General features: G+C 37.4%; 9 protein-coding genes across 20 annotated transcripts in view; 7 read left to right on the top strand and 2 right to left on the bottom strand.

The window, feature by feature from the left end:
• Nucleotides 1-11,581: 11,581 nt before the first annotated feature.
• On the top strand, nucleotides 11,582-18,310 carry LOC125245917 (gastrula zinc finger protein XlCGF49.1-like). Of its 2 annotated transcripts, none has more exons than XM_048156746.1 (3): nucleotides 11,582-11,636; nucleotides 12,251-12,400; nucleotides 17,669-18,310. In XM_048156746.1, the coding sequence occupies exon 3, from the start codon at nucleotides 17,674-17,676 to the stop codon at nucleotides 18,211-18,213; it is 540 nt and encodes a 179-aa protein (XP_048012703.1). In that variant the 5' UTR covers nucleotides 11,582-11,636; nucleotides 12,251-12,400; nucleotides 17,669-17,673; the 3' UTR covers nucleotides 18,214-18,310. The 2 variants fall into 2 exon arrangements, with proteins under 2 accessions (XP_048012703.1, XP_048012702.1); XM_048156745.1 differs by having other exon boundaries at nucleotides 11,598-12,024.
• LOC125245924 (oocyte zinc finger protein XlCOF15-like) lies at nucleotides 18,310-19,209 on the top strand. Its single transcript, XM_048156754.1, has one exon. It carries the CDS (start codon nucleotides 18,453-18,455, stop codon nucleotides 18,957-18,959), a length of 507 nt encoding a protein of 168 aa, XP_048012711.1. The 5' UTR covers nucleotides 18,310-18,452; the 3' UTR covers nucleotides 18,960-19,209.
• A 2,282-nt stretch (nucleotides 19,210-21,491) lies between these two features.
• On the top strand, nucleotides 21,492-34,487 carry LOC125245897 (gastrula zinc finger protein XlCGF49.1-like). 3 transcript variants are annotated; one of them, XM_048156722.1, is made up of 3 exons: nucleotides 21,492-21,683; nucleotides 27,979-28,114; nucleotides 33,241-34,487. In XM_048156722.1, exons 2-3 carry the CDS (start codon nucleotides 28,030-28,032, stop codon nucleotides 33,942-33,944), a joined length of 789 nt encoding a protein of 262 aa, XP_048012679.1. In that variant the 5' UTR covers nucleotides 21,492-21,683; nucleotides 27,979-28,029; the 3' UTR covers nucleotides 33,945-34,487. The 3 variants fall into 3 exon arrangements, with proteins under 3 accessions (XP_048012679.1, XP_048012678.1, XP_048012680.1); XM_048156721.1 differs by lacking the exon at nucleotides 21,492-21,683 and adding an exon at nucleotides 24,104-24,201; XM_048156723.1 differs by lacking the exon at nucleotides 21,492-21,683 and adding an exon at nucleotides 24,208-24,408.
• A 3,519-nt stretch (nucleotides 34,488-38,006) lies between these two features.
• LOC125245807 lies at nucleotides 38,007-48,719 on the top strand. 2 transcript variants are annotated; one of them, XM_048156571.1, is made up of 5 exons: nucleotides 38,007-38,452; nucleotides 41,893-42,027; nucleotides 42,614-44,151; nucleotides 44,257-44,359; nucleotides 47,528-48,719. In XM_048156571.1, the coding sequence occupies exons 3-5, from the start codon at nucleotides 43,178-43,180 to the stop codon at nucleotides 48,056-48,058; spliced, it is 1,608 nt and encodes a 535-aa protein (XP_048012528.1). In that variant the 5' UTR covers nucleotides 38,007-38,452; nucleotides 41,893-42,027; nucleotides 42,614-43,177; the 3' UTR covers nucleotides 48,059-48,719. The 2 variants fall into 2 exon arrangements, with proteins under 2 accessions (XP_048012528.1, XP_048012529.1); XM_048156572.1 differs by having other exon boundaries at nucleotides 42,611-44,151.
• Nucleotides 48,720-64,329: 15,610 nt separating this feature from the next.
• LOC125245884 (oocyte zinc finger protein XlCOF15-like) lies at nucleotides 64,330-69,862 on the top strand. 5 transcript variants are annotated; one of them, XM_048156704.1, is made up of 5 exons: nucleotides 64,330-64,469; nucleotides 64,681-64,828; nucleotides 65,172-65,985; nucleotides 68,450-68,559; nucleotides 68,698-69,862. In XM_048156704.1, exons 4-5 carry the CDS (start codon nucleotides 68,532-68,534, stop codon nucleotides 69,426-69,428), a joined length of 759 nt encoding a protein of 252 aa, XP_048012661.1. In that variant the 5' UTR covers nucleotides 64,330-64,469; nucleotides 64,681-64,828; nucleotides 65,172-65,985; nucleotides 68,450-68,531; the 3' UTR covers nucleotides 69,429-69,862. The 5 variants fall into 5 exon arrangements, with proteins under 5 accessions (XP_048012661.1, XP_048012663.1, XP_048012660.1 ...); XM_048156706.1 differs by having other exon boundaries at nucleotides 65,169-65,985; XM_048156703.1 differs by lacking the exon at nucleotides 65,172-65,985.
• An 8,720-nt stretch (nucleotides 69,863-78,582) lies between these two features.
• LOC125245865 (gastrula zinc finger protein XlCGF8.2DB-like) lies at nucleotides 78,583-84,888 on the top strand. Its single transcript, XM_048156675.1, has 3 exons — nucleotides 78,583-78,642; nucleotides 79,279-79,425; nucleotides 82,050-84,888. Exons 2-3 carry the CDS (start codon nucleotides 79,341-79,343, stop codon nucleotides 82,958-82,960), a joined length of 996 nt encoding a protein of 331 aa, XP_048012632.1. The 5' UTR covers nucleotides 78,583-78,642; nucleotides 79,279-79,340; the 3' UTR covers nucleotides 82,961-84,888.
• An 18,460-nt stretch (nucleotides 84,889-103,348) lies between these two features.
• Nucleotides 103,349-108,366, bottom strand: LOC125245790 (gastrula zinc finger protein XlCGF26.1-like). Of its 2 annotated transcripts, none has more exons than XM_048156541.1 (3): nucleotides 108,233-108,366; nucleotides 107,704-107,855; nucleotides 103,349-105,381 (listed from the first exon to the last, which is right to left on the bottom strand). In XM_048156541.1, the coding sequence occupies exons 2-3, from the start codon at nucleotides 107,786-107,788 to the stop codon at nucleotides 103,607-103,609; spliced, it is 1,860 nt and encodes a 619-aa protein (XP_048012498.1). In that variant the 5' UTR covers nucleotides 107,789-107,855; nucleotides 108,233-108,366; the 3' UTR covers nucleotides 103,349-103,606. The 2 variants fall into 2 exon arrangements, with proteins under 2 accessions (XP_048012498.1, XP_048012499.1); XM_048156542.1 differs by lacking the exon at nucleotides 108,233-108,366 and adding an exon at nucleotides 107,013-107,044 and having other exon boundaries at nucleotides 107,704-107,830.
• A 7,944-nt stretch (nucleotides 108,367-116,310) lies between these two features.
• On the bottom strand, nucleotides 116,311-127,094 carry LOC125245929 (gastrula zinc finger protein XlCGF57.1-like). Its single transcript, XM_048156756.1, has 4 exons — nucleotides 126,510-127,094; nucleotides 124,591-124,742; nucleotides 119,064-119,310; nucleotides 116,311-118,647 (listed from the first exon to the last, which is right to left on the bottom strand). Exons 2-4 carry the CDS (start codon nucleotides 124,673-124,675, stop codon nucleotides 117,591-117,593), a joined length of 1,389 nt encoding a protein of 462 aa, XP_048012713.1. The 5' UTR covers nucleotides 124,676-124,742; nucleotides 126,510-127,094; the 3' UTR covers nucleotides 116,311-117,590.
• Nucleotides 127,095-129,446: 2,352 nt separating this feature from the next.
• Nucleotides 129,447-129,681, top strand: part of LOC125245816 — a 15,637-nt gene continuing 15,402 nt past the window's right edge. For 2 of the 3 annotated variants that reach the window (XM_048156596.1, XM_048156595.1), the window contains exon 1: nucleotides 129,449-129,611. In XM_048156596.1, coding sequence (XP_048012553.1) covers nucleotides 129,462-129,611 — 150 coding nt within the window. In that variant the 5' untranslated portion in view covers nucleotides 129,449-129,461. Of the gene's footprint in view, nucleotides 129,612-129,681 lie in introns of all 3 variants that reach the window. The other variant, XM_048156594.1, reaches the window with a different exon arrangement.

Here is a 129,681-nt window from a genome sequence, read left to right as displayed (position 1 = left end):
GACCTTATTGTGTTCATATCTAACTTAAGCTTAAGTTTCACAATAAATGTGTGTACTACTTTTAATATAACATCGAGTTTTAATATGCCTTTTGAAACAATACATGTTTGTGCAATTTTGTTGTTTTAGTGTATAGTGGTGTGCTGTGGGGTTTTTTTACTTATCAAAACTGCCATGGCAAGAAAAAGATTGGGAAACACTGCCTTAGACGAAATAAGCTAAAAAGACATTAAATCTCTCTTACTACAAACCAGACTGACTTTATTTCTGTCATTTATCTACAATTTTTAAGAATCAACAGTGGTTTAAATGTAGAGATTTTTTGTCTCAGTTTGTGGTCTTTGTGACAGAGTTTGCCAGAACACATAATTTGTTACAAAGGAAGTCATAAACAAAATAATCAGATAAAAAGTTTTAATCATAATAAAGAAAGATGATTAACTACTAAATGACCAAATTTGATTTTTATATACGTAGTGGGAATTTTGTTTAGACACACACAGATAACAAGAATCAGCATATGAATCTCAACAATGGTGACATGTAGGCTGAAAAGTAATTGCGGTTTTGCAGATAAATTGCCAGTTTTGGGGCTTTGGTGATTAATTGTCTGTTTTAGGACTTTGTCATACATTTTTGTGTGCTTCATTCATTAACCCCTTAAGCCCGAAGTGGTCACGCCGGCGGGACACCACCCCCTGCGAAGAAATTCAGAATCAAATTACTAAGCAACCACTGACAGGAATAACACAAAAATAGGTATCATTGTAAAGCTGCATCAATTTTGTTCAACTTTTAGGCTATGTCCACACGAAGCCGGGGCTTACCCTATCCGATCTTTTTTCCCCCTCGTCTCAAGAAATATCTGCGTCCACACGAAACCACTGAAACGACTCAAAACAATGTAGTATACATGCCAGACCATTATGTGGTGCTGTAATTCTGCCACAGAGATGCACTTAAAGCAGCGAATAAGACTTGGAGCATGCGCATAAACCTTGAGCGCTGTATACAAACTATCCATGGGTTTCATGTGACGTCACTGTATTTTATCGCCGCCATATTTGTGTCCGGTCACAGCTGCGCGCTCTGTTTAAGTCTATGGTGACAGCACCTACAACTACCAGAGGAAGGCCAACAAAACACTCTCAGAAGGTTCACAACAAATTTACAATATGTCTGGGATATGTGGTGCTGTTAGCCGTTTCAACAGTCGTCAGAACTACAAATTTATTTGATCCCAAAGGAGTTAGATCAGCGGAATTATTGGCTTCATTCAGAAAGGACCACACCACTGGCAGCCAAACAGCAATGCACAACATTAATAACTGTTGGGACTGTAATTTACATAACATTATAATTGTATACAATATTGTATTAAAATATTGTGAATTCTAGTTGCTGTGTTTCGGCGTGTTATTACAGGATTAACAAATTCACGACACGAGCCGACTTAGTTCAAGTACATGCGTGCATGATTTTGTGCAAATATAAGTTGTAATTTTATGTATATCTTGTATAAATATATATGAATTACCCTATATAGGATGTGTTCCTTTGAGTTAATTAACCTTCTAGCAAAGTGCTTCATTTTATGGGTGTTCACTCAGCGAGTGCAGCTCAAATAATACTGTTATCAAAATGAGATGATATGAGAAAAAAATCTGTTATTGTTCGTGATCCTTATTATTAATCAAACTATGTGTTGCTGAATATAATACGAGAACAATATAAGAGCTAGTTATTAAAAATAATGCATTCATTTAAAAAAAAAATATTAAAGTTTTAATATTACTGTAAACATTTTAATAACTTAATCATTGCTGTTTGAGCTGCGCACGCTGAAGTTGAAGAGAATAAAAACTCATAAACTGAAAGTTAATTAACTCAACGGAACACATCCTATATAAAATAATTCAGATATTTATACAAAATGAAAATAATACTACAACTATTTGCACAAAATCACGCATAGGCCTAAATGAACTTGAAGTAACGTCATGGAACTCCGAAACACAGCAAATAAGCCCAAATAATTCACAACGTTATGTTACAAGTATACGATTATAATATAATTTATAAGAAGACAGTCCCAATCATATTAATGTTTTGTCTTACTTTTTTAACGCTCGCGCTGAAGCTATATGATCATCAGCTCTGTGGGTTATTTACCTCAACGAAACACATCCTTTATGAGAATAATCAGATAATTATAATTCATAACATTAATATTACAAGTTTTATCTGCACAAAATGACGCGAACGCACAAGTGAAGTTTGAACAATATGTAGCCTAATCAATGTTTAACTCCAGTAGACGCGCTCTTCCGCGCTATTTTATTACAATAGTGTTCTCGTTATAAAGTTATGTAAATTACAGTCCCAGCAGTTATTAATGTTGTGCGTTGCTGTTTGGCTGCCAGTGGTGTGGTCCTTTCTGAATGAAGCCAATAATTCCGCCGATCTAACTCCTTTGGGATCAAATAAATTTGTAGTTCTGACGACTGTTGAAACGGCTAACAGCACCACATATCCCAGACATATTGTAAATTTGTTGTGAACCTTCTGAGAGTGTTTTGTTGGCCTTCCTCTGGTAGTTGTAGCTGCTGTCACCATAGACTTAAACAGAGCGCGCAGCTGTGACCGGACACAAATATGGCGGCGGGCATAGCGGAAGTGACGTCTTTGAAACCCATGGATAGTAAAGATTATAAATAACGCTTTATTTTGGCTCAGTATCTTCTGCAGCATGAACACAAGCATCTAGAGTCTGCTATTGTTGTTGTTGCTGTTTTGTACTGTTAGCGGCATCTGACTAGGGTCGACACGTGGGGTGATGACATAATCGTTTCAGAAAATATACGGATTGGCTGTCCACACGAAAACGCAAAGACAGTGTTTTAAGATTTATCGACTCTGGGACCCGGTTTCAAATAATAGCGGTTTCACCTTCCGAAAACGCCGGATCCGTGTGGACGAAATGCCTATCTGATATAAAATTTGTGTGTATTCACAAAAACTCCATCACTCCAGAACTCCATCTGACGTCTGACCAGGGGCGTGAGCCCAGAACATCTTCGGATGAGGTAGAGAAGCCCACGGAGAGGGAGGACTGGCTGATTGATTTCAGTGGGGATTCAAATCCCACCCTGTCTCACCCAGTATCATCATCATCATCATCGGCATCATCTTCTATGGACTACACTATGAATTCTGACTTCCTTACTGTTGATCTGCACACGCTGACATCACCGCAGTGCTCAGCCAGTCCTCCAGTCCTATCGCTGCCGGATGTCTCCAGCCCTGCGCCGTCTCCGGGAAACCCCTGTGATGTCGAGCCATAGGTCGTTCGCCCATCCGCAACACCAAGGCAAGAGGATCCTGTGGCTTCGCTTCCCGCCGTTGACCTCTTCGCTCCATCTCAGCCCGTCGACCTGCCGGCTCCGTCCAGGTTCCTCCCACCTACGGTTCCACCAGAGACCCTCCGACTGATGGCTCCTCCGGTCTCCCTCATCTGGCTGGCTCCCCCTTGGTCAGTCGCCCCACCTCTTCCGCCACAGACTTGCGGGCCATCCGTTCCACTCTGTCCCTCCACCCCTATGGCAACAAGGGGTTCCTCCTTCCCCTCAGGGTCGCCTCTGTCCTCCGTCGCACCGGCGTCACCTCAGCCTTCGGGATCTCCATCTCCATCTACGTCAATCGTCGCTGTGACGTCGCCAGGGTTTCCTAAGCCTGCGACGTCGCAGGAGTTCGCCAGCTCTCTGTCTGCGCCCCTGGATCCACCTGCTGAGTCTCCGTCGGTCGTCCCCCAGATGCTGTCAGTCCGCCCAACACCATCTGGGCTCCTCCTCGACTCTGCCATGGACTGTCGGTTCTGGGGAGCTCTGGGTCTGGGTCCAGGGGATTGTCGTCCTCCCTTCACCGCTCCATCACCATAACTCCGTCCATCTCCAGAACCCTCTCCGTCCCTCCCTGTTGAAGTTCCATTACGGCACGAGGACGCGCTTTGTCGGAGGGGGATGTAATGTCAAGGTCACTGTCATGTTCTGTTTATTTTGATTGTCATGTGCTTCTCTGTTCCCTGCTGCTCATCAGTCACCATGGACAACAACCATCTCACAGCTGTTCGTCATTACCTTTGTGTATTTAAGTTCCTGCCTCAGTTCAGTTCATGGTCCGGTATCATCTTTATGTATGTGTTACTACCTGTTGCCAATCTGCTTATAACTACGTGTTCTGAAACTCTTCGTCTTCCTTCTAAACGTCAGAGTCTGTTTCTAAAGGCTTTGTGCCTTCCCTGTAACTTGATTCACTAGGACTTTTGGATGCAGAGTTCTGCATAGTTTCAGATCATAAAAGTCTTCTCTGATGGTGCTCATGAAGCCCTTGCACAGACTTGGGGATGGAGACAGACCCCAGAGTGAGTTTTAAACAATTATTTGTTAAATACAACAAATAATTGTGTCTGATTTGTCTCAGTTGTTACAGTAGGCCAATAAAAGTGCGCAATAACTGCAATCAGAAAGTTAATTATCGCGACAGACCTAGTGATATGCTTCATACAGCAATGCATCCTGTGAGCCACCATAGTATAAATGACTCCCAGCATGCATTGCATTAATCGGTGGACCAATGTCGTACAGTGAGAGAGTTTCAAAGACAGCCGTTTTCCCGGTCTTGTGACCAAAGATATCCTACGATAGTTTTCTGACAGTGTCAGAAATTCAGCATGATCAATGCACAGTGTGTTTGCTGCTATGACCTACATCTTACTGACCAGCCAATAAAAATGTGACATGAAATCAACGCGACGGTGCTAAAACTTAAAACTGCTTACATCAAGATCTTTTCCCTTCTTCTTTTGCCAATTCCTTTTTATTTTTAGCACACATAAAACTACAACTGCCAAAGTGTGATTCAACATGGTCTTTTTGTTTACCACTAGCGCATGCTGATGACATTTTATTCTTCTATAGAAACTTGCATCGTAGCTCACAAGTCAACAGGTGACATCATCGTACAGTCTACATGCATGTCGTACCCAAGTTTAATAGATTGCACAGTGTGATAAAGTAATGATCTTTAGGATTGCTAAAATTGCAGTGTATCCGGGGCTTAAGGGTGTGGCCGGAAGTAAGTTGTTTTCCTTCAGTGATTCTGTTCATTATCATCAGGTGTCTTCAATATGCTGGTGGTTCCCATGTGAACACAGAGTTAAATTAACAACAGATTCACACTTATCAAAGCCCTATCAATTAATTACAAAGGTTGGTTTTAGGTGTTATATCTTATAATATGGAGTGAATAGTTGTTAATTGATATTTGTGTGTTTTTGTCCTGTTTGTCAGGAGGAAGCAGATGTTTGGTGTTGATGACAGTGTGTTTTGGGCTTATTTGTGTTCTTCTGCTGGCCTACATCATACTGCAGTACTTCAACATCACAGCAGTGACAAACCTGTTCAAGAGTTACAAGAATAAAGTCGAAGAGTTCAATCAGACGATCAACAGCTTACAGGACAATTGCACTGATCTAATGAATGAAAAGGACCAAGCTGCAGAACAACGTCAACTCTTTGACTCAGAAGAAACAGGAGTTGGAGACCAGAGTAAATAATCTCACTGCCTGAGAAAAGCCAGTTACAGAACAGTTTCAACTCTCTGAGTCAGAAGAAACTTGAGCTGGAGACCAGAGTCAGTAATCTCACTGCAGAGAAAAGCCAGTTACAGAGCACCATTAACGCTTTGAATCAGAAGAAACTTGAGCTGGATACCAGAGTCAATGATCTCACTGCTGAGAAAAGCCAGTTACAGAGCACCATTAACGCTTTGAATCAGAAGATACTGCAGTTAGAAAGCAAAGTCACATCTCTGAGTACTGAACTAAAACAAGCTTATGAAAAAGGTTAGTACAGATCTATTTTGTAATTCCTTTTCCTACTTTTCTTTTACATATGTTTTTTTTTTTAAACTGCCTGTTAGGATACCGGTGGGGTTCAGGTTGGATTTTCTTATCCAATGGATTGAACTCCTGGTCTGAGAGCAGGCAGTACTGCAGGAATATGGGTGCTGACCTGGTCATTATCAAAAGTGAAGAGAAGCAGGTGAGTTTGAGTACTGATGAATCAGTATATTCCTTGGCGTTAAATTGACACCACTCATTGTTCATATAGAAACCACCAGCAGGGTCTTAAAAGTAACACAGAAGCAGTTTTAGAGTTAATTATATTCTTAAGTGATTAACTGATTGTTGTTTGTTTGATTATTGAACATACCTGATAATAACAAGCAGAATCGCTGAAGGAAAGAGAAACACAAGAACACAAGAACTGACTTTATTTCTGTAATTCCTTTACAGTTCATTTTGAGAATTAACAGAGGTTTAGATGTTTGTTTTACTGAAAATGTCTGTTCATCATTATGATAATCAGTGTTTCCTTTAGTTGGGTAGTTTAACTCTTGATTTATTATGTCAGTTTGTGGCCTGTGTAACAATGTTTGCCAGAACACATCATTTGTTGTCAAGAAAACCATGAACAAAGATGATCAAATGATAAAGTTTATAATCATCATAATGAAAAATGATCTCATTACTGATCAAAAGTAGTTATTTGATATTAATAGATTTTCACTAACTATTTTGTTGGCACAGATCAGACATATTATATTTTTAAATATATTGTGGGAAATTCTTGATGTTTTCTTGATTTTATTTCTTGAATTGTATGTCTCTGTGTATTTTTTTTTTTTTTTTTTTTTTTTAAGTTTTCCCACAATGTATTTAAAAATCAAAATTCAGAATGTCCGATCTGTGCCAACAAAATATCTTTAGTGGAGATCTATTAATTTCAAATGACTATGTTCGGTTATTAGTCAATCATCTTTCTTTGAGATAATTTAAACTTTATCATCTGATTGTCTTTTTTATGGCTTCCTTTGCAACAAATTATGTGTTTTAATGTACTTAATATAATGAGAGAACGCTCACTTATTCTTGTTTTTAAACACTCACACACAGAGGTTCATAACTTCAATAGTCACGGAGAGAGCATTGATTGGTTTGAATGACATACAGCAGGAGGGCACTATGAGATGGGTGGATAATTCACTACTGACACAAGGGTATGTGCTAAAAATAATGTGTATTTATTTGTTACTATCATTTTAAAAATCCATCACAACCAACAGAAAATATCTGAAAACACACCTCTTCCACAACCCCAACAACCACAAGCAAAGCAACTTCATATAAATAAATTCTATTAACATAAAAAAATTTCTCTCTTATTTTTCTGCATTTTCACTTCTAATCTAACTTATTTTGTTACTGTGATTATTGCTGCTTCATGAATTTTAGGGTTCTGAATAGTTGAAAATCTGACAATTTTATTCAGGTTTTGGGCCGGAGGTGAGCCGAATGATGCGTATGGAGGTGAGGATTGTGTTGAATATATCCCAAATCCCCAAATTCCCATCCAGAGCTGGAATGATCTCCCATGCTCCGTACCGAGAAAGGCGATTTGTGAGAAATAGGGTTCATCCCATCTTTTTTGTGATTTTACTTATATTATTTTATGGAATAAATCATTTTGTGATCACATAATTTCTGATTGAGGTTCTTGCCTTTTAAAACAGTTTGCAACTTTCATTATATATAAACCTTTGGGTTACAAGTCTGACTCTTTAGCCATTAGGTCATAACTGCCACAATATGATGTCAATTTTGGTTTGTAATTTCCTATAATGTACATATTGAAGAGTGGATATTCAGATTACTAAATAAACTGCAAAATGTTACATTTTCTATTACATTTATTTCACGCACGGATTGCTCCTTACAGCACCATCTGCTGGACATACTTATGATTGCCAGGGTTCAAAGAGCTAAATACGTGTAAAAATCATTGTAACACAGTTCGTAAACGGGAAGAAGGAGGCGGGAACCGGCGAACGTTCAAACAAAACTTTAATACATAAATAAACAAATACAAAACGAAAGTAATGCCGGCAGACCCTCGCGGACGTCTGCCGGCCACACAAACATAATAAAACATAAAATAATATCCAGGCCTGGTCCTCTCTCGTCCTTCACAGTCGTCGCTCCTCCTTTTATGCTCCCGGAGCTCCTCCGTGAGAGACTCAAGGCCGGTGCGCCTCCCAGGTGATGCTCGTTATCACTTGCGTCACCGGCCTCGCGCCGTTCCCTCACGGCTCTCGCCCGCCCTGGTCGACACAATCATCACTGAAACAGTGTTAAGCCCAGCAGTGTTAAGTATTCTTCACTTTTTTACGTGTATGCAAGGGTCAGCGTACAGTGCACATGAAACAGATTTTGTCATCAGAATAGTACGTGCACCGCCAGATTTTTGTAACAGATCGCATATGCGCATTTAAATTTTTTTGCAGTAATTAGTTTATCCACAAGGTAGTCAAAGAAAAACTGCAAAAAACAGAACAGCCTGGAACACATGCAAGCTACGGCGACAATGGAGGCCTACATAGACGAGAGATTGAGGCGAAGAAAAAGTACCCTAATTTATACAACTCTAGCATGAGGTAATACAAAGATATTTACATTGGTTGTAACTTTGGCAAGAGACTTCTCAAAACTGTGCATGCGTCCAATAAAATAAAATCAAAATAAAATAATATTGATAATATTTACTAATTGTTGTGAAAATCATATGTTACTAACTTATTTTATTTGTAGTTGATTTGTTCATCTGGGTATCATGTTGAACAATTTGAAACTGCAGTGAAACTAATTATGACCTTCAACTGTTTGGTGCCCATTCAAGTCCACTATAAGGAGAATAATCCTGGAATGTTTTCATCAAAAACTTTAATTTCTTTTCGACTGAAGAAAGAAAGACATCGACATCTTGGATGACATGGGGGTGAGGAAATTATCAGGAAAAGTTTATTTAAAAGTGGACTAATCCTTTAATGCCAAAATTACTCTTGAGGCTGTATCTCTGCAATGCTTTGACATTTTGACACCAAACTTTGTGATTGTCATTGTCACCTCACCTCGCCACCTACTGGTCGAAACTAATAAACCAGTAAATCTTTATTATTGACTGTATTTGTGATTTTTCAGCTCTTTTACATAAAATTATTTTAATAGGTCTTTAATCGCTGTTGCAGTTGGTCTGATGTTCCCAGCCATGCTGGTGTGACTTGTTGCGCCGCCTTTGTGCTTGGCCCCGTAAATGCTGCTTGCAGCTTTAATTGTATATGCTATTGTTGATGACTGTCTTAGTTATTTTATGTTTTAGTTTCTCCTGCCCAGGGACTGCAGATGAAATTTAGCTTTGTAGTTAATTCTGGGGCAGTCACCGACTGTCCATTGTCCATATTAAATAAAATGTAAATAAATTAAAATAAATAAATAAATAAATAAATAATACGCCAACCCAAAAGGAAGTCGGCTATTGTGTGTTGTTTGAAAAAAGGGGATTCATCCAATCACCACCAATTTCACTCACCAAACATCGAGGATGCTAGATTTGCAAGTGGATTTTTGATATCTTAAATGGTTTGGCTGTGGTGAGGCAACGAATTTATGGTTAAAAAACACACACAAAAAAAAAAAAAAAAAAAAAATTACACCGGAAGCGTGTTATAACTTCTGCACTTTATTTTTTCTCTGTGCATTTCTGTTGTATATTTGTTATCACTTATCTCCTTCAGACTAAAATGGATCACTGAAAGTATGTTACTGTCAATACTGGTAACTCAGTTTGTAAGAAAAAGAAAAGCGAAATAAAGGATTTATAAAAAAAAAAAAAAAAATTAAACCACTTAGTGATTTAATCCACCAAATGATACATGAACACATTTAAATATATAGCTAATGCTGACAACAACGCATAACCTGATATTGCTGAGTTCAACATGTTCTAGGTCAAAATTTTTGTTGTTCCTGGAACAACATTCAAATCAACCAATCAGATTTGAGGGACAAGTGTACAGATTATGTCAAGTTTAGGCTTAAAATCATGAATTGGTGCTTCTATATCAGTGTTATTCATCAATCATTTCCCTCTGATTTTTGGGATAACTTATGGGTAAGGGTTAGGTTTAGGGGTAGGAATAGGGTTAAGACTAAATTTTCAGACTGGAATGTTGTTCCAGGATCAACAAAATATGTTGACCCAGGAATGCATCTAACTCAGCAATATCAGGACGTGTGACAACAACAACAACTCAAGATTGAAAAATGATTCATTTTGTAAATATCTTAAAGGTCCCGTTCTTCGTGATCCCATGTTTCAAACTTTAGTTAGTGTGTAATGTTGTTGTTAGAGTATAATAGTATAATAGAGTATAATAATTTTAAAGCTCAAAGTTCAATGCCAAGCGAGATATTTTATTTAACAGAAGTCGCCTACATCGAACGGCCAGTTTGGACTACATCCCTCTACTTCCTTCTTAAATGACGTCACTAAAACAGTTTTTTGACTAACCTCCGCCCACAGGAATACACAAGAGTTGCGTTTGTAGAGTGTGTTTGTCGCCATGTCGTTGAAACGCTGTTACTTTCATCCCGCAGTCCAGTCACCGGGTCTGATTCCGGCTCAAATTGATAGGGTAAAATTAAAGACATGTTTACAATAACACTGAGCGCGTGCATCTCCACGTTATGGTAAGAGGCGTGACCTTTCCGAGCAAGGTTCGCTAAGCTGCTGTCGAATCACAACACAGGAACCGCTTGCTCAATCAGAACTCGTTACGTATTTCTGAAGGAGGGACTTCATAGAACAAGGAAGTCATCAGCCTGTTTTTATGACAGTGGAAACAGCGGTATACAGATAAGTAAATTATGTGAAAAATACTGTTTTTTTACACGCGAAACATGAACACATGTTATATTGCACACTATAAACACAATCAAAGCTTCAAAAAAACACGAAAAACAGGACCTTTAAGGATTTTCCTTGGAACTTTTTCCTTTGACTGTTTGTGACTATTTTCTTGTTCTTTATATTTTCTTCTGTGTTCATTAAAGCTGTGCAACAACACGCATTGTAAAATATGATGAACAAATAAACATAAATTGCTTTGGATTAAAGCATCTACCAAATGTGTAAATGTAAAATGGATTACACTCTGACAGAATCTATGAGTAAGTAATAATTAATAAAGGTAAAAGCACAGTGTTGTATAATATCAAGGAAATATAATTTTACCCTGCCTTATTCTTTATTGTAGATGTCTTTTTGCTACACATATTTAACCAATGTATTATTTATTTTTGTTTGTTTCTAAGAAATGCCTTAAATACTGTGTGGACAGAGCTGTACAGTTATTGATAGTTAGTATATGTGTGTGAGACCACCTGAGTAGCTTTTTTTCCCCAAACTTTTTTCATTGTTTTGATACACTTTTGCTTGAGGATTATAATCACGATGTGACCGCAGGAACAAATTAAATGTAGTGCCCCAGCTAACATAATTAAACTGAAAACTGTATACATTACAAATTTTTGTATGTCTGTATTGTGTGTGAATTTCTATACACTTTCGCGATTTAAGACAGCAGCGGGACTTTTACATTTACATTTTACATTCTTGTTATATGACGTCATAAAGGTGCGCCGCGCTACTACGTTTATTTTGATGATTTTGACTCGAAAGGTTTGTTTTTTTACTCTTTTAAAGTCATTTAATGTGCAAACCAGAAACGAAGCAGTTCAAAACAATTGATACGCGCTTCGAATCACCGGTTCGAAACGGAGTACGTTATTTGCAAACGGTTCTAAATCTTCACGAAGCGTGTTTCGAACGCGCCCATCACTAACTTTAACTGTAAAACGAATTGGTTGTTATTGAATGCTTTGTCTACAGTGAATGAACGTAACAGAAAGCTTGCGTCTCATTTCACTTCATGTGTTTTTAATCAGTTTGTCGTAAATATTAATTCAGTCACTGAAGTAGTGATGAAGAAGGCGTTTTAAAACTCAACTGAATAAATGGATTGACAAAACTTGGACGACAACTGCAACGAGAACTCAAAAACATCCGGGTGAACTTTTACAAAACATTTTCAAAATGCTTTCATGAAAGTGCAATATTTGAAATGTAATATACCTGCAATAATCATAAAAACTTTGATATAAGTCATTAAATACTAAATATAATAATAAATATTAAGTTTCTGTTAATGCACTGATTACTGAACTAGGGAGCTATAATTGAAATTTAGTTTGGATTTTTCTTTCTGTTCATTATTCTCATCTTAATCATGACAGAGTGTCAAAACACAGAAAAAGTGATGGTGAAGCAACTGAGATTCATGTGATAAAGATATTATCAAGATGGCGTTTATTAAAGAGGAGAGTGAAGAAATGAAGATTGAAGAAACATTCAGTGTGAAACAAGAAGATACTGAGAACAAACAGGTTGGTTTCATTCTCAAAACTAAATTTATGTTATCATGTTTAAAATGTTCACCTTTAGAAGTGAATGATATTTTAGAAGACTGTCATGAGTTTCCTAATTGAAGCGGTTTTATTAGACATGGAGCTGGTCACCACATATGGACAGACATGTTGAGATCATATGACCAGACAAATACTAATACTGCATCAAGTGCATCTGAGAAGATCCTACTTCCATTTTGGCATTCATTAGTACAACATTCAGTGCTTCCCACAGGTTTGAAACATACTTGCGGTGGTAGCCGGGTGAAAAATCCTCCTATTACCCACGGCACAAAAATGGTCTACTACATGTGACAAACAACAAATAATGTGTGGTTTTTAACATATAGTGTCTCTCTCAGTGAATGGGACACAGATTTTACTAATAACATTTATATAATGAATATTATACGTTTCAAATAATGTTAGTCTTTTCTTCCTGTGGGGGAGACTACAATAATTTACTATGAATTAAATGGAAATCAAATGAAATACAATCTATTGTGTAACCAAAATACCAATATTGCTCAGAAGGAAAAAAAAAACTTAGTGTGTGACTTTTAATCATAAACAAGCCCGAAATACACTGGTATTAGTCTTATTTTGAATTGTCTGTACTATTGCAGGCTGATCCTTCAGATTCTTACAACCGTATAAAACATTTTATATAAAGGCCATAAAGTAGACATTGTAATAATTCATTAACTTGAGTTCATTAGCAATCGCTTGGCATAAATCTGCACTTTTCATTGATTGAAAATCACTTTGAAGCAGTCTGAAGTGCTGTTGCACGAGCTTGTAGAACGCGCAACAGCGCCCCCTTGTGACTGCAAAATGCTGGAGTGAACAGTTCTGACGCACGCATAACGAGCAGGTATGAAATGACTAATTAATCGATCGCGGATGGTTTCATTATCTTGGGCGTATGTAAAAGTATAAGAGGATAAAAATAATAAAAGCAAAAATGTGTCTCCAAATATACTTGGGCGGCGGTTAAAATACCTAGGTGGACCGCTCAAGTAAAGTCTATGTGTGGGAAGCACTGACATTAATTAAATTTGAAAAGTATTATAAAAGTAACCTAAACAATATAATTATTTTTTGCAACATTAACATTAACTGATCTATCATTCAATGACCTAAAATATGGCTTATCTCTTGAAACATGTAAATGGTAGCAACTCACTCTAATGTTTAACCTAGTCCTAGACAAATGTGCACTATTATTATTATTATCCATGTTTGTGTGGAGAGCGTGCTTACTGTATGACATACAGGCGCCGGTGCGATCACTTGTATTTAACTTAAAATACTTTTAATTTCATTTTGGTCATACAGATAAGATTAAAGCAAACTGTAAAGGTTTTTTATTTCTGTAAACTCACAATAACCGCAAAATGATGTCTCACAGAAACAAGAAATATACAGTCAAACCAAAATTTATTCAGACACCTTTAACATTTCACACATGATCACAGTTTTATTCTATAGATAAAAAAATGGTAATAAATTGTGAGAAATTAATCTTGATAATGTCAGATAATACTTAAGCAAAACATGGTCAGGTCAAAGTGTCTGAATAATTTTTGGTCACATTTTTTTATCAATTTTACAGGTAGTCCACTGTACAATGAAATTAAAAAATGATATCTAGTGTCTGAGTAATTTTTGGTTTGACTGTATATCCATAGAAAGCTTAATGTCTACGTTTAAACTAACAAATTTAAATTATAAAATGCATTCTCAAATTATGTAATCTGTATGAAACGTGCATATAGGCGAGTACAATACTGCAGAGATGAGTCAGCATCATTGACTTAATCTCTGCAGCCGTAAACACAGAAAACATTATCAAAAAATTATGAAATTTTTTTAGACGTGCTCCTTCTTCTTGAGCATGGATTAGGCTAATTTATATATCAATTAAAGGCTCATTATTATGATTTATGGCTTATTAACATAAATGTGCGATTAGTCGGCTAAATGCTTAAATGAACGACTACTAGTCGACTAGAGAAATCTTTAGTCGAGGGCAGTCCTAGTATGAACCCTATGATTAGTAGGGTTGAAATCTCATTGTGACATTAGGATTCATGGTCAGCTTGAGCAGCTCACTCTCATGTCCCGCACTATTTTATTGGTTTCACATAGATATTCACTACTGTCCCGGTAACAATGGATGTATTTCCATGCACTGCATAAAGACATGATTATCAGATTTGTTTTTTTATCAGTTGCTGCTGCCCTAATTTCATTAATACAATCTGTTAAGAGTTGTGCAGTTTTGTTTTTGTTTTTTTCAGGTTATGATGAGGAAAGCTAACCTGCAAAGTGTATACAAAGAGAAAAGCAAAGGAACTAATACTGAGCCCTGTGGCACTTACTTGTGTTTGATGAGACGTCTCCTCATTTGCACAGAGAAAGCAGTAACAGTCTGATAGATAGAATGTAAACTGTGATAAAGCTTGTCTAATAATGGCAACAAAAAGAGAATGCTGTGGTCTATAGTGTTGAAAGATCTAATATCATTAGAAGAGTGATGTAGCTTTGATCAGATGCCAAAAGCAGACCTGACCCAAGCTGTGTTTGATAAGGGATTTGAGTGCCAGCTTGAAACTTTTGGGAAGTGTCCAGTTAACAATATTGAGAAGACATTTTGAGATTACAAGAAACCCCCATAATAGTCAATTAGTCGCTTAGTCACAGGAAAAAAAAATCTACAGGAAGTGGTGAAGTCCCGCAGTCTGTGACGGACAGATCATTAACAGCTGGACATTCAAACGCTCGCTATCATTCATTGACCTCAAATATGGCTTATCTCAAACATGTTAGTAGCATCTTTACATGGTCACTCGCTTTAACGTTAACCTAGAAAATGTGCGGAGCTTAATAGTAGCATGTTTACTGCATGACAGCTAAAAGGTGCGGTCACACTGCACTTTTCGCCCCATTGACTTCCATTCATACGTATGTGAATGCATCAGACCGGAAACGCAAGCTTGTGCGAAAGAAGTTTGGTGAACTCTGACCTGACGTGTAACCAGTAGAAAATCGATTCGTCATAGCATGACCTCTTGGCTGAATTAAAAGAATGATATTTTTGCAGTAAAGTCGAGTAGGTTGTATATTTTTACAGTTTGAATGTATTACTATATGTTATATGTTGAATTCATGGTTTTAAAAAAGACGCTGTAGACTGTGACGTCACATCACGACTGTTGCAGCATCCGATGAAATTTTGCACGTTCAAAGTCCAGTGTGACCGCGGCTTAACATGGAGGTGCCGGTGCGATCACTTGCACTTAAAATACTCTGTAATTTTTGGTCATACAAATAAGAGTAGGCTAATACATCTTTTGAATCTGTGAAGCGTCATCTTTTATTTGTGTGCACTCACAATAACAACAAAACGTGCTTTTGTAAAATAATGAAACCAAACAGTGCGATTTCTGCCGTCTCTCTGTGAGAACTTGAGCTCGCCAAAAAGAAAGAGAAAAAAAACAAAACTTAATGTAAACTTGCCTCACAGACATGAATAATATATCTATAGAAAGTGAAATGTCTACTTTTAAATGAACCAATTCAAATGGAAAAGAAAAAAAAATTCTCAGGTTATGAAATCCGTATGAAACGTTCATACTGGTGCATCCACTACTGCGGATATGACGAGTCAGCATCATCAACTTCATCACTGTGGCCGGAAATACAGAAAAACACAAGTTTATCAATTAATTATTAAAATGGTAAAGCAATTGACCCTTAGCAAAGACCCGACCCCCAGTTACTGTTGCTTTTGTTTGACAAGCCGTGACACTGTCATGCCACACGGAGTGAAAAATACGTCGCGGAGCAAAGAGGACACTGACAACACGTCGACAGACAAGACAGAGCAGGTTACTTTTGATATGAAACGAAGTCTCAGCTTTCAAACTGTGTAGTTTTTTAAGAAATTCAAACAATAAAAATAGTTTTGTGGCTCTTTAATGTGTCGTGACAGAATTCTGTAGCGCCTCACCTCAAGAGGCTCGTAAAATGATCATCTCTTCCTACTAGTTAATTTATAGCATCAAATAAACATGAATGAACATGAGAAGGAATTTTGTTTCAGACTCGGAAAGACGTCAATACACATCATTTTTCAAGTTTAAGTCCACCAAGGTTAATCTCCTAAGTCCTGACTGCTTTTGTTCGACAAAATGGCGGATTTGGCATTCTGATTGGTTAGATCGCTTGTCAATAAACTCCCTGGCAAAGGGTCAATTGCCTTGCTTCTTCTGACGCATTCATGTTCATTACTTCTGCCGGTGCGCCAGTGACAAATTTGTATGCATGTGCTTGAGTGCTAACTAGGCTATGTAGGCATTGAAGGCTCTTTATTATGATTTATACGTAAGGAATAATTGGCTCATAATTGATCACTACCTGAGGTAGTAATGAGGCCACGACGCAAAGCGTTGGGTGAGAATTATTTTCTAAGAATTCAACAGCCCAGAGTCAATTATTCCACTTGTACTACGGTCACCACACCTTAAAGACACTGTTCCGTTTGAAAAAGAGCAAGAGCGCGAGAGATTATTTGTCGCTTTCACGACACAATAAAACGTATTTTGTGGCAAAAACCATGACAATAATTTGTCATTTTTATCCTATTAACTATATTTGCTTGGTCTGTGTCGTTGTGGGTCTTGTTTCTTTTACGTTTTTTTTAAGGACCTACTGAGATAACTGAAAATATTTGGTGAAGTGATATGGAACTGCAATGCAGTCAAGACCTGTTAGAACTACCGTGCTTTTCCCTGAAAATAATTTCACACCTTAGAACGCTGGTCAATCAGATTTGAGTATTCAACAGCCCAGTAATATAAGGTTTATTGATAAACGTGCAATTAGTCGACAGTCGCTTAAAATTAAGGACTACTAGTCGACCAGCAAAATCTTTAGTCGAGGGCAGCCCTACAGGAAACATTGGTAACACTATTTTACAGTGTCCTTGTTTTACCATTGCTACACTATTCATTGTTATTACTATAGTAAGTACATGTAACAACAGTAAATTATATATAATCACAAGAAAATAACGTGAAACCAAAATTTAAACATGTAGTATGTTGGTAAATTTATAATATTAAGTACTTATGTGTAACTGTAACCATGGCACCTTAAAATAAAGTAGCTTAGTGCATATATGATCTAGCATACTTGGTGCTGGTTGTAATGTCTGTTATTTTGTGTCTCTTTTTTTTTAAGACCTGATGAGACTGAAAAAGAAGAGCCAAGAAGTGAATGAAATGGAAGAGAAAAATCAGTTTAAGAATCATCATGATTTCATGACTGAAGAAAAATTCACACAGACTAAAAAGACATCCTCACAAAAAACTTCTCAGAAGACCAAATCTAACCGTGATTACACATGCCCTCAGTGTGGAAAGAGTTTTGGTCAAAAACAAAACCTTAAAGCCCACTTGAGAATTCACACTGGAGAAAAGCCTTTCACTTGCCAGCAGTGTGGAAAGAGTTTCACTCAGAAATGGAGCCTTAAAGTCCACATGAGGATTCACACTGGAGAGAGCCTTTTCACCTGCCAACAATGTGGTGAAAGTTTCACTCAGAAAGGACACCTTAATGTCCACATGAGAATTCACAATGGAGAGAGTCCATTCACCTGCCAACAGTGTGGAAAGAGCTTCACTCAGAAAAGGAGCCTTAAAGACCACATGGGGGTTCACACTGGAGAGAGCCTTTTTCACCTGCCAACAGTGTGGAAACAAGTTCACTCGAAAAGCAGCCCTTAAAAAGCACATGAATATCCACACTGGAGAGAAGCCTTACACGTGCCAACAATGTGGAAAGAGCTTCACAACAAAGCTAAACTTTAAGTATCATATGAACATTCACACTGGAGAAAAGCCATTCCCATGTGAATCAGTGTGGAAAGTGTTTTAGCCGTAAAGTAACCCTTAATCAGCACTTGAGGATTCACTCAAAAGGGGATTGTTTTGTATGTCATCTGTGTGGAAAAAGTTTCACAGACATGAAACGTCTTAACATGCACATAGCAATTCACTCTGGAGAGAAACCTTTCAAATGCCAGCAGTGTGGAAGGAGTTTCCGATTAAATAAACACCTTGAGGTTCACATGAGAATTCACACCGGAGAGAAGCCTTTCAAATGCCAGCAGTGTGGAAAAAGTTGCAATCATAAAGTTACCCTTAAGATTCACATGAATCTTCACACTGGAGAAAAACCTCACATATGCTCTGAGTGTGGGAAAAGTTTCAGATATAAGGCAACCCTTAATGCACACATGAGTGTTCACACTGGAGAGAAGCCTTTCGGATGCCCTCGGTGTCAACAGAGTTTTGCATATAAAACATCTCTTGAAACCCACATGAGGAGTCACACTGGAGAGAAGCCTTTCCCCTGCAAACTCTGTGGGAAGAGCTTCTCCGAAAGAGGAAATCTTAAAACTCACATAAGAGTTCACACTGGAGAGAAAGCCTTACACCTGCCCTCAGTGTGGAAAGAGTTTCACGGTTAAAGGAAACCTTAAGAGTCACATGAGAGTCCACATTGGAGAGAGGCTTTTCTCTTGTCTTCAATGTAAGAAGAGCTTCACACAGAAAAAAGACTTGAATTGTCATTTGCAAACTCATTCTGGAAAGAAATTGCAGTGTTCTGATTGTGGTAAGAGGTTTGAAAAAAGGTGTTATTTCAAAAATCACCTTTGCATTCACTCTGGAAGAAGGCCATTTAATTGTGATCATTGTAATAAAAAATTTATTTTGCCATTACACTTACAGATACACCTGAAAAGTCATGAAAATGTGAAACCCTATTTGTGTCATTTGTGTGGAAAGAGTTTTAAATGGCCCAGCAATTTAAAATGGCACAAGAAAATACGTATCTGTGTAAAATCAAGGCTACGTTCAAATCACAGCTGAGGCTTGAGGCTTTTTTTCTTTCGCCACATAGTATGTATCCACCTGTATCTACACCTAACCACCCCATTTGCTATAGTTTGAGTGGTTACGGTAGACGCCCTTTAATTTTGATTATATAGAGACGTCACTCCATTTCATATATATTGATACCTCACAATCAAATATTAAACTTTTGTCTTGCTGTGTTATGAAAATGAAAGATTATAAATAAAAGGACACAACCTTAATTGAAAGATTGTGCGTAATGCAAGTTAAAGGGTTAGTTCACCCAAAAATGAAAATAATGTAATTTATTATTCACCCTCATGCCATTCCACACCCGTAAGACCTTGAAATCCGATGGCTCGGTGAGGCCTGCATAGCCAGCAATGACATTTCTTCTCTCAAGATCAATTAATGTACTAAAAACATATTTAAATCAGTTCAATATTATAAAGCGACGAGAATATTTTTGGTGCGGCAAAAAAACAAAATAACAACTTATATAGTGATGGCCGATTTCAAAACACTGCTTCAGGGAGCTCCGGCGTGTTATGAATCAGCATGTCCGAATCAGCAGTTCGGAGCGCCAAAGTCACATGATTTCAGTAGTTTGGCAGTTTGACGCGATCCGAATCATGATTCGACACGCTGATTCATAACGCGCCGAAGTTTCCTGAAGCAGTGTTTTGAAATTTGAAGCTGCACTGAAACTGTAATTTTGACCTTCAACTGTTTGGTATCAGATCCAGATTCCTAAAGAAACATTGCCAACATTGGACCGTTCTTAAGAGTAAGAGTTAGAGTAACTTGTTAGAGACTACAGTACCAACACAACTTGCTTGACATACTTGATATACCTCAGCCAATTGTATGATATATAGTCTACTTTTCCCAATGGCTATCTTCAGCTCCCTAACAGAGGCAACTTGAATTTTTTTTGAGTTTCTTGCCTCTGTCTGCTCTGGCCAATTCAAAACTTACCAAATTGAGGCTTACTTCCAATGTCAACAACATCCTCAGGCCCCTCTCTACAGTCATAAATATACCAGAATCTACACTACAGAGCAATCACAGCATCAGCCTAGACGAAGCAAAGAAGATTAAAGCTGAGACAAAGGGGCAAGCTTCCTGGCATAAGGAATGGCATAAAAAGCGAGAGGGAAGGTTGACAGCCTCTAATTTTGGAAAGATAATCAAAAGGAAGAAGGTCACAGAAAAGTTCATACAGTCCTCTTACTACCCAAAACCCTTCACTGCTAAGGCAACAAGCGATGGCACTGCAAATGATCCAAGGGCAAAGCAGCTCTACCAAGAGAAATACCCAAACTGGCATATACATGATGCTGGCCTGATGCTACAGTCAGAGGTACATTTTCTTGATCGCATAATATGTGATGAGTCGGGGGGAAAACTGGACTGCTTCATCTTCATTTATATAGCGCTTTTCACAATACACAGTCTCAAAGCAGCTTCACAGTGACAATAGGAAAATTATTATCGAGCTAAAGTTGGTTTTTGATTGAATCACGTGTGTACATTTTGTGTGTACGTTTACTCAGTCAGAAATCATGTTCATGGATCAGATTAACGTTACTGTAGTATGAAGCAGGGATAGATCAAATATGCCAACTGATGGAAGGTTTGCAAAGAAATTTCATGCTCCCTTGTAAAAGTATTTTTTAGTATTTTTAAAATACAAAAATACAGTAGTTTATTTTGATACATAGTGTGGCTGCTGTATTTTGTAGTTTATTTTGATATGCCTAAAATTTGAGTATTTGGTATTTTATTTTAAAATACATTTTGATGTATTTTTGCCCAACCCTGGTTACAACTTGGTCTACTTGGTCTCGGAAGCTACATTTTCTGAAGCAAACTCACTTTACCTAGTGGCGATTAACTTTAGCTGGCAATTAACTTTTACTAAAGTTAAATATGATTTTAATATGTGTTACGTCCTGAGACGTATCGTGTATATGTGTGTTGCTGGTCCTGTCTCGCTCTCTTTCCCTCTCTCGCTCTCTTTCTCGTTTCCTCTTGTCTTTTCTTTCATAGAATTGGATTCTACCAAAGTGATCCCTGTATCTGATTGGTGTTGATGGGACCAGGGAGCAGCAATAAAAGGATCTGGAAGGCCTGAAGAGGGAGCTCTGCTCAATTTGTGATTTCCTGTTGTTCAATTGTGTGTTTGCTGCAGCGTGTTGTTGCTGTTAGCTTGCCTGTTGCGTGCAGTGTTATTTTTGGGTTTGAGTTGATAAGTTGTTGTCAATCTCATTTCCCTTTTGTATATTTCTGCAAAATATTGTAAATATTTTTTCCACACTAGGAAGCTGTAGGGGGTAAGTACCATTTCTTTTGTAAATACAGTTTTCTCCTGTTTTTCATTAGATATGGAGTTAGGATAATTTATTATATTTTCTTTTCTTTTCTTTTGTTAGGGAATTTAGGTTTTTCTGGTAGGAGTTTGTGCGGTGTTTGTTTGTTGTTTTGGCCTTTGCTCACCCCTGGGGCCTGTACCATGATGGTAGTTGAACAAACTCAGGGTTATAGGATTAGTTTCGAGTTGACAAAACCAAACCACTCCTATCTGGCTTTGTTGGTACCATGATGCTGATCATCAACTTTCTCTGTCAACTCAGGCTTTGATCCTGAGTTTGGGGAGCGCGTGCACATGAATCTGTGACATCAGTGCCAAACAGCCAATCACATGCCTTGCAACAGAGATAAACTGTGATTCACTTCTCGCGAGAGAGCCAGCGTGATTCAAAACTCTTTTGCTGAAAATTAAGAATTTAAACGCATTTACACTAATGGAAAATACTTGTCTGTGAAAGAGGACAAATAAAAGAAATGATCTTTCTCTATCAGTGCAAGTGAAAGTTGTGAAGTTAGTTTATATAGTTGATCATATATAGCAATAGAGACTCAAATATACAAGTTCACATGTAGTCATATTTAAAGAGTATATTTACTTATTTATATTACATAAGATCTATATATATATTAATATTCATTGAAACTAAATGCTTACTAACAACTGTTAAACTAAACTTGTGTGCATGTAATGGATTAATAAAAATATAGATAATTATACAAATCATATATAAATCATAAAATAATTCTAAGTAATTATCATTAAAACCAGACAATTTTATCATTAAATATTTGTTTTTACTATATTGTGACATTTAATTTGGAGGAAGAGAAACTGAGGGATGGACTTTATTGTGTTGGGTGTGTCAGTGTCACTTAGCTTACGTCTGATTGGTCCAATTTCAGTTTGAGATCTCTAACCTAGAACATAACCTGCCCCGGAGCAGGTTAGCCATGGAGCGTAAGTTACTATGGCGATGAACACCGCTAAAAGCCAAGTCACTTTCATGGTACCTAAAACCCAGGATTGGCACAAACTAATCTGAAACTTACCTGGCTAGCCAGCTAATCCAGCTTCATGGTACAGGCCCCTGAAGTTGTGCTTTCATTTGTGGTTTTGTAAATAAAAGTGTACAAAGGATCTTTGATTTCAATTGCAGTTTATGTTGCGGCCTCACCCTAGACGGGGTCGTAACATATGATTAACTTAATGTTACTACACAATGATTGCGATTAAATGACTTGCCTCAGAACAAATGTATGCATCCTTGTTAATCTTCTGAAAGTTAAGTTGGCTAAGCAGATATTTAGCTTTGTCTTGTTTGGATTTAGGAAATGGAATAAAATAAATGCTATTGCCCATCCTCTCAGGATACCTTTACAATTACCCCAGGCACATTGTTTTACCATTTTTGTAGCATGAACACTATCAAACCTATAAAAGCTTTGGATCTTCCAGTGTACCTCTATGGTGCTGAAACCTAAAAATGTCAGAGTTCCGGTCCCCGTACAACTGATACTCAACTGCCATTGGTTCATCTGCATTCAAGGGGAGGGGCTTACTACAAATGGTCCTCACTGCAGGACACAAGATCCAGGGGGCGGGGTTGGATCCAACTCCTCCCACTTTACATATCCCTAAACCTACCCATCTCCACCCCCTGGTTCTAGATCCAACTCCTCCCACTTTACATATCCCTTAACCTACCCGACTCCACCCCCTGGATCTCGAGTGTTCTGCAGTGAGGGGCTACTGATCTTTTCTGCAGTTTAAGCAGCACTGAAGGAACCATAACAGGGTTTTTTAGTGTTGTTGCATTGAATTTTACCATCATTTCGTGATCGATGAATCAACTGTCTGAAAAAATATTAGTGTCGCCTGACCGCTGTAAGTCTTGTTGAACACGCGAACTGCACTTAAAATGCGATCAAATGCAGATAATGCAGCCTGCTGCACTCCATCGCCACCTTTTACTTCATCCATTTTGATTACCATCCGTGACAATTTTTCCCACCTATTTATACCTGCCAAATGAATATACAAGAGGTGTGATTATCATAATGAGATGGCACAGAATAGTATAGTGAGCTCTACAATGCAGTTGTTACTAGTAGGAATAAGCTATTGTAGACCTCTATAATTTCTATAATTTATAATTCGCACTCTGCATTCTTATTTCACTTGCACAATACCATATTGCAACGTTATCAATTGTTGTATTTGTCTATGGTCATAGTAAAGGTTTAATTTTACAAACTGTGTTTTTGAAAAAAATACTTTAAGCTATGCCGCAAAAATGTATCAAATAAAAGTTAATTCAACTGAATACCGCTGAAATATGTTTTATTATTTTATTGTGTTTTTGTATAATGTATATGGACTTCTGTGATTTTAATGTGCGAGTAGGACTCTTATTTTGGTGTGGTGTTGTGACGTCATAAGCATGCGCCGAGCTTCTCTGTCTGTGATTCAGCCGAAGAAAGGTTTGTGTTTTTAAGCAGTTACACATGACAGATAAAATACAAAGCGTTAAGTCTATTTTAGACTTTTTACAATCGATGTAAAATGATTTGATTATTATTGAATGTAACATTGCAATGCTTTAGCTAACCGCAATGAACGTTTTTCAAGTAAAGGCAAGCACTTCCGCAAATGAGTAAAGGGTCCGTCTCATTTTGCTCCCATAAATCGTAAGTCAGTTTTTCCTAAACAGGAATTTGGTCACTGTCAAGTAGTACTATTGATGAGAGAAACTACCATTTGAGTTTATTTCTTAGCTAAATGATTTCAGTGTTGTCAATTTAGCAATTTTGTTTATTTAGCAACTTTTCAGAATACTTTAGCAACTTTCCCCCAAAAAAACTAACATTACACACATTATGTGTGAATTAAGTTGTTCAATAATAACTTAATTTATAATACACCTTGTTATTAGCCTTTACATATTGTTGATCAGTTGGGTAGAATAATAAATAACTACCAATAAGAGTTATAAGGTCTCTTAGGCCACTTGTAATGAAATAAAAATTAATACTGTTTTATTTAGAAACATAAGTAATTAAAAGTTATATTTGTGTTTTGTTTTTTTTGTTTTTTTAGATTTTTTTTTAGAAAAATAATCTATAGCAGTATAACGCTTCCAGTATGAGATATTCAAAGCACCTGTCATTTCTTACCTGTTTGCAATATAAATAAATGGTTATTTATAAAATAATTTTAATTACAATGGTCATGTTTGTGATTTTTATTTTTATTCATTATGTACACTAAATTATTATTCAACAGGAACAGGTGCAGTTAGACTACTGCTACCATTTTATTAATTTTCTTCTGATTAACTTTTATTAAACTGCAGACCAAAATAAAAATAGGCCTAATTGATACTAGGGTGAATTTGGGTTACTAGGGTAATCTGGGATATTTTTTGCAATTTTGACTTGTATGATTTATTTCAGTATCTAACACATTAGACTTTTCTGAAATCCCTAAGATGTTTTCTAACCATACCAGAAGAAAGAATGAAGATATTTAACCCAGAGGAGACATGCCATATTAGTGTTTTTGTGAAAAAGCCTACATTCACCATACTTTTATGCATGCCAAACACAATATCACCCATTTTTAAAAAGCACTATGAAAAAATGACAAGTACAGAAATCTCAATAAGAAAGTGTATATTATTCATAGAAATGTAATTAATTCATATACACATATAGGCTAGTCATATTTTTTCATAAAGACTGTTCCAATATCTGGAAAAATAATTTCTATCTCTATACAGGATTAACTGATATTTAACTGATTAAATAACTATAATTAACTGATAATTTAAATTAATTTAAAACTCTATTAAAATTGTATAAGATTTTTAAAAATCAACTAAAATTTAGGCAATAGCAATTGTTTATTCATTTAAAGGTGCAATATGTAATATTTTCTGTCCACTAGAGGTCATTAGAGGCCTATTCAAAACAAATGCGTAGATTGATGATGCCAAGTTTGAGCGCAGAATCTTGGGACATGTGGTGTATGAGAAAAAGAATAGGGATAGGACTTGGGAAGAAATCATGTTTATGGATGCTATTATTAACGTTATTGTAGTATGAAACAGAGCAGTATGTTGTGGTAGCTGAACGAGGCCGCTGGAGCGGTTGCGCAACACATGCCTCACAAGCAGCGGAACTTTTATTATGCCACAGTCGCCGGCGCCGCTTCCGCTTTTCCGGTCATGAGTATGAGGTAACACAGCTCTGTTTATCATATTAGATACATTTGAGTGTGTTGAAAATGTAAAATATAATAACATTAATGAAAATGCTGTATGCTGTATTACTGTTACTAAAAATAAAGCTGCATCCGATTATGCTATGTTAGCTATTTCACACAAGTGTTTTTCTCTGAGGCATGGTAAAGCATGTTAAAAAATTTAATTTAAACAATAAACGTGTTGAGCTATTTAACAATAATTAGTTTTTCTGTCTATAAATATATCAAAACAGTTGTTCCCTTGTCTGTTAAAACATGTAAATATTAAAGCGTCTTTGGTGTTTCCATGGTTTCTACAAAATAAAACCGGAAACTGAGGGTAACGCGGGTATGACGCAATTGACAGGCGACTACCATCCCGACACAATTTACAAATAGTGGCAAAATATATAACACTGACCTAGTGGTTTTTGGATATTTTACTGCAAAATTCTTACACATTGCACCTTTAAGTTCTCCATTCTATTACAATTGGGGCTACTCGGGGAGCAAACAGTCCTCACAGGTGAGAGACTCATCTATCACGCCATTATCTTCTGTGCTTTTGGGATTGTCTCTTTCCCCATATGCATGGTGTAGCCCACATTAACACCAAATTTCTCATTATGGCATACATTAACCTTATATTACAGTTAATTTTAAAGTATATCCATGGTCTACCCCTAAGTTTTAATAAGATCTACGCCCTTGTCATTAGACTTATAGAGTCCCTAAATGCATCTTTGAAGACTGTCCCAGATTACCCAAAGCATGCTGTCTCACATTCTCAATCACATTTGATAAAGTGGGGCAACAAATAAATGTTTGAACGGAAAAAGATGATCTGACAGATACATGTGTTGTTTAATGCCTTTGAGATGTGGCGTTCTCTTCAGTGCATAACTTATGAGCAGCTTTCCTGAAACTATTTTATTGATAAAGTAGTTTAATTGTCTAGTTGTGTGTGGGAGAGAGAGAATGCACTGTCCACAGATCAGTGGTTTTTTCATGTTTCATGTCAAAACCCCCCAAAATATAATAACACTCTGCAGGAGATATAATTCCTTTCCTAAAGTAGCGGTTTACATGAAAAGACCCACTTGGACTGTGTGAGATTATATAGGCAACATATTATGAGTATAAATATAATTTTTTATTTTAAATTAAATAATTAGCTTTTATTTTACCACTACTAAAGCAAAAGGGGGAAAAATAAGAAAATGTAGGCTAATATAATTAGTCTGTGCTTTTGTTTTTATTCCTTTTTAGTTCTGTGAATGTAAAAATAAAATAATTATTTTTGTTTTTAGATTGTAACATTACAATGTTAGAATGTAATGTTATTTAATCATTTTTTTGCTCATTATAGGCTATATATATATATATATATATATATATATATATATATATATATATATATATATATATATATATATATATATATATATATATATATATATATATATATATATATATAATATAGCATAGCCTGCATGGTTACATTCACTATATTTGTTTTCATAGCCTTCAATATGAACAGTGAGCAGGATATGATTTTTTTTTTTTTTTTTATATGATATATATTTTTTTTATTTATCTGTTTTTTGTCCATAGCACTACTGTAGGAAAATGATTTTATAATGTAAATGTCTTTACAATGCCGATGTCTGTAAATGATGGTTTTATATGGATAATGTTTTCAAAACCCTTACTGATGATAGTGGGTGTGGTTTCCTATGTAATTATGTTAGCCAATCATAACTCTTTTTCAGTCATGCACTTTTTTTGTGTGTGTGTGCAAAAAACTATATTAACATTATAAAGGAACCTCAAAGAACATTTTAAAATGATACCAATTTAAGAACAATCCATGTCACTCTTACTGACTCCATTACTAGTGCACTGACTATTGAACTAATGAGCTGATTGAGATGCACCCAAGATTTAGGTTGGATTTATTTTTCATCTTGTCAATTATTCTCATCTTAAACATGACATATTGTCCAAACACACAGGTAAAACTCCTGGTGAAGCAACTGAGATCCACGTGAAACGCTATTATAAAGATGGCGTTTATTAAAGTGGAGACTGAAGAATTGACGATTGAAGAAGTATTCAGAGTGAAACAAGAAGATACTGAGACACAGACAGGTTGGTGTCATTCTCAAAGCTGAACTCAGTCACTTATTTATATAATGTTGACCTCCTAAAGGAATGAATGATTTTTTGAAGATTGTGTCAGGAGTGGTAGGGCTGTGTTTATTTTGAAAATTGATTAATCATTGATTATTTCACTGATTAATCTGTAGGCTTTGATTGATTATTCACCTTTTCCAATTAGTTAAAATATTGAGTTACACCTATTCTAACTATTAAATAAAACAAGAAAATCACTTCGGCTTTCGAAAATGTTTCTTAAGAGTATCTCTTGTTTCCATCTCCTCTCATGCCGGGATGCATAGTGCATATTATTTTCAAAATGCTTCTCTCTAGCTACTGTAACTGTCCAGGTTATGGTCATTGAATGGCTTTCATGAAGTAAATGTCTGATTAAGTTGTTTTATTGACGTCTTTCTGCTGTTGTAAAACAGCAATTTTATGAGACATAATTCATTTCAGTAAGTTGTACTGTATCTTACAACTTACCTTTTGATGTTCATTCCTCTTTATTTCATGACAAGTACTAGTAAAGCGAAAGAAATTATTAGTTTGCATGTCACTTGAACTGAGGCACTACAGTGATTTGTTACAGCCCATTAAAGAGCCACAAAACAACATTTGCTGTTTGAATTTTATAAATTAAATTGTCAGAATTTGAAAGCAGAGGCTTTTTCATATGTTTTTGTTTCATATCTGTATCATATCTTGTCTGTCGGCACATTGTCAGTGTCCTCTTTGCTCCATATTTTTCACTGCATGAGAACCAAGTGTCAATTATGTGAGTTGGTGAGTTGCTATAAACATATTAATGGCTAAAATCTGATTACACCTTATTCAGCACAAAGGTTTCAATATGTGAGCACCATGTATATACATGTTTGTAATTTTGAGAAAAAAAATGTAATAATATAGTCACTGAAATAAGGCCATAAAACGCACACTAAAGTTTTGTTCACAAGACTTTTGAGAACTGGATCTTGTAAGCTAGATTTTTTGTTACAAAATGATGTGAAAATCATCCTGCCCACTAATTCAGATAAAACAATATATTCATTTAATTAATTTAACTAGGGCATTTTTGTGCACAGAACTGAGACACTCTGAGAAAAAAAAAAACAGTTTGAAGGGCGTACCTTATAACGGTGAAAACATGGAAAGCTGGAAAGTTCAATGACAGGGAAGCGTTGTCTCATAAATGACAGAAAGTTGTCAATGGGCGGGGAAATGGTTAATATGTTGCAAATACAGTGGGTCTCATTTATCAATCTAATGTAGAAGTGGTGGAAAGAGTACTGAAAATTTGTACTTAAGCACATTGCTGAAATAATACTTAATTACAAGTAAAAGTACTAGTGTCAAAACAGTACTTAAATAAAAGTATAAAGTACTCTTCTCTAACTACCCAGAATAGTAGATACTAGTTACTTTTTAGGTGGCGATAGCACTGCTTCTGGGTACAAATGCTCTAACAGACACCCCAGACACCTCACCCCAACATGAAAAGTTTGTTTGAAATCTTTGCAAATTTATTAAAAATAAAAAAATGGAAAAATATTAAACATGTACAGTAATTACAGCCTTTGTTCAATACTTTGTTGAAGCACCTTCGGCAACAATTACAGCCTCAAGTCTTTTTGAATGTGATGCTACAAGTTTCTCCCATTCTTCTCAAGCTCCATCAGGTTGAATGGGGATTAGGGCTGCATGATTAATCGGACTATTAGAAAAATCACATTGAAATCGCACTTAAACGATTTGGCTTAGTGCAATTTTTTTTTAAGCGCGGCTTGTCAATGAAGTATGGCTCCAAATGCTAATCCATCTGAAAGCACTGCAAGATTAAATAGCTTACAATGTGCATTTGAAAAAGCAACAAGCATCAAACATCTTTCCAGACATGAGAAGCATTTATTAACATCTTGTCCAACAAAAGACACCATTTAACATGTTTTTAGTCCAAACTCCCTTTATAATGACAGTTTAGCATCCTTCTGTGTGATGATGTGGCTTCTTACACAGAATAAGGCAGTCATGTGATCATTAGTCATGTTTAATCCATCAAAGTGTTTCAATCTTCTGTTTATTCAGCTACAGCAATAGTATGGGATTTCCTGGAATGACGCATTTACTTCTGGGGCAGGTCATGTTTGCAGTTTATGAGTGAGAGCATCTGGCTGAAACCCTCTGGCTTTCAGATGGGGAAGCATTTACTACTGATCACGGAGCCATACAGCACTGACAAGCTGTGCATAAAATAATCTCAGGCTTTGTCAAATTGCGTGCAATTTAATTGCAATTAATTGTGCAGCACTAATGGGGAGCGTCGGCGCACAGCCATTTTCAGATCTCTCCAGGGATGTTCAATCGGGTTCAAGTCTGGGTTCTGGCTGGGCTACTCAAGGACATTCACAGAGTTGTCCCGTAGCAACTCCTTTGTTATCTTGGCTGTGTGCTTAGGGTCGTTGTCCTGTTGGAAGATGAACCTTCACCCCAGTCTGAGGTTCCGAGCGCTCTGGAACAGGTTTTCATCAAGGATGTCTCTGTACATTGCTGCATTCACCTTTCCCTCAATCCTGAACAGTCTCCCAGTTCCTGCCGCTGAAAAACATCCCCACAGCATGATGCTGCCACCACCATGCTTCACTGTAGGGATGGTATTGGCTAGGTTATGAGCGGTGCCTGGTTCCCTTCAGACATGATGCTTGCTATTCAGGCCAGAGTGTTCAATCTTTGTTTCATCAGATCAGAGAATTTTGTTTCTTATGGTCTGAGAGTCCTCCAGGTGTCTTTTACTGAGGAGTGGCTTCCATCTGGCCACTCTACCATACAGGCCTGATTGGTGGAATGCTGCAGAGATGGTTGTTCTTCTGGAAGGTTTTCCTCTCTCCACTGTGGGACTCTGTCAGAGTGACCATCAGGTTCTTGGTCATCTCCCTGACTAAGGCCCTTCTCTCCCAATCACTAGGCGGCCCACTCTAGCAAGAGTCCTGGTGGTTCCAAACTTCTTACATTTACGGATGATGGAGGCCATTGTGCTCATTGGGACATTCAATGCTGGAGAAAGTTTTCTGTACCCTTCCCCAGATCTGTGCCTCAATACAATCCTGTCTCAGAGGTCTACAGACAATTCCTTGGACTTTATGGCTTGGTTTGTGCTCTGACATGTCAAGTCAAGTCACCTTTATTTATATAGCGCTTTTTACAATGCAGATTGTGTCAAAGCAACTTTACATTGATAGCTGGTACATAATTTGGCTGCACAGCAGCTCTTAAATAATAGATGTACTGTTAGACAGGTGTGTGCCTTTCCAAATTATGTCTAATCAATTGAATTTACCACAGGTGGACTCCACTCAAGTTGTTAGAAACATCTCAAGGATGATGACAATTTTGAGTGTCACGGCAAAGGCTGTGAATACTTATGTACATGTGATATTTTTTTTTTTTAATGACATTTTTAATTTTTAATAAATTTGCAAAGATTTCAAACAAACTTCTTTCATGTTGTCATTATGGGGTATTGTTTGTAGAATTTTTAGGAAAATAATGAATTTACTTCATTTTGGAATAAGGCTGTAACATCACAAAACGTGGAAAAAGTGAAGCGCTGTGAATACTTTCCGGAATGCACTGTACACTCACAACGTGATATATATACTAAAAAATGAAAAAACAAACAAAAAAAATGAAAATTCCGAAATCCCAGATGGCCAGACAGTTATTTTTTATAACTTGGGTAAAATATTAGTTGGATGCCGAAGACTTTTATATGCTTACTTAAATATCGGGTGCAAAAATAGGGGTGAAAAAGGTGAGAAAGAGTGACATCCCATACCAGGCTTATTAACAGGCCCAAGCTTTATACATATCAATACTTATGCCAATTAAATGAAGTTATCATAACACTACTTTACGAGATTCTTACATTAGTGCCCCCCTCACCCCAAAAAAAACTTAAATACGCGAATCTTGTAGGTGACCTATTTTGATCTCAAAAAGGTGAATTTTGCATGAATTTTGAGGAGTTTGCATCTATAATATTAATTAAATAGTGCTCATAAATTCTGCCAATCCTATTATATGAATGATCGCACGTTGATAAATGTGGCAGCTAAAAATTGTCATTTGAATATCACGCTTTGAAAATTCACGGTTTAGAAGCCTCGTCCCTAGAATTTACGACGTGGAGAAACGCAAACCGGCCCAGAACAGGATGTAACCACATGAAACAGAAATTGATCTTAATTCAAAAACACCCGTTAACCTCGTAATTGCAGACAATTACGTTAATTTATATGCATATTATATACTGGTACATAAAACAAAACAAACATTATAAAACACTATAGCCTAGGCTTATTTCCCCTCACTCCACAACAAATCCTTTAAATTTAACGATTTTAAAAACAGAACAAGAATGAAAAATGAGTAGCTATAAATTATATATTTAACTATAAAAAATAAAACACAAATTAAGGTATACTGGCAATCATTAAATGACAAAAGTCAATCCAAAATAAATTTATTAAAGCAAAACTGAAATGGCATTGGGATTACCTCTCTCATTCGGCAAGAATCCAAATGTTTCCATATTTACCAAATTTAATAGAAACCGAGTGTAACCGGTCCTACTCTGAGTGAGATTTGAACCGGGGTCTCTGGCATGGGAGGCAGGCACGCTAACAAGGACCTAAAGGCCGCAACCTCAAATGTCTGTCACTAGAGCGGCTCTTGAGATCAGGGTTTCAGTGAAGTTTACACGCACAGCCCTTACTAGCCTTTTTTGTTTCGATTGTAAGTGGACACAAATAAAATTACAATTTAGACTTTAGAATGATGTATTGCTTTTATCTGTATGAGCATAAATGAAAGAGTAATTTTAGTTCATGAAAAAAAAACAGAGGGTTAAACCTCACAGATATTAGAGAGAAGACTTTCTTTCTGCAAAGCTCTGCCATGCTTCTTTGTTACTCCACAATTGTGACATCAGCCAATGAATTGTCATGATTTTAAACAAGCATCCCCCAAACTGGAGGGTGTTCCCAGCGATTCTCTAAATGTCTGTTGTGTTGTGCTATTAAACTGGGGTTAACTTTTATTTGTCTTTTTTGTCTTAGACATGATGCCACTGAAAGAGGAAAGTCAAGAACTGAATGAAAATGAAGAAAAAGACCAATATGAGAAACATCATGAATTCATAAATGGAGAACAATCTTTTAGTTGCTCAAAGACTGAAAATACTTCCTCAAGAAAAGGAGCTCAAACAACAGGAACTAGAAGTTATTTCACCTGCTCTCAGTGTGGAAAAAGTTTTAGTCAACCTGGATACCTTAAGGTTCACCTGAGAGTTCACACTGGAGAAAAGCCTTACACCTGCCAACAGTGTGGAAAAAGTTTCAATCGAAATGGAAGCCTTAAAGTCCACATGAGAGTTCACACTGGAGAGAAGCCTTACACCTGCCAACAGTGTGGAAAAAGTTTCACTCAACTAGGAAGCCTTCAAGTCCACATGAAAATTCATATGGAAGAGATCCCTTACATCTGTCAATACTGTGAAAAAAGTTTCACTCAAAAAGGAAGCCTTAAAGTCCACATGAGAATTCATACTGGAGAAAGCCCTTACATCTGCCAAGAGTGTGGAAAAGGTTTCATTCGAAAAGAATCCCTTAAGAACCACATAAGAATTCACACTGGAGAGAAGCCTTACATGTGCCCTCAATGTGGGAAGAGTTTTACACATAAAGTAACCCTTATTGTCCACATGAGACTTCACACTGGAGAGAAAGCCGTTCACATGTGGCCAGTGTGGAAAGAGTTTTAGAGGTAAAGTAAACCTTAATCGCCACATGACAATTCACTCAAGAGACAACTCTTTCATATGCCATCACTGTGGAAGGAGTTTCAAAGACCAAAATCAACTTAAGGATCACATAATAAGTCACAGTGGAGAAAATCCCTTTATGTGCAATTACTGTGGAAGAACTTGCACAAACAAAGCAAACCTTGAGGTTCACATAAGAGTTCACACTAGAGAGCAGCCTCTTTTCATGTGCGATTAGAGTGAAAAGAGTTTCGCATAAAGAAACCAAAAGTGTCATTTGCAAACTCATTCTGGAAAGAAATTGCAGTGTTCCTCGGTGTGAGTGTTTATAAAATGGAGCAATTTCAAAAATCACTTGTGCATTCACTCTGGAAGAAAACTGATTTTCTTTAGATAATAAACCTGCAATAAACCTTTTGCCATCATACTTACAGATAGACCTGAAAAGTCATGCAGATGTGAGACCTATTTATGTTCTTTGTGTGGAAATATTGCTGTGAAATGTCACAATGTAAAATTATAAATAAAAGTACATAAACTAAATGATTGATCTTTAATGAGAGAATACAAAGGTAAATATGTTTTCAATTTGGACTTGAATATGGCTTCTGTTGGGGCTCAACTGATGTTGGTATGTTATCATTTGTTCCCTTTGTTTTATGTTCCCCGTTTCTTGTTGAGTTGTCATTATCTTGGGAAATTAACCCCTCAGTTTGGTTCTGTCTTCAGTTTTGTCTTTGGTTTTCAAAGCTGTCACATTCCTTTCGTTGTGGATTATCTTCTTTGTTTCTGTGTTAAAGATTATTTGCTGCAAATCGATCCCCTGCTCTTCATCTCGTCTGACTCTTTTTGACAGAACACCGAACCCAAAATAAGTTAAATCTTGCAGCAGATTTGTCCATCCACCCCGAGGACCATACTGCTCTCCCTGCAACAGGATTGAGGTCCATTAGAGGATTATGTTGAGGACTTTTTGGAACTAAGCCACTGATACTCCTTTTCCACCAGCAGTTTGAGTGCTGGTTTGGAGCCAGAAGCCAAGTTTCAAATCAGTTCTTTGTCTTTCGACACCCAAAGTACCAGATCTGAACCAGGAATAGTGGTTTGTAAGTAGCACCAAAACATTGCTGGACTAAAAGTAAGAACTGCTTGCGTCAGGGGCTGGGGGTGGGGTTACCATGACCAACAAGAAACTTGTGACCGCCATTTTTGAAATAGCAGCTAATCGAGCTAATTGCAGCTTGATTGTAATCTCCATCTATACAAATTATGGCGAGCCGTGTTTCAATGCAGATGTAGGTTTGCAAAGCCATAAGCATCAATAGTAATGAAACGTCCATCATTGTTGATGGAAGGCTTGTTCGAGATGCATCGGAGTGATCAGCATGCGACATCGGAGTCCTGCGGCTCTGCAGGATCGTTTGTAGAGCATACGACTACTTGTGCTTTTGGATCGCTCTCGCGGTGCTTTGATGTCATATGCTGATCGGTCTGCGAGAAGCCGATGCATCTCAAACAAGCTTGGTGAGTTTGTGTTTGGCACTGCCGCATTAGCGTTGCTGTGAAAGATGAGACGTATATGCTCTCTAGCCCGTGGAAAGGCAAACCGGTTCTTAGAAGGCTCGTCAGTTGAACTAACTTTGAACTGGCAATAGCACTAGCGTTGAACTAGCACCCGGTTCGTGCTGGTGGAAAGGGGGTATGAGTTTTCTGGAACGAAGGCACTCACTCCAAAAACTTCCCTCTGTTTATTAATGCCAGCTGGATAAACCACCTGTACCATGGCTCAGTACATAGACACACTTACTGTTGGTGAAGTGATTGAGAACAACACAACCAAGTTCAGAATACTCAAAACTTTTATGGAAACCAGTTACCTCAAAACATTTAAGTAAACCAACTGTTTTTGTTTGTTTGTTTGTTTTTTAAGTAAACTGTTATAAATTACTATTGATTCAAACTAGGGCTGTTAAAGGTGCAGTATGTAAGATTTCTGTCCACTAGAGGCCTATTCAAAACAAAGGCGTAGCTTGATGACGCCAAGTTTGAGCGCAGAATCTTGGGACATGTGGTCTTCAACGGACGGTGCAAAAGAATAGGGATAGGACTCGGGAATAAATCATGTTCATGGATGTGATTATTAATGTTACTGTAGTATGAAGCAGAGCAGGACCGAGTGTTGTGGGAGCTGAACGAGGCCGCTGGAGCGATTGCGCAACATGCTGCAAGCCATGGAACTTTTATTATGCCACAGTTAGATGCATTTGAGTGTGTTGAAAATGATGTTATAACGTTACTGTGCATTCGCTCGATGGCTGCTTCGAGATGTTTGTTTGAGACACACTGAAGTAAGATAGATTGATTTTAGAATATATTAAATGTTGGATGGCTTGTGTTGATAAATGGCATGCAATTCTGTATTACTAAAAATAAAGCTGCATCTGATTATGCTATGTTAGCTACTTGAAAAAATAGTGTTTTTCTCTGAGGCATGGTAAAGCATGGTCCTCGCAAAAAATCTAGATTTAAACAATAAGACTAAACGTGTTGACCTATATAACAACAATTTGTTTTCTGTCTATAAATACGTCAAAACAGTTGTTCTATTGTCTATTAAAACGTGTAACATATTAAAGCGTCTTTGGTGTTTCCATGTTTTCTACAAAATAAAACCGGAAACCGAGGGTAACGCGGGTATGATGCAATTGACAGGCGACTCCTTAGACGTCCCAGAGCCTTGGTTAAAATTGCAATTTTCTCACGATTTACAAATAGTTGCAAACATTTGGGATATTGTAAGTATTCAAGTGAACAAAATATATAACACTGGCCTAGTGGTTTTCGGATATTTTACCGCAAAAATCATACATATTGCACCTTTAATGTTAATGCATTAACGGATGTGGTTATTTCAAAAACCCTTAACTCGTTATAATAATTAACACAAATTACTGAAGCACAAGAAATTGTGTCAATAATGTAATCTTTGTCACACAGTTATATGATCTTGGGAGCAAACTAAGCATCTACAATGGTGCAAGCACCTGTAACTGGAAATTTCTATTCTAACCATTTAACCTGTTTTTGCTTCCCTGTTTACGATCAGATCACTTTAAGCCACTAATTAGCCAATTATCTAGTAAACAAATGCATTGAAACAGTCTAAAACAACACTAATGTAAAGAAAATCAGGCTTATTACATCAGAGATGCCAGATAGAACAGAGACTTTCAACCAGTTTTCAGTGAATTATTCATTCCAGTGTCTGTTTAGGTTTAAAACACTATTCAGAAAATTGTCATATTCTGTGACTGTTTCTGAAGAGTGCAAGCCCTCACACATCTTGCTGTGTGAAATACACACTGAACAGACCGTCAAAACATCCCACCACTGTATGGCCAGATGATATGATACACAAGCTACATTTCTCGGCTGGATAAAGCAGTGTTTTGTAGTATTGGACAGTATTGGTGGTCTTGTTCAGTGTTGCAATCATCCTTCAATATGATAGTTTAATTTGCTGGATAAAGCAAATGACGTCAAAATGAACGTGTTAAGCAAGATAAATGATGTATGCTTACTTTCATGAGAAAGTACACCCTGATGTGCCGTACCTTGGTGCTAGCCCTGATGCTAAAGTATATGATCCAACTGAATAATATGTTTTATTTATATAGGGCCTTTCAAGAACCCAAAGACACTTACATAATGCTGCTGATATAAATATACAATCAGGCCACTGGAAATCAAAATTTCAGGATGTCAATTGGAAATAGACCTTTAAAATCTCCAGCCACTTATTATTAAGGATTGCTCACTGGTGAATACAGGTGTTTGCAAAGTTGTGTAAAGCAGTGGTTCTCAACTCCAGTCCTCGGGACCCACTGCTCTGCACATTTTGTATGTCTCTCTTATATGACACACTCAATTCAGTTCATGCAGACTCTCCTAATGAGCTGATGATCTAAATCAGGTGTGTTAAATAAGGGATACATACAAAATGTGCAGAGCAGTGGGTCCCGAGGACTGGAGTTGAGAAACACTGGTGTAAAGATATCGACATGAAATGTGTTTTGTGCAAAGAGGGAAGAGAGAGCATTGTTCATTTATTTTATGATTGTATTTTCAATTATTTGAGTGTGATTTGGCTTTTATTGTTAAAACAATAATACAGACTCACAGAAAAATAATTTTTCATGATAATTTTGACTTTAAAATTTGGTATATTGTGTATTTACCCATTATATATGGAAAATACTTGATTATAGAGATTTGTTTTCTCTTTTTTCTTTTTATTAGCATTGTTTCTGTTTCTCCTAGTATTTGATTTACGTTGTAACTTATGTTATTATTGACTTTCTATGTTCAAGAGATTGCAAGCAAGCAAGTAAATAAATACAAACTTGTTTTAGACGTCAGCGTGCGATCAGGACTTTTATTTTGGTTCTGGCCGTTTGTGACGTCATAAGATCGCGCCGCGCTCCTGCATCTGTTTTGGCTGAGGAAAGGTTTGTGGTTTTTCCAGCATTTAAAGTGTTTAATTCGCTAAAAACCCCAGCTCAGTCCAACGTTTAGTTTGTATTTATTTCATATAATATTGCAATGCTTTAACCAACAATAATTAAGTTCATTTTTGTGAGTAAAGCGCATCTGCACAGTAAGAGAAAAGGTGCGTCTCATTTAGCTCCCTTTATCTTGAATTAGTTGATTGTAAATTCATTCTGATATTGACCAGTATTGATGAGAGAAATTGGGCTTTTCGGAAGTCCGAGTCAACTGAATTAATTGTTTCACAAAATGATTCACTTTTGAAGCGCTTTAATCGCTGCACGCTGACGACACACGCTGGTCAAACCCGTGTAAATGCAACAAGAGTGTAATGACAACTTTTACAAACCAATAGCAAATATTTTGATGAAAATATAATCTATTAAATGTTATAAACAAATCATTAAATACAAATATAAATCATAACCCTGTATAATTTGTTCTTTTATAAATTTGAAGTCCTAGTTTTGAGTGTTGTTTTAGCTAATCAGCTAATCATATTTGGCTGTTGGTTCACATGTAAACGCAGTATCCGGTCAATGAAACTGAACCTTTTTGAAAACTCCTGCCAGGGTGAAGATTTTCAGAAACTCCAGTTGCAGTGTTGCCATGTAGCCGGTAAAACCGGAGAGTTTGGCTTGTGACGTCGGAACCGGAACCGATAATAACCTTTATTTCAGGCTTCTGATTGGCTAGCTTTACAGTTAGGGTTGTATCTCCACCTTTTGGCTTGGCATGCTCTTGACAGCACTTCATAGCGTGTTTTTGCATTTTCATTTGGATGGCGAATTTATTATTTTTTTTAATTAAGGAGGAAAAACGCTGTATTAGGCATGCTAGACAAGTAGTTAGCGATGTCACTTTGTAAAGAAAGACTACAACGTCTCTGCTTTTATGCATTCTTTTACAGAGCACTTGTGTATTCCTATCCACCTTATTTTACAGTTTATTGCACTTTTGATATTCTTCTCATTATTTCCCTAGAGCAGCTAATAAATCAGAAGTCTCGCACATTCACAGAAAACAAAAAGAAGATAGATACAATAGACTAAACACGTAATACGCATGAGCATGCCGCCACCATTTTTACAGATTCACATTTTTGCAGTTTATACAGATGACAATGGTATCTTTATCAAAAACTTGCACTTTGAAACCCATTTTCAGGTAACCAAACCACCGCTGGCATGAAAATAGGGTTGCCAATTTCAGGAAAGGAAAATAAAGTACAATTGTGGCTCTTTTATAGGAAAATAAGGGACAGAGAATAAGGCACACTCAAAATATTTGTACTGTACCACGCAGTGTATGTCATTTCAGTATCTGTATAAAAGATGTAAATGTTCTCTGACATAAACAAACACATTTGGATAATTCTATGTCAAAACAATCAAATTTCAGAAACTTTTGTTATATACAGTCATACCAAAATTTATTCAGACACCTTGAACATTTCATTCATTAATAGTTTATTCACTATAGTTTAAAAAAAAAAAAATGGTAATAAAATATGTGATGCAAAAACTTGAGAAAATGAGATCCAGGCAGTCCAGCAATGAATATGTCAGAGATCAAATTTGAATAAGGAATAACAAATTTATTAATGTGTTTCTTTATAATTTTTAATTAAGTAATTAATAGTTAATAAAATCTAGAGTATTGTAAAATCCAGAGTATTGTATCTAACAGATGAAGATCAGAATATACAGAAAGAAGGAACAAAATTAAGACATTTGCAGAATGAAATGAGAGATAGAAGAGAAGAAGCAGAAGATGAAGATGCAGAAGATATGTGAGAAGCGAAAAGAGAATAGAAAAAGCAAAGGAAAAAGCTAAACTATCAAAGACTCAGTCCATTTTAATACCATAAGCATAAGAAAACTTACATCCCACTCAAACTTATGTTTTGGTCTAATAAGAAACTGTCAAATGGATTTATCCATTATGTCTTAGACTGGTCAGATGTCAAAAATAGATGAAAATAGATATAGGGGTTGTTTTGACACCCTTAAGGGAATTTTGCAGATCTTGCATTATCACATGTCTGAAGAAATGAAAACAGACATATTTTGATATAAAAGGTACATCAAGTTCAAATGAGCAACTAATTCTGAAAACACCATCGCTTCTGCAGTACTTGGCAGACGTCCAATATCTAACCACAAACGTGTCAACGTGAACTGTCACACTGGAACACTTGAAGAACAACTGAATATAATAAGCATACATACTCTTAAATACAAAAGAAGAATAACCATAAAGGGTACAATAAAGAGTAAATACTTGAAAATTTGATGAGGATTAATATATGGTGTAGGAGTACAAGAATATATGAAATCAAAAGTAATATTAATAAATCATAAAGCCATAAATGATTAACATAAAATATGAATAAAATGCATGAATATGAATATTGACCATTTTGGATACACCAATTTGACAAAATCTCAGAGTTAAACTGCCAGAAAAAAAAAAATCTTAATTATGTCAGATAACACTTAAACAAAACATGGTCAGGTCAAAGTGTCTGAATAATTTTTGGTCCCAAATTTTTATCAATTTTACTGGTAGTCCACTGTATGAAGAATTTTTGGGTATAATATTGTATTTAGTTTATTTTGCTATCCTCACTTACATAAATGAACTATAGCGTCCTGCACTCACTGGTAAAAAAAACCCCATTATATCTAGTGTCTGAATAATTTTTGGTTTGAATGTATGTTAAAGATATCTTTTTTTTTTTTTTCTGAAGAAAGACAAACATAAATGAAGAAATCCAAAATATTGTCCTTTTCACATGTAAGTTTAATCTAGCTGGCACCCCATTGTGAGTTTTTTTTTAAGGTATTTTATTTTAGAATGTTTCACTTTATTATTTCCATGGCGACACAACCTGCAGCCACAACAGCGCTGTATGACATACGTATAGCTTTTATTCCGTTTTTCCTTTTTTATTTAAAATATTCCTCAAATTTTCTGTGTCATCATCTACCTTGATATTCCAAATCTCAAATATGTGTAAGTGAATGTGTTGTATTGTTTAAAAACCTTTATAATGATCATGTTAACTGTTTTATAACACGTGATTGGTGCCGCCATCGTATTTGTCGGATTTACAACACGTCAATTCTTCCACTTTTCTTGAAATACATGAAAGTGGCCTTTAGATCAGCGTAGAAGTCAATAAACGGGACAAGGGCAGTCACAGATGGGACAAATCAATTAGGCCCAATCTGAGGGATGTTCCAGCTAATACAGGACAGTTGGCAACCCTATGCGTAAATGTACAGTCAAAATGCATGAAAAGTTTTCTGGTTTTAGTTGAAAACGGTGTCAAGTAAACAGCCCCTGAGACGCACCCAGAGATTTACTTTCTTGTTAATTATTTTATCTTAAACAGAAAAAACTCCTGGTGAAGCAGCTGAGATCCATGTCACACTATTATAAACGATGGCATTTATTAAAGAAGAGATTGAAGACTTGAAGATTGAAGAAGTATTCAGCCTGAAACAAGAAGATACTGAGACACAAACAGGTTGGTTTCATTCTCAAAGCTGAACTCAGTCATTTAAGATGTTGACATCTTCAGAAATTAATGACATTTTTGAAGGAATGTCATATGAGTGTCCTTACTAAAGCAGTTTTATATAACATGGAGTGGGTCGCCTCATGTGGGCAGACATGATTAGATATTCATTGAATCTAGGGCTGGAACGACACGGTTGATTTGCATTGAATGTGTCGATTTGTTGCACTATTTATGTTTCCCAACAGTGGCGGCTGGTCAATAGGGGGCGCAGGGGTGCCGCTACTTTAACATTTTAACAATAAGTTAAATATATCACAAATTAATAAAAAAAAATTGTTACACTATTCGACTGTTAGTCATATTAAAATGTATTTTTTTGAGAAAAAAAAAAAAAATCAAAATTGTATTTCGTTTATATCTGTGTGTGGGGCGCCGACCAAATGAGTGTGTATGCAGGTCCGTAAACTAATGATTTTAGTGAATCAATATTGTTCTTATATTTTATTATTTGAATCAATATTGTTCTTATATCTTATATTTTTGGCCTCATGTGATTGGACCGTTCTCAATGACTCTCATTCCCGCTCAGCAGCTTGTCAGTTGACTGGTACTGATCAATGTGGAAGCAAGCACAATATCCAGATGAAAGAAAATTCAGTTTTATCCTTACAAACATACCTTTTTACAAGCCGTTCACACAAAGAAAAAAAAAGGATCAAGGAGCTTGGACCGGATCGACCCAACTTGCAAATTCAGCAGCAGTCAAATAATCGTGGGCGAGCTTACACTCGGGGATTCACCACCACTTCTTATGGCAAATGGAGTTGGCTAACTGGATGCGATGTAAGTCACGCCTTTTTTTGTTTTCCCTGTTTGCTGTTTCAAAGTCCTGGCACCGAAACGCCCTGGGCAACGACAGGGGTACGTGACTTAAAACATCTTTCTGAAAAGTGCAAACGGCATGAAAGTAGCCGCAGCCATCTTGACAACGCTATGAGGCTACAGATTTTTGGGAAGGTTAGCATTGCTGAACAGCTAGATGAAAACTACAGGATTGGCATTAGAAGGCACAATGAAGAGGTCATAAAAAATCGACACATCCTGTCTAGAATAATAGACTGTGTGAAATTTTGTGGCGCATTTGAGCTGGCTTTGCATGGCCATTGATCAGAGAGAGAGCTCAGATAATCCCGGGATATTCCGTGGCTTGGTGGACTTTGTTGCTTCCCTTGATGGAGTGTTGAAAGAGCACCTTGAGAAGTTTAAGGGAACTACGAAAATCATGCAGGACGAGCTGTTGGAATGTATGTTGTCTGTTGCGAAGGAACACATAATCAAAGAAGCACAGAGCAGCGATTTTCTCTCAATCCAGGTCGATGAGACCACTGAAATTGCCACACAGTGCCAATTTGTGCTTGTGCTGCGCTACATTGATGCCAAAAGCAATGTCCAGGAGAGGTTTTTTGAATTTATCCCACTGCATTCAGCTACAGCTGATTCCATCGCTGCAGCACTTAAAGAGCGTCTTGCTGTCATCCTTCCTGAGAATCAGAAGAGTAAACTTATCTCCCAATCATATGATGGAGCCAGCGTGATGAGGCGTTCCACTGCAGGTGTTCAACGGAAGATACAAGATCTGTACCCAAATGCGCACTACATCCACTGCTATGCACATGAACTCAGTCTAATAATGCAACAGGCCACGTCTCACATACCCAAAGTGAGAATTTTTTTCTCTGACCTTGGAGGATTTGCCAGCTTTTTTTCGAGATCACCCAAGCGCACAGATGTTCTTGATAAAGTAGTGTCCCAGAGACTACCAAATTCAAGCGATGTTAGATGGAACTTTCACAGCTGTGCCATCAATACCGTGTTTGAGTACAGAGAGGACCTCATCCGCTGTTTTGAAACCATACAAGACTCAGGTGACTTTGACCTCATTACCATCAGAGAGGCAAGAGCCTTTGCAATGCTGCTTGAGGATCAGGATTTTAAGTTCTTTCTGCAACTTTTCCATGACATCATGCCGCATGTGGACCTCCTCTATACTAAACTCCAGAAGAAGGACATAGATTCGGACCACATCAAGAAGAGCATCCAGCAGTTCCAGCAGGACATAAAGAAGATCAGGTAGCAGCTTTGTTCTTTCTTTTGTGATTTTTGTTATTATTATTATTATTATTATTATTATTATTATTATTATAATAATTTATACATTTTCTTACTCCTTTGCAGAAATTCTCTCCATTCCCTGGTTGACCAAAGCAGTGCAGGTGGTTCTCAAGTGAAGAGGCGCCGGTCGCTTAGTCCAGAGGTCCATAAAAGGATTGCAGCAGAGGTGAGTTTTTCTTGCAGTCCATGTTACACTGCAGTATGGTATTTTTATTATTTTATCTTGTGCTCCAACATTTAAAGGATTAGTCCACTTTCAAATCAAATTTTCCAGATAATTTACTCACCCCCATGTCATCCAAGATGTTCATGTCCTTCTTTCTTCAGTCGAAAAGAAATTAAGGTTTTTGATGAAAACATGCCAGGATTATTCTCCTTAATAGTGGACTTCAATGGCCTCCAGACGGTTGAAGGTCAAAATGACAGTTTCAGTGCAGCTTCAAAGGGCTTTAAACGATATCAGACGAGGAATAAGGGTCTTATCTAGCGAAACAATTCAGTCAATTTTCGAAAAAAAATTACATGTATATGCTTTATATAAACAAATGATCGCCTTCCAAGTGGTTCCGCCAAAATGGCACTTCCTGTATTCTTCAAAAAGCTTACGCTGTATGTCCTACGCTTTCCCTATTCTACTTACGGAAAAAATGGAACTGGCGCTGCGTTTCGTTACGTAAGTTGAATTATTTAATAACTATTATTATTATTATTATTAAAATGGTTTCAAATAAATTCATACTTAAAGATGGCTATCTTTAAATATCTATGCAAAGGCCAGAGCATTGAAATGACATAAATGTATATTATTATTATATGTATAGTCTCACACTTTTGCTTTCTATTTTAGAACACTTGATGTTTATCTAATCAAAATAACAAAATATGAACTGGCAGTGATATAAAAGAACTGAAAATGAATGTGTTTCTGGTTTGTTTATATGTCTGCACGAACATATTAAATTGCTTTGTCACGTCAATAGCTTTAAAAATGCAACTTCGTCAGCTAACAAATGCATAAAAGCATCCAGCTGTATATAAACTAATGCAAATACAAGGTAACAATCATGACATTAAACATTTTGGTCAGATTTGCGTTTTCGTTACATTGTTTTAACTGCTGCCTTGAGTTACTAATGGCATCCTCTCAGCCTCGATGGCAAACATACATTCAGCTGTTCATTCTCAGCTAATGCAGTATATAGTCATCAAATTTATTGCTTTATAATGATATGATCAACATGTACCTTTATACATACCTTTTCGATGTCTGTCTGTGGTTTAAACCCGCATCTGTCAGCGCTCTCTGTGCAGTGTGTGCTCAGTCCCTGCTGCACGCAGCATCACGTGTCAATATAAACAACACGAGGCACCAGTGATAGTTTTTATTTCACCTCTAGAGGCCGCTCTTCGTACTGTAAGATGACAGCACACCCTTTTCAGGTGCTCCAGTAACGAACGCAACCTGGAAAAACTATCAGCGCCGATTAATCGGCAAAACTGATGAAACAGTCGACATCTACTCTCTTGACTAGGTACTTATTTTTAATAAGTAATTACTTTATGACTGTTAAAGAAGTACATTCTATATGGTATAAATGTGTAGTATGAATGTAATTTGGACATACTACATTTGCCGCGCTGTCGTTATCATGTGACCTACCAGCGTCAATTACGCCTCATGACATAGTAAAGTATCCATTATATGCGTACTTCAAAATCTCGCCGGAAGTAGGTCATCCAGATACATTTTGCCTTCTCTTTTATGAAAACTGTTATGATTTCAGACATACTACTTTTGTCACATACTGTTTTCTCCTACTGTATTGTAAGGAAGTACGTGATTTCAGATCTAAAAGGATTTGTTATCCTCTAGTGGACTACATTAGTATTACGACCTTCATCTCTGAATCTCATTGTTATAAATAGCTGATATTTTAAAATATTGTCCATGTGTATGAGGTTCTGTGAAATTATGGATTCAAACATTGAAACTGTTCTCCCTTTATAACTTAAAGGGGTGGTTCACTTTTTTTCCTAGGCTTGATTGTGTTTTTGGGGCACAGTTTAACATGTCTTAATGTTTTTTTTTTTTTTTTAAAAAGCTGCATTTTTCATATATTTTACCTTTATTCTACACTTCTGTTTCCACTTCTGTGTCATTCGAACGGCTCGTTTGACTTCCTGCTTCTATGAAGCCACTCCCTCCAAAATACACAGATTGTGCTCAGATTGGTTAGCTGGCCCAGTGTATCGTGATTCGCTGAAGCATTCAGAAACGCCACTCCCCTTACCATTAGTTGTGGTTGTTACATGTGCTTCAGTGGAAATGTAAATAATGGTGTCTATTTTACTGTATCAAATTGATCCCGAATCAGACCCAGATGAAGAGGGTCAAGCAGAACCTCTGCAATTGTGGCTTTTAAAGGACGTTTATGAATGGTATTTCATTTTGTATTTGTGTCAAAGTGTTTAGATATGCTGTCACTGCTGTTTGTTAGCTTTCAATATACGTTTTTATCCTGATTAAATCTTTACTGTAGCCAAATACATGACTGAGTAGTAGCATTTTTGTAAAGGTAACGTTTAATTTATAGCATGAATAACTGTTTGTCTATAAACATAGACGTTTGTTGGTGTTTGTTGGCGTTTGTTGAAGTATGTACTAGAATTTAGCTAAAGTTAACTGGCTAGCAAAGCAAAAACGCATTGGTCTTTGTTTACGTCCTTGATGCAACCAAAAAATAGCAACAGAACTATACTAAAAAAACATGTACAAACAATAAAACGTACTTTACAGTTAGGGGCCGATAAACAACAGCTTCTGTTTTTAAAGTGGAAACTGCTTCATCTTTCAGTAATAACCTTTGTGCAAATCCAGCATTAAACTTGTGTAGATTCTGGAAGCTGTCTTCAGCACTGCATCCAGTGTAGAAAATATCACTGATTATAATGGGTTCTATTATCTATTGACGAGTCGCACCGTTCGCGTCCGGTGTACACAACTCTTCTGCTTCCGTTATGCTGCACGACATGGCCTCGCCCACTTTGTTGCGTGTTCCCGTGGCCATGTTTGCAGGGTTTATGATGTCATCAACCCGGGAAGAAGCTCGTTGTAGTCCAAACCGGTCGTTTTGAACTTGTTGCATTGAACTTTCAGCGCTGTAACTTTGCAGATAGTGTTTATGCTCAAGCAGCAACATTACACACTAACTAAAGTTAAAAAAAAAGTGAAATCACAATGAACCACCCATTTAAACTGGTCATTTTAAATGTTGCAGTTGAAATAGACATTTTGTTGTCACTACATAATTTTTGTTTTTATCCTTCACTGTAGGTCTGCGATACCATACTGAGACACACCATGGAACGGTTCTCCTTCACAAACCACCTTGTTAGTGCCACCTTGCTGCAAGGGGACAGGTTTGAACAGTTCAAGATAACGTTTCCTGAAGATGCACTGAGCAGGACTTTGAAGGCCTATCCAGTGCTCAATGGGAGTAAGCTGAAGACAGAGCTTAGTCTCATCTACTGCAAGGAAGACTTCAGAGGCTGTTGTGGTGCTGTGGACCTACTCCAGCTGTTTATGGAGAACAATCTTGAAGAAGTCTTTTCAGAGACTGTCACTCTTCTAAAGATCCTCATCACCACACCCACAACCACAACAGAAGCTAAGAGGTGCTTCTCAACCTTGAAAAGGATTAAGACTTTTTTGAGAAACAACATGAACCAGGAGATGCTGAATGCATTGGCCATGTTGTCAATGGAAAAGAAACTGGTGACTGAGATGACTGACTTTAACCAGAAGGTCATTGAGAAATTTGCAAGCCAGAATGGAGAACAGAGGGCGGAATTTCTTTTCAAGTAGTGCTGCTGGTTTAGGCAACATTACATTGTGTTTATTTTATTGTTGGTTTGTTTTTTTGTATGATTACCTTGATTACTTTATTACTGATAATAAACCCACATTGAGCTCACATTTTTTTAACCCCATATCAAACATCCCCCCCCCTACATTTTTTTTTAGCACTAGCCGCCACTGAGAATTACAGTATTTCAAAATATCTGTCTTGGCGAGTAATCATGTAAACATTTTCTGTCATGTCTTCAATGAATGTTTGTTTAAAACCCAAAAAATGAAAATTCTGTCATTAATTACTCGCCCTCATGTCTTCCCAAATGCATAAAACCTTTGTTTGTCTTCAGAACACAAATTAAGATATTTTTGATGAGATCCAAGGGTATCTGATCCACACATAGGCGACATTGCTCCTGCATCAGCATCACATGCATGCATGCATCATGCTGCTCATGTGACCAGAGCTGGTCAAATACTGAGCCGCCATTCGGATGTAAACACTGAAGCTCTGCAATGAAAATAGCATAGCAGTATGACGGGACAGACAAAATTTTTTAATAAAGTCGTAATTTTTTTGTTTTTTTGCACAAAAAGTATTCTTGTGGCTTCATAATATTAAGGTTGAACCACTGTAGTCACGTCGAAAGTTTTAACAATGTCTTTAGTACCTTTCTGGACGTCAAGAGGTGCAATGTCGTTGCTGCCTTTGTGTGGATCAGATACCCTCGGATTTAATCAAAAATATCTTAATTTGTGTTCTGAAGACAAACAAAAGTCTTGCAGGTTTGGGACGACATGAGGGTGAATACTTAATGACAGAAATTTCAGTTTTGGGGGAACTAGCCCTTTAACTGTTGGAGAAAAACATTTGATGTGTAACATTATATTAGATCAGTGCATTACAGTAGGTCTTAAAGGGCCATGAAACTCCCTGTTTCAGCAGCAGTCTGGTCTGCTGAAAAAAGTGGGCGTGGTTAAGCTGTGGAGTGGAGGGGGAAGAGGGGAGACCGATGACACGGCAACTTCTTCTGATTTTATTTGCTCTTATTAAAAGCATCAAAGTTTCCCACAAATTACCATTACACACAACACAATTTGACAATTGGTCAAAAACAGACACCATTCAAGTTAACAACATGTCTTTGTATTTAAACACACACCTCAAGCTTCATAGTTGTCTGGTTTCGTTTTGAGTAAGAACTGCTTACCTGTATTCCACGTTCCAGCGACAATGCTCCTACGTTTTGTACAATTTCCTATTGTGACACATCTTCCCCAATCCTCTCTGTGTGTACCTGTTCCATGTATGTGACTTACCATCAGAGTCTCCAGTGTTCACTCGAGGTGTGTGCTTTCTCTCCAGTTCCAAGATCCACAATCTCTGCAAAGACAGTAAAACTGTCACTCCATTGAACTTTGCAATTTACAGTTTACTCACCTGCATCTGTTTATTCTACATTGCTGCAGTAAACTCTCAACTGTTGTATTGTTATACCATCTGAGTCATTCCATATCAAATATATTGATATTTAATATTAATGTATTTTCTGTCCAATTTTAGTGTGTTACTTTCAATAAAACTGGTTATTTTACACAACTCTAGTGTATGATATGCAGTTAAATCTCAAAATAGCAGTAGCAGGAGGGTTGCAGTTAATGCTTTTGTGGTATCATCCCCACATGCAAAGTTGGATGATAACATAACTGTAATAAAAAGTGTAGTTAACAATCACTTGTGTACAAAGTGCCGTGGGAAGTCAAACTATCTTTACTTAAAGGGGTGGTTCACTTGTTTTGTAGGCTTGATTGTGTTTATGGCACGGTTTAACATGTCTAAATTCTTAGTTTAAAAAAAAAAACCCAAAACGCTGTATTCTCATATTTTACCTTTATTCTACACCGTTCTATGATACCACTCCCTCCAAAATAGTTACCTGGCCCAGTGTATTGTGATTTGCTGAAGCGAAACGCTTGTTATAGTTATTGTAATTGTTAAACTATAGCATTTATTACAATAATGATATAATTACAGGTAAGACCATTGTGTCATTAAACTGGTGTTGATTTGTATTTGAATTTTTTTCACTTTAGGTCTGAAGGTGCTGAAAGAGGAGAGTCAAGAACTGAGTGAAATTGAAGGGAAACATCAGTATGAGAAACATCATGATTTCATAAATGGAGAACAATCTACACAGACAGAAAAGACTTCCTCACAAAAAAGAGATCAGAAAACAGAATCTAACAGTTATTCCACCTGCCGTCAAGTGTGGAAAGAGTTTTAGTCAAAAACAAAACCTTGAAGTCCACATGAGAATTCATACTGGAGAGAAGCCTTTCACCTGTCAACAGTGTGGAAAAAGTTTCACTCAAAAACAAAACCTTAAAGTTCCACATGAAACATCACACTGGAGAGAAGCCTCACACATGCCCTCAGTGTGGACAGTGTTTTACATATAAATCATCCCTTGAAGTCCATGTGAGAGTTCACACCGGAGAGAAGCCTTTCACCTGCAAATTCTGTGGAATGAGATTCTCACAAAAAGCAAACCTTGAGGTTCACATAAGAGTTCACACCGGAGAGAAGCCTTTCATCTGTCCTCAGTGTGGAAAGTGTTTCACAGTTAAGGGGAACCTTCAGACTCATATGAGACTTCACACTGGAGAGAAGCCTTTCACATGTCTTCAGTGTGAAAAGAGTTTCACATATCGAAGAGACCTGAAGTGTCATTTGCAAACTCATTCTGAAAAGAAAGTGCAATGTTCTGAGTTTGATAGGTTTAGAAAAAAAAAGCAGGCATTTCAAATGTTCACATCATAACTGAATGTGGACCAGATATGATTGTCCACCTCCATAGTCACTTCTTTTATTTGCATTCTTCACTTCTTTATACTTTTCCTTGAGGCTTTTTATTTTCTTGTATCATGTACATATGAACACCTGTGACCTCTGCTATATATTCAAATATTGAGTGGTTATGGTAGGCGGTGTCTAATTTTGATTTGTATAGAGGTGTCGATACATTCCATATATTAGAGGATTAGTTCCCTTTCAAATTAAATTTTCCAGATAATTTACTCACCCCCATGTCATCCAAGATGTTCATGTCCTTCTTTCTTCAGTCAAAAAGAAATTAAGGTTTTTGATGAAAACATTCCAGGATTATTCTCCTCATAGTGGACATTTTTAAGAAAATGACCAATCATTTCGCTAGATAAGACCCTTGTTCCTCGCCTTGTGTCGTTTAACTCTCTGGAGTCGGGTAACGCACCAGCGCGTTTTGCAGGATTTTCACATTGCAGCAAAACAGACTTAAAATACTCCTGTCATTTTTTGTCATAAAGACATAAGTAATATATCAATTGAAAATATAGAATATCTTATTTTATTTGTGTACACTCAGAGTAAAAACAAAATGTTGTGCTTTTTGTAAAATAAAGAAAACTAACATGATGCGTGATCTCTCGTCTCCCTCTGAACGAAGTCCAATCTGATAGTTCTCAGAAAATGAACTGTAACTTAGTAAATACTAATGACAAAAAAATTAGACTTATGTCTAAAGAAACATTGAAATGTCAGGTTTTAAGTCAAATTGAAAACAAACATTCTGTTTATGTAATCTGTATGAAAAGGAGCCATGTCAGAAGTCTGTGATTCAGCTCATTATCCGCTAATGCGGCCACACCCACGGAGTCAGCGCTATTCAGACACAAATTCTGAGGCAATACATGTATACATCATCTCAATCGTGTATTTATTGTCTTGAAAAGTGTTTATCTGGATGTTAAAGCCATGGTTAGCGACCTCTAGAAGACATGCCGTTAGTTCCTGGTTCCTGTTCTTCTTTAGATGAATTTGTGGACTAAAAATGCACAGAGCGCCCTCCGGCTGCAAGTATGAATTGAAAACACAGTATCCAGTGCTCATAGTGACAATAATGACAATAAATATTACTCCTCTGTATAGAAAATTGACATAAACATATGAGAATCCATCAATATTTCTCCAAATGTGCATGCTTTTAAGCTAAAAGCCTATATGAAATGCCATAGAGGTAACATAACTGTTCAGACACTTTGCATCACAGAAATACATTATATTTTAAAGTATATAATAGAAAACCATTATTTTAAATTGTAATAATATTTTCACAGTATTGCTGTTTTTTCTGTATGTTTGATATACACCATGATGAGCTTGAGACATGATCACAGAGGGTTTTTTTCACAGCCTACCTGACTGAAAGAGCTCATTGACATGCAGGTCATTACAGGTCATCATGTAAATGACCCATTATTCATGATGATTCACGCCTCCACGCATACTGTGTTTCTTGACAAAAAGTGTCTTAGAAAATTTAAATCTCTCTATTGTTTTATATGAAGGAGTAGGCAGAATAATTTTTACATCATTCTGAAGCAAAAACTCTAGTCTGCAACCTCCAATACCCAGAAGTCTTGTGAACACATATATAATATTATTTTTTTGGCTTTATTTGAGTGACTTAATTTTTTCCTTCAAAAATACAAACATGTACATACATGTTTCTCACATATTATTGTAGCCTAGTTTGTGCTGAATACAGTGTAATGACACTTTTTCCATTAATATGTTTATGAACAACTGAAAAAAGCACAAATGTCAGGGCATGTCAAAACTTCTCCAGGCCCCAAATCAGCCTCAGACTCCACAGGGTTAAAGCCCTTTGAAGCTGCGCTGAAACTAATTTTGACCTTCAACCGTTTGGAGGCCATTGAAGTCCACTATAAGGAGAATAATTCTGGAATGTTTTCATCAAAAACCTTAATTTCTTTTTGACTGAAGAAAGAAGGACATGGACATCTTGGATGACATGGGGGTGAGTAAATTATCAGGAAAATTTTATTTGAAAGTGAACTAATCCTTTAACACCTCACAACCAAAATATAATTTAAAATTATTGCTGTGAAATGTAACTGAATTAAATGTAAAGAATGACAAACTGAATTAAATAGTGAACATTCCACTGCATTATTTGATTCATCTTTAGTCAAGTCACACTTATTTTTATAGCACTTTATACAATACAGATCATTTCAAATTAGCTTTACAGTAAAGCTTATGAAAATAACAGTCAATATGACAAAGTTAATCAGTTATGAAACCATTTCAGTTTTGGTTCAGGTTCATATAAAACCTCTATAAATGATAATTGTGTCATTATCTAGTACAATCCAATCAAAAGAAGAGATTTCTGTAGCCAGAGAAGTTGAAATGCCAATGACGAACACCAACAAGTAATAACCAGTAAAGCTCAGAAAAACGCAAGCAATGCATAGGTAAGCCCATTTGGCTTTGCTTTAATCGGCTGTGCAGTTTTGAATTGAGAGCAGTTTGATTTGCCTCAAATATAGATTGTATTAATTACTTTGTTACACCAGTAGGTGGCAACAAGTAAAAAAATGTATTTGACACTAAATCATTCATTCAGGAGATTCTTTCAAAAATGCATATTTATCCAGTAATGTAACGAGTCAAGTCTTTATGGCTATGTTCAGGCTGTCCAAATCCGTTTTTTTTTTTTTGTGCATATCCAATCTGATCAGATTTAGAAAGTGTGAACGGGCAAAAATCACATGAAATGCATTTTTACACATCCGATTTCAGGCTACATTGATGTTGTCAAATGTTGTGGTTGTTTTTGGTGTATGCCTACCAATGCAACATCATTGTCATTGAAAACAATGCAGTTATTCCGGAAAACGAAAGAGCAGCATGGGGACTCAAATTGGATCAGAACAGTTGCGATACACAATGTGGACAGTCAATAATTTTTTATTCCGATTCCAACTGGATACACAAATAATCAGATTTGGACTGACAGTGTGAACGTAGAACATGAGTGAGTCATTGAATCACTCACTCATGACCTACGTTCACACTGTCAGTCCAAACTCAGTCCTGACTATTTGTGTATCCAATTGGAATCGGATCTAAAATTATTGACTGTAATGAAAATAGACAACTAAATAAAATAGCATGTAACAAATTTTAATTGCTGTAGTATGGAAGTAAAATAAGGACAAAAGTATTTGATTTACTTTATATTGCGGTGCTGTGCTGCAGTACTAGGGTTTCCCTCATACGTCATACTCCAGGATTCCCCTGCCGTCGGAACATATAAAATGCTTAACGTAGCTTAATGGACTAATACAGTGATTTAAAAAGACCAAACTCATACCTTATTGGTGATGTAGGCTATAATTTATAGGCTACAGGAAAGCTGATGCACTCAGAATATGAATGTAACGTGCAAAGTTTCACACTATGATATTTTTTATAAATCTGAGACCTCTATGTCTCCTCAGTAGACAGCAATATAACCACCACTTTCAAGGTCCAGAAAGGTTGAAAAGACATAGTTAAAATAGTTGACGTGACTGCAGTGGTTCAATCTTAATGTTGTGAAGCGACATGAATACGTTTTGTGCACAAAAACTAAAAAATGACTTTATTTAGGGCCCTATAATTTCCGCGATCACGGAATCGCGGACGGTATCGCGGAATTGGCATATTAACGCGGAATCTAGTTTTAACGCAGAATTTCCTGGAATTTTACAAATTTGAATGAAATTCTGTTTTGTGTGGGAGAAGAATGTATGTCTGGGGAAAATGACTTTTATGTGTTGGGTGAACTTTTGTTTTGTAAGTTTTGTCAATATTCTGTTGACTGGTAGCGCAAAAATACATGCACTGACCACCTGCTATCTAAAAGCCATGTGAAGAACAAGGAGAAGTATAATGATAAAACTAGCAAGGCCACCACGTCCCTACAGATGTGCATTACTGCAGCTGCATTCAAATCTTCGGACTCAAGAAAAGAGTTTGTTGAGGATTTTGTCACTATGTGTGCTGAGGCTGACATCCCTTTGGAAGAGATGACAAAACTGCGTCCGTTTCTAAAGAAGCACTGTAAACAGGTAGGAGCCTTACCTGAAAATCTAAGCAGCCTTCACCAACTTCACCTACCCCGAGTGTTCGAGCAACATATCTCTGTGCTACAAAAGTGCATGAGACTACTGATGCAAGAGACTGCAGTGTCCTAAACATCGTCATTGGTAAGCTAGTGTGAATTTAACAGCCTGTACTGTACAATGGTCAACACTAAGGTAATATAGAAATGTGTGAATGCATTAACTGATGCACCCCCTTATAATTTTTTTTTGTGTTCAGTCATTAATAACATATCATTGCAATTGGGGGGTTCTGGGCAAGATGGCGGACTGAGCAGTCGACTTTTTTCTGCTCCATTAATGTGTCCCGAATTAATTAATAACTGATGCTTCTATACTCCATTCACCGGTTGTAATTATCTGTTTAATATACCCGGCACTGATTCTCTCAAGGTGGATAATGCTGGTTTAAAGTTCAGATGGAAGTACACAGCTACGCGATGGACATCGATGTCTCAAGCAAAAGAGAAAGAGGTAACTCGGATCCACCCACCCGAAAAAAATCTCAGGTGGGGAAAAGTCAAAAATGTCACCTGGAATTGACCCATCCGCCAATGTACTTAACATTGCTATCCTTGAAGCGATCAAAGCACTTAGTGTTAAAGTTGACGAGCAGCACGAAGACATTAGCGTGCAACTAAAACAGCACAGCGCCATGATCACCAGCGTAGCAAAGGCTGTGCAGATTCAGGCCGAAGAGTTGAAAGAATGTAGAGAAAAAGTGAACATGATGGAAAAGCATGTAGACATGCTCACTAAAGAAAACGGTGATCTGAAAAGTCGTGTCTTAGACCAGGAGAGATATAAGAGAAGATGGTGCCTCCACATCAAAGGAATGAAAGAAAAGCCTGATGAAAACATAAGGGATGATGTACTCCAGCTTCTTGTTAAAATTACTCCTGAATTCGCTTCCAACATGGGTGACGCGGTGGATGTTGTGCATCGGATGGGAAGAAAAGAGGTGAACGGATCCAGAGAAACAATCATTCTCTTTGCTCGTAGAGGAGTGAGGGATGAGGTGTGGAAAAGAACGAAAGACTCAGTGGTGTGCAAGAATGCTGGAATCAGATTCGCGGAAGACTTAACAAGAGAAGATAGACTGGCAAGACGAGCAATGTGGCCGAAAATCGAGCAAGCCAGGAAAGAAGGAAAGTCGGCTGGATTTTGTGGTCCTTATGGATATATAAATGGGAAGCGTATTTCAGAAAACTAATGGGTTTGAACAGAGATTTTCAAATGAACGATGAGTTGGAGGACAAATAATGCGGGACTCTGCATTACTTATCCGTTTCGTCTAGTGATAACAAAGTTCTTGAAAAGTTCAAAGTTCAATATCAGTGAAAAGTTTTCATGTTTTCGTTATTAGCTAATGTTTCATTTGCGTCTTTAAACTCTAGTGGTATGAAAGACTCTGTTAAGAGAAAAGGAATTTTTCTGTTTTGCAAAAGCCAAAAATCTCATTTTTTTTTTCTTCAAGAAACACATTCGGAAGCTTCGGATGTTCCTTTCTGGCGTAATCAGTGGGGTGATGACATGTTTTTTAGTCATGGCTCGAACCGATATATATATAAAGAAGATTATAACTGATATTGGTAAGAAATGTATATCTAGTGGCAGTAAATGGGAATTTTTAAAATACAAACTCAGAGAATACTCAATAACTTATGGAATTAATCATAAGAAAAAGAGACAAGAGAAGGAAGTTCAACTAATTCAGGAGATCAATAAGCGCTGCTGTAAATCTATCTTAACAGATGAAGATAAGGATAAACTTATTAGTTTACATTCTTTATTGAATGAACTTTATATAAGAAAGGCAAAGGGTGCATATGTGAGATCAAGGGCAAAATGGATGGAAGAGGGGGAGAAAAATAGTTCATATTTTTGTAATCTTGAAAAAAGACGTCAAGAGAGAAATGTTGTAGGCAGTTTATTAATACATCAGAAAGAATGTTATGATAATAATACTATTGTAAATTGAGGTGTTTCAGTTTTATTCAAATTTATATGCATCATCTTATTCTAGTGATAATGCTAATAAGTTCTTTAAAAAGTGAAGAATATGTCATATTCCTACAATTGAGAACTCATTCAAAGAATTATGTGATTCGGACTTGATAATCCAAGAATTAGATCTAGCTTTAAAAAGAATGAAAACGGGTAAATCTCCTGGACCAGATGGTCTGACGACAGACTTCTATAAGTTCTTTTGGGAAGATTTAAAACATTTACTTTTAGAAGCACTACAGGATTGTATTATAAATAATAATTTATTGCCTACAATGAAGCAGGGTGTTATTATTTTGATCCCAAAGCCTGGAAAGGATAAAAGAATTTTAGAAAATCTACGGCCTATTACACTTCTCAATATTGATTATAAAATATTTACTGGGGCGATAGCTGCTAGACTAAAGGTAGGACTTCCACAAATAATTAGTGAGACTCAGTCTGGGTTCCTTAAGGGCAGATCAATACATAACAATATTCGTTTGGTGCTTGACATTTTAGAATATAATCATTTAATTAAAGACGATGGATTTATTTTATTTCTGGACTTTTTTAAAGCCTTTGATATGGTCGAACACCCTTTTCTTTTCCAGGCTCTTTATCATTTTGGTTTTGGACCTAAATTTATTAATATCATCAAAATGCTGTATAATGACATAAATAGTTTGGTTGCTCTTCCTAAAGGAACATGCCCAAGATTTCAAGTGAACAGAGGTATAAAGCAGGGTTCGCGGTAGTTCACCTCTGTTGTTTATTATGGTTGCAGAATTGTTAGCCATTCTTTTAAAAAATTAAAATATTTCGGTGTATTAACATTATGGATCACAAAATTATTATTAGTCAACTTGCTGATGATACAACTCTTTTTCTAAAAAACAAATGCAGATCCCCTAGCACTTAACTTGGTAAAATATTTTAGCTAATGCATCAGGATTACAGTTAAATACATCAAAATGTGAACTGATGGCTATTCATGACTTCCCCTTGCTCTCATTGTATAATATTCTAATTAAAAAGGAGGTGAAGTATTTAGGAATTATAATTTTCAAAAGATGAAGATAGATTAGAATTGTTAAATATTGATAGAAATATTGAAAAGTGTAGATCCATTCTGAACTTTTGGTTACAGAGGGACATCACAATATTCGGGAGAATATTATTAACAAAAATAGAGAGTCTTTCAAGGTTAATTTACCCAGGGTCTTTCATTGCCAATTTCTACTAGGAAAATAAAAGCAATTAATAAATTGAATTTTGATTTCATCTGGAGAAAGAAGTATCACTATATTCAGAAAAATTGATATAATAAAGGAATACGAGGATGGTGGGTTAAAGGCTATTGATTTTGATATTATGAATGGGGTTCTTAAACTTAAATGGCTCCAATCTTTTATCAAAAATGAGCATTCATTTTGGTTTGCAATTCCATCCAGTCTCTTTAAAAAATGTAGAGGTATTGAATTTCTTTTCTACAGTGCGACTTGAGCTTTCTAAGGTACCACTGAAACTATCCTGTTTTTCATAAACAAGTACTCTTGTATTGGAAGATGTTGTTCAAACATAATTTCAGTCCACACAATGTATCCTTATGGAATAACCGTTGTATATTGTCCCAGACAAAATCTTTGTTTATGGAGGAGTGGTGGCAAAAAGGTATTTGGTCAGTGCTTCACATGATGGACACAAATGGCTGTTTTTGGAATTATAATGATTTCTGTATCAAATTTAATTTTAATTGTGAAAAGAAAGATTATACAAAGGTCATCAAAAGTATTCCTTTACCAATGGTTATTATGTTAAAAGGGTTTTTTAACATATTCTACACTTATTCCCAGAAATAGTTGATCTTAATTTAGACCAAATAAAATTGTATTGATAAGAAGTGTACTAATAGGATTATAAGAAACTGTCTTTTGCAGGAAACCTATCCTGGTCGTATAAGGAGAGATTACATTTTTCAACATCTAAGTAAGAAATTGGTAAAGGAATACAGAAGTACAGTGTCCTCCACAATTATTGGCACCCTTAGTAAATATGAGCAAAGGTGGATGTGAAAATAAATCTGCATTGTTTATCCTTTTGATCTTTCATTCAAAAAATTCACAAAACTCTAACCTTTCATTGAAGGAAAACAGTTTAAAGTGGGGGGAAACTCACATTATGAAATAAATGTTTTTCTCCAATACATGTTGGCCACAATTATTGGCACCCCTAGAAAGATTGTTGGGCTTCACAAAATAGAAAGTGACTGTAAGAAAATACCTAAAACATTGAAAATCCCCATTTCCACTATCAGGGCAATAATTAAGAAGTTCCAATCAACTAAAGATGTTACAAATCTGCCTGGAAGAGGACGTGTGTCTAAATTGTCCTAATGTGAAGTGAGGAGGAAAGTTTGAGTGGACAAAGACTCTCCAAGGATCACAGCTGGAGAATTGCCGAGATTAGTTGAGTCTTGAGTCTCAGAAAGCCTTAAAAAGAATTATCAAACAGCACCTACATCCCCACAAGATGTTCGGGAGGGTTTCAAGAAAAATCCTCTGCTCTCATCCAGAAACAATCTCCAGCATATTCAGTTGTCAGACACGACTGGAACTTCGAACGGGACCTGGCTTCTGTGGTAAGATGAAACTAAAAAAAGAGCTTTTTGGCAGCAAACCCACCAGATGGGTTTGGTGCACACATGGATTAAAAAGTACCCCATGCCCACGGTTAAATATACTGCTGGATCTTTAATGTTGTGGGCCTATTTTTCTGCTGGAGGTCCTGGACATCTTGTTCAGATACATGGTATCATGGATTCTATCAAATACCAACAGATAAAAAATCAAAACCTGACCGCTTCTGCTAGAAATCCAATAATGGGCCGTGATTGGAGCTTCCATCTGGACAATGATCCAAAACAAACATCAAAACCAACACAAAAATGGGTCACTGAGCACAAAATGAAGCTTCTGCCATGGCCATCTCAGTCCTCTGACCTGAACCCTAAAGAAAATGAGTGGAGTGAACTGAAGAGAAGAAGCACCAGCATGGAGCTGGAATCTGAAGGATCTGGAGAGATTCTGCATGAAGGAATGGTCTCTGATCTCTTGTCAGGTGTTCTCCAAACTCATCAGGCATTATAGGTGAAGACTCAGAGCTGTTATCTTGGCAAAAGGAGGTTGCAAAAAGTTTTGAATAAAAGGGTGCCAATAATTGTGGCCAACGCGTTTTGGAGAAAAACATTTATTTCATAATGTAAGTTTCCCCCCACTTTCAATTATTTTCCTTAAATGAAAGGTTATAATTTTGTGAATTTTTTGAATGAAAGATCAAAAGGATAAACAATGCAGATTTATTTTCACAGCTGCTTTTGCTCATAATTACTAAGGGTGCCAATAATTGTGGAGGGCACTGTAAATATCTTGATTTTCCCCTTTTACCCAAATATAAAGAAATACACTTTAAAATTATGTATGACATTTATCCAGCCAAAGAATTTCTACAAATAAGGTTTAATGTGGAATCAAATACTTGTCACATTTGTAATAATGATATTGAAACTGTAGAACACTTATTTTTTCAATGTAATTTGGTTAATGAGGTCCTTAATTGGATAAAGAATAACATATGCTCTCTTCCATCTATTAATTGGGACATGATAAAATTTGGTATATACTATTTGGAGAACAAAAATGCAGACTTTGTTATTAACTGTCTATTTATTATAGTAAAATTTTTTATTCATAAATGCAAAATTTTGAAAACTGCACCCCAGTTTAATATATTTAGAAATATATCATTACAATTTGCAACTATGTAAAGGGATAACTGAATATAGGTAATTCAAAATACATAATGATTTATAGCTGCGTCAGAATTAGAAAACAACCGATGCCCACAGGGGAATCTGGGTGACATGCACATTAAATAAGATTAAAAATGCTTAATTCGAATATACCAGATACAAAATAAACTTAGTTACTTATTATTATTATTTTTTTTTTGTACATGTAAATCAGGATGCTAAATTGTAATACAGCTGGAAAAATGCCCATCTCCCTTCTCATTTTTTTTCTTTTCTTTTTTTAACAGATTCGCAAAGCCATGAGCATCAACAGTAGTGAAACATCCGCGATTGTTGATAGAAGGCTTGTTCAAGATGCATCGGAGCAGAGCAGACCGATTTGGCGGGTGCCGCGGATCCGCGGGAGCGTTTGTAGAGCATACGTCTCCTTGTGCTTTTGGATCGTTCTCGCGGAGCTTTGATGTCATGCGCCGATCGCTCTGCGGGAAGCCGATGTATCTCAAACAACCCTGGTGTGTTTGTGTTTGGCGCTGCAGCGCTAGCTTTGCTGTAAAATAGATGTATGCAGTGACGTAAGTCCTGGCTCTGTGCTGGCTCTCTAGCCTGTGGAAAGGCAAACTGGTTCTTAGAAGGCTCGTCAGTTGAACCAACTCCGAACTGGCACTAGCTCTAGCTCTGAACTAGCACCCGGTTCGTGCTGGTGGAAAGGGGGTAATAGATAATGCTGCCTACTGTCTGAAAGCATACAGGGAGGTCCTGAAAGGAGTGATGCCAAACAGTGTCCATGTTACCTGCCTCTGCCACATTATAAATCTGGTGGGTGAGACCTGGCAGCATTACAAATATTTCTCTGATGCTACCTCACTTGTCACATGGATGAGATCTGTGTTCTTCAAAAAGCCTGCCAGAAAGCGAAGATGGGTGGCCTTCCTCGTCAACAAGGAGGCTGTGCAGGCCAAGGTTCCTCCCGAGGCTGTGTGTACCCGGTGGAATAGTTGGTTTGAGGCTATCAAGTACCATGCAGAGCATGTTCACCTATACAGACTGTTCTTCTTGTCAGAGGAGTCAACAGGCATGGCAAGAACATCCTCAGCCAGTTGGAAACAGAGGAGAAGGTGCAGACCCTCACTCTCAAGTTAACCTTCATCTCAGAGACTTGCTCCAAACTGATGACAGCCCTGACCATCCTGGAAGGAACCCACAGACCCACAGCAGTGTCTGCATACAATGTCATGGAGGATGTTGGGTCCTACCTAGTTAATGGAACAGCAAAAACATGTGGTTATGGGCCCAAGACAGATGAGCTACTGAGAAAAATGGGGTTTCAAGAGAAGAAGGACGTGCTGGACAATCTCCATGATGCTTTTAATTTGGCTTTCACAAAGTTCTCAAAGCACTGGGACACACATCCAGCCAGAGATGTGTACAGGATGGCCAGGGTGTTTGATCCCAGACAGGCTCCAGCAATGAAAAAGCAGATTGAAGCCTACTCAACACTGAAGCCCCTAGCTAACCCATCAGCAGAGCTCAGTGAGCAGTGGTTGGCACTATCAGTAATGTGTTTCCAGGGACCCCCTGCCAACTGATATGGAGCTTGCAAACTACTGGAGAGGCCTGAGTGCAAGATTCCCAAGAGTTGCAGAGGTGGCTGTGGCCTTCATTTACTTCCCAGTCAGCTCAGTTGACTGTGAGAAGAGTTTTGTATTTGCTGAAGCTCCGCTCACAGACAAGAGAGAGACACTCACTGAACTCAACACAAAGAGGCTGGCAATCATGTATTTCAATGGTGATGTCTCTGATAGGTGGGAAGCTTAAATGAAGAAAGTTAGCTCACAAGGATTAACTAGTCCTACAACTTGATACTTGTTTAAGTATTGTATGTTTTTGGCTGTTACATGACAAAGTCAACTTTAATTTCATAACTCAGGGAGTTCTTGCTGTATTTTGCCTTGTTTTTAATGCACTTTAATGTACAGTATGGAAAAGATGTTTTTTTTTTTTTTTAATGAAATTTTATGAAAAGAGTCCTATTTTTTTACTTGAAAGAAAAAGCTAATGGAGCACTTTGATTTAAACTTATATAAACTAATATAATTTATTTTACTGGACAGTTTAAAGCTAATAACCATTAATATTTTGTTGTGACATTAAGTACTTGTGCAGTGTTATGTTGCATCATGCAGTATTTATCCTGAGTAAATGTGATGTTTGTTACCTCAATAAATTTAAGGTAATTCCTATTTTATGTTTTATGTTCTATTATACTAACATTAAAAGCACACTCTTTTTTACGACTAAAATAACAGTAAAGGGTTTGGGAAAAAATAAAACGGATTTTATAGGGCCTCTATTTATTCAACAATATCTTCTCTTCTGTGTCATTCTGTTACGCCTGTTGACGCAGTAAGCACAGTGAAGGACTTCCGTGTTAATGTCCGAATGCAGACTCAGTATTGGCCAAAGGTCTGCATGTGAGCTTCACAATGCATGTGCCGGACAATAATGAGTCGGCGTTCTGACAGAACCTGGAAGCACTGGATGTAAACAACGTATGAGAATGACACAGAAGAGAAGATATTGTTGAATAAAGTCGTTATTTTTTTGTTTTTCATAACATTAAGGTGAACTACTGCAGTCACGCTGACTATTTTAATGATGTTTTTTGTACCTTTCTGGACCTTGAAAGTGGTGGTTATATTGCTGTCTATGGATGAGTCATATACCTCTCGGATTTCATCAAAAATACATTAATTTGTGATGGCCGATTTCAAAACACTGCTTCAGGAAGCTTCGGAGCGTTATGAATCAGCGTATTGAATCGTGATTCGGATCACGTGTCAAATCGGCAAACTGCTGAAATCACGTGACTTTGGCACTCCGAACCGCTGATTCGACACGCTGATTCATAATGCTCCAAAGCTTCCTGAAGCAGTGTTTTGAAATCGGCCATCACTAAAATTTATAAATTTTGGTGCACCAAAAATATTCTTGTCGCTTTATAATATTAATACTGAACCACTGTACTCACATGAACAGATTTAAATATGTTTTTAGTACATTAATGGATCTTGAGAGAGGAAATGTCATTGCTCCCTATGAAGGCCTCACGTAGCCATTGGATTTCAACTAAAATATCTTAATTTGTGCTCCGAAGATGAACGAAGGTCTTACGGGTGTGGAACGGCATGAGGGTAAGTAATAAATGACAAAATTTTCATTTTTGGGTGAACTAACCCTTTAATGACAGAATTTTCAATTTTAGTTAAAGAATTAAATAGGTTTTTGATTGCAGAGAAAATGATTTTTAAATACTCAAAACTTCTTTCCTATCCTTTGTAATATGTATATCAAGATACTTGACTATTCATGATTGAGAATATCACAAAAATGCTCTGTAGTTGGTATAAATATATTTAGATATAAGCCAGAAGCGTTTGAAAAAATCTCAGTGGTATTGATAGCTTTGGGAATCTGTGATTGATACTTTGAATCCATCCTTTATATTATCATATGAATGTGTTTTCTGTATGTGAATTTTTTTAGCGCGTGTGAACAGGACTTTTATTTTGGTGTGGCACCATGATGTCATAAGGCTGCGCCGCTATCATGAGTCTGTGATTTGGCTGAAGAAAGGTTTGTGTTTTTAATAATTTACAGTGTTTAAATCAATACAACTTGTTTTGAGTGTTTTTGTATTAATCAGGTCATTTAAGACCATTAACTCTGACTGACTCCCTTGCTAGTGCACTGACTACTGAACTAGGGAGCTGATTGAGACACACCCAGAGATTTAGTTTGGATATATTTTTCTTTCTGTTAATTATTCTCATCTTAAACATGGCAGAGTATCAAAACACAGAAAATCTCCTGGTGAAGCGACTGAGATCAATGTGACACTATTATAAAGATGGCGTTTATTAAAGAGGAGAATGAAGAAATGAAGATTGAAGAAGCATTCAGAGTCAAACATGAAGATAATGAGGAACAAACAGGTTGGTTTCATTCTTTAAAATCTTTCTTCGGTCATTCTGCGTCATGCATCTCTTTATCTAAATTGAGTTTGAAAAACAATTATTTTGTGTAACATCAAACCCAATAACTATTTCTGAATTAAAAACAATGAAAATCAATTTGTAAACATTACTTTTTTTTCTAGACATAGTGATTAAAACACCTTTACTCCTCAAAATAATAACTTTTAAAAGGAAATAAGACTGAAAAACACTTTCTCCTTTTGAGAGAAATGTAATAAATGAGCTTTTTTCATGTTTGTCACATTTTCGTGTGATGCACATGGAAGCTAACAATTCCAATAATTATTATTCCAATAAGAAGCCATGGATGATGGAAGTTCAGCCAGAAAAGCATTGCAGTAATCAAGCCTAAAAAATGACCACGGCCTGGATGAGAAGTTGTGTTGCATGCTCATTGTAGTGCAAACCTGTCTGACCGACCTTGATGGGGTAATTGATGATGAACCCAGCTGTATGGTGAAATCGTGCTGTAGAGTTCGGATTGGCAGGGAAGACGAGAAGCTCAATCTTTGCTACATTGAGCTGCAGGTTATGTTCTTTTATCTATGCCTAGAATGTCCACTAGACAGCTTGATATTCATGCAGCTACTGTGGGATCATCTGGTTGAAATGAAAGTTAAAGCTGCATCATCATTCATCAGCATAGCAATTGTAGGAGAAACCATGTGCCTCCATGATGGGACCCAGTGATGTAGTGTAAATGGAGAAGAGGAGGGGTCCAAGAACTGAACCCAGAGGAACTCCCTTGATCAGTTGGTGAGCTTTGGATACCTCCCCTCTCCAGGAAACCCTGAAAGACCTTCCTGTGAGATAGGATTCAAACCAGTGAAGTGGAGTTGCTATTATACCCAGTGATGAGAGGGTGGACAGAAGGATCTCATGCTTCACAGTATCAAAGGCAGCAGATAGATCCAGGAGAATGAGAAATGATGATTTGGAATCAGCCTTCGCAATCTGCAGGGATTCAGTCACCGACAGTAATGCAGTCTCAGTTGAATGCCAGTTGATACCAGATTGGATAACATCCAGCTGGTTATTCTGTGAAAGGAAAGACAATACCTGGTTGAAAACAACTCGTTCAAGTGTTTTTGCTGTGAATGGTAGGAGAGAGACAGGTAACTATCTACAAGTGACATGTTTAATGTGGGTTTTTTAAGCTGTGGGGTTACCCAAGCCTGCTTGAATGCGGTAGGGAAAATGCCAGTGCGGAGAGATGTGTTGATGTGTGTGAGTGCTAGTAAAAATGTAGGATAGATGGCTTGTAGAAAGTGTGAGGGGATGGGATCTAGAGGGCAGGTTGTAGGATGACTGAAGAGAGAGAGAGAAGGAGGAGAGAAGATTTCTGGCTGGGGATGTGGTTTGATCTGATTTCCTGTGTGTGTGCAGCTGACTGCTGATGGTTGTAGTATTGTCAGTGAAGAAATTCATCAGCAAAAAGAAGCAAAATCATCAGCAGTTAAAGGAGTTAGTTCACCCAAAAATGAAAATTCTGTCATTTATTCCTTACCCTCATGCCGTTCCACACCCGTAAGACCTTCGTTAATCTTCGGAACACAAATTATAAGATATTTTTGTTGAAATCCGATGGCTCCGTGAGGCCTCCATAGGGAGCAATGACATTTCCTCTCTCAAGATCCATAAAGGTACTAAAAACATATATAAATCAGTTCATGTGAGTACAGTGGTTCACTATTAATATTATAAAGCGACAAGAATATTTTTGGTGCGGCAAAAAAACAAAATAACGACTTATTTAGTGATGGCCGATTTCAAAACACTGCTTCAGGAAGCTTCGGAGCATAATGAATCAGCATGTCGAATCAGCTGTTCGGAGCGCCAAAGTCATGTGATTTCAGCAGTTTAGCGGTTTGACACGCGATCCGAATCATGATTCGACACAGAAGAATCATGGCACTCCGAAGCATCCTGAAGCAGTGTTTTGAAATCGGCCATCACTATACAAGTCATTATTTTGTTTTTTTGGCGTACCAAAAATATTCTCGTCGCTTTATAATATTAATATCGAACCACTGTACTCACATGAACATTTAAATGTTTTTAGTACCTTTAAGGATCTTGAGAGAGGAAATGTCATTGCTGGCTATGAAGGCCTCATGGAGCCTTCGGATTTCAACAAAAATATCTTAATTTGTGTTCCGAAGATTAATGAAGGTCTTATGGGTGTGGAACGGCATGAGGGTGAGAAATAAATTACATAATTTTCATTTTTGGGTGAACTAAACCTTTAAAAGAGGTGGTGGAGGGGGACAGAGGAGAGAGTTGAATGTTTTGAAAAGTTTGTCCATGTTTGAAGTGCTGATGATCTTGTTGTGGAAATATGAAGATTTTGCAGCATGGACATCAATAGCAAAGAATGAGAACAGAGATTCATAAATACTTGGGTCAGATGGGTCTTTTGATTAGTACCATTTTCTCTCATGAGTTTGGTCTGATATTCACGAAGAACATCAGATAACCAGAGGTTAGAGGGAGTAGCACGTGCTGGCTTGGAAGAAAGAGGACAAATGTTTTCTAGACAATAATTTAAAGGTGCCCTCGAATGAAAAAATTGAATTTATCTTGGCATAGTTAAATAACAAGAGTTCAGTACATGGAAATGACATACAGTGAGTCTCAAACTCCATTGTTTCCTCCCTTTTTATATAAATCTCATTTGTTTAAAAGACCTCCGAAGAACAGGCGAATCTCAACATAACACCGACTGTTACGTAACAGTCGGGATCATTAATATGTACGCCCCCAATATTTGCATATGCCAGCCCACATTCCCAACATTATGAAAGGCATTAGACAAGGGCAGGCAGTAATGTCTGGAGCAGCACAGCCGAATCATCAGACTAGGTAAGCAAGCAAGAACAATAGTGAAAAATGGCAGATGGAGCGATAATAACTGACATGATCCTATGATATCATGATATTTTTAGTGATATTTGTAAATTGTCTTTCTAAATGTTTCGTTAGCATGTTGCTAATGTACTGTTAAATGTGGTTAAAGTTACCATAGTTTCTTACTGTATTCACGGAGACAAGAGCCGTTGCTATTTTCATTTTTAAACACTTGCAGTCTGTATAATTCATAAACACAACTTCATTCTTTATAAATCTCTCCAACAGTGTAGCATTAGCCCGTTAGCCACGGATCACAGCCTCAAATTCATTCAGAATCAAATGTAAACAATATAACAGTATACAATACTCACATAATCCAACGCATACATGCCGCATACATGACGAACACTTTGTAAAGATCCATTTGAGGGTTATATTAGCTGTGTAAACTTTGTTTAGGCACTGTTTAAGGCAAGCGCAAGCTCCGTGGGCGGAGAGCACGAGATTTAAAGGGGCCGCACAGCATAAATCGGCTCATATTTAATGATGCCCCAAAATAGGCAGTTAAAAAAATTAATTTAAAAAGGGATCTAGGGGTATTTTGAGCTGAAACTTCAAAGATCACATTCAGGGGACACCTTAGACTTATATTAGATCTTGTAAAAAAAACGTTTCGATGGCACCTTTAAAGTGGAACATAAAGTTTCTTGTTGTGGTATTCATATCCAGAGATGAGAATTGTGTGGGTGAGGGAAGAGAGGATGACACAACAGAGGAAAGATTGGAGGACGTGTCCTACAGAAAGCAAAGAATGTTGACAAGAGGTTCTGATAATACAGGTAACACCTTTTTCAGTTGTTTAGTGGGTATAGGATTCAGCATACATGTTGTTGCATTTGATATTTTACATGTCTAAAGGTTGTCAAGTCTTTGTGCCATTAAACCTGTTAACTTGTTTTTGTTTCTTTTCGCCCTAGATCTGATGGTGCTAAAAGAGAAGAGTCAAGAACTGAATGAAAATGGTATGAGAAAGAAAGATCAGTATGAGAAATGCCCTTTTTTCATGACTAAGGAGAAATCATTTAGTTACTCAGCAACTCATAAAACAGAAACTAGAAACCTCCAGAAGAGAGTTCACACTGGAGAGAGCCCTTTAACCTGCCAACAGTGTGGAAAGAGTTTCAGTCGGAAAAAAAACTTTAAACTCCACTTGAAAATCCACACTGCAGCGAAACGGTTTATATGCCCACAGTGTGGAAAGAGATTTGCACAGAAAAAAACCCTTAAAGTCCACATGAGAATTCACACCGGAGAGAAGCCTTTCACCTGTAAACTGTGTGGGAAGAGTTTCACAGTAAAAGGAACTCTTAAGACTCACATGAGAATTCACACTGGAGAGAAGCCGTTTGTTTGCGAGCAGTGTGGAAAGAGTTTCAGATATAAAGAAAGCCTTAATCATCACATGAGGATTCATTCAGGAGAGAACTGTTTTGTATGTCATCAGTGCGAAAGGAGTTTCACAGACAGGAATCATCTTAATAATCATGCAAAAATTCACATTGTAGAGAAGCATTACATATGTCATCAATGTGGAAAGAGTTTCAAACACAGAACAACCCTTGAGAATCACATGAGAATTCACAATAGAGAGAAGCCTCAAACATGTAATTCACTGTGGAAAGAGTTTCGAACACAGAGCACACCTTGAGAGTCACATGAGAAGTTCACACTGGAGAGAAGCCTTTCGCTTGCCCTCAATGTGGAAAGAGCTGCACGACGAAAGGAAACCTTAAGATTCACATGAGAGTTCACACTGGCGAGAAGCCTTACAAGTGTCTGCAGTGTGAAAAAAATTTCACATATCACACAGATCTGAAACGGCATTTGCAAACTCATTCTGAAAAGTAATTGTTGTTTTCCTTCAGTGTGATGAGGTTTGGAAAAAAGAAAAATTACAACAATCATCTGCGCATTCACTCTGGAGAAAGACAATTCAGTTGTGATCAGTCTAATAAAACATCGCACTTGCACATACATATTAAAAGTCATGTATATGTGAGACCCTGTTTGTGTTCTTTGTTAAAGAAGTATGGCAATAGAAAATGTGTATCTGTTTGAAATAAAGGCTACTTTCATTCTGCATCTGATTGTCCACCTTCATGACGCTTCTTTTATTTGTATTATTTTTAGTTTATATCTTTCACCTGCTTATATTTTAAAGGTGCAATATGTAATATTTTTGCAGTAAAATATCCAAAAACCACTAGGCCAGTGTTATATATTTTGTTCACTTGAGTACTTACAATATCCCAAATGTTTCCTGGGACGTGTGAAGAGTCGCCTGTCAATTGCATCATGCCCACGTTACCCTCGGTTTCCAGTTTTATTTTGTAGAAACCATGGAAACGCCAAAGACGTTTTGATATATTACATGTTTTAATAGGCAAGGGAACAACTGTTTTGATATATTTATAGACACAAAACGAATTGTTGTTATATAATTCAACATGTTTAGTCTTATTGTTTAAATCAGATTTTCTTGATATTTTGCGAGTACCATGCTTTACTATGCCTCAGAGAAAAACACTATTTTGTCAAGTAGCTAACAGATGCAGTTTTAGTTTTAGTAACAGTAATACAGCATTTTCTTCATCATACAATACGTTTTAAAATTAATTGCCATTTATCATTTATCAAGCCATCCAGCATTTATTAATATGATATTCTAAAATCGATCTATCTTACTCTTACGTTATAACATTTTCAACACACTCAAATGTATCTAATATGATAAACAGAGCTGCATTACCTCATACTCATGACCGGAAAAGCAGAAGCAGCGCCGGCGACTGTGGCATAATAAAAGGTCAGCTGCTCATGAGGCGTGTGTTGCGCAATCGCTCCGGCAGCCTCATTCAGCTCCCACAACACTCGGTCCTGCTCTGCTTCATACTACAGTAACGTTAATAATCGCAATCCATGAAAATGATTTCTTCCCGAGTCCTATCCCTATTCTTTTGCACCGTCCTGTTGAGGTGAAGACCACACGTACCAAGATTCCACTCTCAAACTTGGCGTCATCAAGCTACACTTTTGTTTTGAACAGGCCTTTAGTGACTTCTAGCGGACAGAATTCTTACATACTGCACCTTTAAGGCTTTTTATTTTTTTTTTGTGCACATTTAATCCAGTGCCCACACCTGACCATCTTCTTTGCTATAGTTTTCAAACATTAAAGGATTAGTTCACTTTCAAATGAAAATTACTCCAAGCTTTTACTTACCCTTAAGCCATCCTAGGTGTATATGACTTTCTTCTTTCTGATGAACACAATCTGAGATATATTAATAAATATCCTGATGCACCCGAGCTTTATAATGGCAGTAAGCGATACCAGACAGTATGAGCTGAAGAAAGTGGTTCCATCCACATCCATCCATCATAAACGTACTCCAGACGGCTCGGGGGGATTAATAAAGGCCTGAAGCTAAGGGTTTGTGTAAAAAAAATATCCATATTTAACAAGTTATGAAGTAAAAATATCTGGCTTCGGCCAGACCACCTTCCATATTCAACATCGGAAGTTAATGCAACGCGTCTCGCATAACTGGAGAAGTTAACATGCCCCCAGGTAGACCAATAGTCTCAGACTGTGGGAGCGAGAGTTATAGGGTGGCAGAATTCATAGATTTTTATCTCTATCCCCTTTTCAAGTCCTAAGGAACTTGAAATTAAATCGGGGAGCAAGACTATTTCCATGGACGTGGAAAGTCTGTATACAAATATAGAAATGGATAAAAGGACTAAGGGCGTTAAGTGAATAGTTAAAAAAATACCTAGAAGCATCAATTTTAAGATTACTGGAACTGAGTCTCACAAAAAATGACTTTCAGTTTAACAGGAAATATTACTTACAGATCGAGGGGACTGCCATGGGCAAGCGGTTTGCACCAGCATATGCAAATATATACATGGCTGAGTGGGAAGAGACTGTGGTAGAAATCTGCAAAATTACCCACTTGTTATTTTAGATACCTGAATGATATTTGGGGAGTATGGGACCATACGGACATCTTTGAATTTCTTAATACTTTAAATGGACATCATGAATCAATTAAGATTAAATGGGAATTGAAAACAAACAAGATAAAAATTTTGGACACAACAGTGTTCAATGGACCAGAGTGTGAGAAAACGGTGAGGTTAGACATGATGGATACACATGCTTCTCCTTTTCTGTTACCCTCCTACGTGTTTACTACATTATAGAAGTGAACATGACAGTAATTGCGCTTTGATGGTACAATTGAAAATATGTCTGAGGTGTAGAAGGATTTGTCAGGGAGGGAAGACAGGAAGACAGAAGGGAGGCAGAGAAAGTTCTATTTCAGGCTCTGAGAAAAAGAGGATATCCCAGATAGATTTTAAGGCTAGTCAGGAAAGACTGTGAGAAAATGGATAAAAATAAGGGAGGGGAACAGAAAAGGAGAATTTTATTATTAATCATGACATCCTCTAAGACCACTAAGAAATTAACCAGGAGATTAAAGAGGAATTACCATAAACCTACTTGAGGTCAGGCCATAGATCAGCAGTACAGGATGGTGGTAGCATATAAAGGGAGGAACACCCGACGGTGGGCCGTTGGGCAGTTTTTATTCATTGACCGACCAAGTGTTCCGTACTGATTGCTGAAGTTGGTCCTCGTCAGCTTTTTTTCGGCTGATTCAAAATGTTGAATCAGCATCGGAGCTCGTTGGTCCATCGGACCATCTGATTATTCTGATTGGCAACTTTGGACCCAGACGCTGCCGATGTGAGCCAACCCCGCAGTCTGCTTTCTTCGCCACTAGTTCGTCAGCGTCAGCTTGCCTTAAAAGGGGTAAGAATTTGGGAGATTATCTGGTACAGAGAAGGTTATCCAAACCCAATGAGAAGCAGAAAAAAAGAATAGTCAGAAGGTATGTGAGGGGAGTAAATGGCAAGGTGTTCAAGTTATCTCAAATTATACCTTTAAACAGACCCAATTGTATTTATTTGATAAGTTGCCACAAATGTGGGATGATGTATGTTGGGGAAACAAAGAATTCAATTGGAGTAAGGATGGCAGCACACATGTATGTGATTAGGAAGGAAGTGACAGGGAAGAGACATAAAGTTTCACATTTTATGAGGCATGGCCTAGAGAGCATTAGAGTTAGGCGACAAGAACGCAATCCAAATGGGGGGAGAACAAATAGATGGGTGAAAGAGAAACAATGGATTAGGAGAATGAGTATGATGTATCCCAGAGGATTAAATGAAAGAATTGGATGAATGGTTGGAATGCACTGAATGTATTGCATGTGTAAAAAAATAAAAGAGTTTATAGATGTAGAATGGAACTATATAAAATTAGTTTATTGGTTTTATTAGGAAGGAAATATTAGGGAATGGAGATATTAAATTAGATTCAAATAAATAAAGTAGATTGCAATGCATTATGGGTACTTACCATTATTAAGAAGACATGGATGAATCCCAAGGAGATCTTTGGATGACTTAATTAGATGGGAGAAGGACTGATAGAAGCTTGTTGTGTGTCATTGAATGTATCCACCATTCACTGCTCCTCAATACAACTGGCCCTCTTTTGGATGTCTCTGGTAATCTAGTGGTGTTGACAAGGAGATACCTGTGGAGGAGAGGTATCCAGCCTCTCTGGGTCCACTAAGGACAGCATGCAGGGCAGGTGATCCAGGATAAAAGGATTTTAAATTGTTCTAATCTTCTATTGGTGACTAGCACTAGAAGTAATAATTTTTTTGGAAAAGGGAGATGCAGGTTGAAAATATGGTGTAGAGGTTAATGGGGTAAAGATAATATTGATATATATGTGTGTGTAAAAAGAAATTGGGAGTTAATTTGTGATGCCATCTGGGAAAACCTGTCAGATGGAATTTTTCAGTAAAGTAAAGAAATAGGTAGAATGTCATTTTTTTGTCAAAATTGGGTTCATTAAATTATTATTCTGTAACATCTTGTCTGTAAAATCAAGTACTGCCAAACTGCTCATAATACTTCTGAATAGGATGTCTACTTCATAAAATAATATGAAAATATGGAAATATATGGTTTAGGCACCCTTAAATGGTCAGATATGGAGCTTGGTTGTCATCTAGTGAAAAAGTTTGGTACTGCGCCCAAACAATCTTACTGAAAGCTCATTTTTTAAATATTTCAACCTATGCTTTGTAATATATATATTATAAAATATAAACAATTGTATTTTTACATTTTAATAAACTTCTAACTTATTTTTTTATTTGACTTTCATAATTTTTTCACGTCTACAATAATCTGACAAGTGTCTTCTTTAAAACAGGACCAACCATAGGTCTATATTCCAAAGCATTCTTGAATTACAGTCATTTATAGCAAGCTTCTATTTCATGTTAAAATGAAAGAAGTAAAAACAGGGCTTTCATATGGTATTGAAATGGGTGATAAAAGGAATAAAATTTCACCATGTGATGAGTTTTCGCAGATCACATCACATTTGTTCTGAGCAGTTAAACTGTCCACTGTTCTTAAGAAAAAATCCTCCTCTGGCTCTTAATGCATTGTCTTTTCTTCATGAGCACCCTTTGTAATGGTTGTGTCAGTCCATCAGTAGTCCTCATTGTAAAAAGCTGGATTTTAAAACCATACAGTCACTGTTGTAAAGGGTTCAGTTGTGCAGAATATGCTGGAAAACCAAAGAATGTGTGAATGTTTAAGGGGATGTATTCAGTAAAGATATGAAAGATTATAATTGTTGTGTTGCTAACTTAAGCACTTTTGTCTATACATGTGTCTCTGATGAAGATCAGATTAACATTTTATGACCAATTAATGAGAAAAAACAAAAATTCAACCAAAGGGTTTACATACTTTCTTACCACTGAATAATCCAGACAAGAGGTGGTAACTCTTTCAGGAACCTGCACAAATGTGAGTGTCAGTGGGGGTTTAAGTTTAGTTACCTAGACAAAATCCCATTCGAAATCCATCGGGTTCTTTAGGAGAGAAGCAACTTTGGGGTTGACAGTGGTAGAATTCTTCTTTACAAATTTTCTACAAATCACCTCAAATCACCTTTTCTACAAATCACCCCTGCAGGTCTTCAAACCTCTTTCAGGGTTTATTCCAACAAATTGTCAAAGGTTATTAAAATATACACACACAAATTGAAAGAGAAAACTTAGAAAATCTACCTTTTGTCCATTTAAATATTGGATTAAATATAGATTTGTTAAATAAGGGAGCAATAAAAGAAAATAAAGCAATTTAAAGGGTAAAATAAAAGGTGATAAAATAACTTTGAATGAATTCCAACGTGCCACATGCCTTCTCTGGATACTGAAGTTTGAAGACATAGTATGTTGCAAACATTGTTGCTATTGCAGTCAGAAATCTTGGTTGTATGCCCTCACAAATGACACAATCCTCTAGGGTATTCATACAGCGTTCAGTACAGGTCTCTGCCCTCCCTGAAATAATATTTAAAAAATACATTATTAGAACTTATCTTAAATACTACCCAAGAATTTTTTTTCCAATTATAGACATCATGTAAAGTAACAGTTTACCCAAAAATGAAAATTTGCAGTTAATCAGCTATGGTTCCATGTTTCCTACGGGGGTTTCGTCTTGATCAGACTTAACAGTTTCGAAGATATTTGAAAACATTTTTCAAGCGCTATATCATTATGTTGCACAAAACCTATCATGTTTGGTATCGTTGGACTCGGTTGTGTAAAATTTATAAAGTAAAATAAGCTACTGGCGGGACAGCCATACGTATTCGACGTACGTCCAAAAAGTGAATGACATGACGTACACAATGACATGACGTTCTACACTGCGCCATGGCGTACTACAGTAGTATGTCATGTCATTGTGTACTCTGTTGAGGAAGTTAACACTTTTTGGACGTATGACAAATACGTATGGCTGTCCTGCCGGAAGCTCGTTATTTTACTTCATAAAGTTTTAAATTAAGATGTTTGTCTTAAACGCATCGATTTACTTCAGAAGACTTTATTAACCCTAAATTACCCTTAATTGTTTTACTCTAAGCAGAATCAGTATTTTAGTTTTAGATTTCAATATTATAAGTATTCTTCAGTATTACAGTTTAAGGCATTATTTTAGAGAGATTTTTTTCCCCCTTAAATATTTACATGTATCTGAAATATTTAAAAAATAAAATTCAATATCAAATCAAACTGAGATTAGAATTGAGTCAAGAGCTTGTAAATAGGAACTGAATAATAGAATCTGTATCAACACAGCTTTAGTTATTTTCATGGTTGTTATCAAACTAGGCTAATCATGTAGCATTAGAAATCAACAAAATCCTTACTTGGTTTCAGCCAAGCTCGCTTCTCAAGATGTAGGTGGGCTCAGACCGGTAAAGTCTCTGTTATGATGGTGCGCATTTTGCACGTGGTTGGTTATGGACTTCCACTTTTCCACAGCATCTTCACCTGTCTTGAAGGAGGATGCACACCAGTACAGGTGGTTTATGATACTTTTCCTCCAGGCCAGAATCTTTCCGCAATTACGCTCTAGTGCTACAAGTCTTCAGGTCAAGATTACTAAAGCTACTGTATGTAATGGAAGGTGAGTTGGGTCGGAGGGTTATTGAAAATGAAACTGAATGACATTGTTTTTCAATCAAAATTAACAAACCTGGTGAATCAGCCCTCATGTCACCACCCAACACAATGGCCTTTCCAGAATGCCTTGCCCTCTCCAACATTATATTTTCTTCAGACCTCCAGTGCCATAAGAATGTTGCCTGGAGAAAAGCCTTTTGATGAATGTCCAGGGATATATACATTCCAGACAGAGGGCTGACAGGACCTGGAAGATATCACATGACATGAGTAGGAAAAAAATCTTCAACAATGACCAATTTATACAATTTAAATTAACAGAAGACTAACCTTGTGGATCTTATGTATGAAGGCTACTGCCGCGGACAAATGCAGATTTCCAGCTGGTGTATTTCAGATGTGTGGCTGGCTGTTCCACTGTTGACACCAGTGTCATGTTTAGGCTTCTTGCCTCCGGTGAGTGTTGATTATTTTTGATACAATGTTTCATTTTGTCTATGAGAAAGTGTTGACCATCAATTGGCAGAATTCTACCATGAGAGATCAAGTCAAAAGATGTACAGTAGTTAGCGGTCGGCTACCCTTAAAAAGAGAATTATCTCTTGCATAAGCAACACCTGCAGTTTAATTGGTGAAGTGACTGTGGTAAAAATGTTGGGGAGTACTTGGGAGACTCCAGGAAGAGAAAGGGAGAAGAGCACCTGTAAATGAGATCATGGAAAAGAACTGTAGGGGTGGATCTTACACTGTTTTAACAGATAAGAAAAATGTATAAAAACTGTGCCCCAGCAAAGAGAGATTCAGATGTGGAGCTGGCATCTCACTTTGTTGCTTGTCAATAAAGTTAAACTCCTGGGACCTGGAGATTCGACTCTGCGTCTCTAAGTTCTGCTCTCAAAGAAAAACTCAGAGACATAGAATTTGCCACAGAACCAACTGAAAACGATGGTTATAAAACAGAGGTATGTATTGTACCATGGGCTAACTGTATTGTTGCATTCCTAAATTGCATTTAATTTTTCTCACTATGGGGTGTATGGTCATTTAATGGCTTTTCTGAGGTAAATATCATGTTATGTGACATACTGTTTAAGCTGTTTTTTTTTTTTTGCCTTCTTTCCATGGTTGAAAAACTGAGCGATTTCATGATGATTCATATCATTAAGTTGTACGGTCTCTTTCAACATACCCTCTGTAGAGAGAGATGATTGGTATGACACATCTCAGTCTTGATTTTAGTTGGTTGGAGGCCAAAAATAATTTATTTAGTTTATTGTGCATATGACATTAAGCTCTTTTAACAGCCCAGTTTGATGTTCAACATCTGAAGAGCTTGGTTGCTAGCTAGTTTAACTTAGAACCCCATTTTGTGTTATGTCCAATTTTTTTAAGTATTCGTGCGTTAAGTGCTTCAAAAACAATGTGACATCTCTGATATCCCTCCTTCCTCGATTTGCAAAAAAAAAAAAAAAAAAAAAAAATCAAGCCATCAGGACCACATCCAGGTGCGCTAACAAATTAAATATAAGGTGCGTCCCAATTTGCGCACTTATGCACTATTCTATGACATTTTGTGGAATGTTGGACACTTCATGCACTCAACTGTCGCAGCTTTAATTACGTAGTGGAGGGGAAGGGAGGATCAGACTCCGTTGTCAAATCACAAAATAACCTTATACAATTCACGCACTACATGGATGAGTGCATAGTGCAGAAGTACATAGTGCATAAGTGCATAGTGTATAGTGCGTCATTTGGGACGCAAATAGTTAATTTTGATTTTGTGAGGCCTTTAAGCACCCCATGTGTCCATTTAAATCACGCCATCAAACACTTGAGCCTTCTATAAAATGTGCAGTAAAACATCTGGTTATTTACCCTTGTTTAACAGATTATATATATATATTCACCAGAATTTTAAATGTATATTTCTGCAATAAAAAAATGGTATTTAAATTTATTTATTTTTATTGCAGAATTATAAATTTAAAATTCTGGTTGTGTGAATTACATGACTGATACCTTCTCAAAAACTTTGCATTAAAAGATTTTGTATTGCAGTGTGGAGAGCTATTGCATCTGAAACATGTCATAAACACAAAGACATGATCAGTCTTCTTGTGTGTATGTGTGATATGTATTTTATCAAGAATGAAAAATCTTAGTTTTTGAATATAAATTTCTTATCCTCCTCTGAGAACCGGACTTTTATTTTGTTTTGGCAGTGTGACGTCACAAGTCGGCGACGCGGTCCTGTGCCTGTTATTCGGCTTGAGAAAGGTTTGTTTTAAGAATTAAAATGGTTTAAATCCATACAAGGAGTTCAGACAATTACAGATTGTACAATAATTGTAGAAACAGTTATGTATTATTGCATGTAATATTCTATTGCTTTATTTAACATATGAACGGTGTTTTAGTGAGTAAAGCCCATCCACACACGAGTTTCATTTCGCTCCTTATCGTGAATCAGTTTATTGTAAGCAGAAATTCACTGGCAAGCAGTGATGAAGAAACAGATGCTCGAAACTTCGAGTCAATTGAACCAAAATGATTCAGTGATTCGAAGCGCTCGAATCACCGCACGATGACGACACCTCCTTGTCAAAACAATGTAAATATAACGAGAATAAACACGATATGTTTTGGCAAACCACTAGCAAATTTTTTATAATCTATTAAATGTAAACAGCAAATCATTAAATTCCAAATATAAATAACTATAAACACGAAGCTTCTGTATAATTTGACATTTTTATTAGTTTGAAGCAATATTTTAGGCTAAACAGGCTATTTAAAACCATTAACTATTCCTCTGACTGACTCCTTTACCAGAGCACTGACTAATTGGGGAGCTGATTGAGATGAACCCAGAGAATTTCTTTCTGTTAATTATTCTCCTCTTAATCATGACAGTGTCCAAACACACAGAAAAACAGGTGAAGCGACTGAGATCCATGTGACGCACTATTATAAAGATGGCGTTTATTAAAGAGGAGAGTGAAGATTTGAAGATTGAAGAAACATTCAGTGTGAAACAAGAAGATACTGAGGAACAAACAGGTTGGTTTCATTCTCAAAGCTGAACTCAGTCATTTAATCCTTTTAAAATATCCACCTCTACAGAAATGAACAATATTTGAGGGATGTCATATAGAGTGTCATAAATAAAGTGGTTTGTTTGATAAGTTTTGTAGCTTTAAAAGGATTAATCTATATTTAATTCATACAGTGCAGTGTTTTATTTTATATTTGACTACTTTATTCAAATTCTGCAGTATTTATACCTGAATACTGCTAATTAAGATAACAGCATTTCATTATGTTCAGGGTTCTTACCCATTTTCCATTTCTAAATTCCATACTTTTCCAAATTTCCATGCCATATTTAACATATATATGCAATATGCTACAAATCCCAACAGTGTTCCAGTTGATGCGTAACAATTTGTAGAGGTCATCAGTACATGCATATCTGAGAAATGGAGAGTCAAAGAACCTAGCATGGTCACCATCCCAAAACACATATGTGGGAAACACTAGTTTTAAATGGAGAGGGGGCAGTTCAAACTCTCATCAAAAAGTAAAATGTAGTCACTACCACATTTCACTTTTGACAAAAGTAGAGATGAGAAATGTAGTGCAATTCCAAAGATTGTCATGTAAGCTGCTTTTGAAGCAATGTTGCTGTCTGGAAACATAAGACAAAAAGGGTCACCCTTCCCAGTACAGCTGCTGAAGGAACTATGCTTTTCCATGACATCAAGTGCCCAGTACACTTCCGCCGCAGAACCTCTGGCCCAGAACTTCACAAAGGTCCTCATTGAACTGCTTAATGAAACTGCAGCTGTGACACTAAAAAGAAAAACAGTTTTAGTACTTTGGTACAGGGCTGATACTAACGATTATTTTGATAATTGATTAATACTCTTGCACATGCACAGATAGACCACATGTAGTCTCAGACCTTCAGATGGATGTCAGGTCTGGACTAGCATCAAGTTTAGGGGCATGAAAATGTAAAGTCAGTGTCCCTAAAATAACAGAATGGCTGGTGGCATGAAATGCTAACGTACATGGTCGGAAATGCCCCTACAATTAATGAAAATTCCCCCAAATTCAATATATTAATTGCCCCTGAATGTTTTGCATCTCCAAGCAACACATAAGCTGTGTTTCCATTTAAAATACCTGGAACAGCTTGTCCCAGGACCTTTTTTTTCCCCCCAGACCTATTCCTAGCTGCGTTTCCATAGCGGTCTAAAGTACTGTAAAGATAGTCCGACGACATAGGACTGTGTGCGACTTTCCAGTTCACGCTGGATTTCATCCTCCGCATATAAGCTTAATAAAGCCTGAACCTTGTTGTCAGTCCATTGGTCGTTTTTTTAAACTCCATTGCTGATTTGAATAGAAAACAACTTTTACTGCATGCACTGCAACAGACTTAAAAAAACGATGGTTGAAACAAAATGCTGCGTGCTGTCAACCAATCAAAATGCTATGTGAACTCAACCAATCAGCATGTTCAGCACCCGTGTCACACCCCCGAAAGTTCCAGAACTTTGAAAAAGTACTTCCTAGCGAGCAGGTACTTTCAGAGGGGAATTTTTTTTTACCTGGAACTTCATTTAGACCCTGGTTCCTGCAGTGGAAACACACCGAGTACCACCCCAAAGTTCCTAGTTCCTGGGGAAAGTTCCTGCGGCTATAGTGTTTCATTGCAGAGAGGGAAGCATTTCGTAAACTTGAATTTAACAACTTAAAGGATTAGTCCGCTTTCAAATAAAACTTTCCTGATAATTTACTCACCCCCATGTTATCCAAGATGTTCATGTCTTTCTTTCTTCAGTTGAAAAGAAATTTAAAAAATGTTTTTTGATGAAAACATTCCAGGATTTTTCTCCTTATAGTGGACTTCAATGGCGTCCAAACGGTCGAAGGTCAAAATGACAGTTTCAGTGGGGTTTTTTTCGAAAATGACCGATCGTTTCGCTATATATGTTCCTTATTCCTCGCCTGGTATCGTTTAAAGCCCTTTGAAGCTGCACTGAAACTGTAATTTTGACCTTCAACCATCTGGAGGCCATTGAAGTCCACTATAAGGAGAATAATCCTGGAATGTTTTCATCAAAAACCTTAATTTGGATGACATGGGGGTGAGTAAATTATCAGGAAAGTTTTATTTGAAAGTTGACTAATCCTTTAAATATTCATCTGTACCTCACTTTAAACTATGGAATGGCTTCAAAACACTTGGAATATATGCACAAAAAGTTTATGGTGCTTTATAATGTTTTGTGCCTTTGTGGGACTAATAATAACAGAATAGCAAACACACAATAATCAAATTTAAACTGGTCTCATCTGACTGTCCAGTTACTGAGTATCGGATTGGCGCATCCCTACTATAGAAATGAGTATTGTTGGCATAACATTGAAATGTAATGATAATGCATCTCAGGGGAAACAAATGCAAGGAGAAAAGCAGAGGACTTATTACTGAGCCCTGTGGCACTCATACTTATATTTTATAAGACTAATGCAAGATTAAGAACATGCAAGAGAATGTTGTTGAAAGGTCAAATAGCACTAGAAGAAAGATCTAGCCATGTTCAGATGCCAATGTTTGTTGTTTTGTGCCATTAAACTGGAATTAACTTATATTTCTTTCTTTTTTATTTTAGATCTGATGGCACTGAAAGAGGTGTGTCAAGAACAAAATGAAATGGAAGGGAAAGATCATTATGAGAAATGTCATAGTTTCATAAGTGGAGAAAAATCATTTAGTTGCTCACAGACTGAAATGACTTCACAAAAAAGAGATAAGACAGGAACTAGTGATTTCATCTGCCAACAGTGTGGAAAAAGTTTTACCCAAAAAGGAAGCCTTAAAGTCCACATTAGAGCTCACAATGAAGTGAGCTCTCTCACCTGCCAACAATGTGGAAAAATTTTCAGCAGAAAAGGAAACCTTAATTACCACATGAGAATTCACACTGGAGAGAAGCCTTACACCTGCCCTCAATGTGGAATAAGTTTCACTCAAAAAATAATCCTCAAAAGACACATTAGAATTCACACTGGAGAGAAGCCTTACACCTGCCAATTTTGTGGAAACAATTTCATTCGAAAAGGAAGCCTTAAAAGCCACATCAGAATCCATACCGGTGAGCAGCCTTACACCTGCCCTCAGTGTGGACGGAGTTTTACACATAAGCAAACTTTTAATGCCCATGTGAAAACTCACAATGGAGAGAAGCCTTTCACCTGCGAACAGTGTGGAAAGAATTTCACTGAAAAGGGACACCTTAATAAACACTTGAGAATTCACAGTGGAGAGAATTCTTTCACCTGCCAACAGTGTGGAAAGAGTTTCACTGAAAAGGGAAACCTTAAACAACACATGATAATTCACACCGGAGAGAAGCCTTTCACCTGTGAACAGTGTGGAAAAAGTTTCAAAGCAGAACTAAACCTTAGGAATCACATGAAGGTTCACACTGGAGAGAGACCGTTCATTTGTGATCAGTGTGGAAAACGTTTCAGAAATAAAGCAACCCTTAATTCCCACATGAAGATTCACTCTAAATTGTGAGCTGTATAATAATAAAAATTATTTTGCCATCACACTTATAAAGCCATGTATATCTAAGACGCTTGTTATGAAAGTGTTAAAAATATCATCAGAAAAATACATAGTGTGAATTAAGGCTACATTCACACCACAGCTGAATTTGGACAAAATCTAATTGTCCACCTTAGTGACCACTTCTTTCACACTTCTTTTTTATCTCCTTTGACATAGTTTCAAAAAACTCACAAGTAAGTATATGCTGTCAATCTGAACTTGAATATGGGTACTGCTGCGGCTCATGTAGTGGTATCTAGAAGTGATCCCAGGTGCTTCTACACTCTAAGCAGAAAAGGTTCAAAAAGAAACCTTCTGAGGTTCCTAAAGATTGCAACTGTGGGGCAACATTATTTATAATATTTGAAAATATCATCAAGATAGGGTTATAGGGTAAACATTATGACCACCTACCTATTATGTTGCTGGTCCTCCACGTGGAACCAAAACAGCATACCTGCTTAGGGGTGGACTCCTTTACTAGGGATGCTGTGGTATCTGGCTCCAAGACATTAGAAGCAGATCCTTCAAGTCCTGTAGATTGCGAGGTGGAGTCACAATTCAATTCGATTGAGATCTGGTGAATTTGGAGTCCAGGTCAACACCTTGAACTCTTCATCATGTTCCTCAAACCATTCATGACCAATAGCTATTTTTCCACTGTCGGGCCAAAAGCGAGTGTACTAGTGCATGCCAGGGCCAGTTGTGTTTCCACTGTCACTTCCAGGGCTTGATCAGGCCTTGTCGGGGCTTCCTTGCGGCCAATGGCTTGGATTTTTGAAAACTTAATGAAAATCGCATTGTCGATTGATGCTCTAATGTAATCTCGTTGTATTATAACAATGACAATAAATTAAATTATTATTAAGGTCTGCCGAATATCTTGGTCCAAAGCGGGCCAACTGGGGCTTGAAGAGTGGCCATGGACAGAGACGGAGTTTATCTGAGTCAGGAGAGGGTCTACCCTGCTGCCCATTTCCCATGTTAATAAGTCAGGCTACCAGCTAACTTCAATTTTTAAGATATTTTAAACAATTTTCAGCTCAAAACTCACTTTCATAAACCTGTCTGAAGGGTGAAACACCCCCCCCCCCCCCTTTTAATTTTTTTGTGATGTTGTAAACTGTCCTTTGAAAATGTATGTATATATGCAATATATGTCTCTTTTTTTTCCTTCTCTTTTGTTGTGTTGTATGGGTAGGAATGGGAACAGGATGTAAAGAGTTCGAAACTTGTCTTTAACTTTTGTACCATTATTGTGAATTTATTGTAATTATTGTCAAACCTTTAATAAATAGAGAATTAAATAAAAACTCACTTTCATAAACCAGCGAGTGTTTGAAATGAATTCCGATTACGATCCGAAGGGGAATCTGATCACCGTATGAGGCAGAAATATATTTATATGCAATGCTAAAGGCTACTTATGCTAACCATTGCGATAATAAATACACGTTTATGAAAAATACCAGATAACACTTGAATAATGTAGACAAATCATAGACAATTATAATCATGTATTTATTTGGCTATTTATCTTTCCCCTGTGCCTTTGGTGATACCGGACTAATGTATCCACATGTCATAAATTACCTATACTCTGGTTAACTCATAACTCCTGTTTTCTGCCCGTGAGCTCCCTCTGTTGCTCTGGTGCACTATTAGTGAAACGGAAGACATCGCTCAAACCTCCTCAGATTGCATAATTTCATGGAAAATGAATAGAAGTGCTCACGGTTTCTAAAGAAATGTCATGTAAACATGACATTTTATCAATATTTTTTCTAAATGTGTAAGCCTTTGGACTTAAAAGCCTTAATGGAGCTGTTTTGTGCATTGTGACCTCTCTACAATGGTAACTTTCTCCTCAGCCCAACAGACCAGCTTCTGTTGAATTTGATTAAGCTTAATCTGTTCCAAGACAACATGGCTGAAAGATTTACTGTGTCCCAGAGCAAATGTTAAGCTACTGTATTGACATCATGGAAGAAAATATGAGGGACTACTTTCCTTGGCTTCCAAAGGAAACCATCTGTGCTACAATGCCCCAGTGCTTTAGAGAATACTACCCAGGAACAAGATGCATCATAGATTGCTCTGAGACCCCCCTCCAAAGGACCAGGAATCTGGATCCCTGTGCAGTGTCTTTTAGCCATTACTATGCCCAGAACACTATCAAGTACCTAGTGGCAAATGCACCCTGTGGCCTAATAATGTTCATCTCCCCAGTTTATGGAGACAGATGTAGTGACAAATTCATTACATAAGACTCAGGATTTCTGGAGTACCTGAGTCCAGGAGATGAGGTCATGGCTGACCGAGGCCATGGCTGATCTGCTGTCTGAAAGGAAGGTGAAACACACAATACCTGCCTTTACTAAAAGGGGGCACAGCTTTCTGAAAAAGACACCACCAGCACAAGGAGGATTGTGAAAGTCCACATTGAACGGATTATATGCAGATATCCCTTCAGAATTATTTCACAAGTTGTGCCAATCAAACTTGTAACAAAAATAGATAAAATTCTGAGAATTTGTGCAGCCCTGTGTAACCTGCAAGGTAACATTATCCATGAAGATAGTGAGTGAGACTGATTGGAGTTGTCAACAAAGCAGTAAGTTTTGCTGCGAATACTTAATTAAATAATGACACTGGAAGTGTTTACTTGTTTTGTACATAGGCCTAAAAAGAAACATACAATGAAATGTTCAACTGTAACAAGGTTTATTAAAGGTACTTGTCACTTGACTGTGAGGCATTCTCCATTTCCATTTCTAGTGTGATTGAGGGTGTGCGGAGTGCTAAATGTACTACTATGAAAAGCGTTACTATTATACCACCAAAGAAGGCAGTGACAGTCATGGAAGGCGATGACATTAAGAAGTCGCTGGAATTTATGACAGAGGATATTTCTGCTGTTAAATTGCAGCAGAAATCCATAATGGACCTGGTGGAGGAAGTGAAGGCTTTTCATATCCAGAATGCTGAGAAAGACCCGAAGCTTATCAGTAATCTGGTTGATTCTGATGTTGTGATTCAGAGCATCAGTAGAAACATCAGGACTGAAGCTCTGCATCAGCTGAGGGAAGGGGTTGCTTTCTTTGATCATCTCTTGGTATTGCAGGGCTTCATAATGATATAATAGGCCTTTTTCACAAGAATCGGAAATCACGTGACGCAGGGTAAAGTTAGTTCCGCTATGCGTCTACGGCTATTAGATTGATATGCTCTTTTCTCAAATATCGCTTCTTACCTTTTCTGTTTTGTCTGTTTTCCAAGTCGCTTTTGTATAATCTACAAAGAAATTATTTTCTACTGGTTTGTAGCTTGTACGGCCGTTCAGACCGTTGCTCGAATTTACCGGCAGGTGGATTTATATTACCAGCTGTCATACAGTAAAGGCTACGCAGCTCATTCAGCAATTTCCCCGATCGTATTACATACGACGAACATAATTTATATAATTTATTCATTAAAAAAAAAAAAAAAACTCCCAATAGGCTATATACTTTAATGGGGAATATAAAATCGAGATACATAATATTGTCGTGAGTTTAATATGTTTTAAAAATATATAGCATGTAATCTCATATGGCATCACATCCCACATTCAAGCATATGTTATAACTAATCCTGATCGATTAAAATGATTAAACTAAGACATAATTAATTTCCAACACCACACTGTACAACTATCAGTCTTTGCATTAATGTTGCAACAGCACAATAATACTGCGCATAATACACACTTTAAGATGATGACGACAGGAAAATGAGTGAGAGACTGAAGTGTTTATATCCAGAAATATCAGGGTGCGAGCGGTCCTGTTTCATGGATCAGAGGATCTTGCATGATAAGGGAGCTTCCAGCTGATCATTTCCCCAGCACGTCGCTAAAAGCACTCTATATATCCCAATGTGCATACTATCCACCCTAAATAGCACTGAATATTACACATAGACTACTATTTAGGATGGATAGTATGCACATTGAGATGCAGGCGCTGTCTTTACAGCACATAGAGCGCGATAATGCACAGCCGCGCCAAACAGACGAAGAATATAACCAGTTTAACCGCCATCACTTCAAATTATTTATTAAATTTAGCTCTTAATGAGAGCTCTGTAGTCTCACCAATAATTCACCAAGAATGTTCAAACATTTTCATGACATTTAATTCGTAAAACAACTTTGATTCCCGAGCTGGTTCTGATCGAGGCTATCTATCACTGGAACCGGAAAAACTTTTACACTGCGTGGATCGTTCCGGAAGCCAAAAACCCGGAAGTGTGAAATTGGCCTATTGGGGGTCACTTAGTTTCAGATGTTTCCAGAATTTAATTGCCCTTTTTTGTATCTTTATGATTAGACGGTATTTGCCTAATTCTGCTCTGCATGCATTATTTGTTGTATGCTGGTGCATGTGTAATAGTTTTACAGAGTTCTGCATGCAAGGTCTCAATTGGAAGTTTTTCCCATTTGGTGAGATCTTGATTTGGATTTGTCAGTGGACCCCACACCTCACTGCCATAGAGTGCAATGGGCTCAATTACTGATTCTAATGTTTTCAGCCAATTTCTCATTGGGATTTCTATAGGACATTGCCGTTTTATGGTGTAGAAGGCCCTGCGTACTTTGTCTCTCAGTTCTGTCACAGAATTATTAAAGTCTCCTGTGGATATGATTTTAAAACCCAGGTAGTTGTAATGTGATGTGTGTTATCTGGTTAGTGCCTAATGTAAATGTGTTTCGTTTTCCCTCGGATCTGAATCTTTTCTGAAATATCATAATTTTGGTTTTATTCAGGTTGACCGTCAGGGCCCGGTTCTGGCAGTATTGCTCTAGCAGGTCCAGGTTCTGCTGTAAACCATGTTGAGTGGGAGACAGCAGAACCAGATAGATACTCTAATTATCCCGAGGTAAGTATCTACTGTATCTTACATGGGTTATCTGATGTGTGTGCTGTGCTCAGTGTTGGGAAGGTTACTTAAAATGTATTCCGTTACAGAATACAGAATACATGCCCAAAAATGTAATTTGTAACGTATTCCGTTACGTTACTCAATCTGAGTAACGTATTCTGAATACTTGGATTACTTCCACATTGAATTGCATTTTAGAAGTGTAGGAATGCGGCCATCAAATCCTGCTTACTAAACAGGCCTATTCTGATGTGTTTTTCTGTTCCAACTGGCTGAATGTGTTAGGCCCAAGTCTCCCTGAAAGTGCAACATTTTTAAATTTTCTGTAGAGGAACAAAGACTATGAGGGTGTTTATGCAAAAGATGTTTTGCTTGGTTAAAAAAAGAGAAGAATTTACGAATTTTCCTTTTTCAGTTTCTTTATTTACTTTATTTTAAGTGTGAGGTGGGGTGGGCATGGCACTTCCTTCACCACCATCATCTGATGCCATTTCTGCTCTATGCAAGACACTGGAATGCTTCCTCTAAAATAAAGAAAGACACAAAGAGCACAAATTAATAACACTGAAATTGTTTTAGCACTATCCTGAACCCATGTTGCTAGCCAAGTGGTATGAGTATGCTATATTTACTTATTTATTAAATCCATGAAATTTTTTGATGAAACGTTGATTAAAATTAAAATAAAATTAATACAAAACGAAATTCACTTTACAGAAAGCCTTTGTGCTTTCTGTTTGAGGTCTCTGTGAAAGTTTTAAAGCAGTCTTTTAGTGCTGAAACACCTCATATGTGCCACTCACAAGTATAACAAGGGTCGTTCCTTACCATTAATGCTTGGAAAACACACATACATTTCCATCAATTAATAATAATGGCCAGCGCAGTGGCTGGGATATAGTACATAAACCTACCAACGTCCGTTGCCATGGTTTTTGGAATGATTTTACTTTTCGCGAGAGGAAAAAAAATGAAGTTTTAGTCGCATAACATCGGTTAATGGAAACACCGTCATTTCAAAATAGTTTTTTGTCGACATTTAGAAAAAAAAAAATCGCAAAAGTTTAGCGCAAATCTGTAATGGACACGCAGTTCGTCGATAGGCCCTATGAGTGTCATCGTGAGTTCGGTTTCATGTCACATTGCATATCGTTACAGACCTGGTAGCTACCTGATACAACTATAAAATAGCAAGGTGACCAGTAAAACTACAGCAGACGACTAAACCTGGCTAATTTAAAGAAAAAAATTACTTACTTTAAGATGCTTCTTCAGGTTGGAAGTGGAGTCTTTGGACGCTGAAAGGAGGTTGGTTGCTGGTAAGCAGAGGTTGCATTACACAGATATATTTCGTTCTCCCTCTTTTTTTAGTGTGAAATGCTGTTTAAATTTCCAAGATATAAACGCATTCTTGCCCTGGCTCTGTGGTTTCGGCTCCATCTCTACCTGTAGCTGAGTTCCCGCTGCTCCTCTTCCGACTCCATGTGACTGATCACGCAAACCGCGCATTTTTTCGTTTTTATATTGGGGCTTCTGGGAAATGCATGAAGTTGCCTTAATTTATTTAAAAAAAAATTTTTATATATATAAACGTTATTTAGAGATTGTGAAACAGAGAAGTATCCTCATGTAATCCATTGATTTCAACAATGTAACTGTATTCTAAATACCAACTATTTAAATTGTAACTGTAACGGAATACAGTTACTCATAATTTGTATTCTGAATACGTAACGCCGGTACATGTATTCCGTTACTCCCCAACACTGGCTGTGCTACATGGGTTGTTACATGGGTTGGAGTAGCCTGTTCAATCTCTATTAGGCTATTAATATGCTGTTTTGTAATGTAAATAAATATGAAATGAAACCTATTCTATTTGAGGACAAGTTTGTTTTAGCCTATTTTCATTTTGGGCATTTGGCATGTTGTTGGGTGTGGAAGGTTACTAATATGATTGCTTTATCTGTAAATTAAATTAATGCTCTTTCAATGACTGAATTCATTGAAATAAAATGATTTTTTCAGAATTTCTTTGATTTGAATATTTTTTTGGTAATGCGTCGTGTAGGTCTTAAATTTCAATCTTTATTGTCTTAAAATGTCTTACAAAGGTCTTAAATTTGACTTACTGAAACCTGCAAGAACCGTGTTGAATATATCTCTGTACGTTATTTCTGGCCACTTTCTTATGTCATCCTCCCAGTTGGATGCAATACATTTACATCATCCGACCATCGCAGGGCAGAAATTGTGTGCTCGTGTGTTAGCCATGTCAGCTAATTACCGCAACATAACAAAATGTATAACGGAAGTTTATTTGCCCTTTTACTGACAAATTAGCTTTGATTTGAAGTGTTGTTTACTCTTCCTTTTTCTGCTGCATTTTAGGTGGAAGTATTGCATGAAATTTTAGGTGGAAAGATAATAGAGTTTGACCAGAAAAGGATCATGTGAGTGGGGCTACATAAGGTCTATTAGGTACATCTTTGCCGTGAGATGTTTCAAGAAGTGGTGGGGACAATATCGACCCTAGCAAAAAGTGGTGGGGACATGTCCAAACCTGCAAATTACACCAATGGAATTTTATCACTTTTACCAACAGTCATCTAAAGGCCCCGATATACTTCAAACGAAATCGAAGAACAAACTGATGTGACATTATTTCGAACAAAATCAGGCCAAAATGAAGTTAGTTTTGTTGTTCTTTTTGGAAGTTCAAAACGGATTGCCAGGCTTTCAAACCAGTTTCAGAAAAATGGCTTTCAGAAAAAGTTAACTTCAGCTGCAAAAGACCTTCATACTACCATTGGTCCGTGACGATAACATAACAGGAGGTGTGCGCTGAGGCTCTGCCTTCACTCACGTGGAAGTCTTCTCTGACTCATTTGATCTGTTGAGTTTGTTGAGGTAAGATCTCCGCGGGTGAAAACACACTGAATAGTCGCTTTATAGTACAAAATGAAGTTGTGCTTCTGATGAAATGAGGCACTGACACGTTTTTCATGTTTAGATACTGTAAAGCTGCTTTCTTTAAAGCAATCTATTGAATAAAGTGCTATATAAATAAACGTGATGTGACTGGAGTGCTGATTTGCAGAGCTCATGCTAACATACTAATGTTATGATCAGATGCTTTTCTTATGCTTTCTATAAAAATACTTACTGTTTTCTCATTTTTGTTGTGTTTATTTTGTTACTGAGAAGAAAGTGTACAGCACGTATTTACATATTCATTTTTCTGTTCTAAACGCACAATTCTCGCATTCTTTCTTTTTCTGAATTCAGCTTTCAACCGTTATAGAAATCATTTGCGCAGCACTTCCCCACAGGGCGGAACTAAATGACTACCTCGATAATCGCAATGCATTTTACGGAGGAACACACTTTTACACTTACCATAAACTTTTTTCAGCCAAATGTGCCGTCCGCGTGGCTCAGTGGAACCAGTGCCCTTACTGGGGTCGCTGAGTTACACAACAGAGTTTTCTTACGTATTTCGAATCTGTCGCTTCCACCACAGCGTCCCCTTCAACCCGTAGTCCCCCCTAAACGAAGTCAACCAATGTCCCGCGGCCGAAAAACTCCGACTCAAACAGATTTCAAAAGTGTACCACTTTACAAACAGAAGTCTGCAATATTTATCAGGAAGATGCGCAAGGGGCCTTAACATCTGTACTTCTGTGGCTCACGCCCGCTATATGCCCTGTAAAAAGGTCTTTAAATAAAGATTCTAAAAATTATTTGTCGACTCCTGTGAATATTTCTCGTTGTCTACTAATTGTCTCACCAGACACTAACTTTACAATTGCTGTCTGGTCTCGCACGGTTTAACCCGGCTGATATCCCAAAGATTTTTAACAATCTCCAGCTCTCTGATGCAGTGACCTTCTAATCAAAAAAGAAATATGTTTTATGAGCGTTTAACTTTCCTCTGATTTTCGAATACAATTGGAGTCACAGGAAATTTTCCTTTCTTCAGCACCACACAACTCCCCGTTTCCAAGCATAGCCTTATCCCACTTGAAGAATTTTCTCTTCATTACCACAACATCACATATAGTCAAAGACGCAGGTCGCGGCGCTTGGCTCATCGACATTTTTTTTTCCACCCAGATAGGCATTTATTCAACACGATTTTTATATGAATTTCTAACAACTTGCAATTCCTTACAATTGCATTTTCCCGACTCATCCCAGCCGCGCATTTCTACAGGTTTCTAAAACCAGGGGTGCCACATCCATCAATTTCTGGGCAAGGCACTCCAGGCCTTACCGCAGGATTATTCTGGTCGCACTGACAATCCAAATCCTAAACGCGAGCTCATCTTTGCTCGGCTACTGGGTTCCCGCAAGGGCCCTTTCATCTCACACAGCACTATAGACCAAATCTCCCTAACTAATTCTGTGGCAGATAAATTTCCTCAGTGGCAAAAGCCATTTGGGTTCTCCCTGGTGGAGGAGTTCATGCCTGTTCCCACCATAGAAGATTGGCAGGAAATTGCAGCAGAGTTCTACCATCGTTGAAATTTTCAAAACTGTGTAGATGCTCTCTCCCGTTTTCTATTGATGGCACCAGAGGCGGGTACCTCACTATTCAGAAGTTCCCTTAAACCACCCACATGTAGTTATACAAGCTCCCGACAACTCTTGGTCAATTCTACAACTACAAAGAAACAGTCTCTATTGTCCTTTTAGCAGTTGTAGATGCCAAATACTGCTTTTGCATCATAGATGTTGGCAGTTATGGGAAGACCAGTGATGGTGGGACTCTGGCTAATAGTCCCTTTGGTAATGCTCTTCGTTAAGTAACCCTTGGCTTACCTGAGAACACACTGCTGCCAGGAGCCTCATGTCTTTGTGGCAGATGAAGCCTTCCCTCTCCGTAGAGACCTGACAAGACCCTTCCTGCTAACCAATGTTGGTGATGGAGAAGTCTCTGCACTGCACAACATCAGCCAAGTAGGGAGCAACAATGCTGTACGGGAAGCAATGCGTGTGAGGGAGACACTTGTTGAACTACTTCTGTGCTTAGGGTGCAGTTTCTTGGCAGCCACAAGCATGAAAGGTTCCCCACACATTTGAATAAAAGAGCAATTTTTCCATCCGTCATTTCTTAAAACAATGATATGCTGACTACACTATCACATACAGTGCATAACATAAATGAGTACACCCCATTTGAACAAATAAAAAAGATGTACAGTGGGGCAAATAAGTATTTGATACACTGCCGATTTTTCAAGTTTTCCCACTTACAAAGAATGGAGAGATCTGTAATTAAAAAAAAATCTAAAAAAAAATCCAGAAAAATCACATTGTATGATTTTTTAAAATGATGGCTAGGCCACTCCAGGACCTTGAAATGTTTCTTACAGAGCCACTCCTTAGTTGCCCTGGCTGTGTGTTTGGGGTCATTGTCATGCTGGAAGACCCAGCCACGACCCATCTTCAATGCTCTTACTAAGGGAAGGAGGTTGTTGCCCAAAATCTTGCAATACATGGCCACATCCTCCCCTCAATACGGTGCAGTCGTCCTGACCCCTTTGCAGAAAAGCACCCCCAAAGCATGATGTTTCCACCCCCATGCTTCATGATTGGGATGGTGTTCTTGGGATTGTACTCATCCTTCTTCTTCCTCCAAACATGGCGAGTGGAGTTTATACCAAAAAGTTATATTTTGGTCTCATCTGACCACATGACCTTCTCCCATGCCTCCTCTGGATCATCCAGATGGTCTTTGGCAAACTTCAGATGGGCCTGGACATGTGCTGGCTTGAGCAGGGGGACCTTCCGTGCACTGCAGGATTTTAATCCATGAGGGTGTAGTGTGTTACTAATGGTAACCGTTGAGACTGTGATCCCAGCTCTCTTCAGGTCATTGACCAGGTCCTCCTGTGTAGTTTTAGGCTGATCCCTCACCTTTCTCAGGATCATTGATACTCCACGAGGCGAGATCTTGCATGGAGCCCCAGTCTGAGGGAGATTGACAGTCATCTTGAATTTCTTCCATTTTCTAATAATTGTGCACCAGCGGTTGTTGCCTTCTCACCAAGCTGTTTGCCTATTGTCCTGCAGCCCATCCCAGCCTTGTGCAGGTCTACAGTTTTGTCCCTGGTGTCCTTAGACAGCTCTTTGGTCTTGTCCATAGTGGAGAGATTGGAGTCTTATTGATTGAGTGTGTGGACAGGTGTCATTTATACATGTAACAAGTTCAAATAGGTGCAATTAATACAGGTAATGAGTGGAGGATAGGATGGCTTCTTAAAGACAAACTAACAGGTCTGTGAGAGCCAGAATTCTTGCTGGTTGGTAGGTGAGCAAATGCTTATTTCATGCAATAAAATGAAAATTGCTCCTAACTTGCCGATTTAGGAGAAACTCTTAAAAATAATGGGCGTGTCAGTCCTAATTTTAGGACTCCTAACATTTTTATTCTAAGACTAAAACTAGCTCCTAAATCTGTAAAACATTAGGAGTAGTCAAGACGACTCCTAAGTCACAAAGACCAAATCACAAACAATCCTATTGGCCGTTGCTGCCAATCTGCCTCAGCAATCTGCCTAAATGCAATACATATTTTGATTTGAATCTACGATACAAGGCAAAATAAATAAAAATAAGTCTTAAGTAAATAATGTCAGATTACCTGTGGAGGTTATTTTCACTAGTTACAAATGATCGAATAGAGTAATAATAATAATAATTATAGAGCTTGGAATTTAGCCCAAAAAAGAATTTAGCCCACCCCGAGAACGGGGTGGCGAAGGGATGCAGAAAACTGTCGAGGTAACTATGAGTCGGCTCTCATCTGTGTATACCTCCTCTCGAGCTGATTAGATAGACCGTTTGAATGTGCTCATCGCAACACTTTGTTTCTAAAACATAATTTGTCGCCTGAATTCTTCAATCTCTCGAGACACAGACATGTAAGAAGCTTACAATTAGCTAAACATATACATAGTTTAATTAGTGACAACCTACATTTTAAAACCTTTATTTGAATATGGCAACATGATATTTCTTTCAACAATATTTCTATGAATGAATCACTGACAGGAGACTCCCCCTCATCAGCCAATCACTGTGGGCATAGTTAGTAAGCGTGTTGACATCATCCATAGCAACGAGGTCAACCCACCCTTAGTCTTAGCTTAAGAGTTTTCTCTATTCCTTAGTAAAAGCTGGTCTCAGCAGCTTTGTGAAAAGGTTTTAAGAGAAAACTCTTAACTAAAGAACTTTTACTGCCATTTAGGAGAACTCTTCACAAACAATCCTAAAATGGCTGTTGCCAGCAATCCACCTCGGAAACATAAACATTTTAGAAACATTTCACGATAATGAGATTTAAAAAAGATATCGCCTTAATCGCAAGGGTATTATGACTGTTGTCGAGCTTGTCAGGGAGTCACTTCACCAACAAACAGAAACAATCCAATAACACCGGAGATCAAGGTTTTAACAACTCTGCACTACCTGGCCACAGAGAAAATGCAGTTATGCAGCGCGGACGAACTACGCATATCACAGCCATCCGTCAGTAGAATATTGCATCAAACAATAAATGCCCTCTGTAGACCCCACATCATCCGACAATTCATACGGTTTCCCTCTTAATGTTCGCCAACTACAAAGAAACAAAGCCCACTTCATGGCCATAGCTGGACTACCCGGTGCAGTTGGTGTTATAGATGGGACACATGTCCTGAATCTTTGCACCATCAGAAGATGAACACGCATTTGTAAACAGAAAAAAAATCCACAGCATTAACACACAGGTAGTTTTTGATGCTAGCTACAATAATCTGGACATTGTCCGCCAAGTGCCCAGGCGCAACACATGACTCACGGATCCTACAGGAGAGTGGCCTGAGGCTGCTGTTTGAGAGGCATCATGTGCCAGCTGGATGTCACTTGTTGGGGAACAGTGGCTATCCCTGCAGGACGTGGCTTCCTCACGCCTTACATCCACCCAGAACCGGGACCTCAGTTAAATTACAACAGGTAAGATCACAAAATGCTTGCTTTCTTTTTGAAATTATAATTATAATAGTCACATAAACACATAAGTAATTAAAGTATTTTAAAAATTGCACATGGAATCTAAAATGTATTGAACTTTTCAATATGTTTTCACAGTATGCACACAATATGCCCACAAGAAAACTCGTAGTGTTGTGGAAAGGGGTATTGGATAGATGAAACGTCGGTTTCTATGAATGAATTATAGGGCCAGGGGGCCCTATAATCTGCAATTACATAAGGTTAACATTACGGTCACCTTGAAAAGAATGTACTACCTGTGGCAGTTGCTTGTCACTTGTATTCTGCGATCTCTGCCCTTGCCTGGGATTACAGACAGTACCAGCACTTTTCGCAGTCATCCTTGCTTCTTAGCACAAGTGAAAAAAACATATTTATACCTCTGTTTTGTTTGAGAAAAGATTAAAGGGATACTTCACCCAAACATGAAAATTTGCTCATAATTTATACACCCTTATGCTGTCTCAGGTGTTTATGAATTTTTGTCTTTCTTTGGAAGAACACTAAGAAAGATTTTCATAAATATTTTCTGTGAGCTTATATAATGCAAGTGTATGGAATGGTAGTTGATGACTCAAAAACCACACAAAGCGAACACCATGGTAATTCATACAAACCCACAAGACATTGATTCATCAACTGTGGTTGTGTGGATTATCATGTTCACTTTATGTGGTTTTTAAAGTGTCAACTTTGGGGGGGTCCTGCATACTTGCATTATATGGACCCAGAGATTAAATATTTTCTAAAAATACTGGTTTGTGTTCAGCTGAAGAAACAAAGTCATATACATCTGGGAAAGCATGAGGGTGTGTAAATGAAACTGAACAATGACATAAAAAAAAAATAGAAAGATAAGTAAAACACTCTTGAACATACATGATCTTCTGTTAAAAGAGCAGGACAGCAATACACCATCTAGCTTAGGGTCCTTAAGAAGCAAAATTTTGAACGTTCCCATAATACACCAAAGAGACATACGCTAACGTTAGCCACAAGCATGTACATACATTCACACATGCTGATATGAACAGACAGAAAAAAACAACGAAATGCAAACATTATAGCTAAACGGCTAACGTTGCAAACTGTGACCTGACAGAAACAGCAATTTGAAATGTTATCGTTAGCTAATCTGTGAACCAACAGAAGGGAAAAAAAAAAAAATAAAGTAACGTCGACCGGAGTTTTAACAAATAATGCTACCTATCAAATTTTACTTGCTAAGGAGATGTTGCTTCTCTTGCAAAACAGTCTTGGCCATTGAAGATCTCTTCAGCCATACAATGACACTTCTGATCCATGCAGACCATCGAGAAACCGAGTCAATTGAATAGATTTTCTGTGCTGCAATGTTCAGTGTATGAGAAAAGCATGCCATTTTTTTAAGCTGGAGTCTACTGACGGTTACATTCATGTATGCAGCATTGTCCACTGTGACTGCAACTATTTTCTCCCTAACTCCAAACTCTTCCAAAATTGTCTCTATTTCTTGGGCAACAATAGGACCTGTCTGAACTTCGTAGACTGCTTTAGTTTTTAAGACTGTTTGTTTCATTTTCCCCTCACTGACAAAATATAGTGTGACTGTAATGTAGTGGTCCTGAGTAATGCTGATCCATCCATCACATGTAATTGCTGCACTGTTGATGATTTTCAGAGCATCAATAACATTCTGCTTTTCAATGTCATACCAAGCAGGAACAAGCTGGTTGGCTAAACAGTCCCTTGATGGTGGGTGTTATTTGGGGTTAAGACACTGCGCCATGCTGGTCAACAAGTAAATATCTGATGCAAAGCGTAAATGAGTAGCACAAGGGCTTTTTAGTGCTGAACTGCAGTAATTGGCTGCACTCCTGGAAGTGACGGGCAACGTAATTGATATTCATGAGGTGAGACGTTGTTATTAAATTATACGCTCTCAGCGCTTTGCGCACACACTGCACTAGAACCGTTTTTGGAACAGAAACTTAGGAATTGCACACGGTTCCATTATTTAAAAAAAACCCCGTATCGGTTCTGCATAAGAACCGGTTCTCTGTTCCCAACCCTACTCAAGAGTGTTAAGATTGAGTGAAATACATGTCCACAGAAGGTTTTTATGAGAATGCATATCCTCATTGTCATGTTTAAAAAATGCCCAACAATGCAGGGAATGAAGAAAGGGTAACATCTTCTGTTTCATGTTTGTGTATTAAATTACACAGTGGTGTGGGAATTCATGACCGCATTGATAAAGCACAACTCCCTTACACCTTCAGCACTCATACATCCCTATATACTACCACTGAACTTTACTGTGGGAACCAGGCACTTCTAACTGTACTCCTCCTCTAGCAACACCATAACATTTTGGATGCTGTTAGATCCAAAATGATTGATTTATTCCCAAAATCTATATTTTGTAAATATGGGCTTTGGAAATGGCTAACTGACTTTATTGTGCTTTGGCTACAGTAGGTAGTTCCAGTGAGAACAACAACCATGCATGTCATTTCTACAGGCTGCATCTTACTGTGAGATAAACAGCTACTTTTGATAGCTTTTGCTGACTCTGAGACACTCGCTTGGTTTTCTCCTGCTCTTTGTCTAGCAAAAAAATCCCTCATCACTAAACGAAAGCTTAAAAATGAAGGCATGATTATTTCAGGGGCCTTGTCACAAGTTGTTTTTGAATTTGTGTGTTACTTTTGCTATATTTTGACACTTAAAACAATGATTTGATAATCCTCTTGTACCACTGTCCTCTTTTGTGCTAAGAAATAAGTCTCCTGACAGTTCTCTTCCAAGTGGTTCCATTGTTGTCATTATTAAGTCTGAGAATGATTCAGTGGGCTATATAACACTTTTAATTGTCAAGAAATTAAAAGTGGTTTGGTTCAACATACTTACACCAGACAGTTTTTATTTTGTTTTATTTAGTAACTTTTAGGAGGGTGTACTCATTTTTGCTACACAACATTTTATCACCTTGATAAGAAAATCTTATTTTCCTGAATAATTTTGACATGCTTCTTTGGTAATTAATTTAGCAGACGTGCTGGAACATTATATCTCTAAAGAACCCTAACATGTCTTCTAAGTAATTGAGTAATTGCTGACTTTCAGAAGTTTCAGAGGGGGGTGTGCTCATTTATGCTGTGCACTGTATGTCCACGCAAACACATCTCCCCCAAATGCATAACAGCTTAAAGTACGGCTATTAAAGCTTGAACATAATACCTATAGTCAATGCAGTATGGTAAACACACTACAAAAAGCTATGAACTGTGATATATACTAAATCGTTTTATACATCAAATCATGAGGGTAAATGTAGTAAACGATGCAAATCACAAAAAGGAACAGTTTGAAAACTCTGAAGCAAATGCATATATTTATTTATCATAACTGACTATAGAGTTTAAAAAAAACAGACTTTTTTAAAACAGACAACAAAAACGTCTAACAATATGAACACTGACTGCACAAAGTACAACTGAAAGGACCATAAGGATAAATAAGCTTACTAACACCCCCCCATGGCCTTGTCAGCTGTACCCCACTCTCCTCCTCTTCTTGGCTGCACTGGGCTGAGAGAAACAGGAGCTGGATCATCTGGTTCTTGGTCAGCTCCCTGACTAAGGCCCTTCTCCCCCGATCGCACAGTTTGGCCAGGCGGCTCGCTCTAGGAAGAGTCCTGGTGGTTCCAAACTTTTTCCATTTGCGGATAATGGAGGCCACTGTGCTCATTGGGACCTTCAATGCTGCAGAAACTTTTCTGTACCCTTCCCCAGATCTGTGCCTCGATACAATCCTGTCTCGGAGGTCTACAGACAATTCCTTTGACTTCATGGCTTGGTTCGTGCTCTGACATGCACTATTAACTGTGGGACTTTATATAGACAGGTGTGTGCCTTTCATGTCACAATCATGTCCAATCAACTGAATTTACCACAGGTGGACTCCAATCAAGTTGAAGAAAACTTGAGGGAGATTAAATGGTAACATAATTTTCATTTTTGGTTGAACTATCCCTTTAAGTCACTGAAATAATGGCACAAGACACAAAATATGTGTCCACAAGACTTTTACAGTTGTCAATCTTTAATTGGACAGTAGGTTCGAAAATAAATGTAAACACTTTTAATGTACTTTACATACACCTATACTACACCTAGTCGATTCCAAACTACACCATGTGAAAAAACAAATGGCCAATGATCCATTCACTCCACTCATTTTCTTTAGGGTTCAGGTAAGGGGGACTGGGATGGCCATGGCAGAAGCTTCATTTTGTGCTCAGTGACAGATTTTTGTTTGATGACACGTTGGACATGGCTTTGTCCGACAAGCCATGGCGCTGTCACGCCACACAGAGTGAAAAATACATTGCAGAGCAAAGAGGACACTGACAACACGTCGACAGACAAGACAGAGCAGGTTACCTATGATATTAAACAAAGTCCCAGCTTTCAAATTGTGTAATTTTTTTAAAGAAATTTGAACAATAAAAACCATTTTGTGACAGATTTCTGTAGCGCCTCAGCTCAAGCGGCTCGTGAACCAATCATCTCTTCCAACTAGTTAATTTATAGCATCAAATAAACATGAATGAACATCAGAAAGAATGTTGTTTCAAATGTGGAAAGACGTCAGTAGACACCATTTTTCAAGTTCAAGTCCACCGAGATTAATGTTCTAACTTACTGACTGCTTTGTCGGACAAAAAGGCAGATTCGGTGTTATAACTGGTTAGACCGCTTGTCAATCAAACTCCTGGTGAAGATTACAAAAGGTCATATAGCTGCCATAAATGTGGAAATAATGTAGATTTGGGCTAAGCCCTGAATGTTCACAATGTCTGGCTCCACTCCTGTTTCAAATGTTTACTTGCATAACTGCGATTACAAAATGTATACTAAATATGGTTAGTCTGGCTATCACCAGACCAAGCTCAGTTTAAAATTGAACATTGGTCTGGGGAGATTGCTATGTATTTCCTACTGCACAAGAGGTGTGATCAACGAGCATTAGTCACGCAATTGGATAGTCCTTCAACCAATCAGATCAACAATCCGGGTGACGTACTTTGCAGAGTGATGCGAAAACTCCAGACAGGTTTAGTTTGTATTGGTTTGTAGCATTGATCTGCAGTTTGCAGAAGCAGCAATGGCATCGAGCGATTTTTGCAGGTTGTGCAAAAAAACATGAAAGTGATCGGTATTTACACCCACTCAAGCAATTTGTTTGCTAACTAAAGAAGTCATTCAGCATCGTCGAGAGGTTAAAAGGCGACTCTGATACTGTTCTGGTTCAGTGTAAATGAATGCGGAATATAGCCGCCCTAAACTACGTCGTTGTCATGACAACCAAAAAGAATTCCAGTCAGCTCAGGCGGCGCGAGATTCAAGAAGCAGGGAGACGAAACATATAGAGCAAATAATAAAAATATTGTCTACCATCAAGGGGCATTGAAGTAAAAGAGTCCAGTACTCACATTCGTGAAGCAAACCACCAAAATAACAGCAGAGAATCATTGTGTGTCATTAATCGCTGTTTGTAACTCTTCCTATGAAGAGACTGTCGGATCAACGCTGTGCTACATTTCTCTCAGATAAGGTAAATGCTTAACACAATCGGCGTCACTGTGATTGTGCATTGTTATTTTGGAGTGACGGTCGTGCGAGAGAGACGGGTAGATGCAGATAGAGTTTGAAAGCTGCTTGCTGTCACTTGTCTATCGTCATCGTGTTATACCTGCCAATACCGAGCAAGGTGGATAAGCCAGTCTGTGATTGGTTCCCGCAAAAGTGTAACAGCGCAGCAGAAACGAATGCAAGGGTTTCCAGACTGAGTTGCCGAGCGAAATCAAATCGCCAGCAGATCAGGCTGGGTTTAACCAGACTAAAATATGGTTACATCACTAAAACAATTAAAGATATAGCTGCAAGCAGCAATTACGGGGCCAAGCACGAGTTGTCTTTTAACCCCTTAAGACCGGATGGAGGCATCGGCGCTCCCATTTGCGTGTCTCTTTAAAAGCCATCCATATAGATAGCACAAAAATTCTTTTTGCATACAAAACCAGAGACTTTAAACTTTCATACCAAGCCTCCAACATGCTTCTGTTGCGTTTTCACCCTCTAATGAGTCTGAGTAATATGCGTTTACAACAAAAATAGCACAGCCGCTAACTGAATACAAGTATGTATATTTTACATGCTCATAACTTCATGAAAAATGCACAGATCATAAAAAATTGCACATCAATATTTAAAGCAGATTCTCAAGATTAAAATGAATCAAAATCAATATGATATATTGCGTTGATCACAAGATATTACTCACGGAATGATTTAACATACTTGGCTAAAAACATGTCTCTCATCTCTCCGGGATGCAGTGTGTATCCAAGTGATCCCGGACCCATCCATGTTCATTTTCCAATGTGGAATAACACATAATAGATATCATTTTAAAGCTTCGAATCTCATCTTTTTAATGCATCTAACCATTTTGAAAAACTCCTAACGAGTGCTGAGAAGCACCTCTAAACCGGAGTTTACTGCCCGTTGGCGCCACCTGGCTGCGGAAAAAATGAACAACAATTTTTCAAACTATTCTTTATGCTAATCACCACGAAATTTGAACCAGATGCAGCTCACATATAGGAAAGCATCACCAAAAAAGATTTTCTTTTAGCAATCTTATTGTGTTCCTGAGTTATTCCATGTCAAATAAAAAAAAAGAAAAATTTTTTTTTTAAATTATATATATTTTTTGTATTTTATCAGCTGTTTCTCAGCAAGAAAATGTCCAAATGTAATGTAATTTATATTTTCTTAAAATTTAAAATGTTTTCTATCAAATGATACCTACCTTTTGACTCTCCTTGCTAGAGTTTTGGAGTTATGAGTCTTTACTTTTGTGTGTGTCGCTCAGAAAAAAAAACCGCTGCCGTCTGTCAGTCAAATAATAGCAGTGGATCAGGAACTTAAAGGGTATAACAGTAAGAAACACTTGCTTAAACAGAATCCAAATTGAACCCTGCGGCTTGTGACGACACATTGATTTATATACACATTACGATCTCTGCAGGTATTCACAAGACCTCTAAAAGAGACTGATGTCAGAAGACTCCTGTTAGTGAGGATCGCATTTGACACGGAGTGATGTCTCGCCCATTGGGTAAGAGCGCAAAAACTTCCGTTGTCAGGGATCAGACCTCAAATTGGCAGCCAAAGCAAAATCAAAAGTGCAACGTGGGTGTGGAGCTTTCCGTTTAAGACAAATGTTGTCCAGCCGCAGGGTTTAATTTGGATTTGCAAGTAGTTTTATTTACTGTTATAGTTGAAGTTCCTATCCACTGCTAGTTATGTTGACTGACAGAGGGCAGCGGTTGCAGTTAAAAATCATAATTTGCGTTCGACTGAAGAAAAAAAGTCACCTACATCTTGGATGCCCTGGGGGTAAGCAGATAAACATCAAATTTTCATTTTTGGGTGAACTATCCCTTTAAATATGGACTTGCCAGCAGAGGGTTACACATAGCAAAGGAGATGGTCAGGCACGGCCACAAGTGCAGCGACTAACCCATCGGATGGTCCCATCCCATCGGATGATCAGATAAAGCATCGGATACAGGCCACATTTAAGGGTCATGATTCAGCTGCGCTGTGAACGTAGCCGTAATTTCACACATATCCGTATTTTCTGGTGCCATTTTAAATTGCCCAACCATTTAAAACGCTTTCCACATGAAGAACACAAATAACGTCTGACATCTGCATGACTTTTCTTATGTATCTGCAAGTGTAATGGCAAAAGAAATGTTTTATTACACTGATCACAATTAAAAGATCTTCCTTCGGAGTGGATGAGCAGATGATTTTTGAAATTGCTGCTTTTTCTAAACCTCTTGCCACACTCTAAACACTGCATTTTCTTTCCAGAATGAGATTGCAAATGACGTTTCAGATCTCTTTGATAAGGGAAACTCCTCTCACACTGAAAACATGTGAAAGGCTTCTCTCCAGTGTGAAGTCTCATGTGATTCTTAAGGGTTTTTTTGAATCGGTAACTTTTTCCACACTGGTGGCATTTGAAAGGCTTCCTTCCGTTATGTCCAGATTTAACATGCCTGTTAAGGCTTTTCAGGCTACGGCAACTTCTTCCACACTTATGACATATAAAAGAGTTCTCTCTTGAGTGAACCTTTATGTGCTGATTAAGGGTTGCTTGACGTATGAAACTTTTTCCACACTGATCACATGAGACTGGCCTCTCTCCAGTGTGACGGTTCATGTGATACCTGAGATTTTGTTCCGATGTGTAGCCCTTCCCGCACAGTTTGCAGGTGAAAGGACTCTCTCCAGTGTGATTTCTCATGTGGGAGCCCAGGGCTTTTTTATATGTGAAACTCTGTCCACACTGAGGGCATGTGTAAGGCTTCTCTCCAGTGTGAAGTCTCATGTGGAGTCTAAGGTTTCCTTTTTCAGTGAAACTTTTTCCACACTGATGACACTGAAAACAGTTTTCTCTCGAGTGAATATTCATGTGGCTACTAAAGGATGCTTTACGTCTGAAACTCTTTCCACACTGATCACATTTGAATGGCTTCTCTCCATTGTGATGGTTCATGTGATACCTAAGGTTTAGTGCTGCTGTGAAACTCTTTCCACAGAGTTTGCAAGTGAAGGGCTTCTCTCCAGTGTGAATTCTCACGTGCCTGTCACGGGCTCCTTTTTGAGTGAAACTCTTTCCACACTGCTGGCAGGAGAAAGGCTTCTCACTAGAGTGAATTCTCATGTGGAGTTTAAGGTTTCCTTTTTGAGCAAAACTCTTTCCACACTGTTGGCAGGAGAAACACTTCTCTTCATTGTGAGTTCTCATGTGGACTCTAAGGTCTTCAAGTTGATTGAAGCACTTTCCACACTCAAAGCAGCTGAAAACATTTTCTCCATTGTGACTTCCCATGTGGACTCTAAGGTCTTCAGGTTGATTGAAACCCTTTCCACACTCAAAGCAGGTGAAATAAAATCCAGTTCCTGTCTTCTGGGCTGTTTTTCGTGAGGAAGTCTTTTCAGTCTGTGAGGAACTAAGTGATTTCTCTCGAGTTATGAAAGCATGATGTCTCTCATTCTGATTTTTCTCTTCCATTTCATTGAGGACTGTACTCTCCTCTTTCAGTGGCATATCTCCATTGTGAACTCCCATGTGGACTCTAAGGTCTTCAGGTTGATCGAAGCTCTGTCCACACTCAAAGCAGGTGAAATAAAATCCAGTTCCTCTCTTCTGAGCTGTTTTTCGTGAGTAAGTCTTTTCAGTCTTTGAAGAACTAAATGATTTTTCTCGAGTTTTGAAAGCATTGTGTTTCTCATACTGATCTTTCTCTTCTGTTTCATTCAGGATTTTACCATCCTCCTTCAGTGTCATTAGATCTAAGATGGAAAAAAAAAGAGATAAATGTTAACCCCAGTTTGCTGATACAAAGAAACAGACATCAAAAACCAACATAAAGCATCAAAACCAAATCGTATGCTAGATCCCATAACTACTAAGCGAGATGTTTTCTGTAATATCAGAACCTCTCCTCAATAGTCAACTCTTTGTTTCATTTAGGACAAGCCCCAAACACTTTCAAACTGGCAGTAAAAAAAAAAAAGGTACAGATCTTAAATCTGACATTTATGTCCTACAATATTAGAAAAACGTTCTTTCAACTATGATCAGTCATGCAGAGTAATGGTATCTGGGGGAAAAAAAAAAAAAAAAAAAAAAAACAGGATTAACGGCAGACCGTTGGCTTGGTGTGTTCCTGTCTTTAATATAGAAGAATGTTGTTTACAGGATTCATAGAAAGAGATCACTGTTCTTTAATGTTTGCGGACCAAATAGCTCAATACCAGAGGCTGCGAGAAAGGCAAAGATGTGTAAAATATAACGTCATCATGTTTTAAAGAAGAACTATATCAAAGAGAAGTTACATCAAGGGTTTAATCAAATAGAAATATAAAATTTTTCAATTGCATGATGTAACCACTTTTTGTGTGAACGTGCTGTACACGTCTGGTATAAAAAAAATGTTTTTGCTCAGGTAGCCAAAATGTCCGTCCAATAGATAAAGGTTTTGCTCAGCAAGAAAAGAAAAAAAAATTAAAGGGTACGTTGCCGATCACTACAACTTTGCTAGTGTAAATAAAGAGATACCTCATCAAACACAGTTCTCAGTTTTAGGTCATCTGCTTTTCTCCTTTCATATGTTATATCTGAGGGACATTATCATTAGATCACTATCATCACTATGTTATGCAGTTGGTAGTTTTGTATTTCCTCATAACCTGTCAAAACTTCATAACTCACAAGCAGAATGTATTAATGATATACAAGATGGGATGGCAAGTACATTTCTTATATTAAATTCTGCTAAAACAGAATTAATTATTGGATCAAAGTTCCACAATTTGAATTGAATTACTGAAATAAATGAACTTTTACACGACGTTCTAATTTATTTAGATGCACCTGTAGAGCAGTGTTGGGGTAACGTTACTTTTTAAAAATAATGCACTGCAGTAATAAACTAATTGCATAATTGCTTTTTATGAAAAGTAATGTGTTACTTTTCCTCATTGTTTGTTTTTACTAACAAAAAAAGGTTCTATTTTTGGCAAATGTAAAGGCCCTTTCACACCAAAAGTGAAATGAGTAAGCCTCAGGCTGAAGGAAATGCAAATTCACACCTGTACAGTGAAGGGCGTAGGTCAAACCTTTCAGCTCTGCTGCTGAAGTTCAATACTCTTCATTTTTGCTTAGTTTGGTTAAATTGGATGATCAAAAGGTCAGCAGCAAAGACATTGGTTAATATAGTAAATACATACATAATATATTAAATACATAAAGTTTGTGAAATTTAACATTGCATCATATTCCAAGTTTGCATTTAGTGGTTTTATTAATTTTGAGTACTGAATGTTTTTATGCGAGTGAGATGATTAAATGCCTGCTCACATTTAGTCTAGAACTACAATAACAATCATGATTATAGCGCACACAACGTCTTTGCACTTACTCACGATTTCTCTCAACATAAGGGCAGGAGAGCTGTCAGTCAATACACGGGAAAACAAAGAAATTTGCATTATTAATTTGAAAAAGTAAATCAGATATTTAGTTGTACATTCAAAAGTAATGCATTACTTTACTAGTTACTTGAAAAAGTAATCTGATTACATAACTTGTGTTACTTATATAATGCCCAACACTGATCTAGAGTGCTTAAGAGATGCAAGAAATATCAGCTCACCCTAACGTTCACTAGAAGAAAAAAAACATTACTGGTGTACATCTTGAGACAAAACAATGGTACTGACATTGCCTACAATGATGATTGAGAGATAACTTCTATATTCAAATGAGTGAATGCATGTCTTCCTCATACAAGTTAAAATGTTGTGCTTTTGCTAATTTTTAATTGAATAATTTTAACTTTATTATTTAAAATGTATGCATCAAACAGTAAGCAATATGTTGTTTTTATGATTTAGATTTTAATTTTCTGCACACATTCACTATATTTGTTTTCATAGCCTTTATTTTGCACACTGTTTGGAGAACAACATTGGCCAAGATGAGGAATAACAATTTTTAGAATAATTATTGATATTTATGAAGCCCTACTTAGAAAATAAATATTTTGTTACATAATTAGGGCACTTATATATCATTCTTCAAAAGAGTTCAGCTTTGAGAAAGAAACCAACCTGTTTGTTCCTCAGTATCTTCTTGTTTCAGACTGAATACTTCTTCAATCTTCATATCTTCACTCTCCTCTTTAATAAACGCCATCTTTATAATAGTGTGTCATGTAGATCTCAGCTGCTTCACTAGGAGTTTTTCTGTGTGTTTGGACAATCTGTCGTGTTTAAGATGAGAATAATTAACAGAAAGAAAAACTAAATCTCTGGGTGTGTCTCAATCAGCTCCTCAGTTCAGTAGTCAGTGCACTGGTAAGGGAGTCAGTCAGAGGGGATGGTCTTATTATTTGAAAAGATCAGTTTCTTCATCATTAATTGCCAGTGTTCAAATTCGTTTTTACGATAAACTGATTCATAGGTAGCAAAACAAGAAGCATATTTTCTGTTATTCATGTGCGGATGCGCTTTACTCATAAAAATAACGTTCATAAATGATAAACAAACAGTATTGCATCAACTAATAATTCACCCATTTTACGTAGGAAAAGCTATAAATTTGATTGAACAATTTGTATAAATGCTTAAAAACACAAACCTTTTTTCAGCCGAATCACAAAAGGCACGGGGGTACGGCGCAGCTTTATGACGTCACATAACATGCCAAAATAAAAGTCCTTTAAAGTTTTTTGGCAGTTGGCAAACCAGCAAGTAACAATTGTAGTATAGGCCTATTTACTGTTTGTAAACATTCGGGATGCGCGCGCATCGTGGTTGCAGAAAACCCGGGAGTGATAACCAGTACGACTAGAGAGTTACGACGAAGCGGTTCAAAGTAGTTAAGATTTAGAAACATTATAGAATATTTTGATTTGTTACTTTTTTAAATGTTGTCGGCATATCACAGCAGCTTCACCCAGCGATAAGCACTGTTATTTCAAAAAAATTAACATTACCGAGTGGGATACAGCTTACGGATCCGTTTGCCATAGCACCTTGTCAGTGGTTAAATGATGAAACGAAATGGCCAAGCATCCAGTGGCCAGAGATATATATTTACCTGATTGACACCTCAAGTGTATAGCCTATACTCAGGAGAAGCTAAAAGCGTATAAGTCTCTTGACGCGTACAACTTTGTTTTGTTTTTGTTTGTCATGAATTAAAAGAATAAAAAGTTAATTTCGAGTTTATATCTCACAATTCTGACTTTTATTTCTCGCAAATCTGAGTTTATATCTCACATTTCTTACAAAGAAAAACAATTGTGAGATATACTCGTTATTCTGTCTTTTCTGAATTGCAATTTATCCCGCAATTCTGACTTTTTTCCGCTCAGAATTGTGAAATAAACTCACAATTGCGAGGAATAAAGTCCGAACTGGGAGTAATAAACACGCAAATGCAAGAAAAAAGTCAGAATTGTGAAATTAAAATTGTATAGACTGTTTAAAAGTTATCTATGTGAAATGTTATAGGTTTAAATATTATTTCAATGCTGTAACTGCTATGTATGTATGTCCTCTGAACTGCATATGTGAATATTATGTAGACTTACTGTTTACATCAAATTCCTGCTTTAATAGTAGACTAATCCTTGCAGGTGTCATCAGTCCAGTCTGTGAAACGTCTCCGTTTAGCTTCAAAGGACGTTTTCAACGATGGTTTTCTTTAAAAATTAAGACTATATTTTTTGATTTCCGATTCCAACATCCAGAGGCACAACAAAACATTTTTCTCTTATTCTCTTATTTTCCTCCAATTGCTACCGCTATTTTTCTGCAACCACTATGCGCGCGCAGCTGCAAGTGACGTCATTGTGACGTCTGCTCCAAAGTGGTTTATACCTGTTAAGTGTTAAGTCTTGTTTCTGATTTTCTATCTTTTAAATATTTAAACAGTATGTTAAACACTCTTGAAGTTTATTTAACTAAATCTGCAGTGAAATCTAAGCAATATCTTTTAGTACCTCTATGGGGTGGTTTCCCAGACAGGGTTTAAATTAAACTAGGATAGGCCTTAATCTAGAATAGTTAATTGTGGCCTTAAAAATGGCCTTCTGAAACACAGGTTAAGTACAGATTACTAAAACCTGGACTATGGAGTCCTGAGGGCTGTTTCATAAAACAAGATTAGAAAACAAGCCAGGCTTATTTTACTTAGTCAGACTTGTTGTCAGTGAATTCTGTTTCATAAAACAAACTTAAATTAGTTCAAACTCAGTTACTCTGGCAACTTATGCTGGGAAACTAGCCTGGTCTGGAGCAGGCTAACTGTCAGGCTAAGCTGAGCTTTTCTAACACTGACCAATAGGAACGCAATGATATTACAACTGACTCTCTCACATACAATTATTTGACTTTATTAACACACACACACACACATATTATATATATATATATATATATATATATATATATATATATATATATATATATATATATATATATATATAAAAATACACACATTTACTAAATTGTGCTAAATAAAAATATATATTGGTGTAAGTTTAAGACATTTTTTTATTTAAAGGTAAGTATGATGAGAAACAAAACATTTAAAGAGAAGTAATTTCTTAAAAATTAAGTGTTATATAGCCCACTGAATCATTCTCAGACTTAATGCTGACAACAATGGAAGCACTTGGGAGAGAACTGTCAGGAGACTTATTTCTTAGCACAGAAGAATACAAGAGGATTACCAAATTATTGTTTTAAGTGTGAAAATATAGCAAAAGTAACACAGAAATTCAAAATCAATAAACCTGTGACAAGGCCCTGAAACAATCAGGCCTTCATTTGTAAGCTTTCATTAAGTGATGAGTGATTTTTTGCTAGAGAAAGAGCAGGAGAAATACCAAGTGAGTGTCTCAGAGCCAGCAAAAGCTATGAAAAGAGTGTCAGAGTAAGATGCAGCCTGCTGAAGTGGCATGCATGGTTGTTGTCCACACTGGAACTACCCACTGTAGTCAAAGCACGATAAAGTCAGCTAGCCTTTTCCAAGGCCCATATTTAATCTATACTCTGGTCTCATATATATATATATATATATATATATATATATATATATATATATATATATATATATATATATGGAATTCAGGTTGATTAGGACACTTTTTGCTATTGAAATGACTGGGAAAATGTGTCCTAATCAACCATATATATATATATATATATATATATATATATATATATATATATATATATATATATATATAGGTTTTCCTTTCTTACTGGCTAAATGTTTTGTGCCCAATATTTAATTAGATTGTTTTAAAATATATGAATACATTTCTCTCTGGTTTTGTTTGGCAGTAGTACTCTTTATGGTTATTAGAAGAGCAGAAATTAAAATCACAAAATTAAAAATTAAAATAAATATGCACAGACTAAATTTTAATTGGTAAGTAAGATGAATCTAAACTCAGTAATTGTCCCAAAGTATATTGATTTACCCCATTACAATAGTCCATTTACAGTTACCATCATAAAAATACACTTACTTGTAGGTTTTAAAGTGTACATAAGGCACATTTAATGTCCAACATCAAATATATACAAATGTATATTATATCAAATGTAAATATAATGTAAATATATCAAATGTATATTTTAGAATTATTGCGCTTCTATTGCATTCCGCCTGTTTAGCGCGCATGCGCGCAGCGGCGCTCGTTCAATGTGAAGTTTAGCAAAAGGAAAACACCATGTCTCAAACGCATAAAATAGCACAAAATGTATGCCGTTTCCTATGGTGGATCGATTTGATCCATGATCGACCTCTAGGGCTGCTTAAGAAAAGCGTGCACGCTAAATTATCTTGACTAGGTGAACCTGGATCGAATTAGCGGGACTGCGTGAACTTCAATTACCTTTTATGAAACCGTTTTAGCCCAAACTCATTTGTTAGGTTAATTCAAGTCAGGTTTTGGAGTTTAATCCTCGCTTTTCTTAGCATCTTTTATGAAACAGCCCTCTGAATTAAAATAAACCAGATTTATTTAAAACCAACTGAGCTAATCTGAATTAGCATGAGAGAGGTTGCCTGTAAAACATGGAATGAACCAAAAAAAGCTTAAAATTGCATGGAACTGAGAAGCAAATCCAAGGAAAAAATGGTGGCAGAAAAAGACTGCAATCCAAAAAAAAAAAAAAACACAAAAAAAAAACACAACTTTACCAAACAAGAGAATACATAAGCAAAATACATCAGCTGTGGGGAAAAAAAAAGTAATGCCTGGAAATCTGTTTGTAATGATTTCTATTTAAAAAGATGAATTATATACATATATAATAATCCTATGGTTATTAATGCTTTTGTTTTGTCCTTTACATAGCAACAAACTAAATATAACTATTTACACATGTGATGATTGGTGTTGGCAGTCTAGAAATTATACTGGTTTGATCCAAAGCACTATCATAGTGGTTGCTTCATTATATAAAAAAGGTAAGTCTTGTTAGCAGGTCCTCAACCCAAGCATAAACTCAACACTTCACCACAACGGTAATCTCCAAAAAAAACCCCACTAAGATATCAAAAACTTTTACATAATAGAACATTAAACAGTAAGAAGTCTCTCCATATTCTCATCTTTCTAAAAAAAAATGCATAAAATAACACTTTTTCAACATTTACTCTCCCACTTCAGCCCGGTGCAAAGCATGATGGGAAGTGAAAGTCATGTTTGATTGGGTTACTTGACTGAAACATGTTATTTCAAAATGAAAGCATCAAGTGAGTTCTAGTAACCATTTCAAGTCAATTTAACATGAAGCAATCACATTTGAACCAGAAACAATGGTGTTAAATCAAAATAAATTGTTTAAATAAAGTGAACAGCATTAAAAAAAAAAAATGTATATATATATATATATATATATATATATATATATATATATATATATATATAGTACTACATGTGTCTTCTTTGAAACACAACGTTAATCTGAAATTAAACCTGCCTCCTCGTAGGTTTAATTTAAGCCTCAATTTAGTCCTGGAGTGGCTCTAGTCTTCCTCCAGGAAATCAGCTTATTAAACTCTGGACTAGACTAAGTCTAGGACTATTTTAAACCATGACAGAGGAAGCAGATTTCTGTTAATCTGGTTTAAAGGGCCATTTTATTCTAGGATTAGGCTTAATCTCTGTCCGGGAAACCACCCCTATACATTTTAATATTTCATTCTCGTAACCTCACGCTTTAAGACATGTTTAACTGTTACAAGTAGATAAAATCTGGAACAACATTCTGCTTCATGTTTTCCACTGTTATAAAGTATCGCGACTAAGTGAAGTCTGCATTAAATTGCAATGAAAAAAAATGTTCCTCTGTTTCTACATCAGTGTTGCGAAATCACAACAACAAAAACAAAGAGGAACATTTTATTATCGCAACTGTTTATTTATTGCCAAGGCAAAAAACAAAAACAAAGAACTAATGCAAACATACAGACTTAACATAAAAAAGATATACAAACTACAAAATGTAGGATATTACAACTTTATAATGTTTATCATCTTAAGAGCTTAAAAGTAATTTGAAATTAAAAGATTGGATATATTGCTCTGTTTCTTTTTTTTTTTTTTAAAAACAAGGATGAATGTGAAGTTTGGCAAGCAACAATAAAATATTAATAATTAATTACGCAGTCTTATTATTATTTTTTGTTAATGTTATATAAACCAAACAACACATTCTTAAAGGGTTAGTTCACCCAAAAATGAAAATTCAGTCATTAATTACCCCATGTCGTTCCACACTCGTAAGACCTTTGTTCATCTTCAACACAAATGAAGTTGTTTTTTATTAAATCCGAGAGCTCTCATTCCCTCCACTGGGAGTAATGCAATTTATACATTCAAGGTTCAGAAAGATAGGAAAGACATCATTAAAGTAATCCACGTGACTCCAGTGGTTTAACCTCAATTTTATGAAGCGATGCAAGTGGATCTTCCTTCTGTTCTCCAATCGTCTATTCCCGCAGGCGAGTGCAAACAGGTTACCTGTGTCTAAGCAAAGGCATTCCTTCTACAGTAGCTCGTCTGTTGGATCAGCCCACACAGGCCAGCCTTCGCTCTCCACGTGCATCAATGAGCCTTGGCCGCCCATGACCCTGTCGCCGGTTCACCACTACTCCTTCCTTGGACCACTTTTGATAGATACTGACCACTGCAGACCGGAAACACCCCAGAAGAGCTGCAGTTTTGGAGAACCTCTGATCAAGGCTCATCTAGCCTTTACAATTTAAGCCCATGTTAAACTCATTCAAATCCTTGCACTTGTCCATTTTTCCTGCTTCTAACACATCAACTTTGAGGACAAAATGTTCACTTGCTGCCTAATATATCCGACCCACTAGTAGGTAAATAGCCATTAAACAAAAGAAGAAAGTATTAGTACAGCATGCTTTTTCTTAGCGTCTGCTTCTATTGTGACTCATCGATTTGTAGCCCTGTTGAGCATCTTGTCTTGTAACTGTTAACATACTCTGGGTTGGCTGAACTTATTCCCTGATGTGTTTCTGGAACCACCATACCTCGAGTAAGCAAGGTTTGGGTTAATCAACCAAGGGTTGATTTTTGGAATACCCCCCTAGTCTTGTGTAGCCAGACCTTCAGACTGATGGCAGAAGGTCTGGACTCTGTCGCAGCTTTCATTGGCCAAGGACCACCCAAGAGGAGGTTTGACTGACATGTAACGCATCCAATCACATTTTGTTTTGTTCCGCGTCATGTTTTAGGGGTGTGAAGACGATGTCCTTACAATAACAGACCGGCGTGCATCTAATAAATTATTCATCAACAACGTTACACAAGTTTACTAGAGCCGAGAACTTCACATACTTTTGAAAATACTGCGTTTCCTGGTAAGCACTTACTGTCCAAGGGAGTTTGGCATCACAGGATTTGTTCCCAGGTGGACCATTAAAGAATTCGACACGCATGTCTCCCGGACATCCTGTAGATTTCAACCAACCAGATGAGAACTAGAAACACTTCAGGATTTTCAAAGTCAAGTGTGCCATATGCATCAGACGTTCACCAAACGGTCCATGGGCGTGACGTCTGAGACTGAGACTAAAAAAAACTTCTTGGATTTCATCAAAAATATGTGTTCTGAAGACAAACGGAGGTGAGCATGGAACAACATGAGTGTGAATAATTTTTGGGTGAACTAAACCTTTAAGTTTTTTCATTTTCCACATTGATGACATACAAATCAGTTCTCTCTTGTACCTTCGTGTGATTATTAAAGGGGTACTTCACCATTAGCAAAATGGGCTTCCAATAAAATTTTGCATGCCAAGACAGTAGACAGGTGGAAAAAATTTGCAATAATTGCTACCGGACTAGGTAGTATAGCAGTCTGGCAAGGCCAGACTGATATATCTTCTACAAGATATATCAGTCTGGTCAGTCCGCCCTCCGTCGCGATTCGAGCCAACTCCAAACCGTACCGTGCAATCAGATTCGTTTATTTCAGTGACGCAAACAGCGTCACTCTAGTCTGGCGAAAGTCCCTTCAATATCAACAAAGATTGCGCACAGGAGACCTGAGAGTTTGTTCTATTCAGCCGTGAATTCAGTTTTAAATGACCAAAAACACATTAATTATTTACTTTCCGCTGTTGACTCTCTTGTCGCTTTGCTAACGTCATATCCGCCCTTCTCTGATTGGTTTACTCCGCTTCCTGTTTGCTCGGATTTGCTCCGCCCTAGAAATTGAATTGATTCAATGGCCGACCAGACTCATCCGCTGGTACAGTGGTGAGGCTGGATTTTCCAGTCATAATTGTCATATTGTTTTGTTCCCGGCTGCAAGAATGCAAAGAATTAACATTTAGCTCAAGTGATTTACATTCAGTTTTCAGTGAAGCATCCAAACCATTGTGGGCAGTTGCTAAAGGCTGCAAAGAATTGTAAAAAGTCTGTTTGCAGTCAACAATTCAAACTGGATGAACTAGGGTGACCAAATGCGCCATTCTCCCAGGACGCGTCCTGTCCAGGATTTCTAAATTGCCTAAAATGGCTTGTGCCCTTGCCTCTTTAATTGTGAAAGTGGTCATATCGATGTGTCCCCGGAACGCGATTTAGGAACGCGATTTCTACACGGAGGTCTGTGCAAGCCACTGTTCTTATTGACATTCTTCATGCAATGCATTAAAATGCTGTCGTATTTGCAATGCTTTGACCGTTCTCTGTAGATCCAGCCTTCTTGCAAGCCACAATCGGTTGATTATGTATAATGCATGCTATTGGTCAAATTATTTTTCAGTCGTTATCTTCCGCAAATATGAAAACAAAACCAAAACTGGGACATTTTATGCAACTTAGAAATCCTGGACAGGACGCGTCCTGGGAGAATGGCGCATATGGTCACCCTAGATGAACACAAACATAGTTTGTGGCAGCAAAATGCCATCAAGTACAGGTAAGAAAGCTGTTGTAATAGTTTTCCATTTTTTTTCATAATGCTGTTTAAAAAGTAGACAGAACAGTTGTTGTAAGGGTAGGTTTATCTCTGGAAATTGTACTGTTAATAACCCTCTGTTGATTTGACTGTCCATGTGTGGGGATACAAAAATGTGGAAGTATAATCTACAGTTTTCACAAAAGCCCAGATTTTAGCTGACAAATAAACATGGATTTCTCGGTTAAGGTAACACGGAGAATGAGTAAACATTTTTAATTTACATTTACTACAAATAACACAAACAATATACTTCCTTAACAATACAAAGCGGGTTGAAAACTGGTAAAGTTACACTTTCCTCCGGTTTCACAGACAAGGCTTAAGCTAGTCCGAGACTAAAATGCATGTTTGAGCTGTCATTGTTTTGACTCAAGATGCATACCAGTAATGTTTTGTTTCTAGGGTACATTTATAAAAGCTACTTAAGACTTTTGAGTGGTATGGTCCCACATATGGAATTTTTATTTCTGTGCTTCTGAGAGACGGTCCCACATATGGGATTTAGAGTGTTCAGTGACGTCACATAACTGCCAGATTCAAACTGTGCTTTCGCGCTTCGGCTGTGAGATGGACGCGCACAGCGCTTGTCATATATCACAACTATGTAGTGTTTTCAGCCACACAATGTTTTTTTTAAGGTTTCAGACATTTAAATACACATAAGCACCATTAAAACAATACATTTAGAGTTAAAATACACACTGATGCCAGACATCAGTGGAAGCAGCAATAACAATCCATTCAAATATAATTTGCTGACGTTTATTCATATCAGACACACATAGTGGGCCTGAGAAACTATAAAGTTTGCTCTATTATTCTTCTAGTTCAGTAGCCACTTGCTTGTATGTATTTAGGGAGAAACTAATGAATTCATATGCTGTAAATCTGACTGACAGGACTCTGTGAACTGCGGTGCAAACTAAGTTGTAAGCTCCCATTTCGCATTATAGATTAAGATAAAGATCATTTATAAAGTTTTGAAATGACAAAACACACTTACACATATTTGAGAATCGGAATATCAGATAGTTGATGACATGGTAAGCAAGATTGTTAATATTTTAAATAAAAAATGAAAAACAAAATAATAGCGATCCATCTGTCATACAGTGTTATTGTCGCCGCGGTGTGTTACTAGACAAGCATGATGCGTCGCCATGGAAAAAAATTAGGGAAAACGTTCCAAAATAACAGTCGCCTTAAAAAAACTCACTCTGGAGTGCCAGCTAGAATATTTTAAACTCATGTGTGAAAGGGTTAAATGTCCTAATTGAATCCTGGCTTAGTTTAAGCCCTGTCTGTGAAACCAGACATTTAAGGTTTACTTTAGTGTGAATCTCTTTTCACAACTATCTTATCTGAACAGCTTTTCTCCAGTGAATGTTCATGTGATACCAAAGGTTTAGTGCTGCCGTGAAACTTTTTCCACAGAGTCAAGTCCCCTTTATTAAGCACTTTATACAAATCAGATTGTTTCAAAGCAGCTTTACATTGCTAATAGGAAAATGATACATGTATGTGGCTTCTCTCTGGTGTATATTCTCATGTGTTTTAAGGTTTCCTTTGTGATTGAAACTCTTTCCACACTGTTGGCAGGTAAAAGAGCTCTCTCCAGTGTGAATTTCCATGTGCCTGTTAAGGGTTCCTTTTTGAGTAAAACTCTTTCCACACTGAGGGCATGTGTAAAGCTTCTCTCCAGTGTGTATTCCCATGTGGATTTTAAGGTTACATTTTTGAGTGAAGCTCTTTCCACACAGTTGGCAGGTGAAAGGGTTATCTCCAGTATGATTTCTCATGTGGGAGTCAAGGGATTTCTTATATGTGAAACTCTTTCCCCACTGAGGGCATGTGTAAAGCTTCTCTCCAGTGTGAAGTCTCATGTGGATTTTAAGGTTTCCTTTTTGAGTGAAGTTCTTTCCACACTGTTGGCAGGAGTAAGAGCTCTCTCCAGTGTGAATTTTCATATGGATTTTAAGGTTTCCTTTTTGAGTGAAGCTCTTTCCACACTGTTGGCAGGAGTAAGAGCTCTCTCCAGTGTGAATTTTCATGTGAATTTTAAGGTTTCCTTTTTGAGTGAAGCTCTTTCCACACTGTTGGCAGGTGAAAGGGTTCTCTCCAGTGTGAATTTTCATGTGCCTGTTAAGGGTTCCTTTTTGAGTGAATCTCTTTCCACAATTTTGGCAGGTGTAAGAGCTCTCTCCAGTGTGAAGTCTCATGTGGATTTTAAGGTTTCCTTTTTGAGTGAAGTTCTTTCCACACTGTTGGCAGGAGTAAGAGCTCTCTCCAGTGTGAAGTCTCATGTGGATTTTAAGGTTTCCTTTTTGAGTGAAGTTCTTTCCACACTGTTGGCAGGAGTAAGAGCTCTCTCCAGTGTGAAGTCTCATGTGGATTTTAAGGTTTCCTTTTTGAGTGAAGTTCTTTCCACACTGTTGGCAGGAGTAAGAGCTCTCTCCAGTGTGAATTTTCATATGGATTTTAAGGTTTCCTTTTTGAGAGAAGCTCTTTCCACACTGTTGGCAGGAGTAAGGCTCTCTCCAGTGTGTTTTTCCATGTGGATTTTAAGGTTTCCTTTTTGAGTGAAGCTCTTTCCACACAGTTGGCAGGTGAAAGGATTCTCTCCAGTGTGATTTCTCATGTGGGCATCAAGGGATTTTTTATATGTGAAACTCTTTCCACACTGAGGGCATGTATAAGGCTTCTCTCCAGTGTGAATTCTCAAGTGGATTTTAAGGTTTCCTTTTTCAGGGAAACTCTTTCCACATTGATGACATAAAAAACAGTTCTCTCTCGAGTGAATCTTCATGTGGTTTTTAAAATGTACTTTACGGTTGAATCTCTTTCCACACTGATCACATCTGAATGGCTTTTCTCCACTGTGACGGTTCATGTGATACTTAAGGTTTAGTGCTGCCGTGAAACTCTTTCCACATAGTCTGCAGGAATAAGGCTTCTCTCCAGTGTGAATTCTCATGTGTTTTTTAAGGTTTCCTTTTTGAGCAAAACTCTTTCCACACTGAAAGCAGGTGAAATTACTTCTATTTTTTCTCTTCAGAGCTATTTTTTGTGATGAAGTCTTGTCAGTCTGTGAGCAACTAAATGATTCTTCTTGAGTTATGAAAGCATGATGTTTCTGATACTGGTCTTTCTCTTCCATATCATTCAGGACTTCACTCTCCTCTTTCAGTGGCATCAGGTCTAAGGCAAAAAAAGACAAATAAGTTAACCCCAGTTTGCTGGCACAAAGCAAAAGACATCAAAACATTTTGACAAGTAAAGTAGGGGTTTAGTTGGAGCTAAACTCTCCAGGACAGTGGTCCTCCAGGAGCAGGATTGGAAACCCCTGACGTAAAGCATCAAAACCAAAAACACACTAGATCCCATAACTCCTAAGCTACAGAAAGAGGTGTTTCCTGTAATCACAGCACCCCTTGTCAATATTGTCAAATCTTTGCTTTGTTTAGGACATGTCCCAAAAACTTGGCAGTTAACAAAACCTTTATCCAGGGGGGATTATACTATACTATACCGTATTTGTAGAGTTGGGGTTAGAATAAAACATTTTTGTTGAGGGACCATCAAAATAAAGGGTTGGCAGATATTAAGTAGACAGTCTACTAAAACTCTAATGAGAGGTAGTTGACACATAGGTGCAACGTTACTTATAGTCAACGGAATGTTGAACAATATTTGAAAATGTCTCAGGTTATGCATGTTACCATGGTTCCCCGAGAATGGGGAACGAGAAGCTGCGTCCTCTAGGGGTCATTATGGGGAATGTCTCCGGCATGCCAGGTGTCTGAAGCTTGAGTATAAACACGACAATGAATTTGACATTGGTAGGCGACAAGTCTATGATCACCACAGGTGCGACCATGAGTATAAAAGGGCACCTGGAAATGATATCATCCACTTCTTGTCTGAAGGAGACCGAGCAGGAATTCCTGAAGCATGGCAAAGGGACACAGCATCTTGTTCCCTATTCTCAGGGAACCATGGTTACATGCTTAACCTGAGACGTTCCCTTTCACTGCCATGCTAAAGGGATGAGTGCCTAAATGGCTGTGCTAAGTCAAAGACTCAGAGTATTCATCCCTATGGCGCACTAGTGACAATCACAGGTCAGAGCTTTGAGAACGGAGGATTAAAAAAGAAGAAGAAAAGGCTTGAGCTGGTCCACACAGCTCCACAGAGTGGAGGCCTAAATCTCCCGGATTGAGAGGGGGCCTAACACACTCTAACTGTCCAGGGAGGCTCAAAGAGAGCCTAAATACCTAGCACAGCACTTCCTACCACCTAGCCGAGCTCTAGGAGTGGAGGCCTCAGCATAATGACTCTCCTATCGAGAGGAGGCCTGACAACGATCCACACAGGATATTTGACGAGGAGGCTCAAAGAGAGCCTGCAACCCATAACTAATATCCAGCGGAGCTCTAGAGAGCGGAGGCAGCAAGAAAGAACTCTCAAAAGAGAGGAGGCCTGACGACGCTCATAATAGCCAAGGAGGCTCGCAGAGAGCCTGACGACTTTGCGAAAAAAATAGTCAAGCTCTAGGAGCGGCGACCTCAACATAACGACTCTCCTATCGAGAGGAGGCCTAACAATGTTCCACACTCAGGAAAGGCTTGCAAGGAGGCTCAAAGAGAGCCTGCGACCCGTAACTGATATCCAGACCGAGCTCTAGAGAGTGGAGGCCTCATAACAGACTCTCAAGATGAGGGGAGGCCTATCGACGCTCATATTAGTCAAGGAGGCTCAAGAGAGCCTAACGACTTAGCAACTAAGAAATCAATAAAGCCGAGCTCAAGGAGCAGAGGCCTTATCATAACAATTCTCTAAGTGAGAGGAGACCTTAACAACGTTCCATAGTCAGGATATCCCACAAGGAGGCTCACAGAGAGCCTGCGACCTGTAAATGCTAACCTGGCAGAGCTCTAGAGAGCAGAGGCCTAGATAAAACAACTAAAAACGAGAGGAGGCCTGTAGATACTCAAACTAAGGAGGCTCACAAAGAGCCTGTTGACTTAGCTAGACTTAGCTAATAAAGCCGAGCTCTAGGAGCAGAGGCCTCAGCATAACGACTGTCTAATCGAGATGTGGCATAACAACGATCCACACATCAGGACATTATACGAAGAGGCTCAAAGAGAGCCTGCAACCCGTAACTGACATCCAGCGGAGCTCTAGAGTGTGAAGGCCTCAAGATAGAAAACTCAAATGAGGTCTGACAACGCTCATAATAGCCAAGGAGGTCCTCACAGAGAGCCTGACGATTTAGCTAAAAAAGCTGAGCTCTAGGAGCAGAGGCCTCAGCATAATGACTCTCCTATCGAAAGGAGGCCTAAACAACATTCCACACTCAGGAAAACTTACAAGGAAGTTGCTCAAGTTAGCTAAGGAGGCTCACAATGAGCCTGACGACTTAGCAAATAATAGCCGAGCTCTAGCAGTGGAGGCCTTGGCATAACTACTCTCTAATCTAGAGGAGGCCTAACAACGCCCCACACTGTCTAGCAAGGAGGCTCACAGAGAGTGGCAGATCAATACCTACAGTAGATGCTCCAGATTAAAATGAGTCCAAAATCAATATAGTCGATCACAAGATATTCCCCATAGAGGATTTTAAAAATGCCCATTAGGGGGCATCAAGGGCTAAACAAAAAAGGCTACCTTAGTTTCAAATGCTGTAACTTTTGATTTCTTTATGCTTTCACCACAAAATTTGATCCAGATACACCGTACATGCAGAGGAACTTCACGAAAAAGAATGGTCCTCCTGCCTTATTTCCTTCCTGAGTTATTGCATGTCAAATAAGAAAGATATGTAAAATTACAATAAAAAAAAATATTTTATCAGCACGAGAATGTCCAAATTTAATCAAAAAATGTAATTCTTCTAAATGTAAAGTTTTCTATAAAACAATACCTACCTTCTATCAAACAATACCTACTTTACCTCTTGCTATAGCTTTGGAGTTACGAGTCTTTACTTTTGTGTATATCGCTCAGAAACAAAAACAATTCTAAAAATGCCTTCAGAGCTTAAAGGCTTAAACACAATCAAAGAGCACCACCAGCTTTTCCGAATTTTGTACACTGTCCAGCATTTAAATAATACCTAAACACCATTTCATGGTACATTACCCTTAAAGCATTCAAAAAATAGGTTCTCTTCAACACACTTAGAGTATGAGGTTTGAGGCAAAATACAAACTTTTCAAGTATTACATTAATTTTAATAGTAACTTTCAGATTTTACATCTGATTAATCAAAGAAATAATGAACATATTAATCAATTATCAAGATAATCGTTAGTTGCAGCCCTTATATATCATACAAAATAAATATTTTTTTCTTGTTCTGTTAGATACTATTGCATAATTAAGTTAAAGAAATGAATGGTTTCCATCATTTTGGTTCAGAAGTAAATATTGAGTTAAGTCTCAGACTTTAGATATACAAAGCAAAGACTTTAGACAAAGACAATGCAAACATATTACTTATGTATGGGAGAAAGTGCAATGTGCAATATGCAATATGGTGGAATAAGACCAAAAAAGAAAAGAAAAAGAGCCAATCGCTGATTATTAAAGTCATCGCATCACTAAAGCTGCTGGTAAAAGCTCAGTGATTGAAGACATGCATTTAAGACTGCACACACGCATTGGCTGGTCTAGCCAGAAAAAAATATTAAAAAAGATTTTTTAAGCTATTTTGAAACATTTATGGGACACTTCATGTCAAATTTGTTGTTAATTTGAAATGCCATTTTATTTTGAGTTCGACAAACAGTTTTTGAGATTTAAGGATTCACCTATTCAAGTAGATTGGACTTGGTCTTGGACAGTGTTGGGCAGTAACGCGTTACTGTAACGCAGTTACTTTTGACAGTAACTAATACTGTAACGCATTACTTTTTAAATAAATTAACTCAGTTACCGTTACCATATGGTGCGTTGTACGTTACTTTTTAAATTAATTAATTTTGGCTGAAATGTAGCCTACAGCATAACCTGTTTACAGCAGCGACGCATTGTAGGATTGGTGGATGCCAACCACTGTAAACATGAAGAAGACGCACTGTGAGCATGTTTCCGTTTATTCAAGTATGTGCGGCAGTCATGGCGAGTCAAGGCGAGAGCAAGACGAGTTTCTCAAAGTGGAAATATGCTCATTATTTCACTTTAGTTGAGCATAAAGACAAGCTGTGTCTTTCTGGTTCGAAGGTCCTATCTACTGCGATAAACATGTGACATGCTGGATCGAAAATATGTGAAATAAGTTTTTCTAGTCGACTAGTAGTTGTTCATTTAAGCCATTAGTTGACTAATCACATTTATATTAATTTAATTTCTTAAATACTGGAGAGAATAAACTAATAATGAGCGTTTATGTAATATAGGCTATGCACTCAAGCGCACGCATAAAGCTTGCCATAAAGAACCGGCAAAAGTAATGATTATGAATATGACAAAAAACAGCAAGGAGACATTTAATTTAAATGTCTGTTAATAAAGTAATGTTTTCTGAATCAATGTCGGCTGCAAAGATGAAGTTGACACTGCTGACTCTCATCATATCCGCATATACTGGACGCACCTAGAGAGAAAATGCACATTTCATTCGGATTACATAATCAGAGTAGACTCTTTTCGTTTATAATTATTTCATTTCAAAGTAGATATTTCAAGCTTTCTATATATATATTTCTCATGTCTGCAAGGCAAGCAGCCTATACGCTGAGTTTCGGTTCATTTAGCCTGTAAGTCGCGCTCCAGTTCACGCGCCAGTGATCGCGCCCGCGCATCCATGATTATATTGCCTGCTATATTTGCTTCTTATTTATTAAATCCAGGCAATTGGTTGATGAAACATTGATTAAAATTAAGATACATTTTTTTACAAAACGAAATTCACTTTAAAGAGAGGCTTTCTATAAAACATAACTTAATGAAGTGGTCAAAATCGTGTCTGACCCACTCCATGACTCCCGATATAGTGCGCATCTTATGATGCATCTTACTCATGGTGTTTTTTTTAAAGTAACGCAATAGTTACTTTCCCTGGTAATTAGTTACTTTTATAATGATGTAACTCAGTTACTAACTCCATTACTATTTGTGAGAAGTAACTAGTAACTATAACTAATTACTTTTTTAAAGCAACGTGCCCAACACTGGTCTTGGATGCCCGAAATAGGCGGAGGTGTTGCAAATATGGTCGTTGAGTGAACAGACATTCTTTGAGTATAGTTTGGTATAGTGTTAATTATTTTTTTAGACTACATTCATATTATTTTTTGAAATTTAATTTGTAACATCATCATAACAGATGCCCAACTTCAAACAAACCACTGCCTGTCAAATAAAAGCACTTTAATTAGGACCCTCATATGACACTCATCCAAACAGATTTATTTCTATAGAGGTAAAAAATTTAAAGAAATGACTGAGTTCAATTTTGAGAATGAAACCAACCTGTTTGTTCCTCAGTATCTTCTTGTTTCACACTTAATGTTTCTTCAATCTTCATGTCTTCACTCTCCTCTTTAATAAACGCCATCTTTATAATAGTGTGTCATGTAGATCTCAGTTGCTTCGCCAGGAGTTTTTCTCTGTGTTTGGTCAATCTGTCATGTTTAAGATGAGAATAATTAACAAAAAGAATAAATCACTGGGTGCATCTCAATCAGCTCCCTATAGTTCACTAGTCAGCGCACTGGTAAGGGAGTCAGTCAAGAGGGAAGGGCCTTAAATGTCCCAATTAGCCAAAACAAACTCAAAATTAGCACTAAAAATTAATAATTATAATAATAATAATTAAAAACTATAGATACTTTATATTTAGTTGTATTTATTGATTTGTAGATTTCAAAACATTTGCTATTGGTTAATAAATGTTGTCATTGTTTGTGTTCTCAATATATGTGTACTGCATAACAATGTGTCTAATTGCCAGGGTTGTGGACTCGTGTCGCTTTTCCACCTTCAGCTAAACTGTTCGCGTCGCTTTATTGCTCCATTCTGGCCTAAACAGGCCAGCCAGTACAGATATGGTTTAATTTTCCACAAGCTCAAGTGGAAATATAACTGTTCTTAGAACTGGGCGTTCGGCCTGACAGTGGAAAAGCAGCTTCCCAGATAGTACACTTACATCTGCAAGATGTCTGTTAAAGATTACTTCATCTGGAAAGCATCTGCTGTTTACACACATCTGATAGACATCTTTAAGATGTCAGTTTTACATACATTCTAAATCATAAACATCTTAAAGACATCTTCTAAACGTCTAATTGACATCTGACAGGAAACGTCCTATAGACATATTGCAGATGAGCAAACCCTCTAAAAAATACGTCTTCCAGATGTAAACACAGACATCAAATAGACGTCTCTGAGATATACGTGTGCTATCAGGGTTTTGATTTGGATTTGAGTCCTAAATTTGATGATTTGCAGACATATCTGATTCAGATTCTCAAATGTAGGCCTAAGTAAATTTGTTTTGTGCTTTAAACAAGTTTATAATGATAGGCTATTGATCACTTTTTAGGGGCTATGTGCGCCAAGATTGTGGGATAGGATGAATAAAAGTGTTTTTAAACACTTTTAAAAGTGTATTACATTTTAAAAGTGTACTTGTACATTTTTAAAATGTAATAATTACAAATAATTCAAACTTAATTTGAATGCTGTTGTGAGGATGAGGTATTAAAACAAGCGCTAAATAATATAATTTAGCTAGTTTAAGGAACATTATTCAAGCCAAAACTTTAATATCCATTGATGTACAAACCATCTAAGCGCCCCATTTCTAAGATGCATTTGATTAATATTGTTAAATATTATTAAACTGTAAAGAAATTAAAGATCCATCTTTGATTGTCAAAAGAGATTCAGCTCACTTTCAATCTGTAAGATTTCATGTAACATTTTCATCGGTCAGTAGTATAAGTCTATTCAAAGTTTAATCCAGAATCTTTCTAGTTCAAGAGCACCGTTTGAGCGCGCGCGCACGCAAAATCTGAGCGAGAGGCAGTTCATAGAAGAGCACTATGTATTTGAGAGCGCGCGTCCAGTTTTGTGAAAATCCGCGTGCGTGCGGAGAAATTCGCGCTCGCGCATTACTCGAGTGTGCTCTGGCATTACAACAATGCACTCTTGACATCTGTAATTAAAATAATGCCATAAGAAATAGAGAGAAAAGAGACGCACCTTTTCTGTTACACGTATGTGTATGCGCTTTATTCATAAAAACAACGTTCATTTGTTAAATAAAGAATTACAATATTACATTCAATGATAAATCATTAATTTGTGCATCGCTTGTAATAATAAAAAATATTGAACAATAACGATTTGCATCGATTAAAGCCCCTTAAATGTTTAAAACAAACCTTCAGCCAAATCACAACAGATGAAGGAGCGCGGCGCAGCCTTTTGACGTCATATCGCACCAAAATAAAAGTGTTTCCTATTGGCAAGAAAGAAAGAAAGAAAGATCATTTGTGTGAGTTGCTATGCGATTCAAATAGCTCACTAATCAGCACTGTCCTGCAGCTTGCCTCAACAGACCTGCCTGGAAGTTTCTAGTATCCACAGATAGCACACGAAAACACATTTGTACAAATATCTGATAAAGATCTTTATAAAGCACTTTTACATGCATTCTACATCTTATTTTTTATACAATACAGATTGTTTCAAAGCAGCTTAGAGTGGAAAAGGAAAATAATGAATCGATGCAAACAGAGTTCACTTGTTAAGCAGATCTAAAAAGAAAATAGTGTCATTGTTCAGCTGAAGTCAGTTCAGTGTTGATTCAGTTCCAGTCAATAACTGTGCAAGAATATTAAGTGTCTTAAAAATACGAATAGTGTTGGCCTGTCCCAGATGAAAAATGACAAATCGTGGCGAATTTTGTGGCCGTGGCTCCTAATCGGTGGTCCTACCTTGTACAGTGAGAGAGGTTCAATAGACGGCCGTTGTCACGGTCTTGCAACCAAAGAAAGTCTGACAGTGTGATTATTATAGCATGATTATATCAGAGTGTCTGCTGCTACGACCCACGTCTACTGACTAGCCAATAAAAATGCAACATAAAAATGGCATATTGATCAATGCGGCATGGCGCTAAAACTACTTACCTCAAGCTCCATTTGCAAAATTTGCATGCCAAGTTGGCATCTTTTCCCTAGCCATGACCTCCTCTTTCACTTCCTTCTCTTTTTCAGTGCACATAAATAGCACAATTGACCTTTAGCAAAGACCCGCCCCCCCTTAGTTACTGTTGCTTTGTCCAACAAGCCATGGTGCTGTCACGCCACACAGAGTGAAAAATACATCGCGGAGCAAAGAGGACACTGACAACACGTCGACAGACAAGACAGAGCAAGTTACTAATGATATTAAATGAACTCCCAGCTTTCAAGTTGTGTAATTTGCTAAGAAATTCGAACAATAAATACCGTTTTGTGGCTCTTTAAAGGTGCCATCGAATTGAAAATTGAATTTACCTCGGCATAGTTGAATAACAAGAGTTCAGTACATGGAAATGACATACAGTGAGTCTCAAACTCCATTGTTTCCTCCTTCTTATATAAATCTCATTTGTTTAAAAGACCTCTGAAGAACAGGCGAATCTCAACATAACACCGACTGTTACGTAACAGTCGGGGTGTACGCCCCCAATATTTGCATATGCCAGCCCATGATCGAGGCATTATACAAGGGCAGCCAGTATTAACGTCTGGATGTGCACAGCTGAATCATCAGACTAGGTAAGCAAGCAAGGACAATAGCAAAAAATGGCAGATGGAGCGATAATAACAGACATGATCCATGATAACATGATATTTTTACTGATATTTGTAAATTGTCTTTCTAAATGTTTCGTTAGCATGTTGCGGTTAAAGTTACCATCGTTTCTTACTGTATTCACGGAGACAAGAGCCGTCGCTATTTTCATTTTTAAACACTTGCAGTCTGTATAATGCATAAACACAACTTCATTCTTTATAAATTTCTCCAACAGTGTAGCATTAGCCGTTAGCCACGGAGCATAGCCTCAAACTCATTCAGAATCAATGTAAACATCAAAATAAACACTGTACTTACGCGATTAGACATGCTGCATGACAAACACTTTGTAAAGATCCATAAAGATCCATAACCTCCTAAACATGCAGGTCGTTTCCTTCTTTACCAAAAGGAAAGGCAAAAACCGCTTTTCACCCTTACAAACCACTCCAGGGAAGCCGAAAGTCTGTAAGATATTCAGTGTGTATGTATATTTGGTTAATAAGGGCTGTACCAGCACGCCTTCTGCAGCTGAAGAGCTGGAGTTGAGCCAAGCAGGGTTGGGGAAGAGGTCCCTCACTTTGATGGATGATATGAGCCATGCAATGGTATTGCAACCACTCTTTTAATTGAAATTAATCATCATTTTGGCATTACAGTACACACTATTATTAAACTTGTCAATATAGTTATTGTGATGCTATTACTATACAAAACAATTTAAAGTATTATACTGTTGTTTGTTTTATTATACTGTCCTTTTTTAAACCTCCTTTTCACATTTCTGTTATTCATTTCGCAGGTAAATAAAATTCTCATTGAAGAATGTCCCAAAATGGAGGGGGTGGAAGGGTGGTTGTTCTACAAGGCTTCAGGTGCATACCATTTTCAAACACCTTTCATTTTGATGGTGCAGGAACACCAACATTCAAAATTATTTCTCTCACTTTCTGTATATACAGGTGGCCACGGTAGAAGAAAATTGCTTGCCATTCCTCCTGATGTAGACGGTTATACAGGTAGACTGATTCGGAGTGTTTCGGGTGCTGGGAAGACGACCATGTACATTGTTCCACTGCAGCAGGACCTTGATCTTACTCCACTGCCATCTGATGCCACTGAATTTCAAAAAATGCCTAAGGTTGCATGCCAAGTGTGCAAAGAAAACATGCCTCTGCATATCCTAGCATTGCACATCGAGGATTGTATGGAGTCTGCAGCAGATGATGATGAGGTTAATGCATATAACAGAAGATATTGCAAAACAATACATATATTTTGTAATTAATGGTAAAATATCATCACATTGTTTTTGTCTTTGGTAACACTATTTCCTAACACATAAAATCTCAATATATCTGTGTAAGTGAATACTAAAATATACTCCTAATGATGCTAAATTTGAATTTGACTTTAGGAAGCAAGAATTAAACCCTGTACCGTAATAAGATAATAGCATCATGAAGTGCTTTATGTTTCTCAGATGTTTTTAAGACAATTGAGATCATACTCTGCTTGCAAAAAAGGTCCGGAAATTTTTATCGTAACGTATGTATGTCGTAGCATTGATTATTTCTCCTATGCATTTATGGATACAGCTGTTTGTTACTTTACAGGACTGGCAAAGTGAGGTCCAGGTTCTTTCTGTCACAAACTCACCACTTGTGCGCCCTAACAAAGAGCCCAGAGATTGTGGCCAGGTAATGATTTTGAGCTGATATCTTGAAAAATATGTGAAATTGCAGAGAGACCTGGTGCAATTGATTTGAA

The sequence above is a fragment of the Megalobrama amblycephala genome, linkage group LG14, assembly GCF_018812025.1.
Source record: "Megalobrama amblycephala isolate DHTTF-2021 linkage group LG14, ASM1881202v1, whole genome shotgun sequence".
Lineage (NCBI taxonomy): Eukaryota > Metazoa > Chordata > Actinopteri > Cypriniformes > Xenocyprididae > Megalobrama > Megalobrama amblycephala.
Note: the sequence above shows the minus strand (reverse complement) of the source record. Positions and strands in the feature narration are given on the sequence as shown.

What these genes read in the sequence shown, in the direction of transcription:
- LOC125245917 (XM_048156746.1), top strand. Translation starts at nt 17,674, where the DNA reads ATGAGACTGAAAAAGAAGAGCCAAGAAGTGAATGAAATGGAAGAGAAA.
- LOC125245924 (XM_048156754.1), top strand. Translation starts at nt 18,453, where the DNA reads ATGAAACGTCTTAACATGCACATAGCAATTCACTCTGGAGAGAAACCT.
- LOC125245897 (XM_048156722.1), top strand. Translation starts at nt 28,030, where the DNA reads ATGGCGTTTATTAAAGTGGAGACTGAAGAATTGACGATTGAAGAAGTA. An exon ending in AGATACTGAGACACAGACAG is followed by an intron (nt 28,115 to 33,240) that starts GTTGGTGTCATT and finishes TTTTTGTCTTAG; the next exon opens with ACATGATGCCACTGAAAGAG.
- LOC125245807 (XM_048156571.1), top strand. Translation starts at nt 43,178, where the DNA reads ATGGCCATTGATCAGAGAGAGAGCTCAGATAATCCCGGGATATTCCGT. An exon ending in CAGGACATAAAGAAGATCAG is followed by an intron (nt 44,152 to 44,256) that starts GTAGCAGCTTTG and finishes ACTCCTTTGCAG; the next exon opens with AAATTCTCTCCATTCCCTGG. An exon ending in ATAAAAGGATTGCAGCAGAG is followed by an intron (nt 44,360 to 47,527) that starts GTGAGTTTTTCT and finishes CCTTCACTGTAG; the next exon opens with GTCTGCGATACCATACTGAG.
- LOC125245884 (XM_048156701.1), top strand. Translation starts at nt 68,397, where the DNA reads ATGGCACCTTTAAAGTGGAACATAAAGTTTCTTGTTGTGGTATTCATA. An exon ending in AAGAGGTTCTGATAATACAG is followed by an intron (nt 68,560 to 68,697) that starts GTAACACCTTTT and finishes TTTTCGCCCTAG; the next exon opens with ATCTGATGGTGCTAAAAGAG.
- LOC125245865 (XM_048156675.1), top strand. Translation starts at nt 79,341, where the DNA reads ATGGCGTTTATTAAAGAGGAGAGTGAAGATTTGAAGATTGAAGAAACA. An exon ending in AGATACTGAGGAACAAACAG is followed by an intron (nt 79,426 to 82,049) that starts GTTGGTTTCATT and finishes TTTTTATTTTAG; the next exon opens with ATCTGATGGCACTGAAAGAG.
- LOC125245790 (XM_048156541.1), bottom strand. Translation starts at nt 107,788, where the DNA reads ATGGCGTTTATTAAAGAGGAGAGTGAAGATATGAAGATTGAAGAAGTA. An exon ending in AGATACTGAGGAACAAACAG is followed by an intron (nt 105,382 to 107,703) that starts GTTGGTTTCTTT and finishes TTTCCATCTTAG; the next exon opens with ATCTAATGACACTGAAGGAG.
- LOC125245929 (XM_048156756.1), bottom strand. Translation starts at nt 124,675, where the DNA reads ATGGCGTTTATTAAAGAGGAGAGTGAAGACATGAAGATTGAAGAAACA. An exon ending in AGATACTGAGGAACAAACAG is followed by an intron (nt 119,311 to 124,590) that starts GTTGGTTTCATT and finishes TTTTTGCCTTAG; the next exon opens with ACCTGATGCCACTGAAAGAG. An exon ending in AGAATTCACACTGGAGAGAA is followed by an intron (nt 118,648 to 119,063) that starts GCCTTATTCCTG and finishes AACACACTGGAG; the next exon opens with AGAGCCTTACTCCTGCCAAC.